The 144,179-nt window shown below is 38.4% G+C and overlaps 1 protein-coding gene and 1 pseudogene across 2 annotated transcripts; both read left to right on the forward strand.

The window, feature by feature from the left end:
* Window positions 1-11,007: 11,007 nt before the first annotated feature.
* On the forward strand, window positions 11,008-109,925 carry cnih3 (cornichon family AMPA receptor auxiliary protein 3). 2 transcript variants are annotated; one of them, XM_040125634.1, is made up of 6 exons: window positions 11,008-11,303; window positions 26,068-26,136; window positions 51,110-51,157; window positions 91,307-91,419; window positions 99,975-100,118; window positions 109,898-109,925. In XM_040125634.1, exons 1-6 carry the CDS (start codon window positions 11,226-11,228, stop codon window positions 109,923-109,925), a joined length of 480 nt encoding a protein of 159 aa, XP_039981568.1. In that variant the 5' UTR covers window positions 11,008-11,225. The 2 variants fall into 2 exon arrangements, with proteins under 2 accessions (XP_039981568.1, XP_039981569.1); XM_040125635.1 differs by lacking the exon at window positions 51,110-51,157.
* Window positions 109,926-131,716: 21,791 nt separating this feature from the next.
* LOC120789365 overlaps window positions 131,717-144,179 on the forward strand; it is a 14,941-nt pseudogene continuing 2,478 nt past the window's right edge.

Raw genomic sequence — 144,179 nt, forward strand, 5'->3', positions numbered from 1 at the left:
CTGTCTTTTAAAAATGTTTTAATTTTGAAATCATTTTTTGTAATCACATGAAAATAACTGATAAAACTATGTAATTATGAAAATAATAAAGTAATAATCCTTAATTATTCACTTAATTATTTAACAAACAATTGTTCATTTTATCAAATTTTATTATTTATTTCCAAATAACTTATTTCTTTTAATACTGCACACTTGGGTATAGCTCCATACATCAGAGAATCAAGTAATGGAATCCTACTTCACATAGTTCTCCCATCAATGTGACCTCAGCTTTTTTTTTCGAAAGGAATAGGTCAACATTCTGAGAAAACGTACATTTTCTTGCAGAGAGTTAGATGAGAACATTGATACCACTATATGGTATGTATGGAGTTATTAGTGGTCAATTTGGGGATTTCACCTACCATTCAGAAGTTAAAGACCAAAATATAAAGCTAGTTGTTGAGTGGCTAAAACTTCTAACCTACTGGCCAAAATACAGTTGCTGTCACTCTTACAGTTTTTGATAGCCTATCTAAGTATGGTAATAAAAAAGGAGGGAGAGCAAAGAGAAAAAAAAACAAAACATGAACAGCCACCTACACCTTAGCTGCCCAATACACAATAAAAAAAGGCAAAGAAAGACACAAATAAATGACGCTTAGATGACACAAGATGAGTGGAGAAGATTAAAAAAAAGATTAAAACAGGCTGCATAACAAATACTGAACAGCAAGTCCTAACTAATAACTTGTTAGAGGCATCAACGATGTGCATTTCTACCAATGTACATATTTAAGACTAGAGTGTATGACAATAGAGTCTGTATGACTTAGCTAGCTTTGTCATCTCAACCCTCCAGCACTGCTTCACCTCCTGGATCTCTTCATTTGTCCAGGAGCACCTTTTTTCTACATTGTGCACATTGTCAATAAAGGCAAAAAAAAAAAAAAAAAGTTGAAGAGTGTTCATATTTCCTCACTCTTAGTTTTGCTTCTGCTCTATTAAAATGTCTTTCAGTTCTTTTTTAGCTTTAAATCATATAGTCCTTTGAAAAATTTTTTACCTATACAAAAAAAATAGCAGTTCTCTGAACTGCTGCTCATACAAAACCCCCATGTCATATGTAAAATGTAATGATACCAACGTCAGCTTGTCTCCATTTCACTGATAAAAAGGAAAATTGCATCATCTGCTGGACAAATGTGCCCAGTTGACCTTTTTACCGTGTTACACGATCTGGTTTTGTTCACTGTTTGGGATTCAAATCCTACTGGGGCCAACGTGGGCACTACAACCTATGCAATTAGAAACAGCAAAACTGTCTACACCAGTTTCATTCTGAGCAGAAAATCAACACTATGGTGTTGTTTTTTTCTTTGAGTTAATTCAGTATTTTAGGCAGTTTTGAACAACTGCCACGGAGAACCGGCTCTGCACTCTTTAGTTTTTTCAATATAAATTGTGTTGATTAAAGTCTTTCACTTCTTCTTACAAAAGTTCCATTCAGTAACCTGTCTGACATATTGACTTTAAAGTACGTGACAACATTAGTAAAATAATCTCTGGTACAAATTTACCTAGAGAAATACCTTCAAGTAGCTTTCTTTGCAGCAGTAAATTGAGTTTTTCTATCATGAAAAATGAGAAATCTTAAGAGACTGATGTTTAAATTATGTGTACAGTTATGCATGTTATTTAATTTTTTTTTAATTGGTGAAGAACAAGACAAAACAGGTGTCTTACACAAAAACATGACATAGATGCGCTGCAGTAAGTATGTATGTTAAAGGAAGAAGAATCCTTTATTAGCCAAGCCAAGTGTGTTATGAATTTGACCTCTGCATTAAACTCATCTGTGAGCACACACATTTACCAGAAGCAGTGAGCAATGAGCACACACACAGAGCCACAGCTGCAGTGCCTGGGGGTTAGGTGCCTTGCTCAAGGGCACTTCAGCTGTGGATATTCAGGGAGGGGAAAGCGTAAATCCTGAGATTTACCTGTTTAAATAAAATTGAATAAATAAATGTCATTAAATAAACAAATCTGACATTAATATTGGCAATAACACAGTAATCTAGATGGTAAATTCAAGAGCTAAAAAACCTTAAATTAATTTAAAACTGTTTAGAAGAAGAGTTAAACACCTGGATTTGCTGTGTGGTAATGTTGAACCTAATTTATGGAGAGTCCTGCAGAGGACAGGTTCCTCAGCTCCAAGATCATCTGCTGAATCCAACCCAAGTTTAAGTTTCAACCATATCCCACAATTTATTTAAAGTGGCTATAACAGATATTGTACAATAACAATATATCAAATGACTGTGAAAATAATGCAAGGGAGGTTCTCTATAGTAATTAATCTACAGAGAATTATCACCTGAATTTGCAGCTCCTCTCAGGTTTAAGGAGCTTTGTAGCGAGTTTTTTCTCATTGTTTAGATGTCTCTCATACCATAATTTTTAGCCACAGCAGGCAGCTGTTTTCAGAGAAAAGGCTCTGACAACTCAGTGTACACTACCAGCTCAGCACCGAACAACAGACAGACACAGTTAGAGACTATCTGGTGAACAAATTGGAACATTTAACAGCTAAAGAGCCAGATATTTTCTTCAGGATTGGCTGGAAACCACAGTATAAACCCGAAACAGAGCTATAGGAGAGTGAATACCGGACTTGAATGGATGCTAATGTTGCATCATAACTGTAGGATGTCTAAATAAGCAACTGTTTGTTAACAAAGTTTGTCATGACAACTTAAAAGGTGATTATATATCAGTGCTGTGATCACAGCTCATCTCCCCCAAGTGACTATAAAAAATATGGCACATTAAATACATACCGTTATTACAAAAAACTTAGACCATCCTATCCTATGATTTGACCTTGAAAATGTTCGAATCCCTTCATAGACTGGGGACCTCTAGACTTGCACAACTAATTGCTATCATGATGATGACCGGTGATAACACTTTTACTGAAGAACTGTCTGATTTTTACTGAATAGTACTGACGGTAATGGCATATCAAACTGCTGCTCCTGAGTAATGCTCAGTGAAGCTCTCCCTTGGATAAGTAATGATTGGTAAATAAGGAGGAAAAAGCTTCTTGATTAGATAAAACAGATTATTAGTCACTATGCAATGCCATTTCAAATGCCTACTGGGAACTGAGCACATTATGACCTTGGCCCCTTTCCAACAAAAGTTAGAGGCTATGCCAATTTCTGGCAATGCCCTTTTCACAGAAGAGCTGTAAATGGCCACCACAACACTTATTGCTTCTCTGTGATAAAAATGAATCCCTATAGCAGCTAAAGTTATATTAAAGTGGACATTATTTGCTCAACTTAGCTGAGCAAACTTTAAGTAGATGGATATTCTGCAGGAGCCTGGGAAGTATTGCTGTACCAAGAGTAGACAGTGGCGGTGGTACAAGGTCAGAACAAAGAGGTCAGTCACATGTTATGTGACAGTCGCATACAGAACATCACACATGATTTAAAGTGCTGGATCTCAGGTCTTAGGGTGGTGTGAATGTGCCTATATGAATGTGTTGCAAGACTGTTGCTGGAAAGAGGTGTGCACCTTCAATGAAAAACGTGATTCCTGCACACTAACTTCAGACTTTGTAATTTATGTAAATAGAAACCTTTTGATCCCAATCAGATCTTTCTTCGGTCAAACAAGATTAAGAGTCTACAGCCATGCTACAGCCAGCCAATGAAATTTTATGGCTATCCAGCCAATAGTTTAGATGAGTTGAGATATTTATCTAAAAACCACAAATGTCAACCTCGTGGTGACACTACAGGAAGAAGTCAGGGTATCACAAACGGAATTAAGAGTCATCTTTTGGGGAACATGAATATCTGTACAAAATTTCATGGTCATCCATCCCATAGTTTTTGAAATATTTCAGTCTGGACCAAAGCAACAGACCAACAGAATATACCATGCGATGATACTCTTATGGCGAAAAATGGGAACCACAACCATTTCTATACCAATAAATGGAAAGGCTGCGTGTTAACACGTGTGTTTAGACTATCGATCCCAACCAAAATCGAAACATCTTAAAGCAGGCTTTTTGTTGTCTCCAAATCTAGGGTGAGATAACCCTCATGACATCATCAGGGGTTATTTCTCCTGATGATGTCAACACATTATACTGATGTTTGCAGAGGCTGAGAAGTACTCTTTATGACAATTAAACTGATCCTTATGTGTAAATTCGGCGGGGTGACCCTTTAAATCTCTTCATAATGATTAAAATAGCAAGTTATCAGTGTGTAGTATTAGACCACCAACACCTACAGCTCTGGGAAAAAATTAAGAGACCACTGCAAAATTATCATTTCCTCTGATTTTACTATTTATACGTATATGTTTGAGTAAAATGAACATTTTTTTTTAATTCTATAAACTACTGACAACATTTCTCCCAAATTCCAAATAAAAATATTGTCCTTTAGAGTATTTATTTGCAGAAAATGACAAATGGTCAAAATAACAAAAAAGATGCAGTGCTTTCAGACCTCAAATAATGCAAAGAAAACAAGTTTATATTCATTTTTTAAACAACACAATACTAATGTTTTAACTAAGGAAGAGTTCAGAAATCAATATTGGTGGAATAACCCTGATTTTCAATCACAGCTTTCATGCGTCTTGGCATGCCCACCAGTCTTTCACATCGTTGTTGGGTGACTTTATGCCATATCTGGCGCAAAAAGTCAAGCAGCTCTGCTTTGTTTGATGGCTTGTGACCATCCATCTTCCTCTTGATCACATTCCAGAGGTTTTCAATGGGTTTCAGGACTGGAGATTGGGCTGGACATGACAGGGTCTCGATCTGGTGGTCCTTCATCCACACCTTGATTGACCTAGCTGTGTGGCGTGGAGCATTGTCCTGCTGGAAAAACCAATCCTCAGAGTTGGGGAACATTTCAGAGTAGAAGGAAGCAAGTTTTCTTCCAGGATAACCTTGTACGTGGCTTGATTCATGCGTCCTTCGCAAAGACGCATCTGCCCGATTCCAGCCTTTCTGAAGCACCCCCAGTTCATCACCAATCCTCCACCAAATTTCAAAGTGGGTGCAAGACACTGTGGCTTGTAGGCCTCTCTTAACCATTAGACAACCAGCTGAAAATTGGACTCATCAGGAAAGATTACCTTACTCCACTCATCTATGTCCAATCCTCATGGTCTTTTGCCAACCTCAACCGGGCTCTTCTTTGCCTCTCATTGATGAAGGGCTTTTTTTTAGTTCTACACGACTTGAGCCCTGCTCCTAGGAGCCTGTTTCGAACCGTTCTTGTCATGCACTTCACCCCAGCTGCCATTTGCCATTCTTTTTGTAGGTCACTTGGTATCATCCCACGGTTGCTGAGTGACATTCGAATGAGTTGACGGTCAACCCCGGTCAGTAGAGAGTCGTTTTCACCCTCTGCCGGTCTGTAGCTTTGTTGTCCCCAACGTCTGTTGCTTGACCTTGTCCTTATGAACTGCCGTCTTAGAAATTTTAAGGATGGAAGCAACCTGACGCTCACTGTATCCCTCTGCCAGTAAAGCCAGAATTGAACCTTTCTTTTCCTCACTCAAAAGTTTTCTTTTGGCATGGTCAATAGTTATTTTTTGATTCCAATTACTTTTGAGGTATTACTAGCTCTTTTTTTTGCTATCCAGCTGGTCTTATTGCAAGAGGATAGTGATGACCACAGCAGTGGTTTTTATACTTTTCGTCCTTAAATAAGATTTGGTTCAGGTGATCACCTAATCAGTACCTCATTAAGTAGAATGAGGTGTGCTTGTGTTGGAATTCAACAGGCACTAGAATGGAATGGCTGTCATACATGTAGAGATGCTGAGTTCAGAAAAATTTGAAGTGGTCTCTCAATTTTTTCCAGAGCTGTATATTCTGAACATGTTATTGGACCATGATTTGTTCAAGAGTACTGCCACCTTACTTTAGATGCAGTATCAAGAGGTTTAAACACATACAAAAACAGAAAATGCTCAGCAACGAGGCAGCAATGTATCCTTAATCCACTGCATCACCAGTTGCTATGCAGACTCCTTCAATCAGTCTGTTTCTGTCTGTCTTTATCTGTCTGTCTCCTCGCTTCACAGGCATCCTCTCTGTCTCTCACAGACACTTGGGCACAACAACTTCTCGATGTCTCACAAAGTGGCCATCGGTGCATTCATATCTCCACATGTATTAGCGAAGTATAACACTGTGACAGCGGAGTGGCTAAGTGTCAAAGTGACAAAGAGTCCTGGAGTGACTTAGCATAAGCTTGTGTGTGTGTGTGTGTGTGTGTGTGTGTGTGTGTGTGTGTGTGTGTGTGTGTGTGTGTGTGTGTGTGTGTGTGTGTGTGTGTGTGTGTGTGTGTGTGTGTGTGTGTGTGTGTGTGTGTGTGTGTGTGTGTGTGTGTGTGATGAGGTAGAAGGAGAGCTTAACTGTTTGAGAAAAAAGGCAGAACTGTATCAATTGTCTGTAACATCACAGGAGGGCTGAGTTACAGACTTAATTGTCAGACTACAATTTAGTGTACTTCAGTACCTTCTTTTTTTATTTTACTTAGCACTTGTCATGTTGTGGAGAAAATGAGAATGTATTAATGATGCAATGAACTTTAAATTTGCCTTTTGCTTGTTGGGAACTTTTTGACTGTGTATCCCAGGAGATCCAAATATATTTCCTTAATTAATTTATCTGTTTAATTTAAGCCATTAGACCTGATCTTTTAGAGTACTCAGCACAGAGTGTATAAAATTGAGTGCACAGAGTTGACCTGTGGTGGCAGAATGAATAGCCTAAATAACCTGTAAGTCAACACACTGTCATAAATGTAAACTGAAGCATAAGTGTCGTCCGGTGTCCAAATTGCAGCGTGTACTTTTGCAGGTTGTCAGTATAACAACTATGTTTTATTAATTACAAGTGTTATTAAGTTACAGATCTTAATAATTACTCCGTGTTTTATTTCTCTATTGTTTTATCCCCCAATAATCTGTGTTTGTGATGTAAATAATAATGCAGCTGTTAAGTCAAAAGTGGCAGCCATAACCCAATGGTACATTTTAGTTCCCAGTGCTTGGGAGTCGTGACATTATGTCACACGACCAGCTAGTACTTATGCCACTTATGTCAATGCTGCAGGCAGTCCGCATCGCGGTGATGGCAGAGGTGGTAACTCTGACGTCTTGTGTTTATATCTGTCAATCACACCCAGAAGTTGACAAATTATCCAAGAAATTAAAGAAAAAACATAGTGTAAATATAGTAATGTCTGCAATGACAAAAGATTCTATGATGATTGTAACTTGATTTGCAGTTTGCAAATTTTATGTAGATGTGTACTAAGTTGATGGTTAGCTATAATGTTGATAATGTTATTGATAGTTCACTGTAATGGAGATAATTGTGTCTTAATTATTTTCAAGTCTTTCCCTTTCTATCTTGTAGCTCTGATTATTGAAAAAAAAATATTCACGACAAATATGAATACTTGTGACAGCACATATAATACTATATGTCTCTAACTCCAGTAGTATTCGTAGTCATATGAATACAACATGACCATTGTTAACCTTTCCTGGGTCATCATCCAGATCGTAGTATGCAAGCACAGCGAAGACTTTGTGTTTTCTGCTCCAGGGCTTAAGTCAGCTGACTTCGCGGCTAACCCCTTAAATCAGCAGGTGGAAACAAAGATTTGGTAACTTGGCTTGGGTCTTGAGGAGTTGAGGAGGTCTCTCTCGCCCACTTCCTACACAAACAACCTACACACTGAGCTATCCCTTAAAGAAGCTATGCTACTTGCATAACAATATGCTGTCCCAAACTTCTCAAACGTACAGATCTTGCACAGAGAACCCTACACCTTGATTAAAAGAAAGGAAAACATGTCTCACATGTTAACCAAGGTGATTAGTAAGACAACTTATACCAATTTGAGATAATAGATCACAGTGTAAATCCTTTTTTTGTTGCTACAACTACCTACTAACGGTTAAGGAGAAAAGACTGTTGAGGTAATTTTCTAATGCGCAAGTGCACTTTCCCACACATCTGCTCATGTATGTAATAATGCTCTCAGAACAGTGGGAGCTGAGTCAAGGGCAGCTTGACAAGCACACTTGTCAGTCACCCGTCAAAGATCAGCGGATTGCGCAAACATCCAGGAAAAGATGCTGCTGTCCCCTTTGCTTGACAAGCCCCAGCCTTCGTCAACAGGACATGGCCATGCCCACCAAAATGACAGAAACGAGATCTGCGACGGGTGGGAGTCAACTTAGCTGTTAGAGACAGTAGCCTGCTGCGGCCACAAGAGGGCAGTAAATTACAAGATGATTGCAAATTGGCAATATCAGATCTTTTTTGGACAGAACACTGTTCTGAGATGTAAGGAGAGATACCGCTTCAACTTCGGTTTCGTTCTAATTGATGTCTATTTTTAGCTTTAACTGGTCAAGAACTTCTTGTGTTGCTTGTCCTGACGGCACGTCACTGGTTGTTTATAATATTCCAATATAAAATGTAGTACAATAAATAGAAATATTAATTACTGAGGCAGAGCTTTGGCTCTGTAACTTGATAATATTAACTATTAAGAGACCAATTTCAAATGGAAAAAATAGGACAATTCACAAAAAACAGTTCTCCTGAATTCTAAGATAAATTGTTTGAAGCAATTTTTCAGAAACCCTACCTCCTGGAATATTATACCTTTCCATTTATTATCTAAGCTGGGTGGTTTCAACATAGTTTTCTTGTCTGTAACTAAGATATTGATAAAATCCCTGTAAAAATGTCTGTTTTTAATCGCCAAACTTTCTTGTCATGGTCTCTCATCTACAAACAATTTTTCACCAAATAACTATTTGATATGGAATAACAACGACATATATAAGCACAAATCTCTCTTTATGGAATATTGGTTTCACAATAATATTGTGTTGGTAGATCAGTTATTTAATACGGATGGTTTTCTCTTAACTTATGAAGAGTTTCTGTCAGAATATAAAAAGCAAAAAAGTAAAAAGCAATTAAAAATGTAACAGCTAATTCTATGTTAAAAATTTTTACATTGATCTTTATCCCCCCTATAGCTTTAAAAGGTGTATTTTTTGTTTTATTTTATGCACCCTTTTGTACATGATATGTCATTGTAAGATGAAAATAATAAAAATTGTAATATTAAAAACATCTTCCAGAACCCCAATTAGCTGTCACAAGCTGTTGCTAGGCGACAAACAAAGCATCAGATGCCAGATGTAGGTCTAGCACAGTTTTCAAAATAAAACTTAGGCTGAGGTGTTGCGCATTTTCCCTACTTATATCAACATTTTCTTTTAATCTTTAAAATGATCCATAGCATTGGCAGGGTGCTATTTAGCTGCCAGAAATACACACCTAATTACAAAATATGTACCAGACATTTTAAGCCATTCTTAAAAAATGTCAGTTACAATCTTAGCAAGCTAGCCTTATAACAGTCAAGCCAAGTCAGTTTTGTTTAGCCTGCGTAAACTCAAATTCACACATCCGACTCAAAAGACTGTTTACTTGTCCTACAGCCAGAACAGCATTCTTTTCAGTGCTGTTCTTTTCAAGGCCCTATATACTGCCATTACGATTTTCATGCCTCTGGAAAGCACTCCATGCCCCTCTCTTTTATTTAACTTCTTATTGTTGTTGTTGTTCTTTTTCTTCTTATTATTATTACTACTACTACTACTACTATAAAAAAAACATTGAAATAAAGTCGTTTCCCTTCAGCTTTATTGTCTTGCATACATAGTCTTATCATTCCAAGATACTGCACCTTGATTTAAAAAAAGAAAAAAAGTATTTAACAAATTATTGTAAATTTGCGAACGGGTATGCAGGAAAATTAAAATGTACACCATTGTTTACACTGCAAACGTGGAGTACATTAAATACAAAACTGTAACAGTGCAAAAATACATATACCAGGGCTTCTCTACAACCAACAAAGATGATAAAAGAAACATAGGTTATTATTTCTCTCATTGAGTAGGCATGCACGTTTCCAAGGTGTCTAGACACAGTATTGACCCGCCATGAATTTTTGATTATTGCTCTATTGGCACGTGTAATTACAGGCAATTTATAAAAGCGGCAGACGGTGGCGCCAGCCCCTCAGTTTAAGTATACTGTATGCTTGATTTCCAGCAGATAGTTTTGTTTCTTTTAAGACATAACCTAAACAGTATGTTTTACTTAATTTACCCTCAGTCTAAAAGACCACGTGCTGTAAGATAATTGCATTTTAATGTTATATATAATTTTGTGCGTCAGTCAATATTTTTTATTTATTCAGAATTTCCCATTTCAGTAAACCGTTTTCATGTTTTTTTTCTTAAGTATACATATTATATTGTACAGGTGAATGCAGCAAATTTAATGTTAATGAACTAGTTACAGACACTGTGGATTACCTTTGAAATACCATCATTTCACCAAACCCAGAACCATGAGCAAGTTCAGGATGTTCAGAATCATTTGGAACCACAGTGATCAGCAGAGCACAGTCTGCCTTCATAGCAAGTGTCTTAACATCTGGAAATTTGAACACACACACTAGCCACACACACATGCACACCGGGTGCTGCGCTTTTAAATCCACCTGTTCACGCGCCTTCCTGCGCTCTCTGCTCGGTGCTGCTGATACGTGACAGAAAGAAAAAAAAGCATTTATTAATTTCATGTGCATGAAGGCATTAATGAAGTAGCGAGGAGCTCCTCTCATAGCACCATCACAGCAGAGGAGATACAGTGGGACTCGTTTTGCCGCAGTCGAATGGATCACCTACAAATTCCCCATTCTCGGATGGTTATTAGCATAACCTCGTCATATCAATTTCCTGAGAAAACCGCTGCTTCTTTATAATTACATGGTCATCTCACCAACACTGTGGACACTGACCGCTGATCATGCGAAGTGCATTGATTTGAGACGACATTTGACTTCATTCACATGAGAGCTGCTGGGTGGACGCACGGCTTATCATCTGGAGAGGTTTTCTGCAACAATTTGTTGCAAACATTGTGAAGGGCGAAGTGAGGGTGCCGGTACGCCTCGGCTTGTGATGACACCGTGAGAACTTTCTTCCTGACCCTTTTTTTTTTCACTCTTTTTTTTCTAGATGTTTGTCAGTGGGATCGTGCTTCTTTGGGAAATTATCCATCGTTTTCCTTTTCAATTATGTTCACTTTTGCTGCCTTCTGCTACATGCTGTCTCTGGTCCTCTGTGTGTCCCTGATCTTCTTTGCAATATGGCACGTAAGTACCATAGTTTTGTTAGGCTATACTGTATTTTGAGATTTGTCTCGTCTTTTTCTTATATTTAATAACCAGTAGATTGTCTCATCATCGGCGATGCGTGTGCATATTGGACGCGCAGGTGTGATATTTGTGTTTAATAGGACTCGTCAGCTCACATCCCCGAGCATACGTTCATTTCAAGTCTACATTTTTGTAGCTTTTACACTGTTAAACAAAGCAGGGTCATATTTTGGCAGATATTTTCACCTACACGACAGGTGTGCACCTGTATCTTCATGGAACAGGCTCCGTCATTCATACTCTACATGCATCCAGCATTTTAATCACTTTGTCAAAATTTTCTCTTATTTGGCCACTGTACACATTAGTCCCGACCCAATTTGATATCCAGAAACGATTGCACCCCTGTTTAGTATCCTAGATCAATTAAACAGCCTACCTTCCTGATCAATTAGGAAGTCTTGTAGAGATTATCTCCCTCCTCTCATCCTCCTCTGCTTTCCCTGCATTTAATCAAGCCTCAGCTCAGCTATACACCGGGGCCAATCTGACTGACTGCATTATGATATTTGAATAATCTAATTATTTGCTCCCAGAGCAACATCTCCATCATGCAGGGCCTTATGTAAAGATAGATTTGGGTCAGGTCTTCCAGCCTGTTTCACCGGGACTGCCTTTTGTATGGAAACAGCAACAGACCAGATGCACTTGAGATGACTGATTCTCTGGCAATTACAGCTAATAGTCAGTCTGCCTGTCTATCAGACATTGGCCCATGTCTCTGCTCACCAAGCAGAAATAAGGAGACCAGAACAGTGAGGGTGCAGACAAAAATGATAGTACAATTACAAATGAATGATTATGCAAAAAGCTGCAACATAGAATAAATACACAGCCCCCTTATGATGCTAGTGACTACTTCACTGACAAAGAAAACATCTCCATCTGACCTGATTCATGATAAAGGGCCAGAATCAAAAACACTTCCTTCAGTTCTATCTGCAATGTAAATTCAGCACTATTTGAATGATCGAAATGGAACACATTATTCTGTAGCTTCAGCAATAGTCTACATTGCAATAGATTTTATTTTTCATTCTGCTTAACATTGCAGAAATAGTGGAGATGCCTCTTCCACTGATTCACACTCATGGTGACATACAGACACGCAGCAATAATAAGATGGGGCTCCATATGCGAGGAAAAATAATTAGGAAGAGGCTGTGAGGTGGGAATATGTGGAGCTGTGGAAGCGTGCAGCAGAGCCAAGGTTGCACGTTAACACCTGCCACCTGCCAAATCCTGGGAAATTTTGGCTCTAACTGCTTCACTTCTATCAGTCATTTTGGCAGGTGGCCACCTCTCAGTCTTTTTTCTTTAATTCGTCTGGTTTCAAAGAACTGCTTAAAAAAACAAAGAATCCTGCTGTCACAGTGGCCACCGTGACAGCAGGATTCAGGTTACTTTTACGCCCTGAGCAGCAGTGCATTGCTAAAAAGAGCAAGTGTGCTGAGTCAAACTACCCAGGGTAAAATCAAACTATAAATAAAATAAGCCTGTGTAAATGAACATAAAAAGACAGGCTATGAAATAGGCCACGTAAAAAAAACAATGGAAATAAAATGAGTAATGAACTACTCTGACTCAAACATATTACCAGTCTTGTCAACAGGTAATGTTGTCATTGAATCACAGAATGACAAATTACAGAACTCAGATGGACTTCTGTCATTAATTGGCCATTATAAATCAAAACATATGCTGCCTAGTAAATCAGCTCATATGTATGAGTATCAATATGGGTTTTCTCTAAATCACTACTTATTTTCAAGGGTTCAGTTTTTTTTTCAAAGGTTACATAGTCTTGCCTTATACAAAAATGATTTGGTCCTCACTAATTTGCTGTAGTCACATACTTGATCCATTACCAGAACTTTAATACCAGTTACTACAAGTTTGATTTGTGTTTGGATATCTTTCGTGCAGCTGAAAAATTTGACCACAAATGCATTTACTTTGTTTTACTGTAAATGCATATATTTTTGAGTGCAAAACAATGTTATCTAATCAGTCAGAATTTTTCTGCATATTTCAAGATGGATCCCACAGTGTGGTTATTTCAGAAACCTTTTTTATGCTCAGTGTTTAAGCTCTGGGATGCTCAATATCTGTCATTACTCCTGAGTGACTGTTGGCAGTCATTGCAGGGCAAGTTTAATTATTTTCACCTCAGATCAGATTTTCCATCATTTCTTCATCTTGTTTGGATATACAGACGGGTGACAAATTCAAGAAAACACCAACATAAAGTGTCTTAGTAAGGTGTTTGGCCACCACGAGACGCCAGAACAGCTTCAGTGCACCTTGACATTAATTCTACAAGTATCTGGAACTATACTGGCAGGATGGAACAACATTCTTTCAAAAGATATTCCCTCATTTGGTGTTTTGATGATGGTGGTGGTGAGAACTGTCTAACACGCCGGTCCAAAATGTCCCATAGGTACACACAAACACACACACAGACACACACACACACACACACACACACACACACACACACACACACACACATCTGTGTATATATATATATATATATATATACATACTGAAAGTATATATTAATGATAAGCATGTCACAGTATTCTTACATAATTACATAATATGACACTTTGACTGTTTCACTTCCAACCAGATGCAGCAACTGGCACAATCAATCTGTTTGTCACATATAATAAAAAAAGCAGTCACCCATAGGAGTGCTTAAGTAAGTGATTTCAAAGCCATGTTAATTAACATACAAGGTGAACTGCCACCTCCCCCAAGCTCTATGGTTCAGTGCTTCAACAGTCCCACTCTGCTTGAGTGATTATCCTCCCATGTACCCACAGCACCTAATGTGCTCTCAGTGTCATTAAAGTTGGGAGCAAGCCAGATGCTCCTCCGGTGCACATCTGATAGATGGGAAAGCCCTGTGGTGCAGATATGATGTAGATTCTGTCCTGGCAGCATAGCAGAGGGTAGAACGTCAAACTGACATAATTTACTCTCCTAGTCGGGGATTCCATTATATTGTGGAAGTTTTGGTATTTAATGGATGAAAAGTGCGGTGAGTTATGAAAGCATATTTTGTATGGATGGAGCATCAAGTATGGCTGAATTAACAACTAATCAAAATGGACTACTCACCCAGACCACCAGGAAAATAGAAGGCCCTGGGTTTACTCTCTGGTTTGTAGTAATTTGAATAAATATCAGTGATACCAATTTTTTTTTCCTTTATAATATGTTATAAGTTGTAACTTCATTAATAGTTAAAAAAAAATAAAACAATAGTAATGCTTTATATTGTAGATCAGTTTGAATTCTATAATAAGAACAATGTTGGGCTTGTCAAGTCATGAAAATCTTTGGTTGATGTTTATCCTCCACCACACTTGCCTTTTCTTTTACTCTTTAATTCATCAAAAAGGCCCCTACAAGGGCATATAGACCACAAATCATTAATTAACTTATTAAAATTTACAATTACAGACTTGAAAGCTTATTAGAACATGAGAAACCCATAGAAGCATTAAATAATAGATCACCAACATTTAAAATTGTAGTTTTACAGAAAGAATAAACACTCGAGGAAGGGATTTTTTTCACAACCTGGCAACCTAAAACCTTTTCTTATAAATGGCTTCTAAATGGTCCATAAAACATTAATAAATAGTTTACCACTGAAGAAACAGTTCAGCATTTTTGGGTAATAAACTTATCAAGAGTTACACAAGAAGGTCAATACCACTGTCGTACCTGTACATTAATGGAATACTACAACTGTTAGAGCTTAGCTCACCCCAGGAAGTCACAGGCCCAATCAAGAAACAGTGCAGCACATAATCCCTGTAAAACAATTACATTTTTTTTTTGAGCGTTGGTTTTAAATAAGCAAGATATAACATGAATTAATGATCTGTTGACGTGCTGATAGGCAGATTTTTTTAACCTTTGGATAGGTTAGCTTTTTTCCACTGTTTAAAGTCTTTATACTAAGTTAAGCAAACCGTACCCTGGCTCTAGCTTTATAATTAGCATACAGACATGACAGTGATATCAATCTTCATATCTAACTGTCTGTACATATATTTCCCAAAATGTCAAACTAATCCTTTAATAAAGCCATGAGTTACTACCTAGAAACCTTTTATAAAGGGATGCCTTATTACAAAGTCGTACAATGTCACTTCACTTTTATCAAATGACTTTATTTATTCTCCAAAGAGCAATTACAAAAGTGAAAATTTAATATGATATTAGGTTTGGTCATGGTTATAAGCATAGAACAAATTAAAACAATGGAGACTTAAAGGCCTTGCTGAATTTTTTACCAAATTTTGAAGCTGTTTTTTCAAGGGGCACTGTATCAAAACAGCGTTTCTTCAGTGTTCACCACATTAAATTAAACTTTTTTAAGACCTTTTTAATACCCAATAGGATGCAATTTAATACCTTTTTTGCAGAAAAGAAATGTCAAAAAATGATGGAAAACCATTAGGAACAATAAGAAATAAAGTTATTTATTGAGTACATTAATTGATTGATTTTTATATCATATTATGTCAGTACTTCCCAGCTGTATATAACAATAATTCCTGGTAATATGATTAAATGTTGAACATTTGATAGGTTTTTATGTCCCTGGCAGACAGGGAGGAATGCTTTTATTTCTGAAACTCTTTTCTCTTCATGCTCTCCCGTTCCACCCGCCTTCCACTTATTCACTTAAATTACCTCACACATAACAAACGCTGGTTTAAATAACAGCAAGGCAACTCTATGCATCAGGATTTCAGGCACACTTTAAGAGGGATTTTGAGGGGGAAATGCTCAGTTAGCATCACACTTGGCATTGCTTCCTTGCCGAGCGTGACTTTGCATCACACTGAGATTTTGACAAGTACAGGGAATTCACAAGTTTAACAGAAGTGTTGTGTGAATAATCGTCCACACTGAACAACCATAACACTGCCTCATCCGTTACTGTCTCTATGGTGTTCTGATGATGGAGCAACACGATGGAGCAAGTTTTTTTTTTTGGGTTGGAATGAGAGAGAAGCTGAGGTTGTGTGACAGGGGAGAAAGACTGTGAGGAAATGCATTGAGAATAAGGAAGAAAGAGTACTTTCCTTTGATGAAATTTGGAGGGTTTGATTTTCAAATGGCAGACAGCTGACTTTCAGACACAGATGTGGAAATGTGGAAGAAAGAGCGAAAGTGAGAGTGACATTTAGCATATTTAAATATAGTTTGTGCTACTTTCCTCAGCCTGACAGAGGCCTAAGCTTGTTCCCATGCGTTAGACATCTACTGTATGGGTCTTCTGGGGATAGATCGGTCAATCCCCAGAGGAAATGGACAGAGAAAGTCACAGGAAGATAGATGGAATGGGGATGAGGCAGTGTCTGCCGAAGGAGGGAAGAATGACAGGAGCTGCAGGAATGATGGGCAGACTGGACTGGATAAATTACTGGAACAGAATAAAAAATGTGATAATCAGACACAAAAAAGAAGTCTGGGATGCAGATAGGGAGAGACCAAAGGAAGACAGGGATAATGAATTTGAAAAAAGTTCTGTGGGGGAAAGGTTGAAGTTTCCTGGAAGAGTGAGAAAGTCCTGAGATGGACCAAGCTATGCTAGGAGACAAGGTTGACAGCATAGGATACAAATAATGAGACAGATAAAGAGTTCAAAAAGAAAATTAACTTTAGAAAGAAGAGTGCACAGACCACAACAAATAAAGCCTTGTATGGTAAAGTTTGTAGGGAGGGAACTCAAAGTTTGTACTCTCTTGATCTGGATTATTCAGGTCTTCATAACAGCAATGAAATAAAAATGTGGTACTATCAGCTTTCCACTTACTGTTTAATGGCTGTATCTGAAATAATTTAGTCTTTCAATATTTACTAAACATTGTATAGGTAATTTAATATAGAGGATCATACTATCAAATGCCAAAATTGAAAAAATAATTTCGGAGAGTATAACCATTTCTTTAATCCAGAAATCGTTTAAATTTTTCTTTTTTTGTAGCTGACTGAGCAATGCATGATGGTAGGTAGCTCTCTGACCATCAGCTGTACACTACTTTTTCCAATTCGGCAGTCCACTCTTTAGGGAAAAATAATTCTTACTAGATATTTGAACAGTACTATAAAGTTGAGTTAATAGTCACAGTGAATTTCAGTCACATTTTTTGTTTTGGTTCATTTCAGGTTAATTTAAGACTGTAGTCCTATTTTTAGAGTTTTGGCTATCTAACTATACATGGAGGAATCTCTGTCTGTATTTCGATTTTCTCGACAACCGCTTATCTGATCGACTTCAAATGGGTCCTTGGTCCTTGGTGTCGAGTTGTTTGGATGAGTGGTTCTCAAGAAGTCTTTTTCTACATGTTACTTGACGTGATAAAAAAGGTGGAACTATACTACAAGGGCAGTGCAACACATGAACAATTTACAGCATGCACATGCCAGGATTTTAAGAAATGCGGGACACAACTGGTAAAGCACTTCCCAACGCCTTCACCCAGACAGTATCGGAGTGGAGCAGAGCAGCCAACTTCAGCAGTAACAAATGACACCAACTAACCACACACACCCCGGGAAGGATTCCTGGCAACCAGCCCCTAGAAACAGGCACGTTTTGAATGGGCACTGCACTAGTCATTTCTAATGGTTAGGAAAACATATTCATTAAAGGACCTTTCAAGATTTGGGAACACAGCAAAAATGTTACAATGAAGTAGTTTAGTTCCAGAACTTAGGCCACCCACATGTTTGATTTTTTTTCTCAGCGAGACAACTAAGCCAATCAAAACTTTGCAGGAAGGACTATGACATTATATTCCTGTGTAGCTTCCTAGCTACTTGTTAGCAGAAAAGGTGTGACAAGAGTGGATGACACTGACTCAACTGTAGAGGTTGTTTAAAGGTGATTGAAAGAAATAACAACTCTTAAGCTCGGGTTCTTGAGAAAAAGGAAATTGGCTAACATAAATATGATGTCAGGCTGAATGGATTAAATAAAAAAAATGTCAATTAAGTTAGAATATCAAGCTAATAATGAAGTCCAATAGGGGCAAAAAACTCAAGCAGTCAGTTGTTCAGACAGGTTGCAACAAGCTAGCCAGTTTATCTAAACCACTTTGGAGGTAAAACCGAAAGTGAGCACATCTGAAATGTTGGTATAACCCCTCATGCCATAGGAAAATTGTATTTCACAAGTATGGTAAATCAAAGTTTCACCAGGAAATTGATCTGTACACTGTGATGATGTGTACTACAGACATTTTCAGATAATAATTTTACTGTCAATCTCATCTGTACCTATTTTGTAAATTTGACAAACCTAGTGGGTTGTTTAAAATGTGTATTTTTCCAGATCTGAGCAATGAGTTAAATGTTATTATTCTGAACTATAATGAAAATAAGACAAGGGCTTTTTAAAACCCAAATGTGCTTTAAGATTAAAGCATACAGTACTATGTACAAAAGAAAAAGGGAATAATGTGAGGAAAATGTTTGATTCTGAGTATCTTGATTTACAGTGTGGTCCAATAAGACTATAAAAGAAATCCGAAATGAATATAAACAGGAAAAAATGTGTTTAAAGTTGGAACCATGTTTGTAAATGAAAGAACAAAAGGAAGTGAATTCAGGTCCTCTGGTATTCACCTAGCATTTAGCAAGCAGAGTCACAATGATTTTCCACCATGCTTCCCTGAACTGCATGAACAATAAAGTAGCTGAAGGTCAAGGTGCCCTAGTAAGACATCAGGGGGAAGAAATGCAAAGGTGATACAGCTGATTGTAATCTCAGTGAAGCAGACAGTCAACACGGCTTTCTGGCACCAGCACTGGAAGCTTATGGGGGTGGCATTCACTATATAGCTAGGTTGGTGCAGCATCAGTCCATGTGTTCATTAACCCCTGCTGGCTCCTCATCCATCATCCTGACTCCTCTGTTTCTATTGTTCCACTGTACACTGCATACACTGGAGGATTATATGGGTGATCCTTGTATTCTCTCTCTTTTTCCTTTCCAGTTCTTTCTTTCTTTTTATAGTATATCACCTGCTATAGCACTAGCTCTTCACATCTAAATAACAGGTAATTGGCAAAGTTTCCATTGAAAAGTGTGCAGTTTTAAATGCCTTGCTTTCCTTTCGGTCTTATTCATTAGCTTCGTCAGTGGTAATGTTACAAGGGACTGATGGCAATTTTACTTTCTTGTCACATTTTGAATGTCTTTCCAAAAGTCCTGACGGTTCCCAATAACCAGAGGCAATTTAGCAGTATAGCTAAGTGTTGCTCAGTCAGACAGAAAGAAGAAAATTAGCAGTTGTGCTAACTGTTAGTGAAACAAAAGATAGAGTAATTTGTGCTCCCGAAATACTGTAACTTTAACAGCAACTGGTTAAAGGTTGTTGTGGCTACTCTGGTCAGTGACAGGGGAACACTAAAAGTGTTAGCAGCTAGTTAGTAGTTGTGTTTTGATATACTACAAATAATGAATTTATTCCTTCATATTATTCTAAGGTAAGTTCAGTACTTTCATTTGTCCTTGTACAGTCAACACTCTTATTTGTAAAGCTAGAGCCATTGTTTCAGCAATATAGCAGCTTTGGCTGCTATCAGTTAATTACACATGTATGATACTCGTGTGCAAAATAAACAGTGACAGTTATCAGGCCATGGACAATGAAATCTAAATGAACCACCTGAGATTAATACAGCATTCGCTTGATTTTGGATGGAGATTTGTGTGATTTCAGATTTTTTCTATTAAATGACACTGGGTTATCTTTTACATCCCTTACATACCCTTCACACCTGTGATACACTAGGTGATATCTCTATGTGTTGGCTGATTGAAGCTCTTATCAGTCATGTGTGGGCATATGCAGACTGTGTTTGATTGACATTTGGAGTCATAGAATTATGAGTCTGAACCAAAACAGTTAAGTTGTGGGGCAGAAAAACAAAACAATAAGCCGAAAGATGCTAAAATTCTCCATAAAGCTGAAGGGAACTGCTGATGTGGGTGATAATTCTCTGAGGTTTCAATAAGATTTTTTCACATTGCACATAGTCATTTAACCCAAGGTTGATATAAAAACATTGATTATCACAGCTTTAAACATGTTAAAATAACAATACTGTTTTACATTATTTTCTGTTTATTCAAGATTACTTTTCAAGATTCAAGAGCACAAATCACTAATTTATATACACAAGTAGAAAAACAAAATAATCTGATTATTTGACAGCCTCCATGTAAACTAGAGTATGGCCAGTAATCCAGTTTTCTCACTATGAGCCTGTAAGGTTAAGGAAGGAAACACTACTGCATGCTATGTTTCCACTGTAATCTAACTCCTGCCCGTGATTTTAGGTCAAAAACCAATATTGTCCTGCATGAATGTAGTCACGGCAGCATAATTTCTCTTGCCAGCCAGAGGGTGTGGTCAGACCACCCTGTATAATGTAAACAAATGTACTATATTTGTTGAATATGCTCAGTTCATGATGTGTTGGTGCCTCGCTGAAAGTCCTGACAGTTGAATCATGCACACAGAATACTGATATAGGAATTATTGGGAAGGAAGATCTTTGTTTCATTTGATCTCGTCTCAGTGGAGGAAGGGGTTAATTGTGCCAAGAGTGTCTACTCAGGAAAACCTTCTCCAGCTGTCTCCCCTCCCAAGGTGTTCAGCAAAGATACAGTTTGACACTGACAGGAGCATGTTAGTGCTTTTTAAAAAAAAAGCCAGCTCCCAGCACATGACCAGCCTTTAACATCTAGGAAGTCTGCAGTAGAGGGGATATTTTGATGTTCAGTATAAAGTCCTAGAAGAGGAAAATCGACTGAGAGGCCTGAAACATTCAATGCTGTTTTCACCGTTTTAAAACAAAAATGTGGCAAGAAGGGAACCGGAAAACTGTTTAAACCTTTCTTCTTAGCTGTGCTTTTAAAAAATAGCATCAATGTGTGAAGCAGGTGATTGTTCCTTTAGCAAGAATCCCTGCATACGGATTTGTCTGTAAAGCATCCAATCTGCGCTGGGCTTTGCCAGCCATTTTGATTGCCTCTTCGCTTCCATAACATTTCATTATTAAACCTGCCATTGCTTAAAATTGAATCACAAGCAATGAAGACAAAACACAGATCTCCGATTCTTGGTTAGATAGGTTCTGCATTTTACTCTCTGCCTGAGATAAGATGGAAATTTAATGCTCCTCATGGGGAAATTGGGCAGCCTGTGTTGTAAACTTTGCATCATGAGTGGTGGTTAATGTAAAGATTGCATGATTTAGTGCAGCACTATTCAGCTCTCAATTGGCTGCATGCATAATAGACTCATCTAGAGTAGTGTTTGGCTCCGCCTTCATTGGGTCGTGAAGAGCGATTGTGTAGAAAATTAACCCATATTGAGTGGATTTAAAATCCCAATGAATAATTGAGGCAAAACTTTGAATAATTTAATTTGACCTTGTCGTCTCTCACTTTAGAGGGGAGGTTTTGCTGATTGATGTTGTTTTTAATCTTATTTCTATATGAATTCTTTGAAGGCTGCATGGAGAGAGAGGAATGTTTTTGGTTGGTCATAGATTCAACCAACTAATAGACATTGGAAAAACCACATATTTAGATCCATGGACTCTGTTCCCCTCTCTTCCCCTTGCAGACACACACACGTAGCAAGGTGTCAGTTACTAGCAACCAAAGTCTGCACTCAAACACAGAATTCGGCATGCCAAGAGAAGAGCAGAGGGTGCCAGTATGTTGGCTGTTTCTGTCAACCAACCTTGACTTCAAAGTAGTCTCTTAGAGTGAAATTTACATCAAAATAGAAGTGTATTTGTAAAAACAGAGTCCATAGTCATTGCAATGGGTCTTCTACAGGAATCACCCTCTGAGCATGTCACATTTTTGAGTTTTGATCCTCTGGTCTGCAGTTTAAAGTCAAATGTTGCTTCTGATTACTGGCTGAGTGGTTTAAGCTCAAGGGGATGAAATTTGTGCTTTAAAGTGATTTTCCCTCAAAGGATAATACAATTTTTGTACGACTTGTTTTTGTAATTCATCCGTACTGGTATTCAAAAACATTGTACTTTCCAAGTTATTAGCTGATATCTGGGAATGCTGTGTCATTTGATAACCAAAAAGCACCAGAAATCAGATTAGACAGGCTGTAAACAAACCTGCTGGTAAGACAAACCAAACCGAGCAAGGCAGCTTTTTTCCGAAGTTGCCACTCCACAAGGATTCTTGGTACCAGGAGCTACTACCCCTAACAACATAGCTCCCAGGGTCGAGGGGTATGCAAACCCTAATGTCAGGTTGGCGATTCTTGGATTATGGGTTTACAGGTGAAACTCCCGATTTACTAGTCAGTATCCATCCCAATGCTCACCTGGCTTTTGGTAATGATTGAAAAAATGAGATCACAGATACAAGTGGCCTAAAGGGTGGCTGGGCTCACAATAAGGGCACATCCAACTGGGAGGAGAACCTGGGAAGGACCCACAACACACTGGAGACAGTAACTATACCATCTGACCCAGCAATTCCTTGGGGTCCCTCAGCAAGAACTGGAGGACGTGGCTAGGAACAATGACATTTGGGCTATCTTGCTTACTCTGCTGCCACTCCAACCCCCCACCCGAATAAAAGGTGGGAAAATGGATGTATGAACAAATGGATGGATGGGTGCTTTATATAATCTGGATAAACTGTTGTAACCTGTCTCACAGTCTTGGTCATTGGTCCTTGCTTGAGCAAACTTTATTTTGGCAATGTTTACATGTTCCCAAAACTTAGTAATGTTTTACTAAATTTGAATGATCCTTTCAGCCTGACATCCACTGAGAGCATCCAGTGTTCATCTCATGTGGTGTACGTAAGGATGTATAGGCGACGTATTTCTGCTGCACTTTTACGTGTGTCTCTGTGGAAGAGTGTGTTCCTTTGCACGAGTATGTACAGCACTTCCCTGTATACTTGGATTTATGCACCATGTCGACTTGTGTGAGTGTGTGTGTGTGTGTGTGTGTGTATTCCCATAGCCCATGAGGAACAGCCTGGGGGTTAACACACTGTAACACAGAGAGGCAATGAGCCAGGATCACTGTTGGGATCCACTGGGAAATAACATATAAAGAGCTGCCTGTTAGTGCGGGGGCGAGCCCAGGGAAATAACCCAGGATTTGTATGAACCTCTGCCGTCTCTCTGATGTTAATTCCTCACACTGGGCAAACACATTCACATGTAAAAATAGACAAACCACTGCTTCCTCTGTTTCTTGCTTGTATATACACACAATGCATGGATAACATTGTCGTACCACAAACGCTAATCCAATTTTTCTTGCTCTGCACAAACACACACACACACACACACACACACACACACACACACACACACACACACACACACACACACACACACACACCACTATCCTTGTGGGGACACTCATTGACACAATGCATTCCTTAGCCCCTTACCCTAACCTTAACAATCAAAAATTCCTAGCTTTAAACCTAACGTAACCTTTAAACCAAGTCTTAAAACTCAGAAAGCAGTCTCTACCTCAAATTGTTGTGCCCATGGTGACACAAGCCCCCATGGGTTATTTTGTATTCAGATTAAAGTCCCAACCAGGAGGATATAAGAGCAAATACACACACAAACACACACACACACACACGCACACAGCGATATACTCATGCTGCTGTCACATCTTGTGTTTCCCCCATGGTGCACACACACCGGAGACACACAAAGTAGTAATATTTCTTTCCTCTCCCACATATACATTTTCCTCTTGAGGTCCAACTAATCAAGCAATGACATCTGTCTTTGATAGTGCAGTACTTCTGCATACTACTTTTCATCATTACTTGATGTTGTTATTACTAAGAGCTATCCCACAATGTAGCAGTGGGTGGGCTGATCTCTTGCATGTAACTGTTGTGCCTGTGGGAAGATGTGATGAGTTAATGATGAAGAGGAAGAAGAGCTGATTCTGAAATTGAGGATGTCTCCTAGCAAGAGCAACTTTGAGAGAGCTCCGGCAACATATAATGTTTAAGTCAAGGGCTGTTTATTGCCTGACAGTGCAGCAAGTGGAGTGGTTTATTCAGCAGATGATGTTAACTGCAGTAAAATTGAGAAACATTGAACTTGAAGTCCCAGGGAAGCAGAGTGGAGGAAATAAGTGAATAAAAAACACTGGCATGTTTAATAAAAAAGTCTGTAGAATCATTGCCTTAAGGATTAGATTGCCGTTATTCTATACTCTTCTAAATGCAAACAATCCTATAAAAGACCAAAACCAGTGTTAGTTTGTCTCTTACTTCCTTACTTCCCTAGTTTCAATTGTTTTGTTTTTTTGTTTTGTTTTTTCGGGGGAGGGGTGCCATGCCAGTAGAATGTAAAGATGACAATATCAGTCTGTCAGTTGGTAGGTTGGTCCACTACTTTGGTCCAGACTGAAATGTCCCAACCACTATAGGATGGATTGCATTGTAATTTTGTAAAGGCATTTATAGTCCCCTGAGAATGAATGACTTTTCTATCTTTCATCACAAGGTCATAATTTAAATTTTTGTCCTTTGGTTTAGGACCAAATGCCTGCAAAACTAATGACATTCCCCTCAGGTGTACTTTGTGTATATGCTTTGTGTAACAGGCTAAACAAAGATAATGAAAATGGTAAACACACATGCAAAATGTCATGTTAACATGGTCATAGGCTTTTTTCATGGTGGATATTTTGACTTGTCATAGCAGGAAAAACACAGCTGAAACAAATTTTGTTAATGATAGCTCAGTTCTATCAACTGTCCCAGTAGACCATGACAGTGTAACAGTGAGCCACCATGCACAATACCAGGACCCTGAAACTAGCACACCTAAATGAAATGCAGTCATTTTTATTATTAGTAATTAATTACACCTGTTATTTTCCTAATGACAGGCCAAAAAGTCTGCAATGAAAAAGGTCTATTGAGACAATGTTACCATGCTGATGTTAGCATTTAGCTCAAAACCTAAGACTCTTTGTCTTGTTAAAGAAAGCTCAGTAATTTTCTAAACAGCTGGGCACTGTAGTCAAATGATTATTATTTAAACAGAAGTAGTTGGTGCGGTTGTCGGCTACTTTTTTCATCCAATACACATTTGGTGGGCTATTCAGGAGCAGGACAGTGTATGTAGGGATTACTCAAGATAAACTACAGCAGCCATGTGGACATTTCATTAAATATAATATAAATAACAGTGTTGCTCATTTATTTGTTTTTAATAGTTTTTGGACAACAGTGGAGCTCTATGGTAAAGAAGAATAAACTAGTATTCCAGGTTTTGTCTACACAGACAATACTAGTTAGTGAAATCACTAAATTGATGGTTTTGGTCTTTTTATTGAATTTTGTGGATAGTTATTAATATATAGCACATCACTGACTGTATCCTTTACTTGTGCACTGATAGCATATTTATTGTTATTTAACATTAAAATAATCTATTAACATAGACTTCTGCAGCCCAGCTTGATACATAAATCTTTGCATTCTGCATGCTGGTGGTGAGACACACAGGATTCTTTTGGCAATAATGATGTGCTTTCAGAATGAGCAATTTCATTCTATATCGTCCCTCAGTTTTCATTATATAGTAATCAATGCTCCTCTCTCTCTGTCTCTCAGATAACGGCTTTTGATGAGCTCCAGGCTGACTTCAAGGTGCCAATCGATCAGGGCAATCCTCTCCACGCAGTAGGTTTTCTTTTCCTACTCATTTTTACATTTCTACTACTATACATATAATCTGCAGGTTTCTTTCGATTATTGCCTTTGATTATGTGTGGATGGCAGCTGTAGGACCGTATGGAAAATGAATCAGATCTATTTGCTAAGGGCCACAGACATTAACACAATTGTCTTTCACTTTCTATCTCTGTCTTTCCCAGTCTACATTCCTGTACCTTTGCTTTTTCTCTCTCTCCATTAATTTTAAATCAGAAAGCTGACAACATACTTGTATTGTAAGCCCTCTCCTTCCTTCCTGACTGACAACCAGACTATGATAGATCTTCAGGCCAAAGCATCAAGTATGAACAAATTCACATTTACAAATAACCTTTAAATTCAAACATAAATAAAATAAAAGTGACAAGCCACAAACAGATATAAACATGGAATTTACAGTTGGTCTGATCCTGTACCCATTGACAATGGTTAAAACTTACCAGTCCCATTGCAAGCTATTTCTAACCTTTTACTAACGTAAACCATCTCAAACTTCATACTTCCAGCTAGACTTTCAGTATAACCTAAGCTCAGTTCAGGACAAATGCCCCCAAAAAATGTTAGCTCTCTGTCTATATATCTGAGTAGACTTCTATCTATCAATTATTACAGGAATACTTATCACCTATATAAATTATTGCTTTATCAAAAAGTAATTGCCAAAATTAACTGAAAATCTGCAGAGAGAAACCTAGGTTGAGTAAACTTCCTGGTTAGTGTGCAAAAAGATGATATTGCTTGAGTTACATTTTGTCAATTTTATTCCTAAAAACATTGTGAAAATTGATTTTTTTTTTTTTTTTTACAACTGTTGGCAGTATTTTCTGATTTACGGCTAAAAATATCCTAAATTCACCTTTGTAAAAACCTTTGGCTCTAATATGTTAACAAAATGAAACAAGAATCTATAAATTGTTCAGATTTCTGTTTTGGACATTTATGCAAATAAGCACATATTTAATTAGATAATGCCTCATTTGCATAGTTAACATAAGATTTCAGAAAACTTTTAAAACAAAAAAATATTTGTCTAAATGTAACTAACCACCTGGGGAAGTTTCATGGTGATATCTCTTTGTTAAAATTTTTACCCTATTCACCTGTAGTGTCTTACCTAGACACTACAGACTTCAGGTATCTAATAACATTTTTTAAGCATGTCAGATGACCAGGCATGTCATCTAAATGTCTGGTGAATTGAGCAATATATTGTAAGTGGAACTATTCTGGTCTGGCAACCCTTTCAGCAGGGCAGCATCATTTGTCAGTGCCTTCCAAAACCTTTACATATGATGGTTCCAAAAATTAGCATTTCCTGATATGCCAGCTCTATAGTTAAGGTAGTTTTAGGTTCATTGACAAAATCTACTTGGTTAAGGTTAGAGAAATACTGTAGTGTGTGTAAAAAACAGTGAACTGGCTAAGTATAGAGAAAAATCATGGTCATGATTTAAAGGCATCAACACTGACTCTCGATAGAAAATGGGAAAGTTATACACATACCCTGAATCCTTCCTATAAGGTTTTACAGTGCTAATAACATCATGCCTTTGCTTTTGATAGACAAGAGTCATAATTCACACACACTAAAGCTCCTCAAGTAAATGTAAAAGTAGCTGTTGCTGTTGTTTTTCAGTCCCCATGTCATGCAGATATGCCACTCTTGGACATGGTGTTGGACATTGAGCTGGCAGATTTTGCTTTGCTTACACCTAAATGGTGCTTACAATGTCGCATCAGCCATTGCTATATTCTGACGATGGCTGATTTGTAGACCCTTATGGTTTTTGTATGATCCATCTGGTGTGTTATGTGCATCAATTGACACAAGTCAAATGTTGTCACACTACACAACATGGATGTTGCACTTAACTTGGTTGTTGGTGTCCAGTGTCTTACAGTTGAATCTGTTCTGGTTTTACGACCAAAGATTTCAGCATATTTTGCTGATGATTGTCATTTGTCAACAGGGACTGCCCAAAATCGTACATTGCATAGAAGGCTTTCTTGTCACCTTGACAGATACCAGCAAACTCATTGTTGGCCAGACCCAGTTAATTGGAACGCTTATTTCTTCAGCTCACAATAGTCAAGTCACAGGCTAATATACTGGATATTCTCAACTCTCCCAGGCTGTTAAACAAATCGGATGTGAAGTGAATATTAAATATATGCTGCAGTTTAAACTGTGTTCTAGCAGATTTGCATTAATGTATTTAATGTAAAGTACTGCATATTTATATATATATGTGTAATGTGAGAGAAAAGGGTAGTTTGAGCCTTGGAGTCTTTTTCTACAATGCAAATGCAAAACCAAAAAAAAAAAAAAGAAGATATGTTTTGCTTGATTGCTCTTCAGAATTGCAACACCAGCAATCAGGTGCTTGAGAAAAATGTACATTAGTGTTGGCCAGTATGGGAAAGCTGCCCCAAGTTAAGTTGTTTTAGGATAAATTCTGGTCCTCTAAATCCCTTTCCCTTGAGCCTTTTGGGCTTTTACTAACACTGTTGGCTCCTAATAATCCATGGTGCTACAGCACAGCACAAACGGTTAGTTTGGAGGTGACTTTGATTTAAGAGCTCTGGACTGTGTAGCTTCTCTAGATTATTGTTCAATAGTTCCTTAGGGAAGAGAGAGGGGAGAAAAGTTGGAGGAGAGAGAATGATTACAAAATTCCAAACTGGATGAAAGAGAAGAGTTAGAGATGGAGACAGACAAAAAGAGGGAGCGATGGATGAATGAGGATTTCTTAGAAGGCAAAATGAATAGAATTCTTCAGTTTGAAAATCATTTTCAAAACTCTGAAAACAGTACACTAAACCAGATTTCCCCACTCATTGCCACTTTCATATTTTGTCATATTTGCATATCATTATGCAGAATGCATCAAAGAATCGAGCAGGGGAATTGGTACAAAAGATCCTTCTTTTTCTGATTTTCTGATTCTTTTTATTTCTTCTCTCACTCTCATGTTTCATAAACCCATCCTTCCCCTTTTCCTCCAGCTATCCATGCTATCCATTTCCAGATGAAAATATGGCCCTAAAATGCTAGCTTTCTCTTTCAAAAATCCATTGAATATATTCTTAAAGTTGTAGCAACTTTTATAAGTTTTATTTCTGTTTATACATGAATTAAACAAACAAGACATGACATGTTAAAAGCTTTAGATGTGTTGGTAGGTTTTTTTCTTCACTTTGGACAGAGTCAGAATAGCTCTCTTCCCTTGTTTCCAGTCTTCATGATAAACTAGGCTAACCACATCTTGGTTTCAGCTCCATACATAACACACACACTCTTCTCATCTATCTCTTGGAAAGAGCGCAAATAAGCATATTTCCCAAAGTATGCTATACTACTTTATACATGTTATGAAACTGTTAACTACATCTGTAACAATCAGTCAAGGCCACCAGCTTCACTATAACCATTCCAGTTGCACCACAGGCATTTAGAGCTATGGTGGTGGGATGAAGGAACAAATAAATGATTCAGTGAATAAAAACACTCGAGTTTCTATACTTCTCATGGACTTTTTAATTGGTGTGGTTTAAAGTCAAACTGAAATTTTAATTGTCACTTTTTGTATAAGAATACAGTGACTTATAATGGTAGTATAGTACATATTTCCCTATTATCCAAAAGAAGATAAAACTGCTTTTGGACATACAGTATGTACGGAGCAACATTTATGCCTTAAACCTGTAAGTTTGGCGTTTTCCAGGGTATTGAGTGACAACTCGTGCACTACAAGTTTCCTGTGTGGCCTACAAATGTTGAATGCTTTCCCTATCCTACATAGTGATGTAAGATGTTTGTCCCTTTACAACAATTAACATTTGTGAGGACCAGACATGCTGTTAAGTTTGTATTAGACTTGTAAAGTAGAAGCAGTATCTTGCTATTGTTAGCATTGATTCCCATTAGATATTACCTTCTGTGTGTTTTTGTGGTGTTTCTGTTGAAATTTGAATGCACTTCTGTCTCTAAAGTCATGAAAGATATTGCCTTTCAAGCTAACTACCCAGTTCTTCTTTCTTATTCCAAACAAACTGCTGTTCCAGCTAATGAAAAGGTCTTATCCGTGTGAGCCCGTGTGCTGATTTTTCCCAGACTTCTCTGACACTATTCTGTTCAACACACATAATTGTTTGAAATAAACAGATGCAGACACAGGCACTACTAGGAAAAAAATCTTATTCATGAGGAACATTTAGTTATTCTGGGGTGGGGGGGTAAAATTAAGTTTGTCTTGGTAGCTCATTGCATGACATAAGGAACTTGTAATGTGTGACTATTAAGTTTTACATTGTGTAATGGTTACGGGTTACAAAGCATTGTTTCTTTCAAGTGACTTGCACCATGTTTTGGAATAAAGATAATAAAGATGTTCATTTTTCCATCATTCTCCCTGTCATTTTAATCCAGCAGGTTGATGGTTTCATCCTGAAAGCAGTAAGCAGCCATAGTTCACAGCACACATCGCACACACAGTCACACACTTACATTAATGATCCATATGATATGTCTCTCACTAGCATAATGTCTCTCACCCTGCTTTCCTTCCTTCGTCTTTTTCTGTCTTTGTCTTGCTGTCTTGCTTTCTTCCAGGCAGTTTAATTAGCAGTTTCTTTAGGCCTGCTCCCTAGGGGGGCAACCTCACATTGTGCAGACCCATCGCACACACACATACACACAAACATAAATACACACACGCACATGCGCACACACAGACAGACACACACACACACACACAAACCCACACACACACGAGCGCGCGCACACAAACAACAAGCACAAACACACAGGTACAATCTCTTTATCCTCTCTGTCTAGGCACCGTCTCTCTTTCCCTTTTGATCACAAATTTGCAGTAAAATCCATGTAAATTTGATTAACTTACTGTCTTTCACTCTCTGTTACCCCTTCCCTGTTTCATACATTCACAACAGTTCTACATTTAAAAAAAAAAGTAGTTTAAAAAAAAAGTAGAACTGTTTTTGCTGATGCTCTGGTTGGTGATGTTTCAAAAACTCTTTAATAGTTTGTTCATGGGTTAAATCATTTTATGACAGAATTCCAACAGAATTATCAATTGGTTCTGCTATCATTGTTGCTGTTATTATCATTAATTTTATTATACCTGTAACTATCACTATTATTGTTATCATTATAAAAACCACTCTGACAGGGCCTGAATTCAACAGTATACAGCTGTTCCTGGTTTCTCTCTCTCTTCTCATTCCCCCTCTCCCCTCCTTCTCCTCTCTTCCCCATTTCTCTCCTCTCCACCCAATCAGTCGAGGCAGAGGGCAGCCACCTTAGAGACCGGTTCTGTCGGAGGTGTCTACCTCTGACAAAGGAGCTGAAAAAAGTAGGTAAACTTGCCATTTACTGAAAATTGTTAACCAATAATCTGCAGGGAAGCGGGTGCAGATAAATTCAGGCATACATACACATCCATAAAATGATTTAACACATGAACAAACTATTAAAGAGTTTTTGAAACATCACCAACCAGAGCATCAGCAGAAACAGTTCTACTTTTTTTTTTTAACGACTTTTTTTTCTAAATGTAGAACTGTTGTGAATGTATGAAATAGGGAAGGGGTAACAGAGAGTGAAAGACAGTAAGTTCATCAAATTTACATGGATTTTACTGCAAATTTGTGTGCAAAAGTTTGACAGCTAAAAGCTCTCGATTCCTGATGTCATAATTGCAATCAGCAGGGGACAAACAGTGGGAGAAGGACGCACTGTAACAATTTTGGATGACAGAGTAGAAAAGTTAAAAGTAGTAAAAAGTAAAAAACCATGAGATCAAACACTGGGAAGAATGCCAGAGAGCTGTGCACACACAAGGTAATAAATACAATCTGGCAAGAGGAACTGGAAAACAAAGGAATATAAATACATGGGCTTGACAGACAGGAACACCAGGGGCAGGTAGGTAATTGGAGGCAGGATAATCAAGGGTGGGAAGACCACAAGGGCAGGAATTGAAACGACAATACAGGTGAGTATTTTCAAAGTAAAACAGGAGGTAATCCATGAAACAAACAACATGTTACAGGCACATGGGTGGAGTTTTCGATGGGAAGAGGAACATTAGGAAAGGAATCCTCCCACCCTAGTCTCTGGTGCATCCACTTCCACACAGAATTGGCGAGAGGGGTCAGGCTGGATTAGGATGGGAGCAGAGATTTAAGCATTTCTTAAGGGCGTAGAAAGCAAAGCCTCATGGGTTCAGGAGAAGGGTGTGCCCAAGGATGTGAGTCAGATAAGGGGAGCAGATCCTTGTCTGTAATTCTTTCTGAAGCAGTGGTAGTAGTTGGCAAAACCGAGGAACTGTTGCAGCTGTTTTAGGTTTGAAGGTATAACTTGTTCTCCAGGAGCCATTGGGGGACTTGGCAGACATGGAGGTTGTGTTCAGCAGTGTTGCAGGCGAAGATGAGGAAATCATCTAGGTAAACAAAGATGCAACGGTTTAGAAAATCTCTGAGTACATCGTTTACCAGTGCCTAGAAGAAAGTGGAGGTGCTGGTGAGGCTGAAGGGCATTACTAGGTACTCAAAGTACCCCATAGGGGTGTTGAAGGCCGTCTTCAATTCATTGGCCTCCTGGACCCTGACTAAATGGCAAGTATTCCAAAGGTCAACCTTGGGACAGCGTGGGTCCATGGAGGGGCTCAAAAGCTGAGTTGATCAAGGGCAGGGGGTATTTGTTCTTAACAGTGATGTTGTTATGCCCAAGATAGTCAGTACAAGGACACAAGGAGTGACCGTTCTTTGAGACAAAGAAGAAGCTAGCCCAACTGGGGAAGGTGAATGCAAGAGAGTCATCAATGTATCTTTCCATGGCTTCTCTTAAAGGATGGGACAAGTTGTAAAGACGACTGGTGGGCAGGGGAGAACCAGGAAGCAGATCAATGGCGCTATCATAAGAATCGTGTGGTTGCAGGGATAGTGCTCGTTCCTTACTGAAGACCTTTCCTAAATCAGGAGATTCAAGAGGAACGGTAAACAAATTATGAGGTTCAAGGTTGACGAGGGATCTGTAACCTCTGCTGGTGAAAGGGCTGATTGCAAGCAAGAGGATGACAGAAGCTGCTCCAACTGATTATCCTTCCAGTCTTCCACGGGATTATACAACAAAAGGGTGACCCAGAACTAAAGGTGCATGAGGGGAAATAATAAGATTGAACTGAATCTGCCCGCAGTGGTTGTCAGAGAGAATGAGAAGAAGGGAAACAGTACTGTGAGTAACCCAGGCCAAGAGGCTGCTATCTAAAGCATTGGCTCCGAGTGGAGTGACGCGTGACTCGACAGGAATGCCAGCCTGAAAAGCAAGATTCTTGTCTACAAATTTTTTTTACAAAACAGCTCCAGAGTCTACAAGAGTGAGCAAGGGCAAATACAGCTGATTAAAACAAAGAGTGGCTGGTAACTGCCTTCTAGGTCGGGGGTATGCAGAGGAAACAGCTTGGCTTACCAGCACCCCCACAGCTACTGGTGAGCCTGGTCTTTTGGTCAGATAGGACAGGAGGCAAGGTAATGTCAGACGGGTGGCAGTAAAGACACTCACCAGCCTGCATTCTCTGTAGACGTTCAATGGAAGTTAAATGTGCCCAACCCAGCTGCATGGATTCCACTTCTGGGGCGACAGGTTTGATGGGCTGCTCAGAGCTCAGCAGTTGAGTGGAAGCCCGCTCTCACGAGAGGTTGAGAGGATAAGCGAGATAGATGAGATCGACTGGCTCTCTCCCTGCTCCACTCATGCAGGCAGTTATCCAGTTTAATGGCTAGCGATCCCAGGAAATCAAGACTGTCAGAGTCGTCACGAGTGGCTAACTCATCCTTAATCTGCTCATTGAGTCTATTTAAGAATGTCCCTCGGAGAGCCTCAGAATTTCACCCAGAATATGCAGCTAAGGTACTATACTTCACAGAGAATTCAGCAACAATACGTTGCGTCCCACTCCTCACAGGATGGTCAAAATCCTTCCTCGGTTTAATAACAAAAGTAGCATAGGAGTAATTACCTAAAGACTGACCATCACTAACAGCTTCCAACCAAGCCATAGCTCTTTCCCTTAGTAGCCTGACAATACAGAACGCCTTAGATCTGTGGAATAGTATAGTCGCCGTTGGTCGAAAAAACTACGGAGCACTGAAAAAAAAAAAAACCCTGTATTTCCCTAAATCCCCTCAGGATCAGGAACATGTGATTCTCTTACCGGAGAAAAAAGCTAAGAAGGCTGAGGAGGAGACACTGTGGCAAATGGCTGGTCAGGCTGGACTGCTGGCGTCGGCTGGGTGAGTCGATTGGTTAATGTTGCCTCTTTATTAGTCAGCTGGGCTATTTGAGTAAACATGACTTGTTTTTTTTTTTTCCTAGAGGCTACGAATGAGTTGGTTGTTGCCCCAGAAGAATAACTTGGGTGGAGAGGGCCTTTTGAATGGGGTTGGAGTCAGTGTCTATGTCAGAGTCTTCTGGATCCATGGTGGCCAGATCATTCTGTTGTAATGGACGAGGTGGACCCAAATGCAGAACACATTGCAGAATATAAATGTAGGAAAGGTTTATTGTAAATATTCAGGTAGGAGGAGATTGACGTGGTGAAGATGGTGGCTGGCTGAGGGCTGAGGGACGGGCTGATAACTGCATTCTAAAGAGAAGGTTGGATATAGGTTTATATTTGGCTAAAGGATCAAGAGTAGGCTTTTTAAGTAAAGGTTTATTTACTGAAACCTTAAAAGCCTGCAGAATGTAGCCTGTTAAATTGAATAAAGGTATATCGATCAGATCTAATATAGAAGTGTTAATTAAAGGTAAAACATCCTTGAACAGTTTAGTTTGAATAGAGTCTGAAAGACAAGTTGATGGTTTAGATGAAGAAACTGTTGAAGTTAGGTCAGAGAGCTCTATAGGAGAGAAGCAGAATATAAATAAATATAAATCAGGTCTTACAGTTGATTCTAAGGCTACTGCACTGGACCATAGATTTGTGCCAGTTATGGGAAGGAGGGGATTATTTTCTCTTTAATAGTTACAATTTTATTTGAAGAAGCCCGTGAAGCCATTACCACTGAGAGTTGAAGGAATATATGGCTCAATAATGCTATGACTCTCTGTAAGCCTGGCTACAGTGCTGAATATTAAAAACATGGAGTTGTTATTATTTTCTTCTATGATTGATGATAATGGTTCTGGCATTACAGGGGGTGTTGTAAAATATTATTAGATTATCTTTCAAGGATAGGCAAAACTCTTCTAGATTGGTGGAATGCCACTTTTTTCCAGCTCTCGTGATGTCTGCTTTAAAGCACACATTTGTGAATTGTACAACTGAGCTAGCCTCGTCTGAATCACTACCTTCTTTTTAAGAGGGGCAACAGCGTCAAGTGTCATACACAATGAGGCTGCAGCACTGTCAACAAGATCATCAACTTGTGTGGGAGTAAAGCTGAGATAGCTGTGCTCCATTTTATTGACGCATGGCACTGGAGTAAATAACAATGGAACTGCAGTATTTCCTTAAAGTTTCTTACAGCTTTATTGGCTGGACATCTATTGTAATGGAATGTTTCCCTGAATCCTGTGTAGTCCATTACTGTAAACTCCAACATTAGTAAAAAATGCTCAATTGCTATGCAACGTCAGAACAAGATCGATTGGTGAGATTAATACAGTGAATGGGTTCATTAACATTTTTGAAAAAAGCTAATTGAGTCTAATAGCAAATTAAATGCAGGCCTAAGGTTGTTGTTTTCAACGTCTACATGAATTTTGAAATATATATACACACACGCACACACATATAAATAACAACATTGCTATATTAGCTGATCGGTATCCAACATAAACAAACAAGAAAACTCGTGCCTCTATAAGGCACAGGATAGATGTTTGCCCTGCATTAAAACAACACAAAGGGCTGCGTTGGTGAGGGTTTATTTTTTCATGTACCAGTAAAACAGTGTATAGTCCAGTGAAATATGTATGTAAATATATAGTCCAGCACTTTCATTATAACTGCTATTTTCTTTCAGTATTTATATTTGACTGCGACTTCAACTACAACTCCAACTGCACTCTAAGTAAGTACTCAGGACTCTCTGTATGCAGTATTTCTAATATTTAAAATGTTTTAAATGCCTAATTTCAACAGAAAGCACACATATATTTTCTTCAGAAAATTTTGCGTCTTCAGATCTGAGATATCTGCCATTTGACAATTATAACTTTTTTTTAACTTTGAAACTAACAGGACTGGAGAGTTGATGCTAAAACGTACAGCTATATGTGCTATGTATATTTGCTCAGTGGAAACACAAAAAGGTAATTACATATTAGAATGATCATAAGGTCAGAAGATACCCACTTGATTAGTCTAATTCCCACTCCTGAAGACCCATATTAATTTTGTTTTCCATATGTACATGGAAATAGGTTTTGCTTGAGGGAATTTTCTCTCAAAATCCTTACAAAGTCTTCATTCTGTAAAAGCATATATTTACTCACAATACAAAAAAGTTTATCCAAAAGTTTATCTGAAGTTAATATGAGGCATCAGCAGTCACAGACAACTGTGAACTTATCCTTCATCTAATCATTAGTATGCATGTGAATATGACAAATTCATGTTGGATTAGGCCTGAGCCCTCTTGTGACTCATAAAGTAAGTGGACAAGCACACAACGTTCAACTTTAGTCAATTTGGTTAGATTTGCACTACTGACCAATAACACGTTGTCTTGGAAAAGCTGACGTTGGAGGGAATGGTGAGCTAAGTGTCAGTTAGCAAGCTAGTTAGCATGGTCAAGCCTGTGTGATTTTTTCTCCCCTCTTCAACCCAGCTCTGCTAGTAGTCGCCAAGCTTCTGGGACTACAAATTTCATGAGGATGGATGAATGAAAGTTGCTTTGCTACTTCCTGGTGTGACTGGGCTTTTATTGTCAGCAAGAAGCACACAGGCGTATCCATGAAAAAACTCACTAAAACGCATGTATACACACACACACACACACACACACACACACACACACACACACACACACACACACACACACACACACACACACACACACACACACACTGTCATTCATGAAACCATATTGTCTTCCAGACTAAAAAACACAGCTTGCCTAAATGTTTGTCATAATTTCACAGTTATCACACCCTCACATGCAGACACACGCAAACATAGATACCCTCTGAGGAAAATATATTTTTGCTTTAATTGCATTGTTTCCCACTGTGCTGAGGGTTTAATGTCTCCAATGCTCATGGCATTTGTTGCTTGTGTGACTGTCACACATATACAAACACTGCAGATAGACTAGTGCAAACTCTTACATATTCATATGCTCACGCACATTTTATTATGAAGGGATAAAGCTATAGCCAGGAGCAATGATAATTTCATATGATTCTGAAATCAGAATGATAACTGAGTTAGGAAATAAAGGAAAGAGGTGGTTTTTTGTTGAAATGTATTATGGATTTGAATTCATTAGTGTAACAGATGACGATCATTAGCATTCCAACAAGGACACAAGAGCAAGTGATGAGTAATGACAGCTTTTGTAGCCTATTCAAACTGTTTAAATGCCACCTCCCCCCACCGCCACCTCTCTCGCCCACTTATCAGTCCATCTCCCTTGCTGCGCCACACCTGTCTCCCATGCTTAAGTTAAAGTATTTCTTGAGTCAACAAGTGAATTTATTTCACAGAATTTAAACATGGTTTAGACCAGTGGAACATTGACATTAGGAAAACCTTCTTCCACTTAATCTTTAGGGGTTCATTGTCCAATCATGCTTACACAAGACAGCTTCTATAAATGAGAGTTTGCTTTTAATTGGTCTGCCTGGTCGGATAAGGGTCAATTCAGTACCCACCCTTCTTCCAACTCTTGTTTACTGTATACTGTACTTCTACACCACTTTCATTTGTCACGCAAATTCTTGCTGTGTAACATTTCAAAGAGCCATCAGCCTAATTGCTTGCTATCGAGTAGACAGAAGCGGGTGTGTGCGCAGACGTACACTGGCAGACACAAACATAGTGCTGCTTTTAGTGGAATATATTTCCGTTTCCTCGTTCAGACTTGGCAGCAGATGAAGGCAATGGGAGATGGTGTTGCACAGGAGTGAATTGGTCCAGTTCTTGATGAGATGCGTGGTCTCAACCAGATATAGACATTAGCATTATAGATAATTGGCTATCAGAGTGGGTCTTCCATGGCTGTTGTTGTGTGTTTTTGTCACAAAGACAAGAGTGTGTGTGCATATACGTAAGTATATATGAATATTGGTATATGTGTGTGGAGGTCATACTGAGAACAGACACAGGGATAAAGTTCTGTGTTTTGAAGAACATCATAGATTCCTTTCTTTGCCGGTCATGCCACTCCCCTATATTGCACTCCAAAGTCAAATTTTCTTCTACTGAACGGGCTTCTGTTTATACTTAAAAACATTTGAAGTATTGAAAAGGTAAAAGGCAGTGCAATATATTTTTTTCATATTTTTTTCCCACACTTCCTTCTGATGCTCTTGTGAAATTAGGTAAAGTCCCATGTGGCATTTTGGGGAGATGGGAGTTCGGATACTTTTATCAGCAAGTCTCAAGACACATACCTAGACACACACATATGCAAAACATGACTAAATGCTATAAAATGATACAATGGTCACCTTCATTTTCATACTACTTTTCACTTATTTTGTCTTATTTTACCTCCATCTTTCTCTCTATTGTTACAGTGGTGTTATCTCATACTTGTTTGCAGCCTCCTACTCAGAACCTTTGGTTTCATTATTTAGAGCACAAGCATAAATTAAACATTTTCCAGGAGAAATTTCTGTAGCAGTCTGCACCTCTAAAAAACAGTAATTAAATGTGTACAATATGCTTACATCCTCGTCAATGCATATTTTAGGAAATGATATACAGGTCGTCAGTATTTTAAGATAATTTTGGAATCAAACCTTCCAATACATAAAACAACAATGGTTAAAACACAATACAGTTGCCTATTTACTGTGCACATCCAACAGACACAAAGCAACATTAATACAACTGTTAAGTCCAATATTCACTCTGATTTAGCTCTGTTTAGCTCTTGAGACTGGCTCTTTAGCTGCTAATACTCCAGTATTTTTACCAGCTAGTCGCTAACTTGTATATAATATGTATAATATTTGTTTTATGTATAATATGGAGCTAGGGTCAGGACGTGGTAAACCTAATTGAGAATCTATACTGAATGCAGGGCGAAATAGCTAACTTGGCTATTTCCAAAGAACAACAAGCAAAAAAAAAAACCCCAAAAAAACTATTAGCACCTCTTCAGCTCACTAATTAACGTGTTGCATCTAATTGTTCTAACCAGCAGTTTATCCATCCATCGAGCACTTGTGTGAAGCATCTTTGGCTACAGTGCTGGTTGCCAGGTACGGTCAGCAAGCACAGGTTTTGGTTTTAGTCTCTGTATAGGCAAAATATTACCAAACCTGGAAACATTGCTATAATAACAAGATTTTTGTGTTATACCCATAGTGGACAGGGAGCTGAAGAATGGAGCTGGGGATCTCAGGCGAACAGTCCAAGGGCTGGGCAGGGGCAGAGCAGAAGACCACAAACGCATGACCCGGAAACATGACAGAAAAAGAACAGGAGACCTCAGGCGGACAGCCTGGTGGCTGAAGAGCAAGAGAGCTGTGAATTTTGGGTGCTTGGCCCAGAGGCTGGACTAACTGGCAGAGCTGCTCGGGAGGACAGCCTGGAGGCTGGACACACTAGCCAGGTTGGCTTGGGAGGACAGTTTTTAAGCCTATCAGACAGGCAGGAGGCACTTAGGATATGGGCCCAGAGGCTGGAGAGCTGATGGGCAGGATATCTCAGACGGACAGCCCTGGGGCAGAACAGACTGATGAAACTGGCTCGCTGAGCGTCAGTTATGACAGGACCTCTCTGGAGGCTCAGCAAAAGGGTGGCAGTGAAGGATGGTCCCCTCTGGAGGCAGAGCAGGAGGGCGACGGTGGGTCCCATCGAAGGCAGAGCAGGAGAGTAGGCAGATCCCCACAAGAGGCAGAGCAACAGGCTGATGGGCGAAGGCAGGAGTTGGCTCGATAGCGGCGGATGAGATGACTGCAGACTGATGGCCTGGGATGTCTGGCAGTGTGTCAGTAAGGAGTGTCTACTTGAGATCATGACCCAGTGTCGGCTGGGCCAATGACTGGAGATCAGGAGCGAGTATTGGTGGGGCCACAGTCTGGGGACCAGGAATTGGTGTCAGCTGTTCCATCGACTGGAGATCAGAAACCAATGTTGGCCAGGCTGTCGGCGGTAGAACAGGAGCTGTTGTTAGCAAGAACTCCGACTGGAGATCAGGAACTTACTTGATGTCCGCCTACTCAAAAACAGGCTCATGAACAAGCAGGACGTTCACTGACACCCCCAATGCAGGAACAGACGGGACATTGGCTGGTACCCCTGAGGCAGGAACAGACAGGATGTCAGCGGGGATGGCCAACTCAGGGTCTGGCTAGGGGCCCGGCTAGGCGTAGATTGTGGTGCCATAGGAGAACTGACTAAGGAACGGACTGGTGGCTAGACGACTTGGAAACTGGCTGGTGGCTAGCAGGCTGGAAGATATGCTGGTGTCTAGTAGGCTGGGAGACTAGCTGGTGGCTAGGAGGCTGCAAACTAGCATGGTGCAGGCTAGTCGGCTGGGAGACTGGCTGGAAATCATGGGTGTTTATAAAGTCCTCATTCCACTTTAAAATTAACTCTTTAGCCATGGCTTTTTGGACATCCTCAGAGCTGCTTATCTGCACTCCCTACTAGGGCCCGTTTTCCACTCACTATGAATCCACACAAGGGTATATCACAAATCATAAAAACACAGAAGACAGCACCCAAATGAGGCAGAGCTATTGCAGTTGAGAGTTTTATTCACAACAAAAGGATTACAGGATGGTGAGGCAGGTAAACAGCAAAACTGGAGAGAGCTGAATAGGCAAACCTGTCCAGTATGGCAGAGGCAAGAATCTAAAATCCACAAGGACTAATTGGCAATAGAAACAGGTGGAACCCTAGACTGTAAATAAAAGTGGACGTAGACTCCGTGATGTCACCAATAGGTTTCCTGAAGAGCCGTTTTGAAACTACGTGCGGTGGCTCTGGCCTTCACCATCTTCGCAGTGCTTGACTCCGCTTAACTCTCAGCTAATCCAAAAATGGGCAAACAGGTTGAGCGTTGATGGAGATTAGGCTGTTCGAATGAAGCTTGGCTGCTGAAACACACCCACCTAGTTTAGAAGCTAGGCTATTTGCTACTCGGCATTGCTGGCCAGCTAATGTTGTGGTCTAGTTTCTCCGGGAAGGAACCCAGTCGTCCCAGCTTACATTGCTTGAGGTAAACTAACCTGAAACTATACAACAAAACTGTAAATAATGATTTACCTGTTATTGAAATTACACTACTTATACTTATACTATACTTATATTACACTGCTTGAAAATGCTTCAGTGTTTTTTACATATATATAATTGTGGTCATTTGCAACACTAGATTTTGTCAAGACTTGCAGAAAGTTGACCATTGTTACCGTGAATCAGAGTTAACATTTACTTAATATGTCTAAGTCATTAACTTGAATTTCGATTTTCACATAACTTTAGTTATGAGTCGTTTATTTGGATGTTAATATTTGACTACACTTTTAATAAGGTAACGTTGATAAGCTAAGTTACATGTGATGGTGACTATTTAATGTTCTTACCATAAATGTTTTATTGATACTGGCTTGCATAGCCATAATTTTTATTGACGCTTTTTTTTTTTTTTTTCTTTTGTAGCCTATTAAGGACATGTACAAAAATAAAACAGCTGTCCTCATCATCATCCACTGTGCAGACAACATAGGGAAGGTCGGCAGCTTCAAGGTTTTCACCACGATGAAAGAGGACCTTCATAAGCTTAACGTCGAGCACGCTGGCCTAAAGATCATGTTTTTTTTCTTTGACCCAAAGGTGCAGGTGGAGGGCTGATGCCAATCTGGTGGAGATTGATAAGGAAGTTTATTGCTTATTTATCAACAGTTTTATGGTTAGATTTGTTCATACCTTAAATGGTGCCATGATTGAGCACCCTCAGATCAGATATGATTGTCATAAGCTATTCTTGGAAGATGAATTCATTTTTACGGCTAGTGGGGAATAATATGTTTTATAAGTACATTAGCTAATTGCCTTAAAGACCACCTCGCAATGCAGTGAGGTGAGCTGCTTACAGTTGGCAGTGTCACAACTTTTGAATTTGGTCTTTAGGACCCATTTTGTTAGGCCTAAACATAGCCCTGACTGTCATGGCTAATGTTGAGTTTATTTTTTATGTTCATTATGGTTAGTAAAAAATAACATATGTAGTCATAACACTGTTACCACCTCTGCTCTTCGTCATCTATACAATCCCACCCTTTATCCCCTTTTCGCCCTTCCACCCCATAGACTCTACATAGCTTATTTAAAAAGTCATTTGAGAGTTAATCTGTGATAAGTTTTGGTTCACATTTCAAAAATTCTATTTATATTTGCACTCCTTTTGTCATTAATACTGACTGAAAATGTTAGATTTCACATTCAAATTTGACTGTCAATTGAAGGGACAAGTAAATCATACAATACAGATAAAACACTGAGCATAAATGCTCAACTCTTTTGCCATGGGATAGAAGTCTAGTTTAAGTAGAAAGTGAAAATATTCCCACACAACGTTTCAGTCTTCTGACCTTTCTTAAAACATTGTCATGAAATGTCTTGATAAAGGTCAAAAGACTGAAACGTTGACAAATAATTCTGCAGAGTTTATTTCTGCAAGTGCAGGAGTATTTTCATTTTCTACCCTTACACCCAGCACCAGAGCATGAAAAGGTTTTCGAGAGTGCCTCTTGTTTGCTGTTCTGATAGAAGTCTTGTTTAAACAAAGAAGAATGTGTGCACATCCAAAAAAAACAGTGGGTCAGGTGCTGGATAAAAGGACTCAAAGTGAAAAACAAAGAATTACCTGCACATTGACTAGTTTTGTAGCCTCCTAGGAGGTATCATTTATTTGTGATGTGCAACCTCTGAGAAGGTCTTGTGGGTATTGGACTGGTACGGAGAGTATTGTGATGTTATCAAGAAGTTTCACATTTATAAAATTGTTAAGACACTTCCAGGACATGGAAGAGACTCCATGAGAGAAGTCTGCGAAGGTTGGTGCGGATTGTGGAAATAACACCACGTAAGACATCTGAGGAGCTTCCGGCTGACCTTTAGCAATCTGGAGTGGTGGTTTCAGCTCATACCATACACTGCACACTAATCCAAGTAGGGCTCCATGGGAGAAGGCCAAGGAGGACACCACTATTGAAAGAAAAGCACAAAAAGACAAAACTAATGTTTACAAAACCTTACATAGATAAGTCACAGTCTTTCTGGGAGAATGTCCTATGGACAGAAGAAACCTAAATAGAACTCTTTGGGAATGCAGTGCTTCAGTTTGTTCATAGGCAATAAAATGAAGCCCATAAGGAAAAGAATACCCTATTTACAGTAAAACATGGTGGAGGTTCTATCATGCTGTGGGGCTGCTTTTCTGCCTCTGACACTGAAGGCATTGAATGTATCAAAGTAATGATGAAATCAATCATCAAGGTTTTAGAGCAAAATCTGTTACCCAGTGCCTCAAAATTTGTATGAAGCAAAGGTCTCAGGTCTTTCAGCAGGACAACAACCCAAAGAATACATCCAGCAGCACAGCAGCAAAAAGGCACGGTTAAAAAGGAAAATATGGACTGTTTTAAACTGGCCAGCAATGAGTCCTGACTTAAATCTCATTGATACCCTTGGAAAGAGCTTAAATCTGCATTTGCAAAAAGGACTCCTACAAATTTAAAAGGGCTTGAACACAGTGGAAGAGTGGCAGAAACTACCAGCAGACAGGTGCATGAGGCTTCTAGATGGCTACGAGAAATGTTTAGGGGCTGCCATTGTTGTCACTGCTTCTGGAAGGGGCCAACACTTTTTGTGTTTGTTTGTTTTTTTCACTATTATGCACATTTCAGGTTATAGAAATATGGTTCATTTGCATTTATTTCTGAAAATATTCAGAGTTATGTACTGGATATTCAGCTGTGCCAATAATTTTGACCAGGACTGTAGAAATATTTGCGTTGGGTTACCTCCTTCACAGACTTTTTTACATGCAAACAATACAACTAAAGTTATTTTAATGTTCAACAGTTCATAATCAATTTGTTTTAGCAAAATGGTGGTGGACATAACAGTCCTCATATTTTAGCTGTTGCATTGTCTATTCTTGTGTAGTTATGGGCCTAGGTCCTACACTTACTTTTGAAGTTTTTCATGTGACAGTCAAATGCATAGTTTTTTTGATGCCATATTCATTTATGTAACACACAATTAACATAAATTTAGTAGGTTGTGTAAGTGTTAAGGACAACAATGTAAAAAAACTGAATGCAACAGACAACTTTAGTTTTCACTGAAGTGACACATCAACAATTAATCAACAATATAGTCTGTGTTAGTAAACTTTATGCTACTTTGCACAATTCCTCCTGAAATGCAGGCATAATGTTACATGTCAACATTTCATCATACAGCTGATCATAATCAATCTGTTTCTGGAGTGTAATAATCTGAAAAAGCCTGTTTTAGTGATAATATATATTTTTTAAAAGTTTATTTTATTATCAGTTAAACAAAGTTTAATAAAGTGGGTGCGTGTGCTGTCAAATTTTACGTTACTGTATAACCTAAATAACCAACTCCAGCTCAGACAATAACATATGTAGGTTAACATTATTTCTGGAACCATGCTGAAATGTGACATTAGTATTTTTAAGTTACACACACCGTTTTGTAATTGCATACAGTTCGCTACTTTTTAACATACTCGTGTTATTTATACAAATTTGCCATACCCATGTGGCAAATTTAATATTAATATTGCATAACATTAGCTAACTAACGTAGTGGACCTTTACCTTCCAGCCTCACACAGACACCTTTTTTTCAAAAGTGTTATCACACTAAATTCTAACACTTCTCTATTAGATTTTGACTTCAGTGGACACTGGTTTAATAACTGTGGCAAGCATAGGCTCCTGGTAGCATTGTTAGCACAGCTGGGCATCTTGCTCTAAGGGTAACCCAAGGCTAATTCATCAGCTGGCTAGTTAATGAGATAAACTAACAAGCCAGGTATGGTGAGCACAGACACCGATACCTGCTAATTAGTGCTACAATTAATAAAATAATACCAGAATTTCACTCACTGAAAAAACTGGAGCACAGACTTCTTGGGCGGTCTGTTAGTACAATTAAGGCACCAACACCACAAATACAGCCAAGAAGTCAAGGTCAGTGACTCAGTTTAGCTGAGATGACGCCTAGCACACAACTAGGAGCTAGCAAACTATAACGGCACCCACTGGTCACTCAAAGCGGCAACTGTTTTTTGTGCAAGGCTGTTTATTTCTGCTGTAAAGCTGGGTATTTTAATATGGGGTCTGCGTGGATTGACTTACTTTTTAAGCCAGCCTCATTCATTTTGGAATGAATACGTGTTGACTAAATTTTTCAGCCCTGGAGGTTGCCACTTAAGTGGAAGAGACAACTGGTGGGAAAACACAAAGATTGAAAGAAAAGAAAAACCACACCAGACGCATAAGGAAAATCCTTTCAAAATAAAATATAAAACACAGAGTCTGGGAAGGAAGTAACACATACGGGCAGATCATGACAATCAAAAATTACAGTGAATTTAGGAGTCAAAGTGAAGCCCTTGGGTAATTCAAAATCATATTTCATGGGTTACTGTTTGAAACAATGAATGCCGGTTGTAATTGGCAAAAAACAGGAGGCACAAGAATGTGAACAAGCTGGAGTTCTCTCAGAATGCGGAAAATGAAGAGAAACTGGTGGTGTTGTGAATTGAACAATAATGCCTCTTTGATTTGTCCTCCCATTTGTACCACAATAAAGTGGAGAAGGAAAATAAGTGGACAGAAATTGCTGGAGCCCTCTAAAACCATGGGGAGTATGCTTATCCTATGGGTAGCTAGCTAACCACTGTCCCAAACAGGGCTACTTGTAAGCTAACGTTAGCTACAATGTTTGCTATTAGCCTATGAGCTAACCTGTCATTCCAGTTATTACCACCCATGCCAGTAGAAAGTCAAATTCCTTAGCTGAAAGCGGATCAGGTCCTTAAAGCTGGTCGTGTAATTTCTTTTTTTAAATGCCACGAGTAAGTAAATAAAAGCACCAAAAATGTTTACATTTTCTGCTAACCCCATAGTATTATTAAAAAATTAATAGAATGTCAGCTTTATGGTATCAGCATAATAGATATGCATTCACAGGAAAGTTCGGTGGCATTTTTCCGTGGAGGCTGAGTACCACCAAAAACATCACTAGTTAAATCCCTTTAGGAGGGTATTCTAGCTGTGAGCTGGTGTATTCTATTCACCTGTAGGTAATTCCCTCCATTTTTCCAACATCTTGCAATAGTTCAATATAAAGTGAAGTGGCAGTGAATACCAGTTAACTTTAATTAGCTTGTTATGTTAATTTATGTACAGAACAGAGCTGGCTGGCTTTAAAAAAAAACAAAAAAAAACACAATGTAAAAATTATTCTCCCCCATCTCCATAGTACAGAGTGAATTCATGGTATTCTCATTAGTGTCCAGAATCTTAGGTCATGTTTTTTTTTTTTTTTGTTTCACATTTTGTTGCTTTACTTCCTGTTTTATTTTGTGTCACTCACCTCTCTCGTTTCAGATCCCCACTTCTTGCCCCATGTGTGTTTCCTGCTTCTTTTATTGTCTGCCCTGGCCTGATGTGTTTCACCTGTGTCCAATTGTCCCTGCTTCCCTTGTGTATTTAGTTTGTATGTTCCCAGCTCCCTGTGCCATTTTGTCTTCATCCCTAGCGGCAGTGTTCTAGCATTTTCTTAGTGGCAAGTGCCCCTAGTTTTCTTGATCTCTGCTCATGTTTTTGACCTCGTCTCTGCCTAGCTCTTTTTGGATTGTTTGCCTGACTGACTGCCTTCCTGTGTATCAAACCCTGTTTTCTGAATAAATACTTTTTGATTGAAACTGTCTCCACAGTCGTGCAATTGAGACCTCATCCTTGTGTACCAGTTTTGATAATGAGATGTTTTGTCATACAGCATGGTGCCATGACCCACAGCTCGTTGGCCAACATTGTCATTTAATGACAATTACCTGATCAATTACTATGGATAGATAGCTATGCATGCTGCTATTAAAACAACTATCTATTCAAAGCATTCATCACAGGTGATTGTAACCAATTAGCTGGTGCTTATAATTAAATGATAAAACTATCTATCAACCTTGGCCAATAAGCTGTGGCACTGAGTCATAATGTATGGCAGACTATGTCAAGAGAATACTATGAATTACTGAGCTTGTTGTCATAAATCACCTCTAATTCCTTTTGTAGAATGGACAGACCTTAATGTCCCTGTTCTCTCAACCAGGCTCTGCTCCATATTCTGCAGTGTCTTTTTTTCCTCGTCTGTGTAGTGGAGTAAGGGCCACACTTTAGATTTAAATTTGAATTTGCACTTGCTGTAGGGCACCACCTTATATTTTATATAAGGGAGTTAATTAATCTAATTAACCAAATTAACCAATTTAATCAGTCTTATAATCAGAAGTAGTTAAGCTCTCAGCTCAGGGATCTCTTGTTTCTGCCTTAAAAGAACATGCCAGACAAGACTTGACAATAAATGAGGATATTTATTGTAACTAAATGTCTCAAAGCAACTGAATAAATGCAGCATTAGTAATGACCACAGTGTAATGAAATCAGAATAAAAGAGATGAATAATATCTTTGAAGGATAAAATGAGCTTATCTCTTAGTTTGGCAATAGTGAAATAAAGTTTGTGATTTGGGTTATCAGAGATAACACTAGGGGAATTAATAATTTCTCTAGGGCATGAAAACTAATAATTCAGAGCACTATCCAACATCAACGCTTATCATAGGAAGCAGAAGTAAAGTTTAACCTACTCCGTAGCGTGGGGTTGGAGCTGGTCCCTTCCAGTTGAATCCGAAGAAGTTCAGTGATGATTCCATTGCAGCCTCCTAGCGATGCGGTGCTCTCTTGAGACGCAGCAGTTGTCAAGCAACAGTGTCTGGAAGTGGGGCTTGGTGAGCAGCTACAAGAAAATCCTGAAGGACAAAAAGCAAAAAGGAAAAATCGAAGGCAAGCCAAAAGCAAAATAACACAAAGACAGAACTACAAAGAGTTCAGGTACCAAACGTGTCAAAGTGCAAAATGTGCCAGGAGATCTCACCCAAGTGTAGGGTGAGATTGTTTTTATCTAATGGATGTTCACAGCAAGTTGTAACTTTCCTCCAATGAGAGTTTGCATCTTTATTTGAAGAGACAAGGAAAGAAGGAGCTGATTTTCGAATTACTTACTATAGGGAGATTAACTAAATTGAAGTCTTATGTCTTGACTATGGTCAGTCTATAATGATAAACATAAATTATATGTTATGAAGGAAAGTATATAGTAATAATCACAATGCAGTACAGAGATTAATCAGAATGGTATAAGAAAAGTTAACTATCAAAATGATCTTCAATATTGTAAATAGAAGGACAAATGGTTAAACAACACCAATTGGATTAATATATGTGTGTGTGTGTGTGTGCGTGTGTGTGTGTGTGTGTGTGTGTGTGTGTGTGTGTGTGTGTGTGTGTGTGTGTGTGTGTGTGTGTGTGTGTGTGTGTTTTATGAAAACTAATTTTCATAAAAACATTTGAAGAGTAATATCAATTTGGTTACTGAGTAGTTAAAAAATAGATTTATGTTAATTTCACACATTAAATAAAAAGAAAGTAGGATGTCATCCTATATGTTGTCCTATATGTTGTCCATATGTTTCTTAAAATTTATGATGTGCCTGTTTAGGCTCTCTTTGGATACGGCTGTGTGTGTGTGTGTGTGTGTGTGTGTGTGTGTGTGTGTGTGTGTGGGGTGCAGAAATAGACAGAGGGAGAGAAAGAGAGAGAGGAGGAAAAGACTGCTGATCAATTATGTGTTTGATTCTGATTATTTTCTTTGTGAAACATAATTTTAAATATTGAATGCAGTGTGTTGTTTTCTTTTCCAAGGACGTTTGTATCTTGCTTTGCCCTTTATTCTTCGTGTTCCACAGCTGGATGACCACAAGGGGGATAATCAAAGTTCAAGACTTGTTTTTATTTGTATTATCTGGTCAAAATGACAGTTTCTGCAGCTTGAAGATGGTAGTGTCGGGTCTGGCATATGTTACTTTTGACACCTTTATTATAGGGGGATAACTCCTGCTGTTGGAGAAAAACTCTTAAGTGGTCCCTTGAGCTTCTTCTCAGCTCGCAAATTTTGAAACAGAGAACGCTGGCATAATGATATGCAACCACTTAGCAATGTGTTTTTTGGGGGGGGTCATTTTTTTCTGCACTTCACGTTTTAGATTCTCCATCTTGCACCAAAAAACAAATTTTTCTCCTTCAATAATTATGACACACCACATTATCAGAGCTTATAGCAAGTCCACTTGGATCCCCTTTGGTATTAGACATATTGACACTCAGACCACAGACCAATGGCAATACAGTGTTATGTTGTTATGTTATGAGTATGAATTGGACCAGGCTGGATTTAGATCTCTCATTGAATCTCAGATACTAGGAACCAAGTGGACCCATGACTACCTCTACTAGTGCCATCATTCAGAAACAAACGGAAAGTAACCCAACTGAACTCACTTTTCACAGTATTTAATCATGTAATATATTGGTAGAAGCCAAAATCCTGTTTTGTTTTGTTTTTGTAGGTTTGAATTATGGAGAATCAAATGACCTAGAAAACAGAACACTAGCCCATGCAAATAACATTTTTGAAAATATCTTTTTCAAAAACCTGAATTTACATATAAAGAAAAATATTACCAGAAATGTGAAAGCAAATTATCAGGCAAAAAAGTTCTTACATAAAACTCTAAACTGGATACTGAACAGCATGCAATTGCTTGTTTAAGGTACAAACACAGTTTTTAAGTTTTTAGCACTGAGGACAAAAATACAAAGGTGAAATACATCTGATGCAAACAAAGGAGTGTGGGATGGACCTATCAGTCATTCCTGTTTTTTAACTGCACAGAAAAATAATACAAGTAGCAGACACAGAAGGATGCTGATTGGCTGCAGTGACTGCAAGGACAGTGACAGAGATTAATAAGTGTTTGATAAGAGGGTGTATAATTTACAACTTTCTGGAATGCTGTTATTAGTCCTCTAGCCATGCTAGCTCCTGAAATTTATGTTTCATGTTTTTTTTGACACCATACGGATAAATGTTCTCTTGTGAAATTTGGTCTTACTGCACCTTAACACATAAAACCCACATCTACCAAAACTGGGGCAAAGGCATTGTTTTTTCTATGAAGTCCTGGGTCAGATCTGAAGTCATCACATTTATGAATTGAGCCTTACTCAAGTCACATGACTTGGATTTGAATCCACAGCTTTGACATCTACCACAATTAGAAATAATTTGCGGGTTGCATTAATGTATGCATGTATGCTGTGATAGTCTCTTTAGCTTCTCCACCAACACAGTATATTTTTGAACAGCTTTCTGAAAATGTATCTGTGCTGAGCATCAGGCCCATTCTTCACCTATTTCCCTCCAAATACAGTACAAGAACAAATTTGCACTATTTCCACTCTGTTAGATGGGGTTAGATGTCAGCATACTCAGCTGTCATAAATAAAATAAATGATCTGTGAATCCTAGAACTTACCTTTTCTCTGTTTGCTTTCTTGCAGAGGGAGAGACTGCGAAACATTGAAAGGATCTGCAACCTGCTGAGGAAGGTAAGCAGAAAAGGACAAATCACATCTCACTTGTGTCGCCCAGGTTCTAGATATACTCAATTACTAGTTACTATGCCAATGAGAAAGTACATAAAATGAAGCATAAAAAGCATTGCCTCTTTCAATGAAAATTCAAAGTTTGCCAATGGCACCTTACTTTCAATGGATATATGATAATTTTAAGGATATTAAACATGTTTTTGGCATGCATGTGTCATGTGGAACCCCAATTTATGAGTATTAAATACTCTAAATGTTCTATTCTACCCTTAGACACAGTCTTTCTCTTAACTTTTCTAATTGCAAAGCCATTGCATGAGAATTTTGTATTCAGTTTTTGAGTTATGTGAGTTTTTAGAGCTGCATATCAGTATTTTCTAGTAATACTAGACTTGTACTTTGTTAATGAATTTTTGATTTGCACAGTGATGCTTCCTTTGTCTTCTTGCCTCATGTTGGACTAACATCAAAAGGGAGACAGAGATTGAGAGGTTCTGTGCTTTGCTCTGTAGATCCATGCTTTTGTGTGTGTGTATGTTTGTGTGTGCAGACAATTTGCTTTGAGGAATCAGTACGAGGATGTGAGGAGGCTTCCCAGCTTCATTGTGGCATCTGTTTTTCCCTTCATCTCTCTGAAACTCAAGCTGTGTCTGCAATTTTCATGCATGTGTGCGTGCAAGTGTTTGTTTCTGTTCATTTTGGAGGTTTATTAGTTGCACAGCTGATTTTGGTTAACAGTGTTGTCAAGTTGAGCCCTCAGGCCATCCACTAGCCCCTGGAGAGGACATTCTCCCTACAGTACTTATTCAAAGACAAATACATAGATGCATGAAAACACAAAGCAACAAATATTACATGCACACACACACATCCAGATGCACTGTCCTTGCAGCTGTGACCTACTGTGCAGGGATCACTGGAGGTAGCTGTAGACATGCTATCACAGTACAGCTTAAAGGAGAATACCACCCAATTTAAATACCGATGTATGCCATTCCAATTAAGATTTATTTCAATGAAAAAACATCTCTAAAGCCAGGAATCAGGCAGCTTCTACACCTATGATGAAATCAGTATATCATCAAAATCTGCAGCCACTCAGGATATATTTATTTGACACCTGCATTAGCTGCATTTTGTTGTGCAACATTATTGATTATAAGTGAGAAATGCAGCCTAATCCTCAAGAATTTGATATAAACGGATTCAAGCCATAGTTGTGTGGTCATATGTTACTTTTTCACAAGCCAAGTATAGCACAATATTATGGTCTTGCAATTCACTGGCAGTCTTTGTGATGATACTTCAGGTACTGTACAACCATGGCTGGATTAACCTGCTAAAAATTAGCTGACATCCCCTGTTGACCAAACAGCCTTCTGATAAACTGGCACCCTGTCCGGGTTGTACCCTGCCTGTCACCTAATGTCAGCTGGGATTGGCTCCAGGCCTACCATGGCCCTCAAGGATATGTGGTATAGCTAATAGATGGTTGGTACCTGACCTTGCCATACCTAGAGCTGTGCCACACTTAGAGCTATGCCATAGCTCTGGGTATGGCAAGGTCAGTCTATTGGATGGTCGATCGGTCAACCATTTTTGTCCAGCCTGAAACATCTCCACACCTATTTGACAGACAGTGGTGACATATGGTACAGCTGTTCATGGTGCACAAAGGATAAATCCTAATGTAATCGTTACCCCTGACTTTTCTTATAGCTCAATTAGCAAGTCAAAGTTTTCACTTATCTAGTGAAATATCTCAACATAACAGAACCACAATAACAGTGGGATTGTTTTTTTCTAAACTAGATTTGCATTACCTCGCAATAATTTTGTACACCCTCACATTAAGATTTGCATCCCCTCACAATACTTAGTTTTACCCAACAGTGCGTTTTGCATTGCCTCTGATCCATAGAAGAAGACTGAGCTGAATTATGATATAGTATTATGTATTATATATTAGACCACTACTGGTTGAGACCACAGCCTGAGTCACACATCCTCCGCTGGGGCTCGCTCAGGTGCATGCCACTTTTGTATCACTGCAATTGATAGATTAGTAAAGCTAGATAACAAAGCTAGTTAACATAGTTCTCTACACTGATTGAGAAAGACTTTAGCTGTGATTATGACTGTAGCCCTGGGATGACATGGCTTTGGCCACTGATGTCACTGTGCTTTGGTTGTTATAATTATGGATGCAACACATTAATTTATAATAGGTGTAACACCACCTACATGCAGGGCTTGTGTTTGTGCAGTAAATGACATGGTTTTGATGGCTGCGCAATTTATTGAAGCCACTGTATTCCTGACTTCCTGTAGTATATCGGTAACACAGCTGACCTATCTTATAGAAGCACTGTTGGTTCAAATCCCATGTGGTTTAACGATGCAGTACAGCTATCGTAGCCATATCTATAGCATCACAGATTAAACCAAATATGAAGCCATAGCCTGAGAAATAACCATATAAAGTAAACAGCCACGCATTCAACCACCACAGCCAGGCAGAGCAGCTTCAGCTGTGTTCACAGCCAGTGGCTGTATACTGTCAATGTCCAGTCTTATTTAAAGGAGATATGATCAATAAATGCATAATGAAGATGTCACATCAGATTTTCTTTTTATAGTGTCTGCTAAAAGGTTCCCTAAACTTCAGTGTATTATAATGGGAAAGAATCAACACACTAACTGTTCCTATGGATGAGGGGGACACACTAACTGTTCCTATGGATGAGGGGGTATGCAAAAGTATTGTGAAGGAATGCAAAACGTAATGTGAGGAAATGCAAAAGTTTTTCAAGTTAGCGCAAAAGAGTTTCAGAAATAGATGCCCACCTTGACCATCCATACTCTATCTCCATCTTTTAGATGGATTGGCACAAAATTGTCAGACATTCATGTTTTCCACGCAGTTATTCTAATAAATCTGGGGATCCCATGACTTTTCTTCTAGTGCCTGTGTTGACACAGAGCCCCTCTCTTGACTGTGCGAGTACAGGTTATACTACTGAATGACAGCTCCTTCACTCCCATGTGAGTTTTGTTGCAACTGTTACGTTTGGACAATTCACACCATTATTAACTGATAGAGTTAGATCACGTCACTTAATTTCAAGCACAGCTCCACCCAGCTTCAACATAACTAGGGGTCAAATTAAATTAATAAATTAAAAACACCTGTGTGGGTGTGCATGGCCTTTAAGACCCTCAACATTTATACTGATATTGTGCTTTAGTAGTGCATATTACCAAATAGGATCTAAGAAATACAGCCCTAATTATTGAAGTTAGTGACTAAATATGTAAATATGTATTTTTCTGCAATTATCTATAAACTGAAAACCAATTTGTAGATATCTACCTCAGAAAAAATGGTATGCAAAGTATGCTGACATATCGCTATCATCTTACAGTAATATACATATGTCATCATACTGCTCAACCCTACCTCAATGTATGAGGTACCTGACAAAAATAACAAGCATTATATCGTAGCTCCAGAACTAAAACAAATAAAAACGGCAAGAGAGAACCTCTTTGCCAAATGCCTGACCTGACAATTTTCCCTTTTCATAGATCTGGTCAAATTCACATAATTTATAAGCTACTGTATTTGTACACAATTTAGGAACCATATTTTTACTCTCTTACATACTGTGTGTGTCAGTTTGGATGCCTTAGGTCTTGAAGCAAGAGGATGACCAGAGTTCTTCTTTCTCCCTCTACAGCTATACAGCTCACTCAAACTGGCACAGTCACGGCATGGTAGTCCTGATTTATTTGTTTGGCTGTGGTTCTTCATGTTGGCATACTTATTTGATAGTTTTCACCTCAGACACATACACAGGCGGGTATATGGACACGTTCCATTGTTGGTCTCAGTAGAATGTGTTGTGTACTGATGGGTTTTGGAAAGCTGCAACCCATAAAGATGACAAAGCTTGTTCTTTCCTATCAACTGTATGTGTTTCTATGTGTGTATGTGTGTTATTCATTAGATCTTCCTTCCTTTATTTTTGAGCTTGTCTCATCCCTTTCCTCTCTTCTCCTCCATTCCTCCTCTTCTCTCACCCCTCACTCTCTCTCCCACTTCCTAAGTGTAGTAATGAGTAGGTGATGGAGGATGAGCACAGCACGTAATAGACTCTGTTTATTTTAAAGTCCCGAGGGCATTTTTTAAAATCATTGCCATGCTGTCTTCAAAACTCAACTTTGGCTGCTTTTCACTTGTGTCATGAGGTAATTATCAAATCAGTGAGTTTTAAAATAATGTTTGCATCCCTGTTGAGAACAATATTCAGAAGTTGTCACAAAGAGAACAAAGAGAACAGGTTACAGTTTTAGATGGTTGTCTGCTTGATGATAACTGTGTCAACCAGCTCTTTACTTACACACACAAAAAGACTGGGTTATTTTATCTACCCAATCACGGGATTGAACCTGTTAAGCCATTTTCTGGGTTATTTCCAGGGAGCTGGGTAGTTCTGTGTAACCAAACTGCTGGTTTAGCGGTTGGGTCAGCCCTTGTGGTGGTTGACACATAGGAGACAAGACCGCCCCTCCTCCAAATTCACATATCTACCCAGCCACTTTGTCAACTTTCTTCTCTTTCTGGCTCCCCAATTACTCATGAAGTAGTACATCTTCACTTTGCATTTAAGGGGAAAATAAAATAAAAGAAAAGGTTTGTATACACTTTTGCACTTCCCTAAGTCACATATGAGCAAAAACTATCACTGTCTGTGTAACGTTAGACCATGTTGCACACCAACTTTTCATCCATGCTAAGCTATATAGCTTGATAGTTTAGCTGACCTAAGTGTTTTTGTCCAGCTAGCCAAAGAATCCCACCTGTCTAAGAAAGCAAAAAGCTGCAAAAATGTTGGATATTAGCTTTCTTCGTAGAATGTTAACCTGAGTCAGTGGCGAGATAGGTACAAAGATGGTGGAATGATGAATGAAACTGAACAACTGTTATGTTAACAGTAATGCTAGCTTGATAGCATAGGTAGTATTTAGGTAGCTAGTATTAGCAATCATGGTAACTTTATTTCATGTTAAACCTTTACGTTAAACCTTTTTTCTCTTTGTGTTTTTGTTTCAGGTTGACTATAGCCTCTTAATGGAGAGCTTTGTCAGAGAGAAAATTAACAGAATGGCAGCTTCCAGACCTGATAGTAGTTTTAAAGATAAGCCAATAATTTTTCATTTTTCACTTAAATAGCCTACCTTTTTTTTCTTTTTGTAATGTTCCCTGCATCCACAGCATATTGACTTTACATAGCAACATATTAGCTACTTAAACACTGCCAGAATTTGGTATTGACAACCATATTCATGACTGAGATTGAATTCACACATACAGTCTACCTACTTGTCGTACTGATTATCTTACTTTTAGATACAAACTTAAGATGTATCATCTGCTCCTATATTTCATGTCTCTTATTTTATATATTTGTTTTTTTAACTTGACGTATTTGTAGTATGTATTGTATTGTTGCTCATTTCCTAGGCCACATCTTGCAAACTACAAATAAAAACTAGCTCCTTAGTTAACTCCATCATATCTAGGCAAAAGCATTCGTATTATGTTTTTCCACATGAATGCAACCACAGCATCAGGTTCACCCCAAGACTGCAGAACTAGTAGGAGCAACTACAATGTTGAGGAAAGAGGCTGCATAGAAAATTTTAGTGTTTCACAACACTGACCTCTGTCTCTTTCAAATTAACAATGACGAAGTTGTGTAATGTCGTGAGTGTTGTGGCTACAGAAATAGACAGATTTGTTAAAATAAATATAAACAAAAACAATTTTTTAAAAAGCCTAACCTGTCACAGTGGCACGTAAATTGACCTGCAATTGGCAGAAAGCAAGTGTTAACTTCAGACCCTGGTTACTGTGCAATTTTAATGTCTTAAAAATGAAAGGATGCCTTTGTGTTTTGTGTCTTTTTTTCTTTCAGATCAGGCAATACATGAAGAAAGTTTCCTGCTTTTTGATGAGGGGACCGTTAACGGCCTAATCCCAAAAATCATGTATTAATAATATAGTAATCATGCTGTTGCTGTTCTTGATCCAAGTTTTATAGTGTTTATGAATTGAAAAAGTTAAAATGTGTTATGGCTTTTTAAAAATAAATATTTTTCTAAAATTCCAACATTGTTTGAAATCTTTTATTGCATATATGAATGATTTTCATTGCCAAGTCTTGGATGTATATATACATGAAGTGTCTTCGTAAAGTGTTGGGCAACCATGTGCCAGCAGAACAGCTTCAATGCACCTTGGCACTGATTCTACATGTCTCTTGAGCTCTACTAGATGAGGTGTGTTTTTGTTTTTTGTTTTTTGTAAACACTGTTTATTAGTTTTCCTTTATCAGTACAAATTACAATGACAAAAATTTGTTTCCCCTCCCCCCACCTAATTTCCCCAGACCTTTACCAAAAAACACAAAAACAAAACCTTACACATTTTTGTCTTTTGTTAGTTATACGTTGTTGTTGGTGTAATTTAACACCAAAAAAAAAAAGAAAAAAAAAATCAGCAACAACACAGCAGTACTAAAATAGATATACAAACAAATAAATTAGAAACACATAAAATTATGTCTACACTTGAGGTAGTACTATCAGTTCCATTCTTGTCTCAAATGTGATATTTATGAATATCATTTTTTAAGAAGCTATAAAATTGTTGTCATTTTGAGGAATGTAATAAAGGTTTCCAGATTTCCTCAGACACATTTTGTCTATTTCTGAATATCAAGTTTTCTTTTCTAATACCATACATGAAGCCATTTTGTTAATCCATTCTTAAAACTTGGTCTATTTGTTTTCGTCTAATAAAGAGCAATAAAAATACACACATAAAATGTACGATTAACACAATTATTGGCACCCTTTTGATGAATTTAAATTTGTTCCTCAACCAAAATAAGATTTTAAGTGTTCACATGACCTGAATTAACCAATGAATGATGATTTTTAAGCATAAAAAGAGGCTGATTGTTTCCAGTTTCTTTTTCACAATGGCGAAGACAAGAGAGCTGTTCGAGAGTATCAGAAATGCTATTATCAAAAAACATAACAATTCAAAGGCTATAAGGCAATGGCCAAAGATCTTGAAATTCCTTCCTCGACAGTTTGTAATGTTATCACAAAGTTTTACATTCATAAAAATGTTGAAACGCTTCAGGGACCTAGCAGTTAGAATAAACTCATCGAGAGAAATCTGCAAAGGTGGATGCAGATTTTCGAAGAAAAGAGCTTCAGTCTGACCTGGAGCAATCTGGAGTTATGGTTTCAGCCTGTACCATACACTGAACCAACTAGGGCTCCATGGGTGAAAGCCAAGGAGGACACCACTATTGAATGAAAGGTAGAAAAAGGAAAGAATAATGTTTGCAAAAACTCTCATAAATAAGCCACAGTCTTTCTGGAACAGACAAAACCATAGTAGACCTCTTTGAGACTGCAGTTTGTTTATGGGGAGCAAATTGAAGCCCGTAAGGAAAAGAACACCCTATTTACAGTAAAACATGGTGGAGGTTCTATCATGCTGTGGGGCTGCTTTGCAGCCTCTGGTACTGGAGGCATTGAATATATCAAAAGAATGATGAAATCAGAACATTACCAAGGCATTTTAGAGCGAAATGTGTTTTACCCACGGTCAGAAAACTAGGTTCTTGGGTCTTTCAGCAGGACAACGCCCCAAAGCGCACATCCATCCAATACTTTCAAACAGGACTATACGGTGCATTTCGAAAGTATCTTCTTATCTTTTATTTATTCATATAGGAAACAATTAAATGTAAAATTGTGTTAAATTTAAACTGGCCTGACTCAGTTAAAACTGATAAGAGCAGGTTCCTGTTCAGCAGCACAGAAAGAAACAATCAGTAGAAAAAGCACAACAATTTAAAATACAGACACTACAGAGGAGGAAATTTCAGTGGAGTGTAAAATGGTGTAAGTGGGTTGAATCAGTGGTTGCAAGTGTGTCTTTCCATCAGGTAGTGTTTATATGCCTGTTTGAAATGTGTAATAGAGGTTATTGCTCTAATGTAATATGGAATCTCAAACCAGATTATAGTATATGTATGAAAAAAAATGATTTCTGTCCATAGTTGTTTTTGTAAGCAGGTACTGGAATAAGTGCATGTGAAACTGATCTAGTGATGTGTTCCTGTCTTGTGTTGTGTTTTGGAAGTGAAGCAGTAAGTGTTGGGATGGATATGAAAGTAAAATTTGATAGCTATGTTATATGTGTAGTTCTGAAAAGTCAGGGCATTAGAATGTGAAAGTGCAGTACAGTTGTGGGTCATGGATCACATTGCCATGGATCTTATAAACTCTATTGTTTAGTCTTGCTATTGGTTCAATGATTTCCTTTCTGGTAAGGGACCAGACGGGAATACAATAGGATATTGTTGAAAGAAGGATTGCATGAAGATGTGTGTATAAAACAGTTTGAGTGAGATATGGTCTGATCTTATTAAAAACGTACAATTTCCGTTTCGGTTTCTTTGCTAGATTATTTGCAAATGATTTGCAAAATGAATAGGGTCAGATATAGATATAAGTTTCTTAGGGGAATGGAAACACTTACATTCTGTTTTCTTGACATTGATAGTTAAATAATTAGACTTAAACCAGTCATGTAAAGATTGAAGATTAGGAGAGATTTTTGATTTTATGACATCAGGATTTGAGTCAGAAAGAAATATTACAGTGTCATCAGCATCTAGCAGACAGTTGGATTATTTTCACACATGTACAAAAGAAAATGCTGCATTTTGGGAGTCTCATATTACAAGTTATAGGGGGAGATGTTACATGACTGATTTTAACCACCATCACCACCACCACCATTTCTATCTTTCCCTCCAGTTGGAGGGAAAGATAGAGATTAATCAGATGGTGGAAAAGAGGCATAAAACTGTCAGCATGAGTCTTAAATAAATGCATATTTATACCTTAAATGTCACAAGCATGAGAATTTTTTAAAGAGTTCAAGGTATCAGACAACTCATTCTGTGTACTTTCGAAAAAAGAAAACTGGAGAGAAGTGAAAGGAGAAACCACTTCAGGTGGGGGATAAAAGGGAGTATCAAAATGAGATGCTAGTTCTTTAACAGATGTAACAAAATAATCTCAGTGATAAGAGTACTTTGTAGAGAAATTTTAATATTGTCCTTATTTTTCTTCTCATTTTCACTACGACCTTATGGCAAACTTTGAGAGTCTGCCTTAATCTTCTAGTATTAGAAGCAATTTGAATAATTTGCTTTTGAGAATAGAAAGCCTTAGCGTTGTGTAATTCAGTAGTACATTTTTTTCTGATCTCTATGAATGTGTTTTACTTTCCAGTGTTATTGACGATGTGTCTTGAGAGTGACTCTTCTGTTGAGTCGTTGCAGAATTTCAGAATTTGTCCATGGTAATTTAGTCTGCCAAGACTGTACCTTGTAGGCAGTAGTATATTTTTTGCGTGTTGTCTCCACTTTGTCATACAACTGAGCCAGAATTTGTTCTGGGTTTTAAAGTGACAGTTAGTTGCTCCAATCAACATCTATAATATCAGCATTTAACTGAGGTATTTTTGAATGTGGTATTGTTGAAACAGAGTTGCAAGTGTGGCTGCTCGGGGTTTTGACAATATTTCTTACAGCAAAAATAAGTGAGCGCTTTGATATCGTGGTGGTTTCTCCAGACAGTGCATATTTTAAATATAAGGTCAACTGCAGGTTTTACAAATTCTAGTCGGTTCCATAAGTAGTTGATAAAGACCAAGCTGTTTTGAAGTTGCTTTCAATGATTTTGATGAGTTGCCATTCCATTCCATATTCAATTCACCCAGTATAACAAGCCTCTTTGTTTTTACCAATTTTATGTATTCAGACCCCTCCACTTTTATCATATTTTGCAGCCTTATGCTACAATCAAAAAAATTAATTTTTCTCTCAGGAAGGTGGAAGGAAGAATGAGAACATAGCACAATACAGGTTCCACATAAAGATGTATAATAATAATGAGACTAATAATAAATCTAATGATTATAATAATAGGGCTAATAATGAAACTAGGACTAATCAGAGTAAATATAGCAATAAAAATTATGCTGATAATAATTAAAGCAGTGCATGCTGAACAGGATCATGGGGGCTGTAGGTGGTTGTTCAGTTACAGATCCAGGCTATGCAGCTCCAGAGGCAGAAATACCTGCAGAAAGCAACGGGAGGAGAGAGGAGAGAGAAGTTAAAACACAAAACTACGGGAGAGAAAAGAAGAAAAGTTAGTAACAAGCATTGATGGGATATGAATGGATGGAGAGGGAGAGAAGGAGAGAGGAACTTGGTGCATCATGGGAACCCCCCGGCGGTCTAGACCAGCATAACTAGGGGGTGGTTCAAGACAAGCCTGAGCCAGCCTGAACTATAAGCTTTATCAAGAAAGAAGGTTTTAAGCCTGTTCTTATACCTGGAGAGGGTGTCTGCCTCCTGAACCCAAACTGGAAGATAGTTCCACAGCAAAAGCAGCACTAGGTTCTAACAAGACAAGTATGGAGACAAGTCTTTTGTCTGATGCAATTAGAAGATCATTTATAACTTCTACCAGTGCTGTCTCTGTGCTATGATGCACTTTTCTGTTATCTCCTGAAACGCCATGAGCTTCCCCTCTTTGTATAAATTGCCAATTTTCTTCAGTCCCCTCTTGCGGAAGCCTCGTCCACTCTTCCAGTTTTAAACTCAGCTTTGCACCCAGATCAGAGTGAGTTGGGTAAAGGCTGATAAGTTTTCAAATATTTTTGGATGTCATACAACACATTTATCATATTCAGTACACTGCGACTATTCGTTGCTTTCCTCAGTTCTGTCACTCCGGGTGAGTACATGTATAGATGCAACAATAGGTCTGTTTTCACAGAGCATGTCTCCAAATCTGCCCTGGCTGGAAGGAATTCTTTTGAGAGCTAGAACGTAATCGTTCGCAATTGGGCTGCCCAGTAGTACCACTGTAGGTTGGGACAGTGAAGTCCTCCCCTATCATTTAGAATTATAGCAAAGACAATTTTAGAGAATGTTTTTTTTTAATCTCTGGAAGATGTTTTCTTGCAGGGCCAATGGTATATTCTGAAATAAATAAAGTAATTTATTAATCATGTTCATTTTTAGAAGATAAGGAAATGGGCAGTGTTGTCCATCATTCTAGCAGCACATGCTCCAAAATGGGGTTGTAGTTAATCAAGACAATTTTTCTTTTTTGTCTTTTCTATGCCCAGGTTTATGAAATTGTTGGAGCGTATAAACTTGACTATGAGCTCATTATGCTTTTCCCTTTCTTTTCTTACAAGTAGCATGATGTGTGATTTACTATTATTTACCTTATATCCTGATATCTCCCCAAATGTTTGTGGTGGCAATTCTTTCCGTTTCATATAGTACTAGTAGTCAACTCTTGTCTTAAGTAAGTTTAATTCATCATCTGCAGATGGTCTCAAGCATACAGAGATCAAATGTCACAGCAATGAGCAGTGTATTGCAATGAGCAAAAAGCACAAAACTTAGTAATCAATTATACCCTTTAGTGAATACAGAAGGGAAGGGTTGCTATGTAACTGCTCAAAGAAATAAGACACACATAGAAATTGTGCCATTGAAGCTGCAGGGCCGTTTTATCCCTGAAGGTCATCAGAACAGTGAGCAATCAATGCATTCCATGGATTATTATAACAACAGCATAAAAGGGGAATAAAAAAATATGAATAGTATTAAAATTTTTAATTACATGTTTCAATAAGGTGTTGTAGTGATGGAATTGACCTATTTAAATCTTTAAGAAAAAGGATTACACCATCTGCAAATAAAGCTATTTTGTGGTCGTGTTGCCCAAGCTGAATTCCATGGTTGTGTGTGAATGACAATTCTGTATTCTCTTATTTTGCCATGATTAGCTACTGTGTGGAAGGTTGGGGCATCACGTACATGAGAACATAAAGCCATGTCTGTATGTAGAATGAATTTTCTTTCAGCGGGACAAGCTTATTGTTATATGCTAAAACTTGGACTAATCAACTTGACTTACCTTAATACATCATGAAACATTTTTCAAGTTTGAGTGAAAATAATTAAATAGTTGTTCCCATAATTTTTTTCCAAGAAATTAAAGTTTTTTCACATATTGTATTCATAGAAAGTCCATCTTTTGCTTAAAAACAACCAAATGCATGCATTCGAAACACAGAGTTACACTTGTGCATGTGCTTCCGATTATAAAAAGAAAATTATGCAACTGCTAGACAGTAAGTAAATCAAAACAATAACAAGGACATCCAGTCTGTTGCTGATAAAAGGCTGTACATATGCGATATCTTCTGTGTGATCTCTCATGCAGGAACAGTGTAAATGCAATTTGTGTCAGAATAATGTGCTTATATGCAAACAACAGCACTGCCTTGATCCCACACACTGTTGCCAGGAAAGAGGACCCTTAGAGGTGGAGACAAAGGTGAAAAAACAAATGGGGAGGAGGTAAGATATGACAGGGTGAGCGAGGGGGAGGAGGGAGTTGAAGGACAGAAAATAATGAGGGGGAATCAGGAAAGGAGGTTAGCGAGAGAAGAAGAGGGGGAAGGGGAAACTTGTCTTTGACAAGAAAATAGACACCAGTGTTAGGCTCAGCAGGAAATTAATATTAATAGTGTGCCACATGACTTAGACTGGAAACAGCCCAAATTTCCATGGTTATAGTCAACATAAAAGAACATTATTGTCTCTGAGACTCTGTTCTATTTTTCACATGAAATGTTCAGTAAATTATGCTGTTATTGGTGCTTGTAATAATCTGAATGATGGTTTGGGTTAGAGAAGGGGTTTTCACTTTACCATTACCACGTTATCTACTATTACCTTCTATGTGCATACCATGACAAAAAATACAACACTTGTGTCTCTGAAGAACCTATAAAAGTTTTTGAGGAAAGCATTAGAAAAACCATGGATTTCATCAATCTTGTCACCAGAAATGTGTAAAATACAAATCATTTCAGGAATAACAGTGATTGAGGGTTTAAATCAATAACATGAATGAATTAGATGGGGTAAAAATATTTTAAAAAGCCTGTTAATTTTGCTTGACTGATGAAACACCTTTGTAACTGATAGTATTACACATACAGTATACATCCACCCCTCCAGTGTCCTAAATAAGCAGCAGCATGTACTATGTATTTACAGTGCCTAGGTGAAGCTAGACTGTGAAACGGATGTGGTGTACACATACGAAAGAAAAGGTATTACACAGTGTACACTTCATCTGCCAACACCTGGCTGATTTTATAAGAGCATGTTGTCAGCAAACAGACAACACAAACTGTAATAAAAGATAATATATGCAATGCAAGTAACATACAGCAGCGGTTTGCATGGTTTTCATAGAAGCTTGCTTTCATTGTATTGAGAAAAATATGACAAGCAGCAGAATTTCCAAACATTGTACAAACAGTCCATTAGGTGCTACCTCCATCCAACCCCCTGTCCACCCAGATGCTACTTTTAGGACTTTAGTATTCATCCCTCCATATGTTCATATATAAGGGCGATTCTCTTAAAATACAACTTTTCACAAACTGCATTATAAGTACTGAATGCAGACATTTGCAAACTGAAACCCTGCAGTGTCATTGTGTGAATTCTCTCGAAAAATATAAGCTCAGCTGTCAGCCTGCCTGCTGGAAGTTAACTCACTGTAGATTCAAGCACAGAATATTCTGAACATTTCATAAATATTTATGATAACCATTTAGCTGGCATGTGGTGGGACAACAGTTCACATCTACTGCATGACACGATATTATCTTATCAGTAATTCCTCACATCATAGGTTCCCCATTTACTAAATTATAATAATTGAGGGGGATTGTAATGAAATTATAAAATGAGTACAGTCTTTCTTAATATTTTATCACTTTTACAGCAACGATAACCATTAATTTGTGAATAAAAGAACTGTACCCACTGCTCACATTTCTCAATGTTAACCATATTTGTTAACCATATTCACTTGCTGCATGTATGCAAAAGAAAGGAAACAGGTAGCTGAAATACCGATTTGTTTTTTCCTTCTTTAGGGCTACACGCCCTGTCACACAGGGAGGCACAGGGAAAATCATTCACCAAACTTTGCAAAATGTGTTGCCAATAATTTTTAACGGAAAGTAGCTAAAGCCTGCTCAAAAAGTAGATAAATGCAAGATTATCTTGCACTACCTTGCTTGCTGTCATCTCATAAGTATGTATCTAAATCTACCTCTAATTTCAAAACCTTTTTATGAAGGCTACTATATAGGCTGTATACAACTGCAGACTGTATTCCAGTCATGAACTAGAGAGGATCCAAAACAGCCTCAACTTCATTGTTTTGGTTCACTATCATTGCTCTCATAGTGTCGTTTCCAGCCTCAGCAGGCGAACTGTTGTCCGTGAAAGGGTTTTAAAAACCCACAGTATACTACCTGCTCAGCACCAAATAGCAGAAAGATACAGATAGCAACTAGCTGGTGAAAATAGTGGAGCATTTAGCAGTTAAAGAGCCAGATATTTCCCCTCAGGAGTTGGTAAAAGTCCCTGTCACTGGAAACTGCCGGCTCCATGGAACTTTTGAGACTAGTCCTAATTTAACAAAAAAATTATGAGAAATAGGATTCACAACAGTTATCAGTTATACTGAAATACTGTATTTGAATCTGTATATGTCACTTTAGCCTACTGTAAATGCAAATTCTGCTTCATTAGGAGGAAGGATGGTTATAGAAGAATTAATGAATAGTTATTTCATTGTTTGGAAGCCAAAAAATGCAATTTTTCTAGGCTCCCTCCTTTCTTCCCTCCTACATGTTACTGATGTCAAGGTAAAGCTTGCTCCGGTTCGAGGTACAGCCAATCAGATATGAGGGGTGCAGAGGAGTCAGATGAGAAGGGGGAGTAGGAGAGTCCCATGAGGTTGCAATGATGCTTTTGAAGTTTCAATGTAAAGGTCTCTTTGCCTTCTTCCCTCCATTACCCCCCCACCTATCTCTCTCTGACTCACTCTCATTTGCATACACACGTGCACAAACATACACACATGCTGTACATATATATAGACAGTACATAGAAACCAGCAGCTGAGCATGCAGGTGATGTAGTCTGTGTGAAGTGTATTGTCTGATGTGTGGCCACTCAGGGCCTATCCTGCATACCTTGATAAAACTCTGTGAAGTTTTCCATGACTCAGGACACAAAGGACAGCTGGCGGCACTGCACAGATGGTTGATCTGTTTGTGGGATTATAGCTTTGAATGTGTGTTTGTGTGTGTGCATGGATAAAAAAGGATGCATTTTGACAGGTCTATTTTTTTGCGTTTGCCCCTGTTGGGTAATTTCCGGATGTTTTCAACAGTGGGGGATGAGAAGCACGACTTGGGCTTCGTTTATACTGATTAGTTTATGCAGTGCAATTTTGGTGCTCTTTTTGGCACAAAAATAAATTTACATTAAAACCTGATTAGACCACCTCTTATCGCAGACGCAGGGTAATTTTTGTGGTTATACTAGGCAGAAGCGCACACACAAATCTCCAAACCCTATTTTGATTTTGTGAGTTTAAAAATATAAGGGCTGTTTAATTTTTGTTTCCGTTGGATAAATGAGGACTGATACTTTCCTAATACATGTGTTTATGCTTTTTGTAATTTTAAGACATGGATGACTGTTTTCAAACATGCAGAGACGAGGCAAACTGCTGATTTAAATTCATTTGCCTGTAATCTAATTGTTTGCATAACAACTGTATAACCAGCCTGCCGATATTCCAGTTGCGGGTTAATTCCACCATTCACAGCATACTGACAGCCCCGTCGTGCTGCACCTGGTTTGAACCAGAACCCGTGGGCACCAAAATTGTAAAAAAAATTGCTGGTCATGCATCTTTGTGTTTGCATCTGGACATGTTGCTTGCGTTTGCGTCTGTGCACTATTTCAGGAAAATAGAGCCCTATGAATGTTATAGTAGCCGATTCACTAAAAATGATCCCCACTTTTGCAGAAAACATAAAAATGACGATGTTAATTAAGAGTTTTAGTCATACCAGCATCTTATTAACTGAATGCTATTATAAAAGTTAAAATAAATTAGTGAAATTACTCCTACCATATGACCTTGGACATTTGAGGTAATGACAAAATTTGAGAAGCCCTGTCTCAGTAGCTGATGTCCATGCTGTACTTTTGATTGAGAATATATGTGTTACTTTTGCATGATGAAAACTTGTGGTTATTGTTGTAAAAAGATAAACCAGCCTGATTCTGGCCATATTGTTCTCTGCAAGCCTGCCTTGCTGGAAATAGTTTATTTTAGGCAAACAAACAGGGAAAAGACTATGTGTATACACTCACCCAGCACTTTTTTAGGAACACCTATAGACTTGCTTAATTATGCGCTTATCCAATTAGCCAATCATGTGGCAGCAGTGCGGTGTATAAAACCATATAAACACAGCTCAGGAGCTTCAGTTAATGTTCACATCGAACATCACAATGGGGAAAGACAGCCAAACAGGCTGGTTTGAGTATACAGTTTACTCAGAATGGTCTGAAAAACAAAAAGCATCCATTGAGCAGCAGTTCTGCAGACGGAATCGCCTTGTTGATGAGAGAGGTCAGAGAAGGATGGCCAGACTGGGTCGAGCTGACAGAAAGGCTACAGTAACTCAGATAACCACTCTTTATAACTGTGGTGAGCAGAAAATCCATCTCAGAATGCACAAAATGTCAAACACTGAGATGTGCTCCTGTCAGCAAAGAACAGATATCTAACGCTGCAGTGGGTACAGGCTAAAACCTGGACAGTTGAATACTGGTAAAAGAAGTAGTGGTCTGATGATGTTGATTTCTGCTGAGTCATGCAGATGTCATCCCTCTCTATTATCTCTTTATGAACAACTTTTCAGTCTCACATGTCTGTTTCACTCCCAATTTAAAGTGCTATCAGACAATGAGCGGCTACCACCACTTCTGCTGCCCAGGAAAACTGGTTCTGTATTTTGAATAGGTGCAACTATGACTATAGGCTAAATGCAATCCAAGTTGCTGCTATCACCAAATGTAATCTCAATCCTATTACCAGAAAAAAGATTGATGTTGGACAATGGGCCTGATGATTTAGGATAATTTGTGGTATTCATCAATTTACTCATATTTAGAATTTTCTGTTAACTACAAATGAAATTCACGAGTGTTCCAGACTTATCGTATGAGTTATGTAGAGACAGTCTGCCCACTCCACAGGAGTTGACTTAAGTCAACTCTTAAGTGTTTGACTTAAGAGTTATAATGCTTTAATCTGAATGTCTCTTCCCATGACTGCCTCTCATGAAAGTCATTGACCACTCTGTTTTTTAAAGACACTTAATTTAGTATCTAACTTCATGTCATACCATTTCCTCTCCATATCTGTCACAGTACAGCACTGTTTTGATGACATGTTGTTGGCAGTTGTACTATTAAGATTTTCTAATTGTTTCAGGTTCTTTGATATGGTCCTCGAGTATGACTCTTCTAAACTTGATCAGCTTTTTCTCTGCTGATTTTTGACAGAAAGACTTGATGCACTTAATCTTCTGTAACATGTTTGTCAGTGAAATTTGCCAAGAAAGGGAGCAGAACAGATAGCCTGAACAGGTGACATTTATTGAGCTGAAAAGAGCTAGTTACAGTTTGATTAATTGTATTGATGATTGATTGATCACTCCTGCTAACAAACCTCATAGAAAAAAGTGAGACAGTTTAAGGATAAAATACAAAAATGTTCTTGCATGAGGCCCAATTTTTTCATAATGATTTCTTTCTACAATATCTGCACATGGTTTCTATGGTATGATTAAGTTTTGAGATGGTCAGGGTATGTTTAAAGTAAGGGAAGCAAAACATTTTATTAAAGCAAGGGAAAGATCATGATTGCAGTTATTAAATGGCCTGCATTAAGAAGCAAACGTTGGTCTCCTGTGGGAAAGATGCATCAATGATTTGATATACACCCATCTACCATCCTTACCTCCACATCCCAACTTTTGCTACATAAACGGCACTATGCTACTTGCATTGAAGAAAGATGTTGGCACTGGATGAAAAATTTACATTGCTGCCATTACGTTTCGTTTGGACAAATGGAAGTGGTAGCATATATTATTCTCTATGGGTGTGCATGTATCAGACTGCTTTCCTTCTGATTGTCTAACCTAGACAAGTTCTACATCTAAAGCCGACACCTACAGGGAATCAGGTATGTGTGTATTCATGCATGTGAATGTGTGTGTGGACTGAGTAAGACATTTTTTGTTATATTGGTTTGAATTCAGATTTTTCCATATGTGGATGTCTCTAAGCTTAAGTGTCCCTGAGCAAGACACTGAATCCCTGCCATCTCCAGCTCTGTAGTGATCACTGGCTTTTCGAGAAAAAAGTCAATTTCCTTACAAGGATCCAAGAGTGCCACATTATCATTTTGTGGCTATGGTGTTATTTACAGTCAATTTGTTCTCATAATGATAATTAATAAATACATTAACATAGCAGAAATATAGTTTCGGAAGTGGCAATATATCAGCTCAGGGCAAAGATGTATCCGTGCTGCACCATTGCTCTATTCCTAGAACAATTGCTTGGAAAATATACAGCATTCTCTTTTTAGTTATTCAAATTCACAATGTGATTGTGTAGGCATTTTTAAACAATATTGCTCTGGGCCCCACTTAATTGCTGTTATTTGTACATCCCAGTAGAATCTTTATAGACAGTGGACCCCTAAAAGGGAAGGTGATTACCTTCCCTTTTTACCCGGTTAGCAACACTACTGGGCTCAAGGAGTGGTAACATGTTATTCTAGAGACCCTTGCAATAGGGAGCCAGTATGAACTTTAGGTTCTTACTTAGGTTTTACAAATACACAAATAGACATAAAGAATGGAAGAAACTTTTGATTTTACTATTCTTATATTATTGATTGGTTTATTAGGGATCCAAGCAGCAAAGCTGGTTATAATTACAATGGGAACCTTATTGGACGGAGGTTCTGGAAGATCGTTCAGGTTTATTTATTTATTTATTTTTATTCTTCCGTTGGTAAAATTGGTACTGCAGCATATACTGTAAAAGTGATGTGAGTGAAATTTTCAGGGGATATATAGAATGGTGTTCACATGTCAGACAAAAAAATGACACATGTCCACCTACAGGTGGAACTATGATCAAGGTAAATGCATTTTGGCCAGTTACTCACACATTGTACACCGCACATTAAAAAAAATCACATATCCATGTGTTGTGAATTTAGCTGAATCTTGTGATTATAGGCCCTTTTCTGCGTATAATTTTTTTCCGGAAAATTAACTTTATGTGCATGAAACTTTGCCCATAGAATCTATGAACCTTCATGATCCATAGTTATTAAAAGAGTTTTGATGATCCAAAAACTGTGCAAGTTATAAAGGAACAACTTCCTGTAGGTTGCAGTCAAAACATAAAGTGTTGCTTATCTTGGCAACAGTCACTCCTATTAACATAGAACCTGGTCTGCTAGTTTATCATGCCCCACTGAGACTCTGTGCAATTATTTTTCTCCCTAGTGGTGCTTTGGTTTGTACAGAGTCTGTTTCAAAATCATGAAATATGATTAAAAAAAATTTCCATACTACTCTTAGGCTGTAAGTTTGATCTGCAAGAAATGTTGCATGTATTATATGTGTACTCTCATGATCACAAGTTATTAAAGTAGTTCTGATACTCCAAAAAATGTAAAAATTATAAAGGAAAAACTTGTACTAATAAAAAGGAAGTGATGTCATATCTTTACATAGGTCTGTGCGATTAACACAAAACTTGGGCCAGTAGTTTGAGCCACACAGGTTCTGTACAAATTTGGTGCATATCGGCCACTAGGCACGGTTAGACAAAGCTGAAAAATATTTGAAACCTACTTTTTCAATCTCATCTTAGATAGAAGTTCAATCTGCATAAATAGATGCACGTAGCATTTCAGCACCCTAATGATTGTCTGATTACTTACCCCAAAATTTGGGGTATATCGCAATAGGTTCATTCAACCCCAAGTCCAGGGTTTTGTCGTGGGAATGAAAATCCCCACACCCGAACCTAAAAGGACAAGGCCCCTCCATCACAAAGCTCAGTGCTTTTATTCAATAACTCTTTAATCAAAATAATAATCGAATGAATTCTCTTGGTCTGATGTATTTGAGTTAGATTTATTGCTTATAGTTCAAAACACACAATAGCAACTGAACCTGAAGGTGAAAGCACTCATATTTATATCATGTCCCTTGTCATGTCCCTTGTCCTGCCCTTTGTGGGGCTTACAATCTTACTCCTCATAGGTCCCAGTGCTACTTGTTTTAACAATCATGTTTAAAGTAAGGAACATCTGCTCTGCTTTCACTTTTAGAGTTTTTTTATCGAACTATTCTTTTAAGTCATGAAATCATAACAAATAGACATCAGGACCAGACTCAACACATTAAAAATACAACAACAGTTAAAGGTTCATAGTCAATGCATTTGGGATTAGTGGAGTCTGAACCTGTCAGGGGCTTGACCAGTTGAGACCACTTCAGTGTTTTAGGGCACCATCCTTATTCTTCTTACTTCAACCCTGATGCTTTACACATTATAGAGGGTCATCACTGTGGAGAGGTTACTAGCACATACAATGCACAGTGATTTGAATCACTCCTTCCGTTATGGTCGTCGTTTCAACCTGTCCTGCAGCGATGAAAACAGCTATCCTACACTTCTTCCTCTATCCAATGGGAAGACTCCTCAATGTGTTTTCTATTGACTGTGGTAAGTTTCTCCATACAACATTTTTCCCTACAAGTACCTTACTTATTGTTATGTTCTTCCATAACAGTCCTACTGCTAAAAATCTACCACAGACACCCAGTGAGTGTTACATTAGTTTGGAGGTAAAGGTAGAGGAAGTCTAGCTGTTTGAGTGTGTGAGTATGTGCTTAAATCTCTCTGAGTTACCCATTTGGTTATTTTCATTTTGTCTAAGCACACTACATCACATTCAGGGATGTCTATATAGGAATCTTCTTGTCCAGTGTCCAAACTCATCCATTAAGAAAATATCTTCTGGTAAATCAGTTGTGGTGTAGTCTGCAGGCCAATCATCGTATATTACTGCTATCAGTTCCATAATTTGTCTAAGTTTAAAATTGACCAATTTTATAATTTTTACTACAAACAGTCCCATCCATTCCCCCATATACATGTGTCATGCTAGACGTTTCTTCATAGAGATTTGTACTCTAACGTACTCTTGAGTACATGCCATTCTGACATCAGCTTGCCCTCCATTTCACAGATGTCTGAGTCTGCCAAGTCTAGTAGGACTCACGGGAAATTGACCAGTCACAGTTGCTATCATCCTCTTAATTAGTGATTGAATCAGAGGAATTACACAGCACATTGCCATCAGTATCATTAACAACACCACCCCTATAACCATCCCCTATTCTAGTCATTGCCTGTTTCCATGTCATAAAACTCAGCCAATCCCACCTTGAGTCCCCTGTTGACCCCACATTTGTTTTTTTGGACATGTTCATTTCTCAGATTTTTCAACTTTTCCAGGGCTTTGGTTATATTTTCCTCTGTTCCTGTATGCATTGGAATAATAGCACATCATTCCTCTGCTATACGCTCACAGACACCTTGTTCTTCTGCCAACATGGTATCAAGAATAAATCTGTTCTGTAGTGCTACTATGGAGGTGGCATGAAGCTACTCTTTTATTCCTTCAACTACCAGTACCATGTAATCGATAAATCTCTGTTGGTTATACCATAAGTAATTTACCCGTTTGTTATATCAAGCTAGTGATTGGCCTGCAGCTACAGATCCCCAGAAAGGTATAGCTGATGCAACCTGACCAGCTTTTATCCAGCCATCTGATATGTTCCACTGGTATACCGTGAGGTTCGTGATTCCATTATATGTACACTTTCTCATCCTCTTTCCAGGCTGTTGACACACTTCTCTTTGTTCTGTTTACCGGTGCAGGGAAAGTAATTACTGCCAAATTACCTGTCAACATAATTGGTACACATATGCCAGTCCAATTGCTGTCCAGAGTTTTCCTGACTAACTTATCCTGACCACAATACCAAAACACATTGTGGATATGTAACATTGGAGTAATATGGTGTGCAAAACATATAGATTCCCACATAGTCCCCATTGACAACCGCTTGTTTGAATCTAATGTTTGCCAGTTCTGTGGTATTGCACACGCTTTTGCGAACTGATTCTTCTGGGTGACACTCAATCTGATCTGGTAAGTCTAAAACAGACTTTTCATCTGATTCTATGATGACAGTGATATTATAAAATTCCTCCCCCCTTGCAATGCAGAGTATTTTCAGCCAATTGGACAGTTGTGGGTATAAGAATCTTCTTTTTTGCCACTGGTTCATCAAGCATCTCTGGACAGACATTATCCTGTCTCATCTTGCCTGTGTTTGATTACCTCTTGCCATAAGCACCAGTCAATTAGCAAAGCCAAACCTCCCACCTGTCCAACATTCTTTTGTAACTGGGATGGGTTTTACCTGTGGTGTTCTCTTCATATTGTAACATGTCACACGCATTTCCTTACTCACTTGTTCAGCTGAATATCTTACCCAATGTTAGAACATATTGGGTTGCCAACCCAATGTCTTTAACCTATTTAGTACTGCTGTTTGACTGGTCTGGGTATCAACCCTATCTTTTTCTGCATCTCGCTTTGTTTTTGTCTTTGTCTGCTGGCCACAGTGATAGAAGCTGCTGTGCTTGCTTCTTGGTCATGAATTTGTCTGAATCCGCATTAATACAGTGATCATGCAAGCATCAAATTTGTACCATCAGCTGGCCCTCACATTCACATCTTTTGTTCATTGGCAGTCTGTGCATGATAGGCCCAAGTAGTATTTTAGCTGCGATTCGGTCATGTGTAGAAAGTTTAGAGTGGGTCCCCCTCATTGTTTTCTTTTCCCCTTTAACTTTCATCCGCCTCCTCACTTCTTCCACTTTCAGGAGCTGCTCCTCTCTCTATTTCATGTTCTGATGGATTTTCCTCCCCATCTTGATGCACAGCTGCTCTTTGTATATCACCTCTAACCTGTTCTTGTGCTCTTCCTGGCTCTTCTGCTCTGCAACAATGGTTGAGGTGGTACCGAACAGTCTTAGCTGCAACCTTAAGTGCAGTTGGAGTTGTTAGAACCGTTTTATATGGTCCCTCATGTCTTGGCTCGTTCCACCTTCTCTATAACACCTTGACTTACACCCAGTCACCAGGAGTTATCTTTTGCAGTTCCTCAGCAATAGCGCTGGTTCTTCCTTCTGTGGTGCCTTTCACCTGTTGGAATATAGCTTTGTGTACTGCAGTTAGGTGTTGTACATAGCCAGATAATTCAATTTCAAGCTGCTCAAACAGAGGTCCATTATATGGGCCTTTGAGACAAGGCGTTGGCATGGTTCGACCCGTTAGCATTTCATGTGGAGTTAGATGCGTGCATCTGTTATTTTGCATTCTCATACTCATTAATGCCAAAGGCAATGCTTCCACCCAATTAATTCTGCCACTCGTACATATTTTGGCTATTTTTGCTTTCAAACTGCCATTAGCTCTTTCCTCCATGCCTTGTGATTGTGGATGGTCCACACATCCAAACCCTCGGCCAACTCTAATGCCTTAGTCACAATATTTATTATTTCAGCTACAAAATGCAGTCCATTATCTGAGCTGATTTTATCTTGTATTCCAAACCTAGGAAACACTTCCTTGCACAGAAATTTAGTCACTGACTTAGCATCTGGACAACTAGTTGGTATTGCCTCTACCCATCTACTGAATCTATCCACAACCACCAACATGTCTTTTAACTTGGACCCTTTCAATAATGTCCACACAGTCTATCATCAGATGTCTAAATGGTCCATGGTGGGATATGTCCAATGGGCAATGAAAAAGCTTTCCTGTTGTTATATGCAGCACACACCTCACACTCATACAATGCTCTGTCCACCATTCCTGCAAAATATGGTGACCATCATGCATTTTGAATCCGTTTCAGAACCTCCTTCTTTAATCAATGTGGAAACCGATGAAACAGGTGCCAAAAAATGGCCTGCTGGTCCTATCCATAAGCATTTATGAGGGCCATCTTGTGTATTGTGTATTGCCTCCCTTTTTAGCGGAAAACTTTTTTCATTCACACTACCTGCCTGTGCCTGAATGAGAGAGGTTATGTCTGTTGTAAGACCAGGGTCTTCTGCCAAAAGAGGTGCAATCAGACTCAAACTTCCTGCTGCTTGGCATGCAATTTCATCCACTACATTGTTACCTCTAGCCACAAGAGTATTTGTGTTGGTGCGCCATGAGCTCTTTGGAACCCCCTCTGCTTCCAAATGTTACCATAAACATGACACACTCCATATGCATAGGCCAAATCAGTGTAAATATTGAAACATTTACCTGCTGCCAACTGGCAGGCAGCTGTCAGGGCGTTATTTTTTGCTAATTGAGCAGAGCGTGGTTGATTAATCATCATTCTTTGCACTTCAGAAAATGTTGTGCCATCGTCATTTAACTGAGCGATGCCATAGCCTACATGATTCCCCTTTTCATTTATGAAACATGACCCATCTACAAACAGTGTGAGAGCTGCTGCAATAGGTTGATTGTGTAGGTCTTTGCACGCTTTAAGAAAAATGTCAGTACCCTCTACACAATAATGTGGAGTGCCATCATTTTAGTGACTGGTTTGATTGTGGTGCATCTCTGAATGTTGAGCTCTCGTGCTGATAGAATGACCTCATAGCCAGTTTTCCTAGCTTGATGTAATACAAAATGTGGGCTTGTTAGCAATGCATGTAATCGATGGGATGTGTACAGTGTTTCTGGATGTCCCATTGCCAAAGCGGAAGCTTTCTGATATGCAAAAGCTGCTGCTGCTAGTCCCTGGTAACAGGGAGGCAGTCCTTGTTCCACCATGTCCAGCTTTGTACTATAATAGGCCAATGGTTGCTTACCTGTTCAGTACTGCATTAGCAAAGCCTGTTTATTCTGCAACATACAAATGAAAAAGTTTACTATAGTCTGGATTTCATAGAGCTGGGGCTGCTTGCATTTCACTTTTCAGCACCTGAAAAACCTCTTCTGCCTCTTCATTCCACTGCAAGGGGGCAGCATTGTTTGTGTGACCTGCTGCTTGGATTAACGCCCTCAACGATGATGTCTGTAAGGCACAGTCACAAATCCATGGCCTACTGTACCCTGCCATCCCCAGAAAAGAGAGTATTTGCCCCACTGTCTGTGGTTTGGGAGCCTTTGTTATGGCTTCCACCTGTGAGGGTGTAATAAACCTTTTATCAACACTCAATTGCCTGCCTAGGTATTCAACCTTTTGCTGACAGAACTACAATTTTTCTTTAATGACCTTATGACCTCCTGTAATCATAGCTGTAAGTACAGCTATTGAGTCAGCTCCACACTGTTCTTTTGTTGGGCTACAAATCAACAAGTCATCCACAGACAGAATCAATGTGCTTGGAATCTCAGATGTTGTAAATTCTGTGCTAACACTCTGTTAAACACTGATGGGCTTTCACAATACCCCTGTGCTGTTCGAGTATAAGTGTATTGCTGACCTTGATATGTAAACGCAAACAAGTACTATGAGTCAAGGTGTATGGACACACTGAAAAATGCTGAACACAAATCAATCACCGTATACCAACGTGTTTCTGGTGGAATGTTAGACAGCAAGGTGTTTGGATCTGGAACAGCCGGAGGGTCAACATCAAAAATAGCACTGATAGCTCTTAAATCATGTACCAAGCGGTAGTCATCAGAATGTGGTTTCTGTATTAGAAAAATCGGAGTGTTGAGGGGTTTTTTGTTTTTACTAGTACTCCTGCTTTTACCAGGCTATCAATGGTGAACTTAATTCCTTCCACTGCCTGCTGCTTGAGTGGATACTGTCTCTGATATGATAATTTGACTCCCTGTTTTAATTTGACACGTACTGCCTGAGCTGGTTTAATCAATCCCACATCACTCTTGTGTTTTGGCCTAACACAATTTTGTACTTTTTGCAGTAACGTTTCCTGTTCTTCTATGAGGGACATCTGTGTTGGTGTTCTTTCATCCAACAAAACCCTTTCTGTTAGTACATCATCATATGTCTTGATTGATATTATAACATACTGCTTATCAGGAGAGACATGAATATATTTATTTGCTGTTGGAATCCATTCTCTTACCTGCAGGGCTGTTTTGACCATAGGACCTAATTCATGTGTTTCATGACCCTCTGCTACCATTAGTGTCACATGAGGAGTGAAATGTTGAACCTGAAACCATTGCTGCAAAGATAGTGGCAGTGTTATAGCAGATGCTGCTCCTTGTGGCCCTATGTAGATGCTTTGGCTGGTGATTTCATACTGAGGTCTGTTAATCAGCTCATCCCAGCATGACTCATAGTCTGTCTGCATTTGATGTTCATCAAACATCAAGGTACAGAGCAATGGCAGTCGTGGTTTGATGGCCTCGCCTATTTGAGCCCTCACCCATGCCCCCCATGTTTTCCATTGTTTTTTGCAGCATTGAATCCTGAGGTATCAGGCGTAGCCAATACACCATGGGCTGCATGCCATCTTGTGGTGTCATTGTAGGCATCATTCCATGTGATGAGTCTTCTGGAAAATCTGTGAACACACCATCCGGTGTGCACATGATGTTGGCTTTTAAGGGACATAGTATGTCTCTTCCAAGCAGGTTGATTGGAGTTTGAACTGACTAGAGTAGAGGTGGAACTATTATTTTTCCAGCAATTCAAACTGGCACAGGCTGTGTGAGGGGTATTATTTGTAGTTTCCCAGAGAAGCTGACAGTTTTAACAAATGAACTGAAGAAGGGGAGTTTATAGCCGTTCAACCCAATGCATGAATAAGTTGCACCTGTATCCACCATAAACTAATGTTCCTGCTGATCAGTGGTTACTGGTATGGTGGGTTCATCTTGTACTCAAATGACTGGTGACATTATTTCCCTCTCAGGCTCTTCTGGGCACCCCTATTGTTGCCAGTTTGCAGCAGGTCCTATCCAAGGGTTAATTGGACAGTCCCTTCTCCTGTGTCAGGCTTGGTTACATCCCCAGCAGATTATCGTCATTTCCTTGAGTGACATCTGATTGCTGCTGTTGGTTTGAGTTTTGCGGCTGTTGCCTTGGTTGACCTCTCTGCTTAAGAGGCAGGGTCAATTTTATGTTTTCTCTTTTTTGAATCAAGTCTAATAGACTTCTCACTGTCACTATTCATACTCTCACTATCACGATCCCTGTCAGCAAATGTAATAAGTCTGGATGCTGATTTTGGCTTATTGGCCTGTGGTCTTGCCTCCCTTTCTACTGCTTTATGATAATTTTCCCTATCCATTCTTTTTCTGAAGTATCCCCTTTCTGTTGAGCTTCCTTCCATTGCCCAGTGTGCCTCAAGGTTTGTGTAGTTTTTATTCCTTCTCCGCCCTGTGACATTAATTCTTCTGCCTTCATTGTCATTTTTATTGTTCCAACTACTGGTTGGAACTCCACACGTACCTCAAAGGTTACAGAGTCTTCTGTATTTCCTTCATGACTTCCGTGCACTACAAATTGCCCTGCCCTGAATGGGTTTTTATCTGGATAAGGTGGCGCAGTTGGTGTAGGTGGTGGGGGAGGTAGTGTATATGGGGGTAGATCTGGTATGGGCCCTAACCACTACTCCATGTCCTTTTTGTATGTATTCTCTTGTCTTTTCTCTGGTTCTTCAGCGAGCCTTTTCAGAGGTTTCGTAATGCCTTTTATAACGCTCACCCTCTTCCTTAAACTATCCTAGGACTTCTCTTTCTCTCATCCTTTTGCCTGCATGCTTATCATTCTCATCCTTCATTTTGTAAAATTTGATGAGTTTCTCCACTTCATTGCACTAGGCAGGGTCAAAAGTGCCCTCCTTTGGCCAAAGCTGGCCTCCAGTTCTCTCATGCCATTTTTTCATGCATTTTTTAATGGCCAGGATGACGTTTTACTATCTGTTTCACTGGTGTGATTACTCCCTCATATGCTGTTCCCCTCCACATCCTACTTGTCCTTGACCCCATGTAGCCCTGTCTTCGCACCTCCCAGTGCTAGCCTTGGTATTTCTGGCTTTTTGTCCAAGGCTCCTGTCCTAATTAGGACTATTATTTTCTCTACTGTCACTCTCTCAACTGTTTCGTATTGCCTCTTAGTATTAAAGTCTGCAGTCAATCTCTCTGAGTTGTCAGAGCCTCCGTACCTAATTAGTTCTCCCCACTCTCCTGTTTCCCATCTCACTGGTCTTGGGTTGATAGAAATTTGTAATCTAGCATTCACTAAGGGTTCTAGCTCCCCTTGTATGGCAAACCCCTCTGGTACACCCAAAAAAGGATTCAGTGGGAGCACTGCTGTCTCCTCCGGTTCTTGGCAGAGATACTCTAACAATGGCCTCAATGTATTTGCTGTCCACAGTTGCTGTAAAACCAACACCCACTGTATTTCTGGAAATTCTATCTGTACCTGTCTCAAATTAAGCCATTTGGTTAAATACCAGAGTTTCACATTAATCACTTGTTCACCTTGACAAAAAAGTGTGTTCTAATGCCCTTATGTTTCTATATCCCCCACTGGGTTTTATACGACCCTTCTATGCCTGTTTACAGTACAACAGATGCAGCAGACTTTCCCTCCAGACAATCTGGCCATTTACAAGGGGACAACCAATAACAAAAATATACTTTCTTCTACAATGTGTACAATCTGAAACTTTCCACCGTGCAACACACTTTGTATAACACTCAGTTCTAAAAGTATGAATTGGCACTTGTGGAATGTTATCTGTATCAAATGAAAATCGATTGGGGTATCCCTGATTTAGCAGTATCACCTCTTTTGCAGCTTCTCTCCCGTGTGTGTGCCAGATGTAAAATTCCGCCACAAAAATGCTAATGACTTCTATGGTTCTATTAATCTTTAACCTGTCTAAGAACTTATTTTTCTGGGGCTTTGCCAGTAGCCCCGTCAAATCCAGTTGGAGTTTTACTCTAGTTCTTATTATCTCTATACCATTAATCAAATATGTCTCTTTATGTTGCACAGTTAATTTAGTACTATTACTAAAAATTCTGGGACGAGCCTCTTCCCACTCTCCCTTTTCGAATAACCAAGTTTTTAGCTGATTTAACAAATAAGATTCTCCTTCCATACACACAGTAACCCAGTCACATATATCACCACCTGGGAAATGTAGGAGGACATGCATGTAAACTAGGAAAAGTAAAAAACAAAACCTCGTCTCCAAGTAACAGTGTAAAAATAGTAGAATATCTTACAGCGACATGTCTAGCTATTAAATCATTATTACTTTACATCAAAGAGTATTTACATCTCATACAACATTCAGTTATCGCTAATGTAAACAGTGGAGTTCAATAAACATCAGTATCTGAATACACCACGCTTTGCTCTTCCACCAACAGAATATCAATTTAATTCTCGTGTTGCTCCCAACACAATGGTTTGGACCAAGGCCCAAAAGGGATACTTTGTACAAGATCAGCCACCTTGCTTTACCTACCAATGATATATGTGCCTACTATAAATTCAGAAGCACTATAGTACATTTACACACCTATTTACTTTTATTTTACACTTAATTACACAGTAGGAACTCCAGTAGCTATCACTCTAATTTCTTCTCTTCCCACACAATTGCTAGCACTGTCATACTCTGAATCCTGTTCTGTTTGTAGCATTATCTCAGACTCTGCTGGATTCTGCCCTACACACAGCAGTATTGCAGTTTTCTGGCCAGTATTACCCTCCGTAGGCCCTTAGTGACTCTTTATTTTCTTTGTAACCTCCTGCCAATTCAGCGCCTTCTTTCACTGTCACTCCACAGAAACAGTCTGTACCTTCACAGGATGACAAGCTGTATCCGCGGAACTATGCCGGCTGACCCCTCTTGGGTTTTACTCTTTGCCTAACCATGCAGACCCTATCCTGATACACTTCCTCAACACAGGATAGGCGGTATGCATGGGACTTCATTCACCCGGAAGATGTTAATCTTCTTTTACCTACCCGTTCAGACCCTATTCTGATACACTTCCTCAACACAGAATAGGCGGTATCTGTAGGTCTTTACTCTCAACCGTCTTGTAGACACAACACAATCAGTAAGCCACACCATACCAGAGATGCCAAACCTCCAGCAAATACAACAAGCCACAACACTATCATTACATTAAGCATCCATTCATCAATCATTATATCTTTCTTACATGCACAATTTATTAGTAATTTGATTCTTCATTCATGCATATTATGTTTACACCAGACTTAAACTTTTGGTAATGGTACTCTCTTTGGTCCTTTAGAGGAGAGGCTGCTTGCCAATATAGCCTGGGTGGATGCACACCACGCTCAGGCACAATTAGTATCTTGTAGATTTATAACAGGCTCTGCTTACCTTCTTTTGGTGGCCACAAAGTGAGCTGAGCAACAGTGGTTACGTCCAAAAGGCCAGCTGCTTTGCATCTTCTCCTGGCTGGCTCGCCAGTCCACTGTCATTGGAATGAAAAGCCCCACAACCGAGCCTAACAGGCCAAGGCCCCTCCACCACACAGCTTAGTGCTTCAATTCAATAACTCTTTAATAACTCTTTAATCACAATAATCGAATGAATTCTCTTGGTCTGATGTATTTGAGTTAGATTTATTGCTTATAGTTGAAAACACAGTAAACCGGAGCAACCTGAAGGTGAAAGCACTAATTCTTATATCATGTCCCTTATCCTGTCCCTTGTGGGGCTTATAACCTACTCCTCCTGGTTCCAGTGCTTTTTCTTTTTTATGCACACTTTGCCAGATTTCATAAATAATGGTGTAATATGGCTCTACTACTACATGTCATAGTTTAAAAAAAAAAAAGGTGTAATGTTTCAACAGTGTTGATTAATTTAAAAAAAAAAACTTTAATGATCATTAGACATTTGAATTATTGCAATTACTTCTTACATAGAGTAATTTGATGACTGCTTACATGGAGTTACTGATAAGTGTGAAAAGGTAAATATTTCCCACAGTTTATGCCAGGCTAGGTTAACTATGCTTTCTGGAATACCCCAGTGGAAGTCCCCTCAGAAACATTCCAACCTTTGTGGAATGTTTTCCATTCTCTTTGCTGCTCTCAACCTGAGACTTGCATCGAGCCTGTGGGCCTGAAGGTCTGACTTGCATCGCCTTAATGGGCTACCAGGTACAGATTGTGCAGGGGGCTTGGACCCCATTAGTACCTTCCTGCAGGTTTAATTCTTTCTCTCTTCTTATTTTCTACACTAAAAGAGTTTGCACAGCAAAAAAATGTAAGAGCAAAATTCACCAAAATTGGCAGGTTGGTTGCAAATTATACCCACTACTCAGGTCCCAAAAATAACACTCATTGACTTCAAGCACTGTAACAATCAATTTTACATTTTCACATTTATCTCAAAAACAGCTTGGCAAAGACATACAAGTCAAATACATTTATCATTTTAATCTCTTAATTCATCTGCATCTTTTCTTAAATGGTTTTCCTCTCTCAAAATGCCATATTTCCCCAAAATTTTCAAAAAATCAAAAGTGAAAGTAAAACGAACTAGTCAAAGGCTGTGCATCTGATTCTCATAAAATTTGGTGTAAATCATCTACAGACAGTATTGACAACATTTTTTCAAAGGAATTTTGATAATCAATCCGTTTTGAAATTATTAAATTACTAAACCTGTGTCTTTAAATTCAATTTATAAATGCTTATAAATCAAAATTGGCTAAAGTAATTGTAACTGAACTTGGTGCACATGTTTGGATGCTAGGTCCTAGCTTCTCTATGCAGTCTTGAGATATTCTGCCTCTAGGGGACGCCACAAATGCGAAGAGTTCATATCTCATAATTGGCTGTATGGATTCATCCCATTGAGGATTGGATTTTCACTCCTTCTTTGGGTGATATGATAACACACACAATTTGGTCATACACCAACATGTTGGTTCAGGGAAAAAAAATTACCTGACAATGGAATTAGAAAGATCAAGTGGCATAATTGTTAATTCAATTGTAATCTGGCCCAAAATTGATGTCTTCATGTCTTTCTATGGACCACTGTGTTGGACAGACAGTTGGACAGACCAACTCACATTCATTTGCAATCAGTAAACACTTAAGTCTTAGACGTTAGTATTGACTACTAGAGGGAATAATATCGCAGTAACATCGGGCTAAAATGAGTGCTGATGTAGCCACTACTCAATAAGAAAGTCATCTAAAAACAAGGGAAATTCCTTTAAGTGCTAGAACCTCTCCACTCTTGCATCATGGTGCATCTCAAATGGCTACCAATGTACACCTTTTCCAAAACAGAACAGGGTATAATCAAATTGAATGGCTAAACCTGCCAAAGACGAAGGGATCTAGAGGAAAGAGTGGGAGAGAAGGAGTCATTAGGTTGTCAGAAGGTCTATGAATCTCTGCTCTAAGAGGCCAGGACAGACAACAAAGGAGGAGGCAGAGAAACTGAAAGTGCTAAATAGAAGAAACAATAGTGTGAGGCATTGTTTCTACATGAAGTCCTGCATAGCTCAGTAAGACCAAGAGAAGCCCAAGAAGAAAAGCCCAGGACCCCTAGGAAGTATAATTACAGTGGACAATTATGCACCTAATGATTTACATCCAATGCCATTTATGTGGTGAGGTGGAAATGAATGGAGTGGAGGTCGGGGTGGTGGATGGGTGTGTAGCACATCTGACTTTCATGCATGAGTCTGTAATTTGCGTCCCATCACAGACCTGCAATTACCATTCACCATTTTATTAACCATAACCATGATCTTTCCCTAATCTTAAGCAACTATATTAGTTTCCTAACCCTAACCACACCATACTTTAAATGTCATAACCACAATATTTAGGTGCCATGCACAGATATTGAAAAAAGCAAAAAGGAATTTCAAACATTGGCACTGGACAACAGGGTTGGAAATTAAATTATGAAAAAAAAAAACCCAAAAAAACAAAACAGCAACAACTAACAGCTTTTGGAGCTCAACATAGACTTTCTTGGCAATTGCAGCACGCTATAATTTATGTTGATTTCATTCTAAACACACATTAAGAACTACAATGGGATTAGAAAGCAAAGAGGTAAAAGAGAATATCCATTACCTCTACTGTTGCTGTAACTACACAATTAAACCTCATGCACTCTTTTACAGATGATAGTGATTTAATGATTTAATGGACACAAAACACTCAAGGATTCATCCTGCTGTGATGGATGCTGCAGTTCTTAGTTGTTTTTGTCAAAAACATCTTTATCAGGCATTCTGTCTACAACTGATTTATGTTAAGTGAGATTATGATCCTCTCACTTGCTTTCAACAAGACATGATACTTTGTGCCTTTGTATGTGTTTGTCAAAGTCAGTCCTCCTTTGAAACTAAAATGAAGCCTTTCATTACAAAATGAGATATTCCAACTGTGATTAAGTAACACCTACTGTAAACAAAATGGCTGCTGACATCTAAGAAGTAAAACTTTGACTCGCAAATAATTAAGTTACCAGTTATTGTATTGTATTGTATTTTTTAGGTGAAATCTCAAAACCATATAATACAGTGATTGGAATAAATCTCTGAATGTATTTCTCCATATGCAGTTTGTCCCAGTGACCATAAGTTTCTCCTAGCTGAAGGCAATATTTCATATGTTGCCAGTCTCAAAACTCCACCCGAGTGTATGAGGGTTTTTAGAATATACTGAGGCCTGGGGCAGCTGTCCTCACCAGCTCATGCGGAAAGAGAATTTCATCAACTCAATTGCAAAAACAAGACTCTTCCAATTTGATGCCTATCATTCCTGGCCTCAGGGTGAAAGGGTATCAGCAGAGTGCAACTGAATACTGTAGTGAGCTCAGTTTATTTGAGCTGAATAAGAGGAACCTTTGATATTTCAGCTCAAGGGAAAGTGGTCTTTCAGCAGCTTGGCAATCAAGTAGTCCTTGAGTATGTAATATCTCACTATTGTGGTGCCAGATCCTTATGTCGGTATTTTAGTGATTCAGCTGCTGGCATAATATTTTTTTTATAATTTCAGTATATTTAAATAAATAATACTGTTTTTAGTGTAAAGGAAAACTAGGGATTTATTTGAACTCTTTCATTATTTCAATTCTTGATACTCACCAAGTAACTGTTGAGATCTTTGAACACAACATGAACTGTCAGATGATCGTACACGTTGAAAAAAAAAAACCAAAGTTAGACAAATATATTTAGAAAAGAAAAATACAGCTAATGGTAAAATTACAACCCAAACTGTCCATTTTAAACATTCATCACCACTTATAGACCAATTTCTTGGTTCACCTTTGAACTACAATGCTTACTGTAGCTGTGCACACTTGCGGTTTTCCTGTGCTGTGCGGGATTATTCGTGAAATTACAGGACCATTGATTGCTGTGCCTGTTGCTCTGTGCTTGTTGCTCTGTTGGATCTAATTTTTCTAATTGTTTTTAGATGTTAAAACATCACTGATGTTTATTGAATTGAAATGTATTCCAGTATCAGAATAACTATAGTCAATAAATCACACTCAAAACAATTAGTAAGGTCTAGATCAGCATTTTTTGTGTTTAAACTACAACCCCGCATTTAAGTAGTATACGCAGTTAAAGCAAGACCATGTACTTTTTTTAAAGTGGAAATGACACAATGTCCCTGTTACAGTTCATAAGTAATAAAACACACCCTTGCTTAATTCAGTACTCTCAGGGGTTTTGTCAGTATGGCATTACTTGGTCTGGTATGAACAGAAGCTTATGGTGGCTAAGGTTAGCTAATGTTAACAAATTTTAGATAGATATCTTTGTGTAACTGACATTACTGAGTCAGTTTTCTGACTTTCTGACTCTTTTCTACTTGTGCTACTGTTTCACTACATTTTAGAATTTAGCATTATTTTATGCCTTTTGTAGCCACAGTGACTACTAAGCAGCAAAAGTGCAATGGCTTGCTTTAAAGCACCTATGTGTAGAGTTTTATGTTATTAATCATCAATCAGTAACAGAAAGTTAGTGTTAAAAACAGAGAGTTGGAATGATGTGGGTAGGATCCATCTACAAATGAAAACGTTTCCATTTGCCTGTAGCTTCTGTGAATTCATGCAGTTGTTGACAAATAAAAATTTCGAGCCAGAATAATATTTAACATATCAGTCAGTCAACAGCCTAATTACCTTGTATTGTGTGATATATTATCCATGTTGCTGACATAACCAATTGCTTTGTTAAACTGTACATCTCTGGCTTTACACATATCAAATACATTAACCAGATCAGGTCATGCTGACATGGGTTAGTTGACATGGGAAAAACTGATGAGCTGAGTAATAATATGATCCTCAGTGGTTGCCATGGTATTTCAAAATCAGTATCAGAAAACTTTATTGATCCCTGCAGGGAAATTGCTTTGTTACAATTGCTCAACACTCGGTTAGGAAAGAGGAATTGAAAAGTATAAAAGTAAAAACTATAAAATAGTAATAACTACAATGGCACTCAGTAGAGGGCATACCTCCACCTGTCCTTAACAGATTAGGGCTTCAACTAAAAATTGTTTTTAAAACTGATTAATCTGCATTGGTTTCATTTTAACTAAAGTTTGTATAAAATGGACACTATTTATTTATCAGAGACCAAGGTGACATCTTTATCTGTCTTGTTTTGTCTGACTAAAAATCTAAAACCCAATCAAATATTTACTTTGTGCCAGTCTGTTCCTAAGCCCTGCCCCTTTCAGTCTTTCAGTCTCTTCTCTCAACTCTTTTAGTGTCTATTTATTTATTTCCCGCATTGGTTGTGAGTGTTTCCCGGTGACAGAGTTTTTTACCCTGTGTGCCTCAAAAGGGAACTGTCTGAAAAGCTCCCCAGCCTCTTTTCAGCTGTGTAAGCACACTCCATAAGGTTGGCCTTACTAATTGGATCTGGAGTGGTCTAGGCCAAGTCAAGGCAGCCCTGCCAGGTTCCACTTGGGCTCTGAAAGAACCGTTGGCAGAAAGTCTCATTTATCATGTTGGATGGGGATTTGCAGTAAGAGGTCTAAGAGCTGTTTGCCTCTGTTTCAACAAGTCCTCCAACCTAAATGGCCATATAGGCTATTTGTCCCTTGTAATTTATTAGATGGTGTTGATGATGTGAAGAGGATGAAGGAGACTCCGCTGACACTGTCTTGATGGCATATAAAGGTTTATTACAAAGAAGTACAGCATCAAGTCAAGCATCTGCAGATCTGCTTGTGAGAGGGTTTGAAGCCGATGAACTACTCTGAAAATCAGTCTTGACCACCGACTCTTAAATAAGGCAGTTGTTTTCCTTAAAACTGTCACTAACGTATGGTTTCATTCACAAAGCATAAACTTTCTTTTCCAAACTGTGAGGCACCCTCTGAGGACCTTTGACCTAGGGCCTCTATATAAACACAGCTCTACATATATAAACATACACATCACCCTACTCTGTGACTGTCATATACAACCCATAGGAGTGTACCAGCAGCAGGCGTAGACTGAATTGAAGTTTTCAGGCTAGATGGCTGCCTGGATGACTGTAAAACAGATGGAAAGGTTGTATTGCTTTTATTTTATGTCTTGTAAGGCTGATTATTTTATACAAAAAAGTCACTGCTATAGAACCCACTTTGGAACTTCACAATAGCCAAAAGGATTATTTTTAATACTTGGATGAAAGTCCTTTGCAGTCAATGACTGCCTGAAGTATAGAACCCATGGACATCAGCAAATGCTGAGTTTCCTCCCTTGAGTTACTTTGCCAGGCCTTTACTACAACCAAGTTCAGTTGCTGCTTGTTTGTGGGTCTTTCTGCCCTCAGCTTTATCTTCAGTAAGTGAAAAGCCTAATCAGTTGGGTTGGGGTCAAACTGACTTGGCAATTGAAGAATATTCCATTTCTTTCCCTTGAGAAAATCTTGGGTTACTTTCGCAGTATGTTTTGGGTCATTATCCATCTGTACTGTGAAGCACCGTCCGATCAGTTTTTCAGAATTTGGCTGAATCTGAGCAAAAAGTATAGCCCTATACACTTCAAAATTTATGTTGCTACTTCTGTCAGCAGTCACATCATCAATACACCAGTGACCAAGTTCCACTGGCAGCCATACATGCCCATGCTATAACACTGCCTCCACCATGTTTGACAGATGATGTGGTATGCATTGGATCATGAGCCATCCTTTCCCTCTCCATATCATTGGAGGGAGGGAGGGAGGGACATACATACATACATACATACATATATACAGACAGACAGACAGTAAGGGCAGGTGTGTGTGGATCCAAGTGCAAGAGAGAGAGTCAGGCAGAAGTGCAATGTCCAAAATCCAAATCTTTAATCCGAGAGAGCTTGAACACAAGGGTAACAAAGACAATCTGACAAGGCATGAGAAATGAGGCGGGGTTTAAATACACAGGAAACAAGACACATGTGAAAGACATTAAGGTGGAGACAGTAATCAAAATAGGCGGGAAAAACCAGGAAGTAAAACAAACAGTAGCACAACAGAACCAAGACTTCAAAATAAAACAGGAAATGCCAAGAAAATGAATACAGATCCTGACACACACATATATATATATATATATATGTGTGTGTGTGTGTGTGTGTGTGTGTGTGTGTGTGTGTGTGTGTGTATGTGTGTGCGTGTCTGTATGTATATACATATACATACATACAACAAGCAACCAGCCACCAGAGCAGACAGGAGAGGGTAAGAAATAATAGTCACATACCAGTCACGTGATGAACAGTGAAATTAACTGGCATCTATAGCTTTCAGGCCTTCATATTAAATGCCTAAAATATTGTAGTTATTTTACATTCTTTAACAATGACACAATGCTTTTTTCATCATGCTGTTGTCTTTAGAGTTTTATGTACTTCTCAGTGTTGTGTATTTATTGCAGTAAGAGATCACGTTTGTACCTTCTTCTGTGTGCTGTCAGCCAACATAAATTAGGGATTTGAATGAGAGGGGGACAGAAAAGAAAGAATGTAAAGCTCAGTGTGACTATTTGTTTTTTATAACAAGCTTTCTGTTTGATTGCGTGTGGGGAGGGGAAGATTTGTGTGTTCTCATCCATGTACTGCATCCATGCTGCACTGTTGTCTGTATGCATTTATGTAGCTTCCTTGTGGTAAAGCAAATGGATATATTTAGGTTTTGTCTCAGCAGCAGTTTTCTGTTCTCCCACAGTGAAGAGCTATTCAATGAATCATGTTTTTTTTTTTTTTTTAGGAGGCATGTAGCCATCTGAATAATGCATCCTGAACACTGCCTTGTTATGCCAGTGTTTACAGTAATGCTCAAGGCCCAGAATGGTACTGTAATGCGTTGCCCTGTACGCTGTAAAATATACATGAATAGTGAAGTGGCTTTCTTTGTGAATAACATTAACTATAGTGGTGAAAAGCAGCTGCAGATTAAAGTGGACTAGGACTACGATTTTGGTTATTTAAATGTTTAAAGGCATTTGCATGATACTCAATTTTAGCCATGCAATAAAATTCATAAACCAGGCTTTTATGGTTGCATGCCAACTCCAGTGGCAGACAAAGATTATACACGAGTTTTGTCTAATCAGAAGTGATCATCTGCAACAGTATCAGTCCTTAGGATGCAGCAACATCTGTTGTTTAGGTATGGAGAGCAACAGAAAACTTACCTCAGAATTTTGAAAGGAAAAGGTTTTTTTGAGGTTACAGCATTGTGTTGTGTTTTTTTAATAAAAATGAATTCTTTGTCATTTAAAGGATTTTTTGTCCTTTTAAAAAAAATTAGCTCAATGCCAAACTGTTTTCACTCATTCAGTACTACTACACTGCAGTAAGTGATTTTGTTTTTGGCACTTTTGGTTATGGGCACTGCAACAAGTTCTAAACACAATGTTGAAATATTATTACCTCATAAAAGTTGATTTGTTGAACACCTATTACCTATTTAAAAATCTAGCAGACATTCATTTGGAGTCATGTTTTCATTTGGAGTCATTTTTTCCCCACTTGATGATTTTATGTCTAATAGTAACAATACTTTTAGCTCTATATGACTTGACAGGGACTGGTGGCAAGGAATCACACATATTCTCACCCTCACTGTTTTCCAGGATGTGGTTTCCTTCCTGCATTTCGAGGATCGAGTCCTCCAGTTATGATGATAATGATGGAACCTTGCCATTAGTGTGTGCTGCCCAATGTGGAGCTATGCTCTCCAAAATCTAGATGGGGGCAATTAGGCATTTAGAATGCATGCAGATAAACAGATATCGATGGCTAAATATAGGCCAGACTAAGGATTTGAATGCTAATGATTCTTGATGTGTTTTTTCACACCACGTGGCTGTGGCTCAGGAGTTAGAGCGGGTCGTCCACTAACTAGAAGGTCAGTGGTTAGATCCCCAGCTCCTCCAGTCTGCATGTCGAAGTGTCTTTTGTCAAGATACCGCACCCTAAATTGCCCCCGATGTATCATCGTTGTGTGAGTGTATGTGTAGAAAGGGCAGCAGTGTAAAGTGCTTTGAGTGGTCGATAAGACTAGAAAAGTGTTATATAAGTGCAGTCCATTTACCATTTAAAATGATAATGTGGCATCTGCTAACCAACTGCCCTTTAGTTGAAGTTCTGGTTCATTTATGTAGTTCTTATACTAAAGCAAATGACATTCAAGCAATATATTTTGTTTACTAACACTGATCATCAGCAATGCAGTAAAAAAAAGTAGATGGAGAGACAGATATAACTGAGTTTTGACAAGATCTTTAGCTTTCTATTAGTGATTACAGTCTGAATAATCATTGCTTTTTGTTCCACTCCTTCTCTTTTGTCTGATTATTCCTCTTCTTCCTCCTGCTTCTGTCTCCTTCTGCTGCAGTTGGTGCTACCAGAGTACTCCATCCATGGGCTCTTCTGTATCATGTTCCTGTGTGCCCAGGAGTGGTTGACTGTGGGCCTCAACATCCCCCTGCTCTTCTACAACACATGGAGGTAACTATCCAACCTCTAAGTGTTGGTAGTTGGCCATGTGTGTCCATTAGCCATGTGTGTGTGTGTGTGTGTGTGTGTCTGTGTGTGTGTCTGTGTGTGTGTTTGTGTATATGTGTGTTTGTTTGTGTGTAATTGTACACTTTTAGATTAGATAGGTTTTAAGGTTCGGGTTAAGATTAGAATACATACAAAAGTTTGGGTACCCCAAGATATTTGAGCTCTAACATAACTTTTACCAAGGTCCCAGACATTAATTAGCTTTCAAGGGCTATAGCTTGTTCATAATCATCTTTAGGAAAGGCCATGTGATGCTAATTTAAAATTTTAATAATTACTCTGACTCCTCAAACCTTGTCCAAGCAATCAGCAGCCATGAGCGCCTCTAAGCAGCTTCCTAACACACAAAATTAAAATAATTGATGTCCACATGAGACAAGACAGGAGAAGTATATAGGAAGATAGGAAAGTGTTTTCAGGTAGCTGTTTCCTAAATTCAAGATGTAATTAAGAAATGGCAGTTAACAGGAAGGATGGAGGTCAAGTTGAGGTCTGGAAGACCAAGAAAACTTTCCAAGAGAACTGCTTGTAGGATTTGTAGAAAGGCAAATTAAAACCCCTGTTTTACTACAGAACACCTTCAGGAAGATTTAGCAGACTCTGTAGTGGTGGTGCACTGTTATACTGTACAGCGAAAAACCTTTCCTCCATCTTTACCACAAAATTCAGCATTTGAAGTTTGCGAAGGAACATCTAAATAAGCCGGACACATTTTGAAAACAAGTCTTGTTGACTGATGAAGTTAAAATACAACTTTTTGGCCACAAGGAGCAAAGGTATGTTTGGAGAAAAATGGGTGCAGAATTTCATGAAAAGAACACCTCTCCAACTGTTAAGCATGGAGGTGGATCGATCATACTTGGGCCTTGTGTTGTGGCACAGGAAACATTTCACTGGCAGAGGGAAGAATGTATTTAATTAAATACCAGGAAATTCTGGAAGCAAACATAGAACAATCTGTAAAAAAACTGAAGATGAAAAAAAAATGGCTTCTACAACAGCATAATGACCCTTAACACACCTCAAAATCCTCAATGGACTACGTCAAGAGGCGCAAACTGAAGGTTTTGCTACGGCCCTCAGTCCACTGAACTAAACATTATCGAACATTTCTGAATACCATTCAAAACGGATGTTACTATGTAGTGACCCTGTAGGGTGCCCAAACTTTTGTTTTGGGGGCCATTTTCTTTATTTGTCATTTTGAAACTTTTAAAGATGAAAATAAAAAGTAATCTTGCTTAAATTAATAAAGAAATGCGTCATCTTTAACTTTATGTCTTTTGGAAATCATGTAATCGCTTAGCTATTCACAAAAATTCTACCAGGGGTGCCCAAACCTTTTCATGCCACTGTATATCCATATTAGATGCTTCCACAACCCATGATTTACATGCACTGCTAACATTCATTCCAAAGCTATAGTCATGTATTTTAGTTGCCTAACCCTACACATACCGTAACCATAATTTATTGGCCATAATCTTTCCATAATCATACCACAGTTGACATGCACAATTACAGTTAGGTACATAAGTATTTGGACAGTGACATAATTTTTATAACACCACCACAATGGATTTGAAATGAAACCATCAAGATGTGTTTGAAGTGTAGATTTTCAGCTTTAATTCAAGGGGTTTAATAGAAACATTACAATAACCGTTAGGCATTACAGCCATTTTTATACATAGTCTCTCATTTTCAGAGGCTCAAACGTAATTGGACAAACTAACAGATTTATAAATATAAGGATTGTTTTTAATACTTGGATGAAAATCCTGAAGTCTGGAACCCATGGACATCACCAAATGCTGAGTTTCCTCCCTTGAGATGCTTTGCCAGGCCTTTACTCCAGCCGCCTTCTTTTGCTGCTTGTTTGTGGGTCTTTCTGCCCTCAGTTTTGTCTTCAGTAATTGAAGAGCATGCTCAGTTGGGTTGAAGTCAGGTGACTTGGCCATTGAAGAATATTCCTTTTCATTTACTTGAGAAGCTCTTGGGGGGCTTTCACACTATATTTTTCAGTTATTATTCATCTATACTATGATGCGTCGTCGTATCAGTTTCGCAGGATTTGGCTGAATATGAGCAGATAGTATAAGTATAGCCCTATACATTTCAGAGTTCATCCTGCTACTTCTATCAGCATTCACATCATCACCAGTGACCCAGTTCCACTGGCGGCCGTACATGCCCATGCCATAATACTGCCTTCACCATGTTTGACAGATGATGTGGTATGCATTGGATCATGAGCCGTTCCTTTCCTCCTCCATACTCTTCTCTTCCCATCATTCTGGTACAAGTTAGTCTTGGTTTCATGTGTCCAAAGAATCTTGTTCCAGTACTGGGCAGTCTTTTTTTTTTAAATGTTTTCTGGCAAAGTCTAATCTGTCCTTTATGTTCTTGAGTGTTACCAGTGGTTTGCACCTTGTGGTAAACCCTCTGTATTTACATTCATGATGATTTACATCTCATGATTGTAGACTTTGACAATGATACACCAACATCCTCAAGAGTGTTCTTGATCTGGCTAGATGTTGTGAAGAGGTTTTCTTCACCAAGGAAAGAATTCTGCGATCATCCACTTTTGTTGTCTTCATTCCTTCTATTTAAGAATTTACCAAATTGTTGATTTGCCAACTCCTAAAGTTTCTGCCATCTGTCTGACAGGTTTGTTTTGTTTTTCAGCCTGATGATGGCCTCCTTCATATGCATCAACACCTCTTTGGACTGCATATTGAGAGTTCCAATGAACAGCTACCAAATGCAAATTCAACACTTGGAATCAACTCCAGACCTTTTATCTGCTTAATTTGTCATGAAATAATGAGGGAACAGGCCACACCTGGCCATTAAACTGATTGTCAGTCAATTAACCAATTACTTTTGAGCCTCTGAAAATGAGCGAATATGTGTAAAAATGGCTATAACTCCTGAACATCTAATGCAATGTTAACCCTTTGATTTATTATTAACCCCCTTGAATTAAAGCTGAAAGTCTACACTTCACATCACATCTTGATGGCTTCATTTCAAATCAATTGTGGTGGTGTACAGGGCAAAATTGTGAAAATTGTGTCACTGTCCAAATACTTATGTACCTGTCTGTACGTATTTATTTAGAGATCGAGAACTGTTAAAATGTTGGCATTGAATTTAGACTGGGATTTTGCTGAATCGTCCCTTATCGATTTTCTAGCATAGACACAAGAAGTTTATTTTTAGTCAGATCCATATACACCATTCTGCTGCTATAAATTCTTTCTAGTCCAACAACTGTGTATTAATCAGCGCACAAAAATAGTATAATATAAATAAATATTATAAAATATTTTCACAATTTCCTTTTGTTTGACCAGCTGTTTTAGGAAATTGCTCAAGTCTTTTTCAAAAATGGAACTATAAATTTGTGACACTTTTTAACTATACTATATATTAATGAAACTATATAGTTATGTTTGCAGTAGGAATGACTGGGCTTGGGATTGAAAGCCACAGACAGGGTAGGGAAGTCACAAAGTATTGAGGAACTAAGATATTGTTGGTTTTGGTTTATGCATGGGTATTGTCAGTCTTATCATTTACTTTTGGTTTCTATCCAAAGCTTTTCCAAGCACATGTTGTTCTTTGTTCAGTCTTCTGCTGACCTTACTTCACATCACATATACTGCCACCACTGTTCACATGTTTAATTGCATCTTGTGGATCTGTATAATTTCAGAGGACAAACACCCTCAATAATTTGAGGGAAATATGAGGTTAATATCAAGTACATCAGTGATGTAAACAACCCAAGCACCTGAAAATAAGTGATATTCAGTTTTATTTTGCTGATCCATCTGTATCTGTTTTTGTCCTTGTTGCGGTTCTTCCCACTGGTTGCGGGTTGGATGCACACTGCTGGCAACCTGATTGGTTTAAGCTCATGTGCTCAGCTGGTTAAAGTTACAGACTGAGTGGAGAGGAGATGACAGCAAAAGAGAAAAACATCTTGCTGTCTCATTAATTAGAGACTGTGGCAGATGCCCACTAGCTACAGATGCTGCTTCCTGCACAGCTGATAGATGAAAAGGAAAGGAAAGGAAGAGAGGGTAAGACATGAATGGAGGAGGGTGGACAATGAATGAAGTAGTAGCAGGAGACAGGAAGGTGTGGCAAGAGAGAAAGCAAGTAAGTGATGGGAGAGAGATCTAATATTGACAAGGTGATTCAGAGGATAGTGAGAGAGGGAGACAGGGAGACACTGATGGGGTAGCTAAATGAACACAGAGTTCATGGATACATGCAGTACGATGACAGCAACATGTGACTTGGTGTTTATGTGTGTGTGAATGCATGCATAGCTTCTCACTCGTGCATGTCTATGTGATGCTCTGTTGCTCTGATTTTACAGAAGTTACTGGAGGACTATTTTAATAGGCCAGATTAATAATCATGCTGGAAAAATACACACTAATACTATAGATTTGCTTGTCAATACAAACTTGTACTGAAGGATGTCTTGTAGCCCGGAAAACCAGTTCTCATATATGGCTCATTTGAAAGGACTCTGACAGCATGAGGGAAAAGATTATCTGGTAATAAATATTTTGTGTGATTACAAAATTGGTTAATTCACATTTATTTCAGAAGATATTCTAATTTCTGTACTTAAAATTCAGGGGTGCCATTAATTTCAACCAGGACTGTACATTCATATAACTTGTAACTCCAGAACTTGCCTGAGAGTTATTCCATTTTTAAGTTTTCTATTGGTAAATTACAAACGGAAACTTATAATAGCTTATTTGGCATATTATTAATGGTGCCAATTTGTCTAAATGTAAACAAATATAGGCTAAAAATACAAAGCTGGTTGTAGCCCACACCGCAACTCACTGAATCTAAGAAAACATTATACTTCCTGTTTACATCCTCCAAAGCCCTCAAATTATGGGAACACAGCTGACACAGTTGTCTCAGACTTTGAAGACCATTTTCCAGAGATACTTCGACATTGTTCATGGAAATACCTGTTAATGCTAAATGTGATTTTTCAGTAGTTTAAGGACCATGAATGGAATTCTATGCACCTCTAATGGTATTAGAAATATCAGAGACGGATGTTTCAGAAGCTCTGCATATGAAACCAAAACTGTCTGCGTAGCTAGGTACAACTAAGGGTAAATACGAAAATGTTGTTTCTTTTGTTTCTTTTGTTTTTCTAATTTAGGTGAACTCATACGTACCACATACAGAGAAGATTATCTCAAAAATATGGGAAAAGTATGAGTTATAACCTTAGATTTTGGATTTACAGTGCATAGTACGGAATGTACAATGTGTACAATGCTGTGTCCTAACTTAAAGTAATGATGTTGCTTGAAAAGTTGGGCCCTCAGTGGCCTGTATGAGCTCCCGCTTTGGTTTGATCCTTGTTAATTGAAAAATAAGTTTTGCCTGACTAAAATCTCTCACAATATGTGAATGCAGTGGCGTGATGGGAAATTTCAAGAAAGACTGGCAACGTAGTAATACAGTTTCGTAGAATACTGTGGTTGCCAGCTGAATCATTTTCAAAGTGTGTGTGGGTGTGTCTGTGTGTTTCCGTTTTGTTTAACAAACTCTGTAAGAAATGTTCATGCATCTCTGACATAAAGCAAGAAGTTTGTGTCAAATGACAGTTTTACTCTTGTGTTATCTGCTACCTTTGCTCAGGGGAACAGAGTAACAAACGGTGTCAATGGTCGTTTTTTATTATTAATAACATTTTATCAGCTGATTGTGTGTATATAGTAGATTTTTAACTATTAGTTAACCTTATGTACCTCATCATCAGACATTTGTGCATGTAAATGTTTCATAAATACATGGGAATGATATTCAGTGACTCATTACAAGATCCCTGTCTCACAATCAGAATACATCAAGATGCATTTTCCTGTGCGTTATTGAATATTTCCCACATGCATGAGTTATATTGACCAACAGAAAGGTTAATGAGGGAATGTGCATAGTAATTAATTAAAAGTAAAGTAATTAACCAAATGTACAATAATTTCACAGCCATGAACAACCAGTGTACATGAATTAACATTCAGTATGGACATGCATAAACCATCTGTTTGCCTGGGTTACAACAGAACAGGGCACATGCATTATGATGGCAGCTTCCTTGTTGGACTTCATTAGCCATCAACAACACAAAACATAATTTGAATGAGTGAAATTCTTTATGATGGCCTCCATGGACTAAATGACTGAAAAATAAGTAGAACCCAACTATCTTAATGCAACTGGTCTGGAACATTCTTTTCATTTGTATCAACTATGGGGTCCATTAAAGGCAAATTAAAACAAGCAATAAGGACAATCTCTATCAGTATATAAACAGCTTTCTCACAAAGCAACAGACAGCAATTGCAATTCCCTCGTCTTGCCTTCTCAGAGCGACTCTATTTCGTAATTTTAACAGCCCCACTGAAATAAGTCTCACTGGAATGTAAAAGCTCCATCCAATAATTCCCCAACCCCAATCTGCTTTTAATCAAAACCAGGTTTTGTGTTTTGGTGACATTGCACATGTTTGTTTATTTACAAATATTGATATGCTAAAAGCATGTAATAAGTAATATTACATGCAGATTCTACTATAGGGTCTTTCTCTTCAGCTTTTAAATCAGTCAGTGGCTGATAAATGACTGTAATTTGAATGGGGAGAAAATATTTAATTGAAAATTTATTATAAAGTTTTACTGAAAATAATTGTTTGAATCATTTTTATGCACAGAGGTTGGAGTTGTACTTCACTTACTGAACTGACTGGATTTAGATACTTAGAATATACCTCACCCCTGATACCTTTAGAACCAAATAACAGACCAGGGTGAAAATATATTTGAATATCTATTGAAATATTTAATCATACTTGGTAATTTTGTTGGAAACTTTGACAATTCACAACAGAATTGCTCCTCATCAAGATATTTCCCAAATGGTCCGTTTGCTGATCCCCTTTGCTGTTTACGCTTACTGTTGCTGGAAGATTTATCATTTGAAACTCATAGTAATTTTTGAAACAATGCATCCTTGACAAATGTAGACAAATCAGGCTTCTCAATTTAGATGGTGACTGCTAATTTGCTGCTCAGTGAGTTAATTGAGAACTCTGTCTGACTAATTTGTAAAAGAGAACTCTTTAAGGGTCTTATATATGTACTCAATGGGTACACAGGATATCATGCTAAAAGACTGAGACTAAACTTCACGGTCCAAGTAAAAAGTCAAGATCCCTACCAGCTGATGATTCATGTAGAGGACATGAAATAGTCCCATCCATGCACTATCAGTACTCCTTAAGGTAAAAATCCAAACATTATTCTCCGCCTGTTGTCCTGCATGGGGTCAAAGCTATTTTCGTGATCCCATGGATGTCTACAGTCACTGTGTAATGATAAAATCTTTGCCCAGGACAAAAACAATGTCTAAATACAACATTTCCAAAGACTGTGCCATTCCACTCTGCTCTTCTTTGTTGTTGTGTTAGCTATGGCAGGTTGACACAGTGGTCAGACCATTCTATATTTAAACATTGATTTTTCTTCTAATGTTTGCATAGGGAAAGCCTTTTGACCTGAACTTAGAGAGTGCTGAGGTCACAAATGGTGGTAAGAAATAAGGAGCTCCATTGTTCTTGTGTTGCAAGCTAGCTAGTTAGCCTGAGGACATTATGATAAGGAAAAATGAAAGATCTCACTGGTATGTTATTCTAACATAACCCTGTTTGAACAGAAAAAAATATTTGTACAAGCAAGGTAGAGGTTAGATTTATGCTTTATTGTACATATTTTAAAACAATATATTTCACTTTTACAATAAAAAAACAAGGAAACTATGATTTTACCAAAAAAATGCTATCTCGGGTGACGAGTTTGGCTAGAGTTGCTGGACGGTAAACTTCCCCTAATGCAATAAAACGGAGAACAGAGCCACTAATATTAGCCTAAACTCTTAGTTGTATTAATGCTCTTACACAGTTGGGGAATTCTATACTACATAGTGGGTTTTACAGTCCAGAATACAGTTTTTCTAATGTAATCAATAGTTAACATCGTTAGCTGATGATGTGGTCCTTAGCCTTGGAATTAACTAGGTTACTACTGTAAGTTTTAAGCTAGAAAACAACCACTCTCCAAACAACTTTTTGTTTACCAAGCATCTCTCTTCTTATAGCCCCATAAACACCACTTTAACATGCTGAGAATTCCAAATCTTGACACGCCAAGGAAATGGTTTAGCAAACAGTCAATTACCACAAGCATATTCAACTACTATTTCGCCCACGTCTGCTGCATGATGGTGTCCCCCCCAACTCATCATGCCATCTTTGCCCATACTATTTTCTTACCCATTTCCTCCCATCATCTCCCCTGCCTCGCTCCCTCCTTCCTTCCCCCTACCCTCGGGGTCTGGAACGGGTCAACTACCCGCGTTGTGGTCTTTGCCCCCTGTGGTAGGTACTTCCATTCCCCAACGGACACTAAGGAGCTGCTCTATGACCCGGCATCTGTGATGAACGATGACACGCTCAAGTTCTGCCTGAAGGAGGCCTGGTGCAAGCTGTCCTTCTTCATCCTCTCCTTCTTCTACTATCTATACTGGTGAGCATATCGCAAAGGGTGTGGGAGATAATTTGATTACAAATAAAGAGATTACATTAATCTGATTACAACAGCTAGAGTTAAAAACTATGAAACTGAACTGAAGCTATTTTTTTAAAAACATTAGAACTGCTTTTGAGGGGAACTGGTGAAATTGCAAAACTAGGATATAGTGGAAATTAACACTATGTCATTTGTTTTCTATCACATGGCCATTTAACTTGGTTTTAATTCCCCATTTCTATTGAAGCAATTTGAGTGCAAATCACTGAATCAAGTAACCTTTTCTCTGGCAATCACATGCAAGTTCTTTCATATACTGTAGGTTTGTTAGGCTAATCATTTTTATTTGTAGGGTCACTCCTGTTAATACATGTGATCTAAAGAGAATATTATTCTTTACTTCATTGACAAGCATTGTCATAATGATGAGATGGATAGCAGAAAGATAAAACTTCTACTCATTGGTTAAATGTTCATTATTAAGTCTTTCTAAACATATAAAGGTAATTCTTTTATGGATAGTAATTTAAATTATCATAATGAAATTGTTCATGATTGTAACACGTGTCTACCAGTGTTTTTGCTACATATTCTCCTGTTGAATGATAAAAATGCACTCAATGTTCCTATCCATGTCTAGTAATGCTGTTATTAATCACTCCGGATTCTTGTTCCATGTGTCATGTGGGTGCTGCAGTGTGTGGAACCTGGAAATATCCCTCTAATAGGTCTTATCAATGGAAACACTTAAAGGTACAATCCTTATATTTTTTACCCTTTTATTCTAGGATAGTAAATTGAGACAGAATAGCATTACTCCGAAGAAAATTTGACCCTAACAATCTTCCAGATGGCCACCACAGTGTTTCATAAATTTACTTGATCTTTATAGAGGCCAAGCTTGCCTTCATGTATTAATATGCCATGCATCACTGTTTTGGCTATATGGCTTTTAGCTTTAATCTCAGTTTGAGATCTTTGTGGAGCCGTATCAGTTACAGATTGTACTTTGATGACAAATTATTCCAGAACCCAAAGATCTCTGTTTTTAAAAAAGTGCTCTATACATAAACTTAATAATTATGATAATAATAATACAAAAAGGATTGCAACTTTAACATGGAGTTGTTCTTGTATGTGTGTGACAATGCTGTGATTAAACATTTAACACATGACGTTAGGTCCCATCCTTTTAGGCAAATTATATGCTGTTGATATGTCTCTTTGGGCAGTGGGTATGTTGTTAATAGTATACTGTTCATCACAGCAATACCACACAGGTAGAAAAGCAACATCATAAGCACTGATATTGAGTGTTGGTCTTTTTCTATAACACAAGATATTTCTGGTGTATTTGTTTGGTATTGATAAAAGTAGCATCTTTACAGTTAACCTCTAACCAGTTAACCTGTACAGTTAATGACAATATATTCTAAAATCAAGATGTTCCAGGAGATCTCTCCAGGGAGATAATTTGCTGTTTTATGTCAACAATGCTGTTTGTATTGTTCAAGAGAGTTTTCAAGATAGCTTAATGTGACTTGTTAAAAGAAAATGTTTTTAAAAAATTCTGTAATATACCAGTCTCATTTCCTTGGAAGAAGCACCTTGTCTTGCTTGGTGAGATCACCAATCATTATTACTTAACAATTATTATTTTAGTGTTTAACAATATTTTATTTCTTAAGGAAAGTATGTCTTAGATAGTGTGTTTGGGTCCTGTCATGGACACTGGGTGTCTATAGCAATCAAACCACACATTAATTTTGAATTTAAATCATCTTGCTCCTCAATCTTACTCCATCCTCTTTGTGGATTAATCTGCAGCAGCAGCAGCAGCAGAAGTGAGGCACTTCTCTACAAAACAAAAAGGGTGATGGCCCATTCACTTTCAATTCCATTCAGTTCAAGAGAATTCTTTCTTACAACTTTTTTTCACAATTTAGTCATATTTTAGACATTAGCTATGGTGTGATTTTTATTGGAAATACGTATAAAAAAATAGTCATAGGCCAGCATCAACCTGGGCATTGGTCATGATCTGATTTTCAGCAGTTTACCTTTGACACTTAATGAATAACCTTCCCTGGGTCTTCGTGATTACTGGGAGATTAGGGAGTGAACTCTCATTGCATAACAATATGAACTGAATTGAAAGTGAAGTGCCCTGAAACCCACTCCATGGGGCTTGTTTCTGTTTTCTTGCCTTACGACACCGACCCTTCTTTTTCACTGCTCCCCAAAACCAAACCCATTCCTGCATCTCTTGCCTGCATCTGTGACCTTAAGATCCTTCACATGCTCACAATAAATGTCACAGACACAAACACATACACACACAGGCACAGAATCCCATGTTTGCACAAAATGAATTTGTGCATGCCCTCAGACACACAGATGAAAACACAGTCTGCGCCTGAGCACTTAGCTCCACACCTGAGTGACAGGTGATTTAAAATCCTTTTTGGTTGCTCATTGGAGCTTATGCAGTGCAAATGATACACTGGAATTATTCTGTAACTCTTGGTTTGGTCCATTTGAGCACAGCAGGAGGAAAGAAGCTCAAATGGAATTTAGCAGACTTAGTCTATAAATATGTGAAATGGCCTCATATTTTGTTTATTGACATAGATCAATGTCGTACTTTAATAAATAAATCAAGAATTAGAAACCATTAAAAATGTATTTTAATTTAGTATAGTGTTAATATACAGTATGTATTCTCTCCTCAGCAGTAGCTCGTTCCCCTCAGAATGTGACCTTTGACCTTTACCTCCAAACTCTCTCTTCCCTTTCTCCTCCTGAATCTGTTGTTTCTGTCACTGGGATGCTTTGTTTTATGAGATACATTCCGGTATCTAATACTTTTTTCTTGTAAGATGAATACGGGCTTCTGTATTTTCTAAGCTTGGTTTTACCCTGTGGTCTAATAAACTGGTCCTTAGAATGTTGTTGGATGCTGTTACCTACATGCTATCTTGCTCTACATGTACAGGTCAAAACTTTTTATCGTATTCTTTTGTTCTTCCCACCTTCCCGTCATGAAAATCTGGCCTTTCTATTTGCTCACACACATACACAAAAACACTTACAAAAACACATACACACACAAAAGATTAAGCTCAGCTCATTAACTAGACATATGTTGAAAGCTGAACATGAAATAAGCAAGATCTGTCAATAAAGGAGAGAGCTTGATACAACATATTTTCAGCAGGCAGGGAATACTACAATTACTATAAATTATGACATAAATCCTTATTATCGGGAACATATACAGAAATATGATGAAAATTTGTGTAATTGTAACATTATCATTATCTATTTGGGTTATGAGTATTGTGTTTTTCACTGGTTCACTGGCAGCTATAGTACTAAGGACCAATATCTTTGGTCAAGGAAACATACAGCATTTTTCACTGAAGTAGAAACAAATGCATTTATTCAGGGTTTTTTCTTGTATCAATGAACTGGTACATTCAATGTTGGTAATCAGACTTAGAGTTACAGTAGCTGCTGAAAAGTAACATTATTAATACAAGAAGTTAGCAAACTCAAGTTGTCCTATTTATGATGTCCACTTTTACTTGTTTTTTTTATAACATACTTCACGAAAGCAATGCTGCATAAAACCTATACTGTAGTGTCCAAAATCAGCCCCATGATACCCAGATAATGACATCTGAACATGAGCATTGTATACAGTATATACCTGGCAGCCATTCTGTATTTTTATGGAGCCCATTCTGTGTCCCTTGTATTTTTTGGAATTGTTGATGGGAAAATGAGAATTAATAGTCTGTGAATATCAGTAGTCCTCTCTCCTATGTACAAATTAAATTTATATCCAACGATTCTATCCTAGTGATTTAGCTAAATGTCAGTGTGGAAAGTTGTATAACATCCATGGAGAAAAAAAAGATTTCTGCAAAATTTTATTCATTTTAAAGTGTTTATTTGTGTGGTATTGTTGCCAATTTCAGTACAAGGATCATGATGAAATGTGTGTTACAAAAAGTTAGACTGGCATGCGCTAAGTTACAATGGTAACAAATCTCTGGTCAAATCTTAACAAAACTCACTTTACTTTATTAGCAAATAGCAATGTACATTAAGGTAAAAGTCTTCTTATTTTAAGACAGCACTGATCCTCACTTTAACCAGATTTAAAAAAACAAAAGTCAACAGCAGATAATATCAGCAGTAAGTGGTTAATGTTTGCAAGAATAATTAGTTAGTTTTTTGCTAGTTAGTATGCTGTCTGTAAACCAGTGTCTGTCAATCACCACTGTATGATTGCAAGTGAGTGGTGTGTTTTTATAGTCCAAAAAGACCAATTGAGTAGTGAGTCTTTTCTTTTGAAACAATCATCTTAAGTAGTCTAAATTATCAACTCGAACTTCCATGCATATCATAGTAGTAATTCAAGCTTATGAACTGAATTGTTTTAAATAAGGATCTCCAGTATTTGAGATGAATCTTTAATCAATATTTATATAATATATTATGCTTCCTACTTCATTTTCAGGTTGTAGCCACAAGAATGAATTAGGCTGCCACTAATAACTGTGTGTTTCTGCCTTTCCAGCCAAAAAAAGAGAATTAAAGACTTAAACTAAATAGTTGAGTTTCAGTTATTTTAGTTGTTGATTTGTAGTTATTATTTTGTAATTATTTACAAAATGAAAGTTGAACTTACCCCTTTCCTAGTTGTATACTGTCAGCATATTGGATCTATGATTGTTTATTTGGCAAGCATACTTTTTTTCATTTTCATTTTCTTTATTTCTTTAAGGACAAGACACATTAATCAGATTTTTGTAAATTTGCCAGTGTTAGCCATTGGGCTACTTTTCAATTGTAGTCCTTTGGCAAGATGTTCTAAAGCCAATGAGTGACAGGTTAAATTTGCAAATAGGACAGTAAGAGGCTAAAGTAACAATGAAACACTGATGCAATTAGGGCTGTAGTCTTCCAGTCGACTGCTCAATTGATTGGCCGATATGCTCTCGTCTGACCGAATTCTCATTGGTTGGAAATTTTTACTTTCATAAGGAGAAAAGCACTACATCAATAGTCTTCCAGGATTAATCTATTATTTAATGCGGCAGTGGGAGGGACAGACTACCTGCGAAAACTTTGAACTGGCCCAACCTAATTGAGACTGCTAGGTCTAAGATATTTTAACTTTACTGAAAATTTACTGAACGTTTACTTGGAGTTATATCCAAACTAATTGACTCCATGTCAAAGAAGTCATCAGTGTGGCTACATTTTGTTACAGATTACCAAAAAAGTCAAGTGTAAACTTTGCAAACAGCAGTTTTTTATATCACAGCTCAACAACCAACATGGCTTATCATCTAAAAACGGGAGGCTTCAAGATAATCAAAATTACATTTATAGGCAACAACATGTTTAACACAGCTTTGTTGACTTTCTGTAAAAAAATACATAAATTAACATGAAAATATTACAGAAGGTTTTGAAAACGATTAATATTATTATTACTAGTATTATTATTATTGTCTTGAAATCAAGACAGTGTGAAATATAGCTATGAATATTTAGCAATTAAATGGTACTATAATTTTTCTTTAAGCATGCAAGTCTTTCTCTTTGCTGCAATATCTCATATAACACGTGATATTTAGTGTACATTATGTTTATTCAGTGTTCAATTAGGCTGTGAAAGTAAAGGAGCTGTAATTTAAAGAGCTACAAGTCATTCTACTAATGATGAAGCTGGTTCTCTACAGGGATTGACTGGGACACAAAAGAAGCCATGGAGTTTGACCCCGAGCAGCCCAAAGCATACAGCACATAAATATCTGTGAAAAATCTCCAGGTCTCCAGGTCATGGTTATCCAGGAAGAGCCAAATCGAGGGCACCTGGAATTGGTTGTAGATACTTGAAGATATTTCATCTCTCATCCAAGAGGCTTCTTCAGTTTTGACTGATTGGTGGGGAGTCCCAGGTATTCAACCAGTCAACCAGATTTGGGATACCTGTGACTCCCAGAGACTGTTAAATACCTAGCACTCCAAGAAACACTGGCTGTCCACAGATATTCCGACTCCTTCCGCTTTTTCTACAAGGGCTAATGTCCAGTTTCAGAGTAGCTTGGTGTCCTATCAGCTTCTATTACAACCAGTTTGTGCAGTAATTTTTCACCAGAATTCACAAAAAGCTGCTAGCTAAACTGTAGCGTTAATGAAAACTATGACTAAATATGTTTTTCAATTACCTTTTGTTCCATGACTAAGATGAGAAAATGACGAGATGGCACCAACATCATTAAACACTAATGCAATATCATTGATGAAAATAAAAATTTTACCAAAGTCTCTATATTTTCATTGAAAAAAAAGAGAAGAGGAAATTACATACAGTGGTTTTTCAAACAATGACAAGTCTAACTGTCCTTCGTTCTAATGGCTGCGCTGCACATTTCTCTTCTTGCGCACTTGAATCATCTTTCTGGTGATTCTTGCCCCAGCGCAAACATGAACACACTGCCAACAGTGCTAGAGTGGACCTAGCTTTGATCAAATAACATACAGTGAAGGAAAAAGAACTTGATGGCAACAAAACGGGTTGACGTTTTGACCCACTTCAAATATAATGCAACTGAGAAACAGTGATTATGCAGCACTGTCAGGAGAGAAGCCTTATGGCTACAAAATCACTGGGAATAAAATCACAAACTAGAAGAGACACATTAAGGCGCACCAGACAGAAACTGAGGTAACCTAATTTTAAGATGTCAAATAATGGTAGTCTACTTTTAAAGGCTTATTAAGCCAACTACTAAAGGCAGTGGTGTAGCACTATCTATTAGCATCTCACAACAACAGCTGCATTTAGTATCCCTTAAAGTCAGTAGCCCAATCTGCTACGTTGGCCAACTTTTGCTTAAGACAAGTTCATTTTGCTTTGGTGTATTACACATGATATCCATGCTAAAACACACAATTTAATTGCCACACACATTTCAGGTCTTGTCGATTTTGAATGGGTCCATGATAGCTTAATGTTGTCTATTTGAGACCTTTACTGGTTATTAAAATGCAGAAGACATTGTAGAAGATTGTTTTGGGTTTGAATAAAATCTGTGGGCCATCAGTTAGCTGTCTAGTAATTAACTTGCTTTGGTTGCAAAGACGTTTAAAATATTTTCTTTACAAATTTTTTGAAATGGTAGTGTACAACCTATTATAAACACTGACTGTATGACACAATCTAGTGAAACACTACCACTAAGGCCAACAAAATTACAGAATAAAATCAAAACCTTTATGGTACAGACCTGACAAAACTGAACATTATAAGGATAGGATTTATTTTAGGGCTGTTGTACAACGTTCTTTTTGATTGTGAAGGGTTTTCTTTATCTGGTTACTTTCTGATTGACTCATATTGCAAGAGTTAGATTTCATTGAAATTGTTAATGTTATATCTTTACAGACTTAATTGGGAAAATCAGTTGGAAGAAATCTTATTTGAAAGCAGTTTGTTGAGGTTTGACTAAAATACTCATTCTTGATCTTGACTAAAACTAGACTAAATGCCAAGTGTTTTTGTTGACTAAAGCTAGACTTAAATGTTTATGTTTTTCATTGATTAAGACAAGGCTAAAAAAAGTTCTTATTTAAAAATTAAAAGGGTGAGGTTGACTAAATGTGACTTAAACTAACACAGACTTTTTATCTCAGGACTAAGACTAAATCAAAAAATGTCTGGTAAAATTAACACTACTAAAGAGTAAACAAATAGCTGATATAATTATGCAACACTAGAAAACTTGCTAACTTACCCAGTTGTTCTTTAAGGACATTAAAAACTTTTTATGGCTCCATTGATGTGAAGCCATAGTGGCTTCCCTTTAAAATTCCTTTTTTCCAGTGACATGAAATTACTATTCAAGGGATATCAAATGCACCTATTGTAGACTTGACATGAACCCATCAACAGCAGCATAACACAATCTTTCAGCACAGAAGCTCATTGACATTTAACACACAATGCAATTTAGAGGCATGCTGTTTCACTCACACTTTCAATCCATAAAACTGTGGAAAGTTGTAATTGCACAAGCCAGTCTGGACTTTGACACAACATCCAGAACACTCTGCCCCTAGTTCTCAAAGATTTTAATGGGAAGAGTTTGAGTCCCTGAGGAGAAACCATCCATTTACTCTTGATCTGTCTCTCCTCCAGTTCACAGAGGCCTCTGGGATGAAAAGTTTGGAATCATTAGTTACTGTCAGCAAGAAGCCAATCTGTGCTTGTCAAGTCACAGCTCTGTGAAACAAGTGTTGATTACCCAATCTGGGAATTTTTGCTGTGTTTGTTTTGTGCAATCATTTATTATCCTCTTTTTTCGGGTTAATATCACATAACTTTGTCATTGGTCAAATAATTATATAGTATTTTGGCCACACTGGGACTGAAGCTCATCAGTGTCAAAGGTTTACATGACAAAAAAACTAGTGAAATCACCTTTCCACTTTGCAGCAATCTATGTTTTACTGCTTGTTTATACATTCTCATTGCATTACATGAAGTTCATCAGCCATTGCTTTTTATTTTGAATTCAGTGACAAGTTTTCCACAGCTTCAGTCTTTAAGGAAATAGTAAGACAGCACAAACATGCAAGGAAGGATTGTTGTTTTTACATTTTTAGGTCATGGTCCCTAATTTCTCTGCTGTAGGAAAGTAAGGTGGTACTTACTTTTTATGTGGTTCAAATGTACATCACAGTTTGTGTGGTGCAAATTTGGTGAGACAGGCCCGAGAGACAGGCCCCAGAAAGACTGGGTTGAGTAGTAGATCCAGAAGTTTTAGGTTTTATAAAACTCTAAAACAGGTTCAACATGTTCTTGTGTGTTTGTTTGCCAGAGCTCTCTACGTTGGCACCCAAACTGTACAGAAATGGTTATATCAGTCTATCGAAACAGCCATACCCCAAAACAGACATGGACAGCGCATGGGTACATGTACAAGGTTCATGTGAACAGTCTTTTGTGCTGCATGCAGATGTTTTTTGTGAACTTGGACATGGCCAGATGATGAAATTTACAAAACATGGCGATGCACAAAAGAGAGGAGTCATAAACTCAGCAAACTTATTGACTTAATGTCAGTTTCTCAGCAATATCTATCTAGAGTTTGCTAAAGTTAGCTACTTAGCAACTTTTATTTAGTTATTTATTCTTTCAAAAGTTATATTGTCTGGCTTTAACTCACTCATTTTTATTGTTGCTCTAATACTACCAATTCTGTGTGAACCCATTAAGATGCATAGCGGGATCCCTGACACAGCAACATATTTTAAATAACATACCTGAACATTTTGATGGTACACCATAATTCTCTAGAAAACAAACAGTCCGTGTAAAAACGGCAATGGTCTGAATAATTCAAATTATGACAGAGAAGCTTCAAATGGACATGACATAGAAAAGTTTTCTATCAGAAGCCAAGATAAATAAGTCCACCTATGAGTTCCCATTATTCGTACACAAACAGACTCCCAAATAAATCTGCTAGCAGCTGAGACAGCAGTATCCAGATGAATTGCCAGGAAAAGTAACTATGGATCAATGAAATGTTGAGCACATGCACACACACACACACACACACAGTGCTTGAATGTTTTATCTTAATGCATTAAATGGTCCATTGGATGATTTGAATTGTTGTGAAATTTTTACTTTGTCAACTTCTGCCTTGACTCACTTCCTATTTTCTGTTTCTTCTCTTATGTTTCAGCATGATCTACTCCTTGGTTACCTCATAACAACTGATTTATCAGAAACGGCAAAGAAATAGAAAAGCCTCTGGATACACACACTGCAGTTGTGTAAATCTAGATTTGATGACAGGAAATATAAAAGTAAAGAAGATAAAAATGTTTTAAACATGTTTTTAAAACATGTTTTTGCTGTGAAACCAAAAAATGAAATACTGGGGCTGAAGCTTCTTCTCTGTTTTGCTCCCCAAAGAAGAAAGGATATGTTCTATGCTCAACTGTATATAAGAACTGAAGACTAAAACTGTTATTTACAGTTGATTGGTCATAGTGAGACCCATGTTAATCACTGCCTGGCCAATGTTTGTACCACATACAGACACACTCACAAACACACATCCTCTGGAGTGATACCATACTCACATAGCAGTGCCAGAAGTCCAGATGATGAAAAATACGGTGGCGTTTACACAGTATGTCTCAGGCATAGCATGACGAAGCACCGTCCAGCCCAGCACCACTCATCAACCCCTCAGTCATTCCTCTTCGATGTCTCAGCAACTGCAGCTTCACCAGTGAGTCAACCACAAGGGATGGATGGACAAGTGGATGGACAGATCACACTGTACAGAAAATAGAAAAATCCTCTGGAGGAGGCACCAGGGCAGTGAATTCTCCTCATTTTCCCACACACATACAGTCCATGGCCTGCGGATTTTTCTTTCTAACATTATGTGAATGGCTTTTGTGACGTGTGCATTTTGGTGTATTCTTTAACAAAAGGCATTTCTAATTGATCTACAGCAAAGGTATTCTATACAGCAAATACCTTCTTAGTGTTGTCCTAGTGTTGTTCTATTGTGGGAAACTTTTCTTAAACTCAAACTGAAGTAAAAAAAAAAAATAAAAAAAAAATAAATAAAACCTGTTGAAGCTTTTATAGTTGAGGAGCACACATTCTTTGCACAAATATTGTCATTTCACTTGCACAATATTCACAATATTTGGGTATATGTTAGAAATAATTTACAACAGTCTAGCAACAGAGGTGAAGGTCTTCCAACATGTAAACAACTATCCACCCCTGTTTGAAGATGGGGTGACAAAGGGAATATTTTCTAGCTCTATTTACACCATGGACCAAAATGTTGTCTTTTCGGTATTTAATTTGAATTATTAATGTCTATTTGTGAGATACTGATGACTTGCCTCCATGTAACCGCACCATGGTAGGACAGTATGAGTAGTGAGTAAAGCAGAAGATGAGTAAGGTGTCTAACATAAATCTTTCTTTCTCTGTGATTTGAACAAAAGCCAATGTAGCAGATGATGCAAATAATATTTGATAAACTGTCTCAGTATATTAAGATGCTATCATGATTCTCAAAAATAAAGTTCCTTTCCCTTCCCTGCAGCTACAAAGAATTTAGTGTCTTGCTCAAAGACACTTCAGCAGTGCACGTGCTTGAATCTCCATCTTCCATGTGTAGCACAGTTGTCTAACCACTCGGCCACTCTTTAGATCTCCACCATCATCCTCTCTTGATGAGCTCATTTTGTAAGCTGAAACTCAAAGAGCAGATAGGAATGCCCAGTTCTTGTTGTTTTCTCTTATTGTAAGTCATGCATTTTCTATCCTTACTTTCTGTGTATGTGACCAACCAAGTTAAATTTAGATATTGTTTATGAAATAAAGTATTTTAAAATCAAATACTTCATGTTTGTATGTCCACTCCTCATACTTTTTCATATATCATGTTCAAATGAGATGTAATGCGCCAGTGGTGCAGAATCACCATAAGGGAACATGAAAGGATGAGGTTGACTTTTAATGGATGATGCTATATGTACAGATGGGTGACAAATTAAAGTAAAAGTCTAAAAAATTAGTGGAGTAACAGAATGACAATACCTTCATCCATAGGGCACAGGGGTAACTGAATGGTTTGATGAGTATAAAAATGATGCAAATCCTATGCTTCGCAGTCACCAGATCTCAACCCAGTTGAGATTTTGAACCAACGTGTTAGACAGCGCTCGCCACCACCATCATCAAAACACTATATGAGGGAATATCTTCTGGAAAAAGGGTGTTACATCCCTCCAGTAGAGTTTCATAGATTTCAATCAATTCTTAGGCACATCGAAGCTGTTCTGGCAGCTCATGGCTGCTCTTTTTAGTCTTGTTGAAACACCTTACTAAGACACTTTATGTTGGGGTTTTTTTTATGTCCGGTAATTTGTAACCCATCTGTATATTAACTTATCATCCACACAGACAGTTCATAAGTTATTGAACAGAATCTCTTTGTGTAGCTGGTGCCATTATCTTGATCTGGTCTATGCATGTGGGTACACATGCATAAATCCTGGTAACGTTTACGCCCAATTGCAATGCACTCCTTGACTGTTAGGGTGTTTTCACATCTGCTCTTTTTAGTCTTGTTAAATCGGACTCTAGTTTGCATTCTCCTTTGGTGCAATTTGTTTGGGCAGGTGTGAACACAGTAATCACACTCGGGTGCAGACCAAAACAACCACACTGGAGATAGTCTTGGTCCAGTCCCAATCGAACTCTGGAGATCTTTGTTTGTATTGGCAACCGTAATGTCTGATATGACAAGCCTGGTGTCTAGCTAGCGTTAGCTTGTCCATATTTAATCTTGAGCTGACAAGTATTGTCCACCATCCTTACAGATCCTGTGTGAAATAAAAGAAACATAACAATATGCGGGTGCAAAAATAGCAATATGCAGGTGCAAACGGTGCGCCAATGAACAAGCTTCATTTTTACCATGTTCTCAGGTACCATGCTCTCTGCAACAGACATACCTCCAGTGAATGAACCAAGGTGTCCCTTGGACTAACAACGAGGTACATTGCCTTTTTGATATTTGGGCAGATGACTACATCTGTCACCTCCTACAAAAAAGTCATAAAAACACTAAAGTGTTCATTGAGTTCAATCAATGGCTGAAGGAGAGGGGATTTTACTGGTCGACTGAACCGTGCAGTATGAAAGTTAAAAAACTGAGGCAACAGTACATAAAAGTGAGAGATGCCCCTGGTAGAAGTTGAAGTTTGGGAGAAGAGAAAGAAAAATTCCCCTGGTTTGACAACCTGGACAAAATCCTCGGACCAACAGTTTCTCCAGTGGACCTTCTCCAATCCCATAATGATATCTCAGACAATCTATCCACTGCTAATGTTTCTAGTAAATTTGGAGATGTTGAGCTATATGGTGAGTGCATATCTGATGTACAAAGTTTGATGTAAACCATTGTTATTATGCAAATATAACATTAAGTGTCAGTGCATTACATAAGTTGATGGCCACAGTATATGATACTATATATATACAGTATATGAAGCAGGCAAGGTGATTATGACAACTGCAGCTAATCTTTAAGGGGCTAATAGACTAATAAATGTCCTTGCTACACTACTGCAGTTACGGCCAATGGTAAGGCACAGCCCACAGTAAGATAGGAATATTGTTCCATGTATGTATAACACTTTTATTTTAATTGTGCAATCCGTATATATTGAGACCTATGAAATTAAAATCTCTAATTTCACTTGAAGATTTTAAGACTATAACTTTTTTTTTGGAGGATCTTCCTTACCATTGGCCTGAATATTAACTTGTGCACAGAAAGTCAGTTCAATTCAATTAAATTCAATTTTATTTATATAGCTCCAAATCATAACAGAGGTTATCTCAGGGCACTTTTCATGTAGAGCAGGTCTAGACCATACTCTTTATAGTTATATTTACATAGACCCAACATCCCCACATGAGCAAGCACTTGGCGATAGCGGCAAGGAAAAACTCCCTTTTATCAGGTAGAAACCTTGAAGAGAACCCCAGCTCATGGTGGGCGGCCGTCTGCCCCGACCAACTGGGTTGAGAGAGCGAGAGCGAGAGCAAGAGAGAGAGAGAGAGAGAGAGGGAGAAAGGGGGTTCATAGCACAGTAGACGTATACAAAGATGTGTAACAATAATGAGAGTAATTATAAAACTAATAATTACAATAATAGGGTGAATAATAGTACTAATAAAACTAAATAATAATTATAGATATTATTATAATTTATAATAATAGATGATAATCATAATACTTGAATCAGTGGGTGTTGAACACGATCAAGGGGGCAGTAGGTGGTTTGCAGTTACAGATCCAGACTCTCTAGCACCAGGGGCAGAAAAACTGCAGAAAGCGACAGGAAGAGAGAAGAGAGACGAGAAAGCACAGAACTACAGGAGAGAAAAGAAGTCAAGTTAGTAACGAGCACTGATGCCATATGAATGCATGCAGATGGAGAGGAAGAGGAGGAGAGAGGAGCTCGTGCATAATGGGAAGTCACCCGGCAGTCTAGGCCTATAGCAGCGTAACCAGGGGATGGTTCAAGCCAAGCCTGAGCCAGCCCTAACTATAAGCTTTATCAAAAAGGAAAGTTTTAAGCCCTCTCTTCAACATGGAGAGGGTGTCTGCCTCACGGACCAAAACTGGAAGATGGCTCCACAGTAGAGGAGCCTGTTAACTGAAGGCTCTGCCTCCTATTCTACCTTTGGAGATTCTAGGAACTACAAGCAAGCCTGCATTCTGGGAGTGCAGTGTTTTTTCTTGGGTAATAGGGTACTATTAGCTCTTTCAGATATGATGGTGCCCGACCATTAAGGACTTTGTAGGTGAGGAAGAGGACTTTAAATTCTATTCTGAAATTTTACAGGGAACCAATGCAGCTAACAGGAGAAATGTGTCTCTTTTCCTAGTTCCCGTCAGTACTCATGCTGCAGAATTCTGGATCAGCTGGAGATTATATAAAGATTTGTTGGGACAGCCTGATAATAAGGAATTACAATAATCCAGCCTAGAGGTAACAAAGGCATGGACTAGTTTTTCAGCGTCTTTTTGAGATAGGATGTGCTTGAGTTTTGCAATGTTACATAGGTGAAAATAGGTAGTCCTTTAAGCCTGTTTTAGTTGAGAGTTAAAGAACATATCCTGCTCAAAGAGAACTCAGAGATTCCTAACGGTGGTGTTGGAGGCCAGGGCAAAGCCATCCAGAGTAACTTAATCATTAGATAAGGTGTTTCTGAGGTGTTGGGGGCCAAGCAGAATAACTTCAGTTTTGTCTGAGTTTAACAGCAGAAAGGTTCTGGTCATCCAGGTCTTTATATCCTTAAGGCAAGCTTGAAGTTTAGCTAACTGATTGGTTTCACTGGGCTTCATTGACAAATACAATTGGATATCATCAGCATAGCAATAGAGGTTTATGGAGTGTTTCCTAATAATATTGGCTAAAGGAAGCATATATAAGGTGAATAGAACTGGTCCAAGCCCAGAACCTTGTGGAACTCCATGCCTGACATTTGATTATATGGAGGATGTATCATTAACATGCACAAACTGAAATCGATCTGATAGATAGGACATAAACCAGCTTAGAGCGGTTCCTTTAAAGCTAATTAAATGTTCCAGTCTCTGTAATAGAATATGATGATCAATGGTATCAAATTCAGCACTAAGGTTTAACAAGACAATTACAGAGACAAGTCCTTTGTCTGATGCAGTAAGAAGGTCATTTGTAACTTTCACCAGTGCTGTCTCAGTGCCATGATGCACTCTAAATCTTGACTGAAAATCCTCAAATAAACTATTATAATGTAAAAAGTCACAGAACTGGTTTGCAAAAGCTTTCTCAAGAATCTTAGAGATATGGGTCTATAGTTGGCTAACACATAGGGATCAAGAGTAGGCTTTTTAAGAAGAGGTTTAACTATAGCTGTTTTAAGGGCATGCAGTAAATAGCCTGTTAATAAAGACATATTGATTTTATCTAGTAAAGAGGTGCTAACTAAAAGGTAAAACTTCTTTAAGCAGCCTAGTTGGGATGGGGTCTAAGGGACAAGTTGATGGTTTACATGAAGAAATTGTTAAAGTTAGATGGCGAAGGTCGATGGGAGAGAAACTGTCTACGTATACATTAGGTTGAACAGCTGTTTCTAAAGTGCCTGTGAATGAAGATAGGTCGGTGCCGGTTGAGGGCAGTAGGTGGTGAATTTTGTCTCTAATATTTTTTATCATTAAAGAAGCTCATGAAATCGTCACTACTGAGAGCTATAGGAATACATGGATCAATAGAGCTATGACTCTATGTCAGCCTGGCTACAGTGCTGAAAAGAAACCGAGACTTATTTTTATTTTCACTTCCAACAACACACCCAATTATTAAAAAGCAAATGAGCCAACTTCTGTACCTCAGAATACATCCCCTGATAAAGAGATCATCAATGCTCCACAGAGTACAAGCAACAGCAAGCAGGGCCATGATGGGCAGAGTGGAGAAAGCAGTGAAAGGTTGGCCATTCCTGGGGCGGGCTCAAGCAAGGAAGTTTAAGGCCAAAACTAGTTTACTTGATAGTGGGCTACAGTCAGACATGACTCAACAGAGAAAGCAACTAGAAGAAATGTACAAAGCTGAGCAGAAATGTCAAAAACAGGAAAATGAGGCCTTGACAAATTGCTGAGGGCACAACAGTATGCAGAGGAAAGAAGATTCCAGTCTATGCAAGGCCAGCAATAGGCAAATCATCAGATGTTCACTCAACAGCACTCACAATCACCACACTGGATTCATCCAGCTCCCATGGGTCAACCACTGCTAGTGCCTGGCCTATGCATCATTCACCTGGGCCACAGCAGTCCATGTCACCAACCTAAAAGTATTACCACTGGTAAGGCAACATCTGCAAAACATAACTGAATTACCATGCAGTGGATGGTATTTTTTTATATATATAAAAAGGGTTATAAAGCCACTTCCAGATATTCCTACTTTTACTGATGGTAGTTCTTGACTGTAAACAAATTGATATTTTATAGGTGCACTTTTACTGTTTGGCCACACATGTACATCATGTTATTTTTTTGTATAGAACAGCTTTAAGGCACTGATGATGATTTCTAGCAGTTAACACAGTGAAAAAAATCAAAAGAATGAACAAATACAGCCCTGCACTTTATTTTGTTATAAACAAATATGGAATTTTTTTTAAATAATTTTGCACTTTCACTACACTAAAACATTTGTTGAAAACTCAACATTGAGAAAACCTTGAATTTTTGTTAAGGTAACATTTTGCTGAATATGTTTTGAAATGTTCTGTAAAAAAGAAAAAAAAAACATTCTTCTGATATAAAAGTCGGCTACCTCAGCAATAAACTTTTTGTTACAGTTGGGAATTGTCTAACTTATTTAGATTTCAGCAGTCAGAGCCTGTTTGTGGCTACTCGTTAGCTGCTAACACTGTACATGTAATTAGTTACTGTAGTAACAGCACAGTAAGGGATTGCAGCATTTTTTCAAGGCTTCTTTCTACATTCATCCTTGCCTGGCTCAGCCACTGATTAAACTTTAACTGTGGAGCTGTTACCCCACTGGATTCTGGAAACAGCTTCAAAAGCCAAGGGAGTAATGGATAGGCTGAGTCACACAGGATGACCAGTGGCACATCTATTCTCTCAAATGTTTCTTTCCATCTTGGTAATAGTCTGTTGTGCTGCCCTTGATTGTAAAGAAATAAAAGTGAAAAAAATAGGCGTCATGGACATGGCCTACCACATCTTGTAAAATGTCCAAATACTGTCCTTTTTGATTATAGTATTCCTCAACATTAGTTGGTGCCTTGGTGTTAATGTGTGTACGATCAATAGCACCAGCTACTTGTGGGAATCTCGGTTGTCATGAAAACCTTGCACCATTGTCCTAAAATCAGCTATAGAGGGTATTTTGCTGTAGCGTGTTATTATAGTTTAATTTATTGCTGTAAAAACTTGCTGGGTGATGATGAAGCAAGTAGACAAACCAACACCAAACAGGTGGGCGATCTGTACTCCAGGTTGGTACCTTGTCTCCGCAGAAAAATTGCAACTCCAATCTCTACAGACAGAGGTATTCTGTACTTTGTGTTCTGATGGAAGGGTCAAAGTAAATCACACAAATACATGAATATGCCTCTTCTCATCCTGAAGTTCAACAACGATTCTCTGGAAGGCCAGATGTTATCAATGTGTTCCCACCATGCGTGGGAGCATAGGTGAATTCAGATCCTCCTGTAGTGGAGGAAGAGCGATACAGATGGGGGACAAATTAAAGGGAAAGAAACCAGTGTGTTAGTAATGTGATGTTCCACCACAAGCCACAAAAAACCTCCTAAAAGCCCATTAGAAACCTTATGAAGGACTTCTGGGACCTCTTAAAGGACCACTAAAACCTCCAATACTCCTTGAAACATCTAAATGTTTGATCATTTAGATGGTTTTAGCGGTCTCATTGACTGCTAAAACTTCCAAAACTACATGTGGGACGTTCAATGACCATTAAAAATTCCAAAAGGACCAGTAGAACCATCTTAATGATTACTAAAACACCTGACCTACTCATAGAACCTCCTTAATGACTATTAAAACCTTCTCAATGATCTCTGTGATCCCTAGAAGTTTCTAAATGACCTGTAGAACCTCCCCATTTACCACCAGAATCCCCTAAAGGCTCAATAGTGACTTCCTGAAGGATTACAGGGACCATTTAAAAGGACCATTAGAGCCTCCAAAAGAGACCCCTAGAAAGATCTAGACAACCTCTAGAACCTCCTCACTGACCACTGCAACCTCCTTAAGGACCACTAGAACCTTTTTAATGACCACTTAAACCTCCCAAATCCACCTGGAGAACCTCTTCATTGAACACTTAAACCTTCTCAACAACCCCTCGAACAACCTAAAGGACCTCTAAAACATTCACATCAACCACTAAAACATCCTAAACAATCCCGAGAACATCCTCAGTAACCACTAGAACCTTGTAAATGACCCCTAGGACCTTCTTTAGATAATGTACTGAAATGGTGAATGAAATGAATGTAAAACCCAACATAAAGTGTTTTAGTAAGCCTAGAGAAAGGTTTTCCTTTAATTTGTCACCTGTATATATAGACATTCTTATCAGCGGGATTCACATTTCATGAATGATGACAAAGTATTCTGTAGCCAGCTACCCTACAGGTAGATTCAAATAGATGGTAAGAAAAGACCGCTGTATCTGCTTACCTAAAACATCTTCTGTTTAACAAATAGATGGTTAGCATTAGTACATGCTCAATATTAGCTCTCTTGTAATACTCAGTTGTCTGAAGGCAGCAAGTCTTCTTTGCAAAGTGTGAAGTAGTGTAGTATTATCAAGATGTTTCTTCAAAGTGCTTTCGGCATTCTGCTGGTATAGTTTGGTATTTCGCCGAGATAATTATCACAGTTATGAATAAATGCTAACTCTGCTGTTGCTCCATGTTACGTTGCATAGCAGTGTTTGTCTCTCTCAAATATGCACTACTCCAGACCAGACCATGTGACCTTCTTCTGGAATTTACTTTCTTGCTCCCACCTCAAACATATCTTACCAATAAGCTGAGTGAATATTCTCACAGTTTGTAGTAATGCATTTTGGTTTGCTTGGGTTTTTCTCTGTTTGTAAAGAAACCTAACCAAGGGGAAAACAATTCAACTTTACAAACTCATCAACTGATTCAGAGCAGCGCTTTTAGTATCACGATCAGAAACCACACCATGCACCAATGACCATCATGAAAAACAGGTGATGGATTACAAGTACAGATAAGTTCACAGTTTTTCTAGTTTTTCTTAAAAGAATACTCACATGCCTATATTTACATTAAACATTTGATACTGCAATTGTTCTTCCTGTCCATACTGGCCAAACAGAGCTCCACAGTCCTCGTTCTGTGCAAAAATGCATTCCATAGTTTAACCAAAGTTAATATGAGGCTTCAGCAGTCTGGTATGTTCCACAGTTAGACTTTTTTTGGTACAAATTCACTTTGTCTGTTACTGTACCTCATTTGCAGCTCAGCAACTGAGCACTGTCTGGGAACATTGATTAGACTGTGGATTTTGACCCCCGTCACTTACATTGGAATAACTTTAGGACGTGATCACAGCCAGTATAGACAGGAGGAATGATTACAGTAATCAATAAGTCTTTCAATGTCCATGTGGGCATTGAGATAGACTTGAATAAATTTAAACCGAAAAAAAAGCAAGGAAAATAAGAGGTTACTAATAAATGGTACATATTGTCCCAAGACACAGAAATGAAGAAGATATGTTTATTGTTTCTCATTTATATGCTTTTAATCATGCCAATGCGTTCAAAGAGAAAATAAGAAAAAGCCTGAGCATTTAATTAGTATGATTTTCTATTTGATTTAATGCTCAAGGTACCAGATTTCAAATGCACTTACTATAAATTATTTCACTGTCATGGCCAGCTCAGCTTCCGAGGTCATGCTTTTCTCATCTCATTTGTTTACATATCCTGCTTTGTGTCCTCACCCTCTTCTCTTCTTGTGTCAGATCTACACTTCCTGCCCTTTAGTGTTTCCTGCCATTGTGATAGTCTGCCCTGTCCTCATGTGTTGCACCTGTGTCTCATTGTCTCCCCTCTCCTAGTGTATTAAGTCTCTGCTCCCATCCTTTTGTGCCAGTTCATCTCTGGTCCCAGTAACAAGCATTCTAGCATCTTTCCTAGTGTTTCTGTTTTTTGGACCTCGAGTTTGCCTAGCCCTCTGGTTTTTGTTAGCCTGTTCCTGTCTCCCTGCTTGTGTACCAACCATTGCTTCTGTAAAAGACTTTGAGAACTTTCACAGCACCTTATGTCTCAGTCGTTCTCGAGTCCATGCCTAGTGGTACGTCGTTATAGTCACTTTGTGTATGTGATAAACATCTTCCTAAACAAATTGAAAAAATATAGGCTTCTTCTGTTTTGACCAGGCCTTAGATACTATATCCACATTATTCTAAAAAGATTTCTTTAAACATCATCCATTAGTGAATTAGACAACATTTTGCTTTACAAACACACAGCTCAGTCATAGAACACACAGTATTGTAGTATGAATGTAAACTACATATTTTATGTAGACACAGCAGTGCTCAAGACAAGTGAAATCAATTGCATTTGAAATAAAGGAGTGAAATAACAATCAAAGACATAAAATGTAAAAATACCACACAAGATATCGTAAGAGCTTCAGGCTGACCTGGAGAAATCTGGAGTGGTGGTTTCAGCCTCTACCATATGCTGCACACTAAACAAAGAAGGACTCCATGGGCAAAGGCCAAGGAGGACACCACCGTTGAAAGAACAGAACAGGCACAGAAAGGCAAGACTAATGTTTGCAAAAAACTTTCATAGATAAGCCAGTCTTTCTGGGATAATGTTCTATGGACAGATTAAACCAAAGTAAAGCTTTTTGGGAATGCAGTACGTGAGTTTTTTTTACAGGTGATTAAATACCTACCTGCAGTAAAACATGGTGTAGGTTCTTTCATGCTTTGGGGCTGCTTTGCTGGCTCTGGTACTGGAGGCATTGAATGTATCAAGGGAATGATTAAATCAGCAAGGCATTTTAGAGTTTAATGTGTTACCCAGAGTCAAAAAACTAGGTTTGAGGCAAAGGTTGTGGGACTCTCAGCAGGACAATTATTGGCACACATTGAGCGGGAAAAAAATAATGGTTGAAAAGGAAAAGATGGACTGTTTTTAAACTGGCCAGCTATGAGTCCTGACCTAAATCTCATTGAAAACCTTCGGAGAGAGCTGAAATCTGCCATTGCAAAAAGGAGCTTGAACATATAGCAACTGAAGATTGGCAGAAACTGCAAGAAGCTTCTAGATGGCTACAAGAAATGTTAAGAGGCTGTAATTGGTCCCAAAGGTTCTGCAACCAAATAGTAGTGAAGGGTACCAATAATTGTGTCTGGGGTACATTTTGTGCTCGTATTATTTCACTATTATGCAAGTTTTGTTTTTTTTATTATTTTGTTCAGTAACCTTAGACATTTTTAAGAATATTTTTATTATACAAAATTGTTTAATTTGCATTTATTTCTGAAGATATTCTAAATTCTATACTTAAAATTCAGGGGTGCCAATAATTTCAACCAGGACCGTATATGACCCAAAATCACAAATCACAACTTTGCCTCAAAGGGATTTACAATTTAATTTGTTCAGCATTTGACATCCTTTCTCCTTTACTTAAGTAAAACTAGTAATACCACAATGTACAATCCATTAAATCTAATGCAATAAAAAGCTTAGTTAAGTAAAAGTACAAATATATAATGTGCAAAATGTACTGTGCTAAACTGAAAAGTATCCATTAATCAAAATGTCTCCAGCTAGTGTCATATTATTATATATTATATCATTAGATTATTATCATTAATGCATTTAGGTGTAGGTAGCATTTTACATAGCAATTTAATGTTTGGATGGAGTCCCTTTTAAATATTTTACATACTAGTAGGTAGGTATAAAGCTGCATAATATAGAAACACTTGAGGAAAAGTACTTATGTTGTACCTAAGTAAAGTATTTTAGTAAATGTATTAGTCACCTTAACATAATCTGCTTTCTTAAATGAATTCTTATCCTTGCTAATTTAAACATAGTACACTAACCTGCTGGCCTAGTTTACCAAAAAAGTGCTAATGGGTTTTAAGTGCAATAAACTACAGTTTTTACGTTAAGACCTTTTTGACCAATGACTGTGTGATTGTGACATAGAGAGGAGGTGTGTGTGCACATGCAGGTGAGCAATTGTGTATCTGAGCTGTGACAAACAGGCGCTGACAGATTGGTGACAGCTTTTCTTCCCAGTATGCACCTGGGTGCTGTCCACATCACTGCCATACTGTATAATTTATCATAATTAAACCAGACACACACTGCTGAACTTTTGGCTCTTCATTGCGTTTGTATGTGTGCAGACTGGATGTGACGTATTTGGATAAGCCCCCTTCCGGCACCTCCTCCTCTCACCACCCTCTGTTTCTGTTCTCTTCCCCAAATCCTCTCCAGCATCTAGCACTCCTCTTAAAGCTGTGAAATGACATCGAGCTCTTGTCCTGCTGCTCTGGCACACTGTGCTCCGCCGTCTAGAACCTGAGATATGTCTGTAAAATTCTATTACTTCAACTTTTCACAACAAGGGAGCCAATTTAAATCTCACTCTGTATAGGACTGAAACTCACTGATGCATATTGCTACTTTTCTTTTATGTGCTTTGTGACTAATGTTGAGTTCAAATGCAAATTTTCCAAACTGTATATATAGGACAGTGAGTCAACTTTTGTAGAATGGACTGACATTGGAAATAGGAGAGCTATAGTTTTTATAGGTCAGTGGTTATCCTCCGTGAGAAACTAAGGCCTGAATTTCTGCCGGTTTTCATTCCAACCAAACTCTACAACGTATCTTAGCTTTTTAGACCCTTCTCTACGGCTTCAGATGAAAAAAAAAAAAATCAATGAGTGAACTGTTGGTACGACCGGCTGTTACGAAAACTCCCAGTTGTTTACACAAAGCAGTTGAAAGCCACTATGTTAGCTTGCATTTAAGCCTAGGGCCTAGTTAGAAAAGAAGAGCAATGGGTTACCATTATACTTTAAATTGAGAATATGTAACTTTTGAAAGCGGAAATAACACAAACTAAATGAACTGAAAAGTTGAATTCATGAACAATAAAATTCAATTTAATACATTTAGTGGTTTAGCTGCTACAACCTTATTTGGTCTGGTATGACCACTAGCTAATAGTGGCTCATGTCAGCTATTGTTAGCAAACTTTAGATAGATATTCATGTGTAACTCACTTTAAACACACCATACATGTTTTCCTGTAAGTAAAGTTTTTTTTGTTTTTTGTTTTTTTAAAGCAATACATTACCTAATAGGCTTGAAACTGTTTATCATTCATCTCTACATTGTAATTTAAACATTAGAACAAAAATTAGTTTATATATATTAACTGGAGGAACTTCATTAAAAATATGGAGAAAGGTTCATATGTATGTTTTTCTCTTTAAAGCCGTCCTTAGTAACCTTTCTTTGTAACTTTATGAAATCCTTTCTCCTGTTTCTGTCAAACCAGATCATCTAGTATAATATTCACTGTCCTTAGAGTTTGCTCAGAAGTTGATAAAATTGCCGTGTCCTACTATCTACCCTGGGCTCGGTGTATTCGTTGAGATAAACTTCATCTGAAAATGCTGTCTTCATACCATGCATTGAGGCATCAGATGTTTCTTGAGGAATGCAATTGTTTTAAATAGATAAGTTTTATGTCCACCATGTTTCTGAAGTCCTGTTTTTTTGTTGCTATATGGGATTGTTATAAATTAATCAAATGGGTTCTCATGTGATCTTATACTGATACTTATACTTTACTGTTCTGCAAAAGTTACATTCATTGGTGTCACTTTAAATCAGTGGTCCCCAACCATTTCCAAAGATTACATGTCATGTTCAAATATAAACTAAGATCTAAAGTTATACATATTTGTCCACAGAGGGTTTATTAAATAAATACTGACTGGAGGAGATGAGCTTTTCATTTCATGCTGTGTACATTTCACATTTCAAAATGTGAAATGTATCAAAGTTAATTTATGGAGTGTTCAGGTGAGAATGATGATTTTGTGATGTGCATATGGCATGGGCGATTTCCAACAGCAATAGCTTGGTAAAAGGAGTTCTTTACCTTGATGGTGAGGTTTGCTGGTTCACATAAATTTCAACATGAGGCTGCTGTCTTCAGCTCTTTGTCAAAGTGCTGAAAACAGTGCTTGTGGTACATACAAAGTTATTCACCTCATGAGGCCTGTTTATTTTCCCATTTGCAGTTTTGTCTCTTAGATTCTGGTAGCTATTGCTGGCTATAGTAAATACAAGTTCAAGTTTGGAACATGCATCATATGATCTTACAACAACACCTACACCATGGATAGAGACTATCTGCCCCTAAAAAATGCCCCTGTAGGTCATCTGTGCAAGCAGCTTATTATGACTCATAGTTACATTTTATGTTAGGCAACCTCTAGCAGCCCTAGTAATTATGAGAGGAGCAAAGGAGGAAATCAGTTGGCACTGTATAAACGGTGACAAAGTCAGCATTGGGAGGTTGTTGTGGTGAACTGATGGTTCAACACAACACAGGACTCTGACACAGGAGACCGCTGTTCGTCTCACATTTGAAAGCGATCATCATCATTGTTTCTTTTAACCATGACTGCTCCACAATCTTAACTGCGTGTTTATTATTGTAACTGATGACAAACCTTTTCTAAACTTATCAAAACACTTATTGTAACCAAACCTATCTTTCCTTGAACCTAGCATAGTTGTTTCTGTGCCTAAACATAACCAAACCGTGCATTTTCCATATGCTTAACCGCATATGCACAGAACACTAGAATCTGTGTAAAAGTGTAACTAACCAGATGAGTCTTCCCTGTGACTCTGTTTTAAATGAAGAAATATTAAAATTATTATTATTATTAACACCTAATAAAACACAGATACCAACACAGGCTAATCAGTCACCATGACTATTCAAAAAGCAACAAGAACGGATGATTCCAGAGTTATGCAGGAGAACTGATCTACGTTATGCCTCTTTGCAAATGACAGGTGATGTTTGTCGGACTACTATAGAAAGAAGTCTCTAATTTTCTTCCAGCTTGGACCATCCCTCACTCTGTATGGTACATTGTAAAACTGGTCAGATATTTGCTAAAATGTAGGCGCAAGGTGATCACAACCAGCAGTTGTCAACATACACAGTGAAACACATTCCCACTTCTGGGGCCTGTACTACAAAGCAAGTTCAACATACCCAGGGCATATTTTCTTTATCTGGCTTCACACAACAGTGATTATCATCTCGGTAAGTCAATCCAGGTTCTCCCGAGTGTGTTCACATAAAAGGGGCGGTGTTTGCGGCATATGACCAATCGCAAACATGGACAAGTCTACTGGCAGCAGATAGGTATATTTTACAAGAGCAAACTATAATATTAGACAAAATACAAAGAAGTTAAACAGATTATCCAGGCTAAAAGCAAAAGCTGTAGCTGTGAAATGCAGGAAGGACATTTGGCAAAAATCGCTGACTGTGTGAATGCGTAAGTTAATAGGCTTATAATATCACTACCCCATAATTAGGGCACAAGTAGATCTGACTATAATTACACATAATTACAGTACACAGGAGTACACTCCTGCTGAGGAGCTTGCACTCTGCAATAATGAGGGTTGCTCATTTAAAAATCAGGGAAAGCCCAAAGGGTTTGCCGTTCTCTGAACACTCTTGCCCTCCTAAGAGACCCTCTCATGATCCACACACTGAGCTTCATGTATCTGTGAAGATTCTCAGTCATCCAGGTCATGGTATTTTTAAGTGCTACACGAAGGTACCTGGACTTGAGTTCTTGAAGATGTTTTAACTCTCATCCGAAAATTTCTTCAGTTCTAAATGCATGGGGGAGTGCCTGATAATTAACTGCTTGTAGGGTATTTAGACACCTTAAAAGTCGTTCATGTCACACGTGAGTCATTGACCCACCGGCCAGCATGTGAGTCATAAGGGTCACATGAGTTTTTGTGTGAATGAGTGTTAAGCTGCCTGGGGAGGGATCTCAACACTGCATTGTAAGTGGCTGATAAGTGGTGCTGTAGACCATCTCTTCTGTTTAGTGATGGTCATTCCAGTTTGATATAGATGGCTTCTTTCACTTCTCTTTCAAATCATTGGTCTTTTCTGGCCAAAATGTGTCCTGTCCTCAAATGAGTGTCCCTTGCCCTGCAGATGTAGGTGGATTTCTAAGTGAGGAGGAGTTGGCTCTTTTGTGTTGTGCCATGCACTTGTGAAGCAGTTGTTTTATTTCTCCAATGTACAGGTCTGTGTATTCTTCGCTGCATTGAACTGCATACACTAAATTGCTCTGCTTATGTCTGGGTCTTTTGTCCTTAGGGTGGACAAGCTTCTGCCTCAGTGTGTTACTGGGCTTGAAGCGCACAGAAATGCGGTGTTTGGTGAGTTTTTTTAGATACTCCTGCAACGTAAGGAATGGCAATGTTGTTCCATTCATTGCTGTTTTCTTCTCTGTCTGTTCTGTATCTTTTTTTGTTTTTGATGAAGGCCTTCTCCTTCCCCTCTCCTTCCCACTGTGGGCATGTTCTGTGCCCAATGGTGTAGGGTTCTTATAACCCTGTTCTCCAGTGGGTGATGAGAATAAAAGATTAAATTGATCTGTGTGTTTGAGTTTTCTGTATACTTCAATGTTGAGGCTTCTGGTGACGAGGGATTATTTTACTTGCCTTCATCCATGTTTACACCAGACACCAACACCTGTGTAAATCAAACAGTACTACTGTAACAACAGTTCAGAATTCCATTGACTGATTTGTCAATTTTAAATAAAGTACTGCAAATTAATCCTGATGAAAGTAGAAACTATGTTTGTGTAGTTACAGTCTGTCAACCTTGGAGCTTATGAAGGCATCTCAGAAGTTATTTAGAAAAGTTATCGTACACACCCAAACTATTTTCGCACACCCCACTCAATTAATGTTTCAGTTAGTGCGCCATCTACCACACACATACCTATTAGAGTGTACATCTTAAACACAAAACAATTTAATCCTAGTCTTACACTGTGTAATGTACGTCAAATCTTTATCACGTTATATTAATCTGTTGTAGGTTTTTAGATCTAGCTGTTTTTATTGATTGTGAATATAAAGAGCATACCAAAGATATATGCTGTTTGCACACAGAGTTTATTGTATGTATATAGAAAGGCATTGGCTTATGAAAACAGGCCATTCCGTAGGCGACGTCTTAAGGAGGACAGTTGATGGACACCATGCCACAAACATAAAAGGAATATCTGATTACTCATGTAAGAACTCTTTCTGTTGTGCAAAGAGATAGATGCAGAAAGTATCATATACAACAATATTTTGCACTACAAACAGACTGGGTCATGTCAGATGGATAAGACAAAAACAAAACTTTCAGAACGAGCTACATGTGAGGGAGTGCAGGGTTTCTTCCTGTTTAGGGCACTGTCTCTCTTGACTGGTGGAAGCCTGTGGAAGAAAGGAGGGACCAACTTATCTGCGATCCAAGGGAGCGCTAAGCCTAAGCCACGTCGCCTCCCCAACGTTCTTGACCAATCTGATAGATGCACATTCCTTTGAAAAACCTGTGTAGCGCTAAGTCAGACACCTTTTGCAGACTGTGGTTTTCTGAATAGAAAAGGTCCATGTACATGATCAATTTGATTCTCTGGTTTGTAATAAATTGTTAAACTGAGAAATAACTCATCTCCTGGACTCTCTTCCCAAATCAACAAATGCGCCAACAAGGTTAGCAACACAATTATATTTTTAAGAAAAGTAACAGTACAATGCTATATAGGCCTACATCCCAATCTTACCCTATCGCCCACCCACTTTGCAGTGTATCTTATGGTCAGTATGTACACTATGTAATCTAAGATATGTAACCCAATGACTTAAAGCAAACACAAATAAAAATACAAGAATTTACAGCTACACGGGAGGAGCATTTGGCTAAATCCTAATGTCAGGATGCTAACATGCTCACAATGTTAACACATTGATGTTTAGCATGTAGGCTACCATGTTTTCTATCTTCATTTAGCATGCTAACATTAGCACTCAACACAAAGTACAACTGGGGATGATGGAAATGTCATTAGTTTTGCAGGTATTTGGTCAAACATGAACTGGACAAATTTAAAGTATTGGACAAATTAAAAGACCCAATGATGGTGCTAGAGGGGAAAAAAAAGTAATATCCAAAGTTATTATAATTGATCCAGAGGGGGACATGAATATCTGCACCAAAATAAATGAGAACCCATTCAAAATTTGTTGAGACATTCACTAAAAACCAGCAATGTCACCCTTATGGTGGTACCAGAAAAAAGTAAGGGGATCACCAAAATTATCAGGCTTCATCCTCTGGGAACATGAATAGCTGTTCAAAATTTCATAGGAGTTAATCCAATAAAGATCTCAGCGAGTGCAAAGGTATCAAACAAACAACAAACAGATTTACCAAACAAGTCTTCCAAATGAAACTACTAAATAAATCCTTCCATGCTCTCAAGACTGATACATAGAAGTATGTCAGCAGGATGACATCATTTGTCAGTGCCTTCCAAAACCATTACAAAGTACAGTTCAAAAATAAAGCTGTTTTACAATGAAACAATGCTCTGGTTAAGGTAGGGTTTCGTTTGATTTACAAACACAAGCACTTGGTTAGGTTTGGGGAAACATTTTAATTTGGGTTACAAGACTGTCAGTTGGAAGCAGGAAATGAACAGCAGTCTCGAGTGGTAAAGTCTGATATCTTTTAACCCATCCATCCACCCCGACCTCTTCCCTATCTCAGCTTTGTAGCTCTATAAAAACATCATCTGATTTCTTACTTTGCTTCTGTCATTACAAATATGGTCACTAGAGGGCATTATCACTTTGTCCAAACCTACGTCTTTTGGGGCACTTGCTGAAATGACTCATGCAGTCATTCTCATTGGGAGGACAGTCTCAGAGTTGAACCATTGTTAATGTTATTAGGAATACATGTGCTTTTCCTACTATGACATGCTAAATGTCTGCTGTCAAAAATGCATGTTACCCTAACAAACTGTAGTTACACAAAATCCCTTTTGTGTTATCACACTGGAGCGTAGCAACACAGAAATTTTTTTAAGTGAAATGAATGATTAATTTAATATGTTTCAGTTACAGTGCTATCTACCAGAAACATACCTATTATAGTGTACATGTTAAACACAACATAACTTATTCCTTGTCTTATTGACTGAGACTAAACAAAACCTAAAAAACTAAAAACCTTATGATAAAACCTTGCGCCCCCTCAAATCTTTTCATAATCAAAAAAAATGTTTACTTGAGTACTCAAGTTCAAGTTCAGTATTCAAGTTTCAGTTTTTCAGTGTGTTTACATGTACTTATGTAATCGGGTTACTGTTGGCCACAAATAATAAAACCTGGTTAATCTCCACTTTCAAATATCAATAACTAGTCCAATAATATATTTGCTCTTTGAGAACTACTTCCTAATAGAATTTTATCTTCCAGACGAATGGTCGTAAGAGTGGGTTTATTAGGTTTTAATAAAAGAGAAGAGAGATCATTATGAATCCCTTCACAACACCATCAAGCTACCTGCCAAAAACAAAGTATGAAGGAAAAAAAAAAGATCATGGCAGGTGCCAGTAGGTGTTTCTATTATAATATAGAATCTCTGGAATCCACCTATCACTAGATAACATTCACTGGTGCTTTACAGCCCAATCTTTGAAATTGCAGCCAAATTATTTCCCCTATGCTGGCAAGAGGAGCCTTCTTCAGAAAATATTTTAGCTCATTTTCCTATGCTAGCAATTGTGTACCTAGACACCAATAGAAACAAATTATCATTTACTTTAGACATATACAGAACTGCAGGTGTCCCTGAGATGCCTTTAGCAAATTGAATCCCTCTGAGTGTTACATGGCTGTCTCACCTGTAAGTTATGCAACCTTGACACTCTAATTGCTCATAGGTATGCATGTGAGTGACTGACGGACTTACAACTCAAATCAATCGTATTTAGCTGGGGTAGTTGACAGACACGAGGGAGATGACAGCCGCACAGAGCCACAACGGGCTGTGCAAACTCCTCGACTGGGTTGGTCTCCACGAATTATTTTCTTCACATTAAACACATTGATTCCATTGGCCACTCTGCCATGCCCTCTACATTATCTCTGTCTGCTTCTGGTATAGGCTCCACCCACTTCTGGGTTAATCCACATACACATACTTTTCTGAACTAAACAGATGCAACACAGATAATAACTTTGTGTTATACCCCTACCCCTATGGCCGGCGACTTAGTCAGCAGAAAATGATAAACTGACAGTTACTAGCTGATGAAAACAGTGGAGCATGTAGCAATTAAAAAGGTTTAGATATTCCCCTTAGGAGTTGCTGGAGATGAAAACAGAGCTTCAAGGAGAGTCAGTATTGTATTGGAATTACATTTGTCAGGTTGACATAAACATGACTCCAGTCAATACTGTTGCATTGCCCCAAACTATCCAAAAAAAGGAATAAATGAGAGTTAAATTTTGATTTGGGATTAGCATTAGGAATTGAAATTAGCCTAGTCGAGGTTAATTTTTGAGAGTACAGCACTGAACTCTGAAAATGAAGCATTACCATTGTCATTCCAGGTAGTTTTTATTTCTACTACACCTGGTTACTGTTATACACTCACAGAACCTTTTCAGAGAATAATAAAGAGCTTAAATTGCTGACATAAGGCCATCAAAAAGGAAAGGTTTATAGCTCCTTCCATTGTAAGTTTGGAGAAGACAGAAAATTAACTCATCTCTAAAGAGCACTTACACCTTCACAGCCTCTGGCAAAGACTCCAGTGACACAGAAGTAAGTAAGCAAGTAAGTAAAGCTTTATTTATATAGCACTTTATAAACACAGTTACCAAGTGCTTCACACATATAAAAACATAAAAAATATAAATAAATAAACAAATTAAATAATAATATGCAATATAAAACACAGCACAGTGAGAGACAGACCAAACTAAAACAAACCCAAAAAAAATGAGTTTTTAGAAGAATCAGCCCTTATTGCCATTTGTACTGTGGTAAATGGTCTGTGCTTATATAGCACTTTTCTAGTCATATTGACCACTCAAAGCACTTTACACTACTGCCACATTTACTCATTCACACACACATTCATATAGCACTCTTTTCTATACATGCACGTTCTACACACAAACACTCACACACCGATGATATATCGGGGGCAATTTGGGGTTCAGTATCTTGCCCCAAGATGCGCGGACTCGAGGAGCCAGGGATCAAACCACTGACCTTCCGGTTAGTCAAAGACCCGCTCTACCTTCTGAGCCACAGCCGCTACGCCAGTAGGAACCTGTTTGGGTTTGTTGTGTTATAAAGATAAGACAAACCAGATTAGTTGACGACACACTTCAGTGGTTGCTAGCAAGGACGCAACAACAACGACAGCACGAATGGACTAAAGCATAATGGGAGACTACTGACTTTACAAAAGGTGTATGTCCACTAAACATCCAATGGATGGTACTGTAATAACACACATGACATCTCCCTTTTTTAAGTAAACAAAAATTTTCTTGTAATAACAAATTGTGACTTAACCAAAGACATGATTAAAAAAATGTAAACATGACCTGGATCTGAGAAGCCATTGAACAGCCCTTCTTAGGGTATACAAACAAATTTAAACATGACGTGCTTCTGAAAAAGCAATTGAGCAGCCATTCTTCTCTTCCCATCACCCTATTGTCCTTTGTTTTTTTTTAACCCTCAAAGCAGTCCATCACTGAACATTAGAGACAGTTAAAAATCTGCTTTTCTTTCTTTCTTTTTCATTTTCCCCAGCAACACAGACTCTGTATTTAATTGTCCATATGAATTTACAGGTTCAGTCTGTTGGGAGACTGAAAGCTGAAAGTTACTGTATTCAGATCGAACCCCTTCTGAACCTACCATCGGCTGGGCCACGCATAGATCCACACAATTGTGATGATATAAGGAGCCCTCGTCCTCGATCGGATATGATCATGGACCTTCCACAGACATACTCCCCATCACCAGATGCCTGTCCTGTCACCTATCAGTGGCTTCAATCGAAATTCTTCTCTCACAGCAAGCTCAGGTAAGTCCTTAGAACTCCTGTCGTAGATGAGTTTAGAAACTTTTTTTTTCTTTACCGCAATTTGCCAACTACATCCATAATGACTCATGGCTCAAGAAGTGCATGAGCCACCAGCTGGGCTGACTTTAGAAGCTTGACATCAGTCGTTGGGTAGGGCTGCTTACCATACCCTCTTTTAGGTTGTTCTGCCATAGTAAGATTGCCTTCCAGTCATCCTTGCAGTCCTGCAGTACTTTCTTGTATAGGTTCTTAGCGATTTTGACAGCTGTTTCTGCCTTGCCGTTGGCCTTGGGATGCCTTGGTGAGGAAGTGATGTTTTCAATCTCCCACTACAGAACAAACTGGCAGAACTCAGCACAGGCAAACTGGGGTCCTTTGTCTGAGATTATCCTGTCAGGTTGATCATACGGAGCAAATTGAGCCTTACATTGTTTTATTGTCGTCTCCGCGGTGAGGTCTGACAGAACATTAGTCTCCCAAAAATCTAAGAAGTGATCAACTAGCATCAGAAAGTCTCTATCACTATGCTGGAAAAGATCGTAATCATAACCTGCCAGGGCCATGTGGAGATTTCATGGCTCATCATTGCCCATTTTTGTTGCTCAATAGCATACTTGTTTCATGTAGTGCACTTACTGACAAAGTCCTTTTTTGCTCTCCAGGCCAGTATATTGTTTTTCATGCTTGTCTATAGCAGCCCTTACCACCAATGTGACTCTAGCATACTCTGGTAAGCATCTCAAAATGCAATGACTTACTTTAAGTAGTAAAGAGTACTCTTTGTCCTCTAATTCTTAACACTTAGCTCCTCTTTGATAGGCCAGCACTCTCTGACTGCCTGCTTTGTTTCATCCTTGTCAACAGGCCAACCCTGCAGGATAGTAGTCTTCATGGCCTGCAGTTGTCTGTCACTGTCTGTGTGTTACTGTATCTGTAGCAGTCTCTTGTCTGTGACATTAGGATAGTCAGCCATATTTATGTGCTCAATTGCCTGCTGCTCGTCCACCATATTGCATGCTTTGCATGCATAGAGCCGGGGTGGGCAATGGAAGTGACAGCGCTGCTCAGTATATCACTCACAAAAATTTCTGGTCCTGGTTTGTAGATGACTCACAGGTTGTAATTTTGGAGAGCCAGAAGTATCGCAGCACAGACGTCGTTGTCACAAGCTGTTTGATCTCCCTGACAGCGGCATTGTGCTTTGGCAGCCAGTGCCAAAGTGTGTCCCTGTCCATGAGACTCCTTAAAGGCTTGCATATTTCTGAGAGCCGTGGGACACACTTGGCCAGGTAAGTAACGAACCCGATGAGTCTTCACACGCCCTTGATGTCAGAAAGAGCTAGCATGTTCAAAACAGCTTTGAGTTTTTCTGGGTCAGCTTTGAGACCTGCAGCTGACAGGATGTGACCATTGAAATGTACCTCAGACACTTTAAAATGAAGCATCTTGACACTGAGCCACAGTTTGACTTTTTGACAGCTGTGATGAAGGGCTACCAGCCCAGCATCACGGTCTTTGCCTACCTTTTCTTTGCTGTCACCAGAGCCTATGACAAGAATGTTGTGAGCTATAGGCTCCACCCCCTCAAGCCCTTCCAACACCTCATGCTGTTTTCCACTGGTAAGACTCTGAAGCTACTAACATGCCAAATAGCATTTTCAACCACCTGTTCCGGCCCCAAGGGCTCCAAAAGGCGGTCATGAGGCTGCTGGACTCATCCAGCTTGCAGCTTGAAGCAAAGCCTCTCTTGCATCAATCAGTAATCTGTCATCAATCAATCAATCAATCATCAATCTGTAAACATATGCACAGCTTTTTCGGTCTTTTGACTATGACCATATTGCTGATCCTGTCTGTGGGTTCACTGACTGTGAGGTGACGCTCCGCTTCATCTTTGTCAAGCTGAACCTTCACAGCTTCCTTCATGGCCACCGGGATGTTGCGTGGTGCACACATCTGTGTGTGCCCTTATTAGCAATGCCATAACTATGTTGTCCCTGATTAGTTAATCTCTTTAAAGCTCCATATATATAGCGCTCTAAAGAATTGTTCCAATGAGTCCACTATGACAGTCAGGTCTGCTTGCTCCTTGTTTCTCAGATTCAAATTGTGTTTGTAGACGTGTCAACACTCCGCTCAAATTGCACTCTTCAGAGTCGCCGCCCAGACGTCCCCAGGCTTGTCCACCAGCCCTGTTTCTAGGCATAATCTGCGTATTCCACCCAGGAGATTTCCCAACTCGCACTCAGATCGCCACTGAGGTTCATCAGAGCTGGTGAGGGTATGATTATGTCCATAGCTGTTCACTGCTTCTGCAGCTGACAACAGACTTTCGAGTTTGCTGGTCAGGACACAATGACCTCAACAGGACAAGTGACCCAAAGCATGCTGGGAGACTATTGACCTTACAAAAGGTGTGCTAGCACTAAACATCCAATAGGTGGTACTGTAATACCACCCATAACAGAACTCTCTCTTGCATTAATGCAACAGGAAAGAAAATGTTTAAGTGATTCTATCAGAGCAGTTAGTATATTTAGCACTGAATGAAGTAAATGATCGACCTACTGCTTAACAGTGGTGGCTCTGGTATTGGCCATTTGCTAATTTCCCATTAGGGCCACTGGTACTCCATCTGGTACCCAGAGAGATAAGGGCAGTGTGCCATCTGATAATAGTACAAGTTGAGACTCCTCTCTACTTTACTCAAAACCAGTATTGTGCTAAAAAAATAAGGTCTTGACAGTGTATGTCTTTGTAGAAGCTTATGTTTTGCTGGAGCACCAAAACCAACTTGCTGTTTTGCATAAAAATGTCATAATATTTTTGTTATGTACCCATTAATTTTTGGAAATTATAGAAATATTTAGATTGTTTTTTTGAGTCATGAAAACAACAAGCATATGTAAAAGACAGCAACAGGTAAGGGGATACATACAACATTGTTTCAATATATAATACAATACAATACTTTCATATCTTACTTTGTAAGATATGAAATTACTTAAAATATGAAATGCACTACTGTAGAAACAAAAGAATGATTTTTATGTGATTATAAGTACGTTTCCACTTCAGCCTGCAGTGTATTCTGTCTCATGTTTTTGATAAACGAGTTGTAATTAAAAAGCATGTTTTCAAATTTCAATGTTCAGTGTTGTTCAATGTTCAATGTTCAGTTTGTCCTTGGGAATCTTTTTCGTTATAGAATGCCTTAAAGTGACGTAATTTGAAGGTTCATGTTTTGGGATATTATGTTCTATGACTAATTCATTAAAGGTTTTAAAATAGTTAATAGAGAATAGGTGATGGAGCATAGTTAGGTAATTCTCTTTCCATTTATTTCATTTTATTACCTTGTTTACTGTTACATTTAAGTAACTGTATTAATTCAAAATATATTTGTATATTATTTTAGGATGTTAAATGGAGCTTAAATTGTGCTTTGCATGATTTCCTTTGGAAATGTTTTCAAAAAGATAAACTTTTCAAGTCAATATTTAATCCATGTAATATGGGAATTTCAATGTGTTTTCAGTCGTTGCTCACAGAGATATCAGATAGCTCACATGCTGAAAGCCTGTGAGCTAATAGTCGTTGGGTAGTCGTAGTTTTGTTGACTAAAAATGATTAAGTATGTACACCTTGCTTTTTTCACCTTGCCATATGAAGTTGGAAATTATTTTATGCAATGCTTCGAACCAGGTTGTTAGTATGAGGAAAGGTAGCATCCGTAAAACGTAATAGACAGCAGAGAGAATATTCATTTTTACTTAATGCACTTGACCCCACAGAGATATTGGAAGATTTGACCATCAGCATGAAAGGCCATTGAAATGCTTTTTCAGCATCTAATGAACACAGTGTTGCAGGATGAGGGCAATGTTTTGCATATTGAATGATATTAAATAATTTCGTTGTGTTGACAAATGACTGCCAGTTTAATTTAACAAGTGAACAGTTAAATAAATTAGATAAATCCTCACTAAACCCTTGGTAGAACTCTGCACTGAACCCATCAGGCCCTGGAGAAAATAAGTTTTTAGAAAATCAGTTAATGTTGTTTATTTGTAATAGAGTTATTGGCTGTTCACACCAAACCAAATACATTCCCCACCCCTTCTTTTTTTTAATGTTGCAAGTTTCTGTGTTTAAATGTGTTTCTTGGAGAAAAACAATATCTGGTGGGGTTTTTTTTAAATCTTTTGAATGGGAATTTTACCACATTTCACCTGACTGTTAATACCAGTCACATTCCAAGATAGTTCTTGTTATTCATTACAAATTAGGTGTTAATGTGGAATTCGTCAAATAAGTCTTGTCATCTTGTCATTGTCAGATGCAGGAAAAATGCAATTTGCTGTAAGGGTAGCATAATATTCTTGAAATTGTAGAGGGTTTATTGTTCTTTTCCTCAATTCCATCATGATTGGGGGGAGCAGCTTCAGTCTATTCAGGATGGTGGTATTGTATTGTCAGTGAAGAAGTTTGATCATTTTTTTTGTCTTTTCCCATGGTGGCCTGCTCCATTTTGATGTCACTGAACTTTGCCACAAAAAAAGACGCCTCTTTTTTCAGCTTTGGTCTATCCAATACAGTGAACTCTGGAGAAGTGAATAGCTTCCACCTCTTGTTCCTCAATCTTCAGGCTCTAAATGATCTGACTAGCCCTTCATCTAGTAAGTTTCTTTGCTTACTTCGGGAAGTCTGTGCAGTATGATATTTTCTTATTCTCTGCATATCGAATATATCATTTGCCATATTAATGTTCTCCACTTATAATTCTTTTGTCGATTGTTTAAGATTGTTAACCTTGGGCCTGAGCAATGCATTGTCTTCCTTTGAGACCTTGATCAGGGAATTGTTAAACTACAGCAATTGCTTAAACTTGTCAACATTCTCTGTAAATTTGTGGGATCCAGTATATTGCCCAAGGAAACTTTGACATGCGGACTGGAGGAGTCAGATAAGGTCGCTGGTTCTATCAGCGACCTTACGATTAGTGGACAACCCACTCTACATCCTGAGCCACAGCTGCCCCAATGGATTTGTCATCCGAGTATTTGAAGTATTGAGTGATAGGTGTGGGACTGACAGACTCATTGGTGTAGAGGATAAACAGGAAAGGGCTAAGGACACAACCCTGTAGGGTTGGTGATGATGCCAACTCTAACTGTTTGTGGTGTGTCGCTGAGAAAGCTGTGTGCTCAGTGGCTCAGAAGTGGGGGGACGTTGGGTTGGTGCAGTTTCCTGATCATCTAGTGGCGCTGGATAGTGTTAAAAGTGGAAAGTATTGCTTAAACTTGTCAACATTCTCTGTAAATTTGTGAAAGCTAGCTAGATTAAGGAGCTGCTCTTTCAAGATTGATATTGACATATTTTGGGGGGGTCCTTGGTTTTGTGAGAGTTTTATTTTCACTGGAGCTGAGCTTCTGTCTGCTGCCTTGTTATTGGGTTACTTGCCATTTTGTAGTAATATGCATAAATAAGGAACTCAAAATCTTCATTAGATTCTTCCAAAATTTGGCAGCCTGATAGGGAAATTAAGCTCAGAGTACTGCTGACAAGTTCACACCAACGACCATCATGTCGACCTGTCCTGTAGGTGCAAAATGTGACATTTTGGTCTTGTCCAGAGCTTGTTTACTGAAAACAACATCTGCTGTGACACTGATTGGTAAGAGGGGATGACAACATTTCTATCTGACTTAAAGCCTTGACTGTACTATACATCTCTCTGCCATGGTTTCTGTACAGATGTGGTTTGAAAGCTTTGTATCACGGCAAGGACTCTGTGACAGATGACAACACTACTGTAGTTACACAGAGTAGGCCAAACAAATTTTCAATCATATATACATACATACGATAGATAGATAGATTCTTTTTTGTCCTCTCTTTTAAATAAATGTGTTGCCACAGTCTGTACAGAGCTTCACATAAACACATAGGTTACATAAATAAGATATGCTGCCAACATAACTACATGCAAGGAAACATCCATACAGGATACATCCTCATTTATGCACAGATAATTATATACATAGTACCTTCACACATAATATTTACAGGACTGTTTTGTTGTAATGATGATATGGCAGAGGGGACACAACTCTTGCCCTATCTTACCCATTTCCAGGCCAGGGATCTGTATCTCAACCTAATAGAAGCAGTGTGAAGAAAGGTTGAGGGGGCTCCTGGGGTCCTGTGCAATAGTAAGTGCTTTGGCTTTGGTGTTGAGGTCTGAGAGGTTGGGGTTGGGGAGGCCAATAATTTTAGAGGCATTGTGTGATGCATATGAGATTGTTCCTATTGTAGGCAGTTAACATGTTAAAAAAAAAGTTAGAAAAAGAGTTTTCTGATGACAGAGAGTCTTTGTTTGCAGCGTTTGTGGATGTAAGTGGTGTTTTGATCACAGCTCAGTTTATTTTACAGGTTGAGTCATCTCAACAGTTTCATTATTGCTGTGGGTGGGGTTGTGGGTGGAGTTGTGGCTTTTCTGTGTGTGCTGAAAGTGTTAATGAAGAGTTCTTTTGTCTTTGTTCCACTAAGCTGCAGGTAATTGTTTATGCACCATTGTGGAGTTGTGAAATGGGAGATGGGGTCTTGATAGCCTAAAACAGTTATTGTCATTAAGGTTTGCAAGTATGGTAAATGGTAAATGGACTGCACCTAAATAGTGCTTTTCTAGTCTTATCAACCACTCAAAACGCTTTATACTACATGCCACACTCACCCATTCACATACACACTCACACATACTGATGTGTCAGCACTTTGGGATCAGATAAGGTCGCTGGTTCTATCAGCGACCTTACGATTAGTGGACAACCTACTCTACGTCCTGAGCCACAGCTGCCCCGTTGGATTTGTCATACGAGTTATTTGAAGTATTGAGTGATAGGTGTGGGACTGACAGACTCACTGGTGTAGAGGGTAAACAGGAAAGGGCTCAGGACACAACCCTGTAGGGTTGGTGATGATGCCAACTCTAACTGTTTGTGGTGTGTCGCTGAGAAAGCTGTGTGCCCAGTGGCTCAGAAGTGGGGGGACGTAGGGTTGGTGCATTTTCCTGATCTAGTGGCGCTGGATAGTGTTAAAAGTGGAAATTAAATCAATGAAGAGGAGTCTGGCAAAGTTGCTGGGTTATTCTAGGTGTTCTATGATGGAGTGAAGGAGGCATCCCACAGCATCCTCAGTCCCCCTTTTGGCATCATCGGCGACCTGATGGGAGTGTGGTCTGATAATTGGAGGGATGAGGTAAGTGCAACTGGCCAATGGTCGTTTAGTTCTGAGGGGTGGGGTTTCTTGGTATGATGATGGATGTTTTCCATAGGGGTGGCGCTGAAGGTTTAATGTCGACATAATCTTGTGTTGTGGCAGCTCGTGTAGAGGGAAAATTTTACTGCGCATACTGACCAGATCTGCTATGGCTACTATATAATGCAGCAGGCCCGCAAATATGCATAAGTTGCCAATATAAATACCGTTAAGAACTGTTCAGAAACATACTTTCAAATAAGTCACAGGGTCAGAAATTTTGATGTCTTTAAGTCCTGTCTCAGAGCACATTTCAGCCTCAAGGTGCCTCAATGTATCTGTTTCATCTGGGCTGAAGGGGCACGGCATCATTCATGTGCTGTCATACATTTACTGTTGCTTGTATTTTACATAAATTTTCAATATTGTACCACTCTGATGCTCATTATGCCAGTCAATTACAAGGCATAATTGTTTACTTACCCATCTAACACGAAATAACTATTTAGAGAGAGAAAAATCATGACATCCAACAACTCCAAAGCTATTTTATCTTGTGCATTTAACATGATTAGAAATAGAAAATACACACTGTGGCTTTACAAGTTAACTGAGAAAGTGGAGGGTTTTCTTCACAAACAACGGCACAGCACAATTTCTTTCTTTATAGTTAGGTTGCTGCTTTGCAAACTGTCATATAACTGAACAAAACCCATGTAATTTTTGGATGTATTGTTGACTACCTTCCTAGCTAGCAAGCTGATAGATAAGGTTGATGAAGGGCACACATTTGCCAAAGGCAACTGTTTTCCCTTACTTCCAGTCCTACAGCTAAGCTAAGCTACATATCCTTAGCCAATCTCTCTACTGAAAGGATCAAGATGAAAACGATGTTGACTTTCTCATTAAACGTCTGGTAGGACAGCAAAATGATGAAATAAAAAAAATCACAGGAGCCATTTATCTTTGTTGCTTTAATGAGACAAGTGACTCATTTCAGATCAATGGCAAATTTCACTGTCATTTTAGTTTAACCTCAGCTACCGTTATCACACGGACAGAGAACACAGACCATGGATATTTTAAGAATATCAAAATGTCCAGACAGATGCATTTGCACCTTTTCAATGCCTGACGAGAATGTGTCTCAGACCACCTCTGGAGATGGTTTGAAGTATCGGATTTCAGTCTGTCTTGAATGCTCCTTGCATGCATTTAGACTTAGCTTTTTTGAGATCGGATAGCTTTCTGATCTACCCAAGATGCATGAAGTGACCAAATAAACTTGGCTTTTATAGGTTGTCGATCTCTCAAAAAGGAAATGAGCTCAATTCTGTCAGCTGGATGATGTCCGATTGAGATATTTTGTTAAAAATTTAGAATATGAAAATGTAATATAATTAAGTAAATTATTTATTTAATGAAAGTCCTTCTTAAATACTAGATTATGTGTGCGTGTGTTTCCTGACAGACAAAAGGAAAATTGATATTCTTTATGCCTCCAGACACTATTTAGATTAAAGACTTGGGTTAGGTTTAAAGTTAGATTTAGGAATTACAGAAAGAATGTAGTCAATAAAAGCCCTTAAAAGTATAGACTTAAAAGTGTGTGTGAGCTATGCCCGTGTGAGTATACAGTGGCGTCATGGGTGTGCTGGGAAAGAAATTCAGCACTGGATTCTCATGCATACCCCGAATGATAGGCACACAGAGCAGGCTGGTAAAGAGACAGACAGGGTTGGTAAAAATATTATGGATTTTTAGATTTTCATCACTGGCCCACTGGCAGCAGCCTACTGAGAGTGTCCCAGCATGCCAGTGGCCAGTATACCACTGAGTGGCTTGGTTACACACAGATACTGTGCTATATGTGGGAGTGCAAAATACCAAAGATATGTTCCTCTCATTGACACTGAGGTGAGAAAGTTAGTTGGCGAAGGTCGATGCGAGGAATACTGTTACTCTCATACTATGTCTGAGGAGGTGTTTGCCTTGGCCATTAACTCAGAAACAGCTTTAGACATAAAGTCTGCAATGCTCAAGACATAATGTATTACAGAATAAAAATAACATAAAATGTTTTATTAGAAAATCCCAAAGTCCAGGAATCTTATTTCCTTTAAAGTTGTACTTATCAGTATTTTTTATATTAACATTTGGTCAAATGACTATGTGTAATATAAAAGGTGTCTCTCATAATGAAGAGCCCACCAAGAATTATCATCTGACTCTGTGGTTCCCCTCAGGTCTTATGAGTTCTTTTTAGCACTGCTGAGCCCATTCACCCATTCAACTCAAAATAGGCAACATTAAATACGCAGATATCAACATAGCCCCCAATCTGTCAGAGTCATATAATTTAAATTTCTTACCACGAATCAGAACTATAGAAGATGACCTAAACAACTGATGAACTTACCTCTTTCACTATCAGACAGAATGGCAGCAATAAAAATGATACCTCTACCCAAAATCAACTACGTTTTCAGTTAGACCCTCCAAGTCACCCTCTACTTGGTTCAAATCTCAAAACTTCAGCATCAGAAAATTTTACTGGAAAAGTAAACCACCCCAAATGAAACTAACAACTTTGCAAAAATCCAAAGTGCAAGGAGACTTAGAAGCATCAAACATTTATCTATACTTTTAAGCCAATCAACTATAACTTCTAAAGAAATGGATAAATCCTAAACCACTAAATGCATTCTGGACAGGCAGCGAGCAGGTGCTATGCAAGGAATTCCTCACTTCAGATCTCCCATTTATTAGCCCTGCCAATTAGAAACATCAAAGTGTTTGAACATAACTATTGCAACAACTCTTACAGCTTGGTGGAAAGCACTTCAAATTACAAATTCTGAATTTTTACCATTTCACAATCCCTCCACACACGTATTTGGAATAATCCTGACCTCTTATAAAAAACAAAAACACAGTAAACAACATTTTTTGGAAAGAAGACGGTATCACCCACCTGGAGCAAATATTTCATGATAACAAACCTACCACATTCAAGCATCTGATCCAGAGGTTCAGCACTAAACAGTATCGAATACCTAAAGTTTAAAATAATTCAAATTACCAAATTCTTACGTTACCAATATTATAAAACACGTGGTAAGGAGTACGAGGTGAAGTCTGTGCAAATGAAAACAATTAGTTGTGATTTTTCCCAGACTGTTTCTGTTTTGTAGTATATTAAAAAATATTAATTAGACAAAAAGCAAACATAACACTAAACTAGGTGGTGGAGTAGTAAATCACTTCTGGTTCACCTGCGCCAGTAAACTAGAGCTGAAAAGACAATAAATGTTTACATTGCAATGTAACTTGTATTAATGCAAAAGAATAAAATTCTTGCTGCACATGGCTGTAAAATAATTTGTCATATAAGAACCCCCTTAAAAGTAGAAAAGAATTAAACATAAAAAGGAAATAGTATGACAAAATAATCCATCTTATCCTTAGAATAACATTCATATTGGACAATTCAGCACCTCACAATTTACATCTAGTGCCAATGTAGGAAGGACTTTGCCTATTTTGTGGTGAGGCAGAAAGCTAGGATGTGGTAAATGGGTTTGTAGCACAGCTGACCTTCATGCAGAATGGAGTTTTCATCCTGTCACAGACCTGAAATTAACATTCACCTCATTTATTTTTTGTTTTTTACCATAATTGCCATCCTTTCCTAACCTTAACGCTGCTCTAACCAATATTTTTCTTTTAACAATGGATCAAATTACTGCATGTAATGTGAAATGAGTCGCTTGTAGTGACAAACCTATCACCCAGCTCTGCAGTAATGAAAACTGTTTTAGCATCTTTCAGCTCATTGTTTTGTTTTATGGCCCGCAAGTCTTACCTTTTGGTTCTCCTTCACCGCTCTAATCGGCATCATTGGTCTTACAAGTTTTAGTTGACTTTTAAATTGATTTACCTTAATCAGGTTGCCTAAAACAGAACAAAACAATGCTACTGTTGCTCCTTGTCAATTTGGATGTGTGAATAAAAAAATGTTTACTGTCGGAGAAGTCGTTTTGTTGCTCAAATTAAACACAAATGGGTTATTGTAACGCCCTTCTCCTCTGCGTGTTCAAAATGAAGTTGACAGGAGAGCTGATGAATCCTCAAATATATTTATTTAAAAGCATAAATGATGGTTACAGAGCTCTGGGCTGTCGTCTATCCCTAGCGCCAACAAGGTTCGGTCAGTTCACGAAGTCCGACTGACTCTCCCTTGCCCAGGATATATAAGCGTACAATTATTTCTGAGACGCAAATGAGTTGCTCAGACGTGGCTTCCTCAGTTGTTTCTCTGTTTCCTGTCTTCTCG

This window comes from Xiphias gladius, chromosome 4 (genome assembly GCF_016859285.1).
Source record: "Xiphias gladius isolate SHS-SW01 ecotype Sanya breed wild chromosome 4, ASM1685928v1, whole genome shotgun sequence".
In the NCBI taxonomy this organism is placed as follows: domain Eukaryota; kingdom Metazoa; phylum Chordata; class Actinopteri; order Istiophoriformes; family Xiphiidae; genus Xiphias; species Xiphias gladius.

Excerpts from the sequence above, each read along its gene's own strand:
- cnih3 (XM_040125634.1), top strand. The coding sequence starts at position 11,226 with ATGTTCACTTTTGCTGCCTTCTGCTACATGCTGTCTCTGGTCCTCTGT. Across the intron at positions 51,158-91,306 it reads TCTGCAACCTGCTGAGGAAG|TTGGTGCTACCAGAGTACTC; the intron begins GTAAGCAGAAAA and ends CTTCTGCTGCAG. Across the intron at positions 100,119-109,897 it reads TTCTTCTACTATCTATACTG|CATGATCTACTCCTTGGTTA; the intron begins GTGAGCATATCG and ends CTTATGTTTCAG.